Genomic DNA, 122,272 nt, shown 5'->3' on the forward strand with positions numbered 1-122,272 from the left:
TAGAATGGCTTGGTGGAATATATTTGCCAACACCAACAATCACTGTTGTAAAAAGCATTTAAATTAGAACAATATTCCTTAAAGTCCCAGCTATAAATGCAACAAAAATGAGGCATCTAAAATCAGATTTATTAATATTAATTCTCTATGCCCCAAAGTAGTGTGACTCACATAGTGTTTGTATGTCTTCAGTTTTCCACTGGGAGATGTTAATAGTGATACCACATTCACAGACATTTTCCCAAGACTCAGGTAGGTATATGAGGGAAACCTTTTCCAACTCAGCAGCCTCCTTCTCAAACTTCTCAACAATTTACTTCCTGATTCCACTAATTTTCTCTTTATCCAGTCCCAAATCCCTTATATATATTTTTAATGCCCAGAGTTTTTAATGTTTGCATGAAATTATCACATTCAGTCTTTGTATATACTATTCACACAAAACATGGTATATGGATCAAGGAAGATGACAGCACTGTTTCATTCTGCAGTTTGCTAACAGTTCTTTGAGCATTGTCTTTGATTTGGAGCCACACATTTAAAAATGAACATTTTTTTTAAATGAAGAATATACTGTGAAAATCCATTATAATGACAAAAGGACCCAGAATCATGTTACATAAGTAGCAACTAGAAAGAAAAAAAAAAAGAGGGGAGAGGGAGATAGGGACCAGAAAATGAGAAGATTTGGGCTGTAATTTAGAAAAGGATAGAAAAGGGAGCAATGGGGTGGAAATTACAGATATAGATTTGGACTCAATTGTAAGAAAGAAGTAACAAGAGCTGTTAAAATAAAATGTGATGCCCCAGGAGGCAGAGCATATTCCATCACTGAAGGTGTTTAAGAAAAAATGAGATAAGCATTTGTCTGGAAAACTTCAAGCTATTTGTCTGAATGACTTCTAAAGTCTCTTCTACTTGTAAAAGTCTCTGAGTTTTTCATCCATTCTGGAATTAGTAAACAGAACTCTCTATTGCAAACAGGACTGGCCATGGGCTTCTTTTACAACAGTAGTGAGGAAACATCAGTCCCTCCATACCTTAATGTTTTCCAAACATTTAAAATGTTGCTATAACTCCCTAAATGTAGGTTTTACTTGTTTTTCTTTGTTAAGATCTCAAAAAAAATTTTTAACTCAAAGTAGTTGAATGTTTATTTTCCCATATTAATGAGCTCTTCAATGAAATATATTTCTAACATACTAAAACATTTCCATCCTCTGGTATATAGTCCTAACATATTTCATAGAAGTGAACTACCAATTGCATATTTAATTCCAAGGAAGGAAAATGGTTAATTTTAGGATGTGCCAGTGTTCTTTTAGGCTACTATTACAGCTTTAATGAAGAGCACGATGGTTAAGAACACCATCTTTAGCACTGAACAGATCTGGGTCCTTGTTCAGGACACAGTGACAGGACCCTGTCCCAATGACCTAGTTTTGCAAACTTCTGCCAATCAACCTTCCAGCCTGAGTATCTGTTTCTTTATCTGTGAATGTAGATACCATCACTGCCTATCTTGTATTATTATTGTAAATTAAATAATACATACAAAGTATCTATCATAGTATGTGCCATATAGTGATCCTTCAACAAATATTAGCTGCTGTTATTGCTTCTGCTGTCAAGAAAATTCTGCCATTTACAGCAACATAGATGGACCCTGAGAGCATTATGCTACATGAAATAAGTCAGACAGAGAAAGACAAATACTGTATGATCTCATTTATAGATAGACTCTAACAAAAGACCCAACTCATGGAAACAGAACAGATTGGTGGTTGTCCAAGGGGGCAGGGGCAGGGGGCAAATGGGTGAAGGTTGTCAAAAGGTATAAACTTATAGTTATAAGATAAATAAGTCCTGGAGATGTAACTATAGTTAATACAACTGTACAGTATATTTGCAAGTTGCTAATGGAGCTGGCATTTTCATAATGAAAAAATGAACATTAAAGGTCATATTGCCCCCAAGTATGGCTGGACCAGCCAAGGAATCTGTAGGAATGCAACCCTACTGGCTTACCAGTAATCAGCACTACCTTAAAGATATTATCACCAGAGGTACCTAATGAAATCTTTAACATAAATAATGATATTTTTCAAATTCCAAGTTTCTTGAGTTGGAAAAGACCTCTGGGGAACAAAAGTGGCACCAGAGCACCTGCTGGCATGAATCATGGGCCTCCAATCAAAGGCGTCCACCCTCTCAGGAGACCACTGCCCTAAATTTTTGCCCTTTAAAACCCTCACTTGCAAACCACGGGGGAGTTCAGGACTTTAGAGCATTCGCTCCCCATTCTCCTGGGTGGTGCCACACCAACAAATAGCCTATCTCTCTTCATTGTCAAAGCTGGTGTCAGTTTTTATTGGCTTACTGTCCATCGGGTGGACAAACTCTCATTTGGTTAGGTTATACTAGGAGAATATATCTTACAAGTTCTCATCACACACACAAAAAATTGTAAGTATGTGAGGGGATAAATTTTAGCTAAATATATTATGGTAATCATTTTGCAATATATACATATATCAAATCGTTATGTTGTACAGCTTTAACTAATACAATGTTATATGTCATTTATGTCTCAATAAAACTGGAAAAATATGTAAGGCTAATTTTCAGACATTGAAATAATAACTAGAAGGAGAAAGAAGAAGAAGAGGAGAATTAGGAGTAAAAGGGGCAGAAGAAAAATTATTCTATCATACATAATAAATCAAAAGGAAAATTTAGATGATAACCCAACGCTAACGACTTCTGACTTCATATTTTATTTAATAGCTCCTTCACTCTCCTTGTAATATGAATATTTTTACAAAAATAGCTAAAATTTTGTAAGCTTTGACTGAAACAAAAAACAAACAAAAAAGACCTAAACTGACTCATTAAGTTTTACACTGTTAGTATTATTTTTCAATTCAGTAACTATATTTTCCTGTTCACTGAGTCATGGACCAACATATAAGAAATATTCATGGAAGACAAAGTACTCAGGCCGAAAACACAGTGTGTAAAAACAGGCAAAACATTTGTAAAACCCTAAAATCAGTTCTGAATACTAAAAAGTCTTTCAGTGTGTCCAAAGAGAGAAATAAAGAAACTAAGAAAATAGCATCATTACTTTCAAGTAAAAATGTAGGAGGTATTTAAAACATTACAAATTATTCTTGCAAGTCACAGGAAGAGAGTTCAATAGATCTATGGAGAAATACAGGGGACTCCACGGCCATAGGGTGACAGCACAGAAGTTAAGAGCCTGGATCTTGGACATTGAAAGGCCTGGGTGAAATTCCAGCTCCACCATTCTTTCTCTAGGCTGCATGAAATCAGGCAAGTCCTCAACATCTCTGATTCTTAGATTCCCTTCTGTAAAATGAGGATTAAAAAAATGAGGATAACAATCACACCTGCCTGATAGGACTGTGATAACAAATGGTAAATGCTTAGCAAAATACCTGCCCATGGCAGTTATTAGCTAACAAAATTATCAAAATTAAGGCAAGATAAATAGCCACTTTACTGGCTTATTCAAGGATAAGCAAGAAACAGTTCCTATTTCAAAAGAGCTTTACTGAGGATTCCAAGGAAGACTCCATGATCCGACAGTCCATAAAGCAAAGCAGAGGGAAAAGAAACCTCTAGAGAAAAATTGCCTCTAGCACAAAAATGCCTAGTTCCAGCTCTGCATTTTATTAACACATTGGGAGAAATTTAAAGTAATCTGGTAACATACTTCTAAAATGGGATTTTTTTCACATCATTTCAATAGTACCTTTCAACACTCAAGTAAACATATCCATTTGAAACCTAGTCTACCACAAAGAGCAAATCAGGAGGGAAAATAGTTTTTTCCGTGTTGTCAATCCAAGTCGTCACATGAGAATATGTCAGTAATACTCAAAAGGTACCATGAATATAAAAATTATCATTTTAGAGATAGTTATTTGAACAGTTTTATGCTGTTTGTCAGAATCAGAAATTAAGTGATTCTTCAGAAAACTAGAGAATAAAATAAATGAGCTCCCTTCACAGTTAAAGGGAGGGAATGGGGGAAGAGAGGTGCAGTTTGTTCATTAAAAACACTGAAACTTAAAAACTTTGCAAAATATCTTATAAATAAATGTCTCAGAGTCATGAAGTGATTTTTATTAAAAAGTCATTCTTTTGGCCAAGTACTCGATCTTTTAGTTCTACCCTTTTTATTCTATAAAATCTTTAGGCTTACAACTTCTAGCCCATAGTAAATACATTTCAGTAAAGAAATGACAACCTTGGAGACCAAGTAGTACAATTTTTAATTTAGTTATTGTAAAATGACACAGAAAACTAAGTGGCATATTCGGAGACATATAGGCTTAGCAAAGAAGGGGAAAGAGATAGCCATGCTAAGTTTGAATACTGGCACCTTTCATTAACTGTAACTCTGATATCCTAAGTTCTCTGAACTTTAGTTTCTTTTTGTCAACTGGGTATAGCAATAAATACTTGCAAAGTTGCTCTAAGAATACACCAATACATAATAAGAGCCCGGCACTTCATAGGCTCTATTCATCATGACATCTGCAAAGAAATCTCATATTCTCAATGATAATTTGCTGCTTAGAGCAAGCTTTGGAATTTTTTATTGTGGATTGCTACATGTGTATTCCCAGTTACCAGGCTAAGGGAATTTTCTGCTTCCAACAGATAGAGCTAGACATAACTGAATTTTTACTAGCATGGACTGTCCATATCAGGAAATTGGACTGCCAATGCAGGACTCCAGATCAGTTAGAATCCTGCAGATGCCCACTGGGCAGGCAATACTGCCAATGAGAGCTGAAACCAAAAGGTAAGGCTTGAGCAGGCAATGGGCCAGATACTCAGAAAGGGCTCAGGTCCATTGGTTCGGAAATGACCCTAGAAAAAAAATTGGCAAGCACTCATCATAAGGGAGAGAGGAGGAAGAGAAGTTGTTCCATCTTTATCTGACACAGTCCTAAAATCCTTTATTCCAAAAATCCTAGGCAGATTTACCTAGATCCGCACTGTTTCTAGAACTGCCTTCCCTTAGTTGATCAGCTTAATGCCACCAAATCTTTTAGAATTTTTCATCAGATGGGAGAATTTCTTGCAGTATTAGTGAGGCTCCGACTGATTGTTTAGTTGCCTAAAAGTCCTAACAGAGATCTTCCATCTTCTTTGCTAATAACAGTTTATGCTTTTATTATTCTCTCTCCTAGCTCAGGATCAACTGCTCAGTTACCCTCAATCGAGAGGATATAATATTATCATCTTTTACTGTCTAAAGATTCATTCTTTCATCCCACCCCACCAGCTAATAGCTGTTTTCCTTTCCCTGCAGCTGGTTATAATTAATAAATTATAAATTAGACACATCTTAGCTGTTTCCCTTCAGCAACATCTTAGCAATGGCTCTCTGTAGGATCTTGGCAAAAAGATTTCTTCAGAAACAGTTCCAAGTAAAAATTTAGTAGTTACCAAGTAATAGAATCCAAATCTTCAAACTTGTCATTTTGGATAAAAACTGAGGCTGTGAGGATGTGTGTCTAGGGACTCCTCTCAATTTAAAGAGCCAACACCTGGCACCAGAATTTAAGTCTTTTGATTCTTGGTTAATTTTTGCATTACACCACATGCTTCTCCTCTTAAAAAGTTCAGTATAATTTAACAAAATGAAGAAATGTTTAATAGGATTACATAGAAATTTGGAAAAAGATTACGTTGATTCCATCAGCAAGGCTCAGATGAGAGAAATAGAGACAGCTAGACACAGATTCATAAAGGTCGGAAAGAGGTGGGGAAAGGATGGATAATTTGAGTCAATTCATTAAATCATGAAGCTGAATTTTAATATACTCCCCCAAGAGTACACTTGTAAATGAGTCACCTAACATCTACAATCATCAGATCACAAATCTCTGTCAATAGGGGAAACTATTATCCCACACCTACCTGCAAATACTAATTGCCCAATAATGACATTTACATAATGAGTCAATGAGACACTGAAACAAACAAAAAAAAATGTCAGTTAATAATGTGCTTAAGGGGGGTGCCTGGGTGGCTCAGTCGTTAAGCATCTGCCTTCGGCTCGGGTCATGATCCCAGGGTCCTGGGATCAAGCCCCGCATCGGGCTCCCTGCTCAGCAGGAAGCCTGCTTCCCCTTCTCCCAGTCCCCCTGCTTGTGTTCCCTCTCTCGCTGTCTCTCTCTGTCAAATAAATAAATAAAATCTTAAAAAAAAAAAGAATGTGCTTAAGCAGGCACACAGTTCTCACAATGATAGTTTTACTCTCCTCATGACAAACTTGTTCACACACTGCTAAAGAATAATCCCCAGAGGTTTACTGAGCTGAGCTCTATACAATGGGAATTATAGGAGATATAAGATTAGTATTATGAGACATGCGCTAAAATTTTTATTAGGGCTGCAAAGTTTAACATATATGGCATAATTTAAGAACTGCATAAGTACTCTCTAAATTCTAAAATATGAGTTCAGGCATCAAGTACCTAAATCATCTAATGATGGAAATGAAATTATTCCATGTTAAAAAGATGCCTGTGTCTTGTTATTCCTATATTTAGTTATTATATTAGTCAAGGTTCTCCAGAAAAAAAAGAATGATAGATTATATACATGGGGAGGGTGGGGAAAAGAGATTTATTTTAAGGAATTGGATCATGTATCTATGGGGGCTAGCAAGCCTGAAATCCATAAACCAGACCAGCAGGAAATTCAGATAAGAGCTGATAGTATCCTGAGTTCAAATTCAGCTCAGGAGTCCACTCAATCTTTGATCTTTCTGAAAACTACTTTCACAGCAACATCTAGACTGGTGTTTAACTAAACAACTGGGCACCACAGCCTAGCCAAATTGACACATAAATTTAACCATTACAGTTATAGACATCCTTATAATAATCAAGGAAATAAGTATTTGTAGGAAAATCACACTCATCATAATACTTAACACAACATATGGCATTTTAAAATTCTTTGGCATTCCTCCCACTGAGAGGTTGCAGGGAAATCTGTCTCTCTGTGTGGCTTGAGATTCTCACAACATGATGGCTTCATTCAAACAGAGAGTATCTAAAGAGGGAACTTCTGAGAAGCATTTCAAGCTGCATTCCAGGAGGAAGTTATGTGACATTTTACGACCAGGACTCAGAGGTCACACGGTATCACTTTTCCATATTCTATTGGTTGATGCAGTCACAAGCATTCTCCAACTCAAGAGAAGGGGACATAGACCCCATCCCTCTCTGAGAAGAGTTCAAAGAATTTGGGGCTCATGTTTAAAAACTGCCACAATTAATTAATATTAATTGAGCTGTTACTACGTCCCAGGCTCTATGATGGGCTTTTATGCTTCACTTAATCCTCCAACCTTCCTGAAATATGGTTATTATATATATAAGTAAACTGAAGCTGAGAAATATTAAAACTCTTCCCAAATTCACGCAGCTAACATGTAGAGGAGCCAAGATTCCAACTTGGCGTTCTGACTCTAAATCAACACACATTTTGTATAATACAATATTGCCACCCATTTAGAAATAGAGAGAAGTAGGGTACCTGGGTGGCTCTGTTGGTTGAGCATCTGACTCTTGGTTTCAGCTCAGGTTGTGGTCTCCCGGGGTCTCTGGGTCATGGGGTCAGGACTTGTGTCAGGCTCTGTGTTCGGCGGGGAATGTGCTTGGGATTCTCTCTCTCCATCCCCTTCTGCCCCTAACCTCCATGTTCTTTCTCTCTCAAATAATTAAATAAATCTTAAAAAAAGTAAAGAAAAAGAAAATCAAATTTAACCCTAATTTTTTTATTTTATTATGTTATATTAATCACCATACATTACATTATTAGTTTCTGATGTAGTGTTCCATGATCCATTGTTTGCATATAACATCCAGTCCCCCATTCAGTACGTGCCCTCTTTAATACCCATCACCAGGTTAGCCCACCCCCAACCCCCTCCCCTCTAGAACCCTCAGTCTGTTTGAAACCACCATTACCTTGATCCAAAAACCAGACAAAGACCCCATCGAAAAAGGGAATTACAGATCAATATCTTTGATGAACATGGATGCAAAAATTCTCACCAAAATACTAGCCAATAGGATCCAACAGTACATTGAAAGGATTATTCACCACGACCAAGTGGGATTTATCCCTGGGCAGAAAGGTTGGTTCACCATCTGCAAATCAATCAATGTGACACAATACATTAATAAAAAAAACAACAAGAACCATATGATCCTCTCAACAGATGCAGAAAAAGCATCTGACAAAGTACAGCATCCTTTCTTAATCAAAACTCTTCAGAGTATAGGGATAGAGGGTATATACCTCAATATCATAAAAGCCATCTATGAAAAACCTATAGCGAATATCATTCTCAATGGGGAAAAACTGAGAGCTTTCCCCCTAAGGTCAGGAACATGGCAGGGATGTCCACTATCACCACTGCTATTCAACATAGTACTAGAAGTCCTAGCCACAGCAATCAGACAACAAAAAGAAATAAAAGTCATCCAAATCGGCAAAGAAGTCAAACTCTCACTCTTTGCAGATGATATGATACTTTATGTGGAAAACCCAAAAGACTCCACCCCAAAACTGCTAGAACTCATACAGGAATTCAGTAAAGTGGCAGGATAGAAAATCAATGCACAGAAATCAGTGGCATTCCTATACACCAACAGCAAGACAGAAGAAAGAGAAATTAAGGAGTTGATCCCATTTACAATTACACCCAAAACCATAAGATACCTAGGAATAAATCTAACCAAAGAGGCAAAGAATCTATACTCAGAAAACTATAAAATACTCATGAAAGAAATTGAGGAAGACACAAAGAAATAGAAAAATATTCCATGCTCATGGATTGGAAGAACAAATATTGTGAAGACGTCAATGCTACCTAGAGTAATCTACACATTCAAAGCAATCCATATCAAAATACCATCCACTTTTTTCAAAGAAATGGAACAAATAATCCTAAAATTTGTACGGAACCAGAAAAGACCCCGAATAGCCAGAGGAATATTGAAAAAGAAAAGCAAAGCTGGTGGCATCACAATTCCGGACTTCCAGTTCTATTACAAAGCTGTCATCATCAAGATAGTATGGTACTGGCACAAAAACAGACACATAGATCAATGGAACAGAATCGAGAGCCCAGAAATGGACCCTCAACTCTATGGTCAACTCATCTTTGACAAAGCAGGAAAGAATGTCCAATGGAAAAAAAGTCTCTTCAACAAATGGTGTTGGGAAAATTGGACAGCCACATACAGAAGAATGAAACTGGACCATTTCCTTACACCACACACAAAATAGACTCAAAATGGTTGAAAGACCTAAACGTGAGACAGCAGTCCATCAAAATCCTAAAGAACACAGGCAGCAACCTCTTCGACCTCAGCCGCAGCAACTTCTTCCTAGAAACATCGCCAAATGCAAGGGAAGCAAGGGCAAAAATGAACTATTGGGATTTTATCAAGATAAAAAGCTTTTGCACAGCAAAAGACACAGTCAACAAAACCAAAAGACAACCAACAGAATGGGAGAAGATATTTGCAAATGACATATCAGACAAAGGGCTAGTATCCAAAATCTATAAAGAACTTATCAAACTCAACACCCAGAGAACAAATGATCCAATCAAGAAATGGGCAGAAGACGTGAACAGGTATTTTTCCAAAGAAGACATCCAAATGGCCAAACAGACACATGAAAAAGTGCTCAACATCACTCGGCATCAGGGAAATCCAAATCAAATCAAAACCTCAATGAGATACCTCACACCAGTCAGAATGGCTAAAATTAACAAGTCAGGAAATGACAGATGTTGGCGGGGATGCGGAGAAAGGGGAACCCTCCTACACTGTTGGTGGGAATGCAAGCTGGTGCAGCCACTCTGGAAAACAGTATGGAGGTTCCTCAAAAAGTTGAAAATAGAGCTACCATATGACCCAGGAATTGCACTACTGGGTATTTACCCCAAAGGTACAAATGTAGGGATCTGAAGGGGTACGTGCACCCCGATGTTTATAGCAGCAATGTCCACAATAGCCAAACTATGGAAAGAGCCAAGATGTCCATCGACAGATGAATGGATAAAGAAGATGTGGTGTGTGTGTGTGTGTGTGTGTGTGTGTGTGTGTGTGTGTGTGTGTGTATACACATATATACACAATGGAATATTATGCAGTCATCAAAAGGAATGAGATCTTGCCATTTGCAATGACGTGGACGGAACTGGAGGGTGTTATGCTGAGCAAAATAAGTCAATCAGAGAAAGACATGTATCACATGACCTCACTGATATGAGGAATTCTTAATCTCAGGAAACAAACTGAGGGTTGCTGGGGTGGTGGGGGGTGGGAGGGATGGGGTGTCTGGGTTATAGACATTGGGGAGAGTATGTGCTATGGTGAGCGCTGTGAATTGTGCAAGACTGTTGAATCACAGACCTGTACCTCTGAAACAAATAATACATTATATGTTTAAAAAAAAAAAAGAAGATAGCAGGAAGGGAAAACTGAAGGGGGAATAATCGGAGGGGGAGACGAACCATGAGAGATTATGGACTCTGAGAAACCGTAATTTTTTAAAGGTTTTATTTATTTATTTGAGAGAGAGAGTGTGTAAGCTGGAGGGACAGGGAGACAGAATCTGAAGCAGCCTCTGCACTGAGCGCAGAGCTCAACACGGGTCTCGAATCCACGACCATGAGACACAACCTGAGCTGAAATCAAGAGCTGGATGTTCAACCGACTAAGCCACCCAAACACACCCACAATTTTTTTTAAATTACAGAAGTGTATGTTTTTGTTTAGGTCTACTCAGCTTTCATTCATTCTTCTGAACACAGTGTTCTGAGGCAAATTAGAAAAAGTGTCCCATCTAAGCAGATGCAGCCCCAGTGTATCATGCCTTGGCAAGTGGAGCCGAAGGCAGATTTCAGTCCCTAGTCACTGCCTCAGCTGGACACCATCCTGAAATGAAAAATTATTCATGAAAAACTATACATGTTGACCTTGCCCCAAATCAACCTTATTTCTCAGAGAGATGAATGAGGCCAACTCCTCCCTTTGCTCCAGTTGGAACATGACCCAGGTCTACCTAATGAGATTCAATTCCAGGGTTCTTGTTGAAACTGTTAAAAAAGGAAATTATGTTCTTTGCAGGTACACTTACCAATAAATAGCATAAGACAAGAGTGGCTGCGAAATGCAAAACCTGAAATAAAGCCGCCACAGCAGAAAGCAAAATAAAAAGCTAGAGAATGTAACCCTGGATCCAGCGTTGCCTGAAGCTAGGATTATCCCTGGACTCTTAGGATACTTGAGCTAAAAAACCACCTTTGTTTCTTTTTAATTTTAAAAACCAATTTCTGTTGAATTTATGACATAGTCAAAAGTGTTCCAACTAATACAACTCCTTGGTCATGACTTCATTTTCCTAATCTGTAAAAAAACTAAATAACCTTGAAAATCCTTTCTAGCTCTAAATATATATCTATATCTATCTATCTATCTATCTATCTATCTGTCTGTCTATCTATCTATCTGTCTGTCTATCTATCCACACACATATACATATATATGCACCTTAGTTTCCTCATCTTTACAACTAGAATGTAGGACAGAAGTGTCTTCATGACCCTTCCAAAGCTAAGAGCAACGATTCTGTGATTTTGTGTATATTGGGGTAGAAAATGTCCTAGCATATTACTTCTATCCAGATTACATCAGAGAATTCAGCAGGTTGGGAACAGCTCTGTAGCACTGCCACCTGGTGACTATTTGCTTCATCTATGCTTTCACCTTTCTAATCAACAAGTAGAAACAAGGGCAGTTTCATGATCTTCTGAAATAATGTTTGAGGTCTGAAACATATAAAGTTAAAATAAGTCATTACATTTCAAGCAACATTGATTAAGCAACAACTGGGCACAGTCACTAAAGAGCATATGAAAATGTCTGACACAACCTCTGCCATCTCAGAATTTTAATTTCATGAGGACATCATATATGGTTCATACCAAAAGAAGGTAACAAAAGAAAGGAATAGAGGTAAATGATCAAAAGACCAAAAATTATGAAGGATTCAGAAGATATTAGAGGAAGCATCATGAATTCTAATCATGATTTTTAAACATGAATTTTAAAAGCCTATAATGAGTAGTATCACTATATAGATAGAAAGAAGCAAGGGCACAAGGCAATACAGTGATTTATCATAGAAGATATTTAAGTAATAACTAGAAGACCACTTGGAAAGGATCACAGATGTTTTCAGGGGATGACTAGGAGTAAGGGTTTAAAAAAGTAGTTGTAGGTCATATTTTAGAGAAGCCTGATGTCAGGCTAAGGAAGCAAAGCACAGAATGAATTGGGGGTGAAACATGAGAAATGGGAACACAGGCAAGGGGATGAGATAAATATGATGTCATGAGGACCTAATCTAGGGTGATAGTGGTAGGAGGGCTGGATTTAAAAAAAAAAAAAAGCAAGAGCCATTTCTGAGTTAGACTCCACATGGTGTGACAATTGATTAAATTTGTACTAGGAGAAAGGAACTCTTTAGGATGGAGAAATGTAATCTCAAATTTTGAGCACAAATGACTATAAAAACAGACATATTGGGGTGCCTGGGTGGCTCAATAGGTTAAGCATCTGGCTCTTGATTTCAGCTCAGGTCATGATCACAGGGTTGTAAGATGGAGCCCCGCATCAGGCTCCCCGCTGGGGGTAAAAACTCCTTAGGATTCTCTCTCTCTCCCTCTGATCCTCCCCTCATCCCTCTCTTAAAAACAAAAATAAATAAACAAACAAACAAACAAACCAGATGTACTATTAAAAGAAACAGAGGACTTAGGAAGAAGAGCTTTTTTGTGTGGAGAAAAAAAAATCCTAATCTTCTATTCAGACATGCTAAGGTTAGAGCTCAGAAGGATTTCTGGTAAAAGATATGCAAGGTACAGCTAGGAATAAATATTTCAGTCTCAAGGGAGGGTCTGGACATAAAGATGCAGGGTTTGGAACCATCTTCAAAATAATCATTAAACGTATGAAAATAGGTAAAATGCCAATGAGTAGAATATGTACAGAGAAGATTAAACAAAACATGCTAATGAACACCAACTTCTAGGGGATGGAAAGAAAAAAAGAAATCAGTAGAGGCAACAAAAGGAAAGAATCAGAGCTAAAGGGAGTTTTAGGCTGGGACAGTGTAAAGAAGCCAAGACAGAAAAGCATTGCAAGGAAATCAACAAGGGAAAATGCATCAGAGAATCCAACGGAGTGAAAAGATAAAAAAAATCACAGACTCTTTGTTGAACCACTTGGCAGTTGTTAAAAGGATTAAGAGAATCTTAAGAGAATTGTTTCATAAAATGCTGAGGACAAAAGCAAGAGAAGAAGTAATAAAGGAATTCTGACAGAGATCCTAGCCTATTCTCAAGAAATCTGTTGTAAGAAGGAAGGAGAGAGATAGAATGATAGCTTAAGAAGAAAAAGACCAAAGGAAGTCATTATAGATGGAGGGCAGAAACTTGGTGAAAGGGAAACATTTAAAATGACAAAAAGGAGCTATCAATTGAAAAAGGCAAGATTCCAAAGACAAAGGCCAATAAATCAGGACACATCTGTAGGGATCATATTTGTAAAGAAGGAAAAATAATTTTTCCTCATGTGGGAATAAATTATCAGCAGATGGGAAAAACTGAATAATTTTACGGCAGAGAGAAGATAAAGTCCCATAAGCTGTCTTTGGGTTGTTATTCTTGATAAATAAGGCAGGAATACATAGGCAACATCCTCATCTCAGTTTAGCCAGGACTTTTCCCATTTTAGCCCTAAATTTCCCATTTCTCAGGAAATCAGGGCAAACAGGAATGGTTGGTAACCATAATCATGGATCAATTGCTGTTTTCATGTGGGTATGAGTTAATATCTCAATGAGATTAAGGAAGAAATTTCAGAATAATTTTATGAGGAAACTTGATAGTTCATCAAAGATGGATGAATAGACAGGTGAGTAAGAGTGATGGGCTATTTTATATCTTATTACATGGCAGGAATTTGTAATGTCACTCAGTACGGTGTCATCTACACAGGCTCATGCTCAGCAGTGAGATAGGGAAACTGAAGGATTCCATAAAACCTGATTTTTGTTGCTTTTCCTGCTTCTATTCTTGCTAGGACTGCACCCCCACTTTACACATGCCTCAAAATGCAAATAGTGTATTACTCCTTGTAAGGGACGAGGAGTTAGTGATTTCTTTAAAATAGATAACATCTAAGGAAGGATCAGGTGTGAATGACTGGATCATATTCATCATATTCCAGACCACTGGAGCTAGACATCTCTATGCCCAGACCTCCTGGCTCCAAGGAATAACACCTGGGCCCTTGTTTTTGTTCTAATAGGTTCCTAGATACCTAAGACTACACATATACCAGACCACAATCCTCAGTAAAAACCCCCCAGACGGTGAACAAAGACAAGACTCCCTCCTTTCCTTCCTGAATCTCCCAAACACTCTGTTTGGACCTGAACTCTCTGTATACCTTCAATAAACTCTGCTTTCACCTTTCGCTGCCTTGTGTTTGATTTCTATCCTGCATGCAGCCAGGACCCTGTTTGCTGGTCCTGAGGGACCCACTCTGGGTCCTGGGACCCGGCCTGCCAGCATCAGCAGCACAGAACCATGAATTGAGAGAGCAAAAAAAGGAAAATACAGTTTAAGGAGTTTGTTTCAGCTAGTAGGAAATGCATGTAGATTGGTAAGATTGTTTTCAAATTTGGGAAAATGACAGTTTCTTTTGTATATAAGCTGGAAGATTAATTTCTGGCTCTGATAATTTCTCATGTGATCCTCTTTATTACCTTCCTGCAGGCGTCAGGTACCAAAGGACACATTCACATCACAGTATGACCTCCTAGCCCTAAATCTTCATGTCTTAATGCTCAGTGAGTTGGTGCAATGGATTATAGCATTCCTGAATGTCATTCAGAAATAGCTAGCAAAAACTTAACTGTACAGAAAAGTGACTGTGAATCACATAATATTACTAAAGTCAAATAAAAGAATCTCCAGTTCATCTTCCCTGATACCTGATCCCAAAATTGCCTGCAACCATTCCCACACCACTCAATATGAGAAGTGTGATAAAGGTGAGTCAGAATGAAAAGAAACGACTGTTCTAACCAACTGCAGTTCAAATACCTTACCTTTACAAATTTTACAAAACCATATAACCCTCTAAACACATTGATAAGGCCTCCTCCAGGTCCTCGGTAGGAATTCATACAACTAAGGGATGCTGAAACTTCATTAGCTTATCCAAAAATCTGCACCAATACACCAGGTTTGTAGCCAATACTTGGAGCAATGCTGCCCTGCATACAAATAGAGAACTTAAAGTCTGGCCCTATTAAAAGTCTTATGGTTCCTTTTTGTGTTTGTTTGTTTTTATTTAAATTCAATTAGCCAACTTATAGTACACCATTAGTTCCAGATGTAGTGTTCAATAATTTATCAGTTTCGTATAACACTCAGTGCTCATCACATCACGTGCCCTCCTTAATGCCCATCACCCAATTACCCCATCTCCTCACCCATCTCCCCTCCAGCAACTCTCAGTTTGTTTCCCATAGTTAAGAGTCTCTCATGGTTTTTCTCCCTCTCTGACGACTTCCCCTTCTGTTTTCCCTCCCTTCCCCTACAGTCCTCTGCCCTGTGTATTATGTTCCGCATATGAGTAAAAACATATGATAATTGTCTTTCTCTGATTGACTTATTTTGCTCAGCATAATGCTCTCCAGTTCCATTCACATCCATGTAAATGGTAAGTATTCATCCTTTCTGATGGCTGAATAATATTCCATTGTGTATATATACCACATCTTCTCTATCCATTCATCTGTCAATGGACATCTCGGCTCTTTCCACAGTTTGGCTATTATGGACATTGCTGCTATGAACATTGGGGTGCAGGTGCCTCTTTAGATCATTACTTTTGTATCTTTGGGGTAAATACCTAGTAGTGCAATTGCTGGGTCATAGAGTAGCTCTATTTTTGACTTCTTGAGGAACCTCCATACTGTTTTCCAGAGTGGCTGCACCACCTTGCATTCCCACCAACAGTGTAAAAGGGTTCCCCTTTCTCTACATCCTTTCCAACATTTGTTCTTACCTGTCTTGTTAATTTTAGCCATTCTGTCTTTATACATATTGTTGTCTCTCTCTCTGGAGAGTTTTCCACTACACAGCTTTCCAGGTGGAAGGAATAGCAAGTACAAAGGCCCTGAGGTAGAAATATGTTTGATGAATTGTGTCTGGTAGATTCTGGGGTCAAGGAACAGCTAAGAAACCAATACTGTTGGAGAAGAATGAGAGAGGAGTGGAGTAAAACAATGTGAAGCCAGAGAGATAACCAGGCAGGTCTTGCAACCTGGTAACAATGCAAAGACCCTGACTTACTCTGAGTGAGTTTGGAAGCCAGGCAGAATTTTCCCCAGAGGGCTGAAGTGAACTGACTCACAATTTTAAAGTTTCATTCTGTTGAGAATAAACTGTGGAGAATTAGCAAAAATTGTAGCTTGTTTATCTTTGAGTTAAGGGTGGTGAGTGACTATTATTTTAAAGCTGGCAGGAGACTTCCTCTTAAGGAGAAAAGGTTTGTTTAGAAAAATAAAGCCCTCAGGATAATGGCCAAAATGGACTAAGACCGACATAGAACTGAATTGTCCTGCATAATAGAGTTGGGGAAACACTGAGCTCTGGGATCTGTGTGAGAAGGAGTGTAATGGATGGTGAACCTTTTGGAGAGCCTGGAGTAGCCCAAGGCAAAAGGATGGGAGATTCAGGAACAAAGTCAGTTTCCTGGAGTGCGGGAAGAAAAATAGGAAATATTCAGTTTTGGATCATGCAACACACTATTCCAAGATATAGAAATCCTTCAGAAAATAAAAGGCCTAACACATACAAATGCCTCTGTAAGTAGTGTTTTGAGGAAAAGAAGGAAAAAGATGGTAGCCCTTTGGGGTTGACTTGAGTTAAGAGAAAAGATCAGGAATAGAGGATAAGATATGAGTAGCCAACAACTCAAGAAATAGAAGTAGAAGCGAGAGAGGACCATAGAAAAAATTTCATGGGAAAGATTTTGGGTATCTCATCACGGTTGGAAGGATTCAAGACATTACTATTTTTTTAAGATTTTATTTATTTATTTGAGAGAGAGAGCATGAGCAGGGGTGGGGTACAGAGGGAGAGGGAGAAGCAGACTCCCTGCTGAGCAGGGAAACTGACAGGGTGACACGGAGTTCAATCCCAGGACCCCGGATCACCACCCCAGTTGAAGGCAGACACAACCAACTGAGCGATCCAGGTGCCCCAAGACATTACTATTTAAATAGTAAAAGAAGAGTAACTCCAACACTGAACTACATAGAGGCAGGTGATAAGCAAATGTAACCACTGGAGTTATATTTGTATTCAAGTATTCACAGTATGCTATGCATAATAATAAATTATGGGGATGAATCAATCAGTCAATGTCAAAGAATGAAATTCATTTAAGAAATGAATTTTGAAATAGCTAACCATGATTTCTCGCTGGGTAGTACTATTTATATATTATACTTATATATAGGAGCTTTGGAGTTCCGTTATGTTTTTGCTTTTCAAGCTAACACTTATTTTTAGTTTATTTTACTATGTTCCAAATCCTAAGTGTTTTATAAGAACTCCATACCTTAGGTAACATTACCACATCACTTTAAATATCAGAACACCAAGTCTCAGATGAAGTAATTTGCTCAAGGATGTACAATCATTTGGAGGAGAGAGTTAGGGCAAAACTGGGATTTAAATTCAGGCTGAGGATTCCAGAGCCCATACTCTTAATTATGTCCCTATATTCTTCTGTCTCACTTGTCCCACATTCATCATCATGTTTCAGCTCATAAACATGGCATTAATTCAAAACATGAAAGAACCAAATCTACCTGGAGAAAAAAATCTATGAGAGATACTAAAATGTAAAACTGGAGGATATTCAAATCCTATTAAAAATTAACTAATGTTTACATTAGAGAAAATCTAAATATCATAATACAGAAGAGAAATGGGCAAAGTAACCTCATTCCACAGAATTAAAAACAAGAAGAAAGAAATCACACATTTTCTAAACATTATTTGGAGCTCCATGTCTACAATACGGCTATTTTACCAGTCTGATTCAGGCACCGATGCTATAGTTAGGATATTCTAGCGACAAAGAGAACTGGAAATTGTACAATTCATGATACAAATAAGGGGAGTTTTAACCAACAAGTCTTGACCAAGCGCACACTTAATTCTTATAGCTGCTTCCAAGATAAATTCAAAATGATGAGTCAGCCATCCTGGGCTTGTGGAAGACTCACAATCAAAGTCTAACATGATTAGATAATAAGGGAAAGGACAGAAATCTCTTTCTGTCAAGAAGAGATTAAGAAAGACAAGCCCTGAGATGCTGATAAGACTTAAAGTTACATCGACTATTTTTTTTTTACTGTAACTAGAAAATGCCATAGCTTTTAAAGTGAGTGTGAAGAAGTAATGAGGTTTTTGCCCTTGAAATACTTTTTTTGATGAAAAAAAATGAAATTAAAGTAGTTCCAGTTTTATGATATAATTGACTCTAGAAAGAAGGAATAAAAGATCATTGGAAATTAATGAGTGTCCAGTACCTTAGGTACTTCTGTAACCGCTTGCCCTCAGTGTTGTCAGCTTTCTTCTAAAAGCAAAGCTGTTCAAGCGTCCTTTTCCTCTCATTACAAGCTCATGCAACACAGCTACACGCATTCAGCACATGAGCCTGTCAAACACCGAGGAGACACTGGAAATTATTTGTCTTTTCATCTAACAAATATTGATTAGGCATCTACTATGAGGCAAGCACTACCTTAGGATGTTGGCTCCAAAATTAAAAAGACACAGTTCCTGCCACTGACTCACTCATAGTCCAGAGGACAGTAAGACATGCAAGTAATTGGAAGTGATATTTGGCTAGTGTGCACCAAATGACCCTTCCATCTGTCTATAACTGGGTTCCTCTTATTATATAAGTATCTATGCCAAAGTGGCCATTAAATATTTTTAATAGCACCCCTGTAAGCAATTACAATGTAATGTGGTATGTCCTATATTAAAAGCATGTATATAATGCCAAAGAAACAGACAGAAAAGACATTCATCACATCTTAAATTGAAATTGAAATGACAGTTAATAACCTCACATCCCCTGTGACACTCTCTCCAAACATACCAGCCCACCGTGATAGTTATGAAGAAACATAGACTTTTAAGGTTGGAAGAGACCCTAGAAATTAGCTTGACCAACTTCCTCACTCTAGAGAGAGAGAGTTAGAATCCCAAAATGCTTCACTGACTTCCCACAATCACCCACCTAGTTAAGATCACAGATAGAATAAGAATGCAGATCTTCTCATATCCAGGCCCAAAACTCTCTGAACACTATCCCACAACTAGTCAGTAACACACACTGGTGTACTTAACTGAGCCATGGTTGTTTTATCTCATTGTCCTGCCTTCAATGCCTTCCATCCACATCTCTTACCTAAGGACTAATAACTTCTCCATTGGAATGGCAGCAAAGACAAGACCAAAGCAGCTAGGCTAAGAGACATGAGGCCAAATCCCTGTTCTACCACTTACTTGCTCATAAACTTGAGGAGAAAATGACCTGATTCCTTTAGATCTCAATTTCCTCATTCATTTAATGGAAAAAACAATATCTGCATCTTCATGAGATTTAAAATAGACTATGCATATAAAACTCCTTGAGACTCCTTGCCTTCAGACCCTCCCTACTTCAGTCCATTCCCAAAGTGATTTCCTAATACAGATCAATCAAGTTATTCCTCTGACTAAAAGGGGAAAAACTAAACATCTAAATATAATATACAAAATTCTTTACAATCTTGACTCAACCTTCTTTGTAATCTCATATCCAGTCACTCCCCACAATATTCTATGTCCCACTGACTTGAACTACTTACTTACATTTCCCAAATATACCACAGCCTCCTACATCTCCACGTTGTTAGCACATTTCTACTCCCTGGTGTGTCCTGCTCCCTCTAGACTCGCCTCCTACTCATGGATTCATCTACCTCCCTAATTCATCCTTAAAGACCTTGCTTCAATGTTTGGCCCTTTAAAATTTAGAATGAATTCACGTACTATATTTGTAATTAAAAAACTAAATAATATTCTACTCCAGAGAAAAATGTATGACCATATTTAAATGTTACCTTTTCTGTTATTATTTCCTAACTCCCCTTGCCCATGTAATGGCATTTCTATGGTAACTGTGTAGCTATACCCGCCTCTGTTACTAATATCATAATAAGTTTATGTGTCTGCCTCTACTCTGAGTCACGGAAACAGGAAAAATGTCCTATATCTCCCTCATAAGCAAGCTGAAGAACTAAACTCATAAAGAATGAGCAAAATGTCCTATGGGAGAAACTATACTACATGGAATCAGGGTTGCATCAGCTATTCTTGGACAACCCAGATCAGGGCACATGTTAGAGCTTTTCCCTTCCAGGTCAGGAAACAGAGACAAATGTTAGGAAACCCAGTTTAGATTTCCATGCAGTACCCTAATGGTGATCCTCCTGCTCTGAAAACGGCCATGTGTCATGTTGTCTGATATATTGGAGAAAATCACTAGACTAGACTTGCCCCTAGAAACTGTTTTTTCAGAAAAGCAAAGCTGGCGGCATCACAATTCCGGACTTCCAGCTCTATTACAAAGCTGTCATCAACAAGACAGTATGGTACTGGCACAAAAACAGACACATAGATCAATGGAACAGAATCGAGAGCCCAGAAATGGACCCTCAACTCTATGGTCAACTCATCTTCGACAAAGCAGGAAAGAATGTCCAATGGAAAAAACACAGTCTCTTCAACAAATGGTGCTGGGAAAATTGGACAGCCACATGCAGAAGAATGAAACTGGACCATTTCCTTACACCACACACAAAAATAGACTCCAAATGGTTGAAAAACCTAAATGTGAGACAGGAGTCCATCAAAATCCTAAAGGAGAACACAGGCAGCAACCTCTTCGACCTCAGCCGCAGCAACTTCTTCCTAGAAACATCGCCAAAGGCAAGGAAAGCCAGGGCAAAAATGAACTATTGGGATTTCATCAAGATAAAAAGCTTTTGCACAGCAAAAGAAACAGTCTACAAAACCAAAAGACAACCAACATTTTGGGAGAAAATATTTGCAAATGACAGATCAGATAAAGGGCTAGTATCCAAAATCTATAAAGAACTTATCAAACTCAACACCCAAAGAACAAATAATCCAATCAAGAAATGGGCAGAAGACATGAACAGACATTTTTCCAAAGACATCCGAACAGCCAACAGACACATGAAAAAGTGCTCAACATCACTCGGCATCAGGGAAATCCAAATCAAAACCTCAGTGAGATACCATCTCACACCAATCAGAATGGCTAAAATTAACAAGTCAGGAAATGACAGATGTTGGCGGGGATGCGGAGAAAGGGGAACCCTCCTACACTGTTGGTGGGAATGCAAGCTGGTGCAACCACTCTGGAAAACAGTATGGAGTTTCCTCAAGCAGTTGAAAATAGAGCTACCATTCGATCCAGCAATTGCACTACTGGGTATTTACCACAAAGATACAAATGTAGGGACCCGAAGGGGTATGTGCACCCCGATGTTTATAGCAGCAATGTCCACAATAGCCAAACTGTGGAAAGAGCCAAGATGTCCATCCACAGATGAATGGATAAAGAAGAGGTGGTATATATACACAATGGAATATTATGCAGCCATCAAAAGGAATGAGATCTTGCCATTTGCAACGACGTGGATGGAACTGGAGGGTGTTATACTGAGTGAAATAAGTCAATCAGAGAAAGACATGTATCATATGACCTCACTGATGTGAGGAATTCTTAATCTCAGGAAACAAACTGACAGTTACTGAGTGGTGGGGGGTGGGAGGGATGGGGTGGCTGGGTGATAGACATTGGGGAGGGTATGTGCTATGGTGAGCGCTGTGAATTGTGCAAGACTGTTGAATCACAGATCTGTACTTCTGAAACAAATAATGTAATATATGTTAAGAAAAAAAAAAGAAGAAGATAGCAGGAGGGGAAGAATGAAGGGGAGTAAGTCGGAGGGGGAGATGAACCATGAGAGACGATGGACTCTGAAAAACATACTGAGGGTTCTAGAGGGGAGGGAGGTTGGGGGATGGGTTAGCCTGGTGATGGGTATTAAAGAGGGCACATTCTGCGTGGAGCACTGGGTGTTATGCACAAACGATGAATCATGGAACACTACATCAAAAACTAATGATGTAATGTATGGTGATTAACATAACAATAAAAAATTATTTAAAAAAAAAGAAACTGTTTTTTCCTTAAAACTCTTAACACTAGATTGCTTTTTTCTTCTTTTTTTTATTTAAATTCAATTAGCCAACATATAGTACATCATTAGTTGCAGATGCAGGGTTCTGTTATTCATTGGTTGCATATAAAACCCAGTACTCATCTCATCACGTGCCATCCTTAATACCCATCACCCAGTTACCCCATCCCCCCCACCTCCCCTCCAGCAACCCTCAGTTTGTTTCCTATAATTAAGAGTCTCTCATGGTTTGTCCCCTCTCTGATTTCTTCCCAGTTTTTCCTCCCTTCCCCTATGATCTTCTGTGCTGTTACTTATATTCCACATATGAGTGAAACCATATGATAATTGTCTTTCTCAATTGACTTATTTTGCTCAGCATAATACCCTCCAGTTCCATCCATGTCGATGTAAATGGTAAGATTTCATCCTTTTGATGGCTGAGTAGTATTCCATTGTATATATATACCACATCTTCTTTATCCATTCATCTGTCGCTAGATGTGCTTTTTAAAAAGCAAGCTCTAGGGTGGTTGATTAATCTCAACCAGGTACTATGCACACTCTTTGAATACATGATACCTGTGGAAAAGCAATATTAGAGAAACTAATGGCTTGGTTCTTGTCCCTTTCAGGGGGGATAAATAAGATGTGAAATAGCATACTGTCCACTGAAAATTTTTAGAGTATAATTATGAATGTCATATAAATATTAAATAAAGATGTCTCAAAGATATTAGACTCATTAATACTTGAGAAAAACGGTACGATGTTACAAATTTTTTGAAGTATATTCCAAAGAGCAGGGAGAGGAGATGGTAGATACATAGATGATAGATAGATAGATAGATAGGAACCAGAAATGTTGAAATAATAGATCTGCTTCAAACAGAAAAAAATGGCCAATACCAATAGGATTACCAATACTACATACCAATATAGGAATACCAATAACTACATCTGCATGGGACACAATTTGTCTTTCTACAGAAAAGAATCATTTCATCATTAGCAATATTCTACTGCTTACAGAGTTGTAAAATAGCTTTTGATCTACAATATATAACCTGGAAGTGTGTGTTAGACAATGCTAATTTTCCACTGAAGACATCCAATAATCTTTTTGTCCATTCCTAAGTCTTTTGCAATTTTTTCCTATACCATTATAATGTACTGATAGAGCACTAATGCATTTTCTATAAAAAGATTACTTCTCTAATTTTAGGGACTAGTATTTTTTCTGCTATCCTACTAAATATTCTGATCGCTCTTCAACTTTGACTTAAAACGATATGATCTACAAAGTAGAATGGTGTCTCCCAAATTACTTATTCATAAGATTTAATTGGGGGTACTTTTTAAATTCACATTTCCAGGTTCTCCCCTGGAAAATCTCATTCAGTAGGTATGGAAAGGGACGTGGAAATAAGTATTTTTTAATAAGCACCATACACGATTTTTATGATCAGGTAAGCTGGGAAGTGTTTCATTAAAGCAAGGCTGAAAATAATCCCTTAACTAAATATAGTTTTGAGTTCCCTTAAATTAATTAAACAATCATTAATTAAAGTTTTATTTAACTCAAGAGGTTTATCAAATCTTTTTTTTAGAAATGTCTAAATTTATGACCACTTACTGTCTCCCAAATCACTTAAGTATTTTACCAAAGCATAAATATTAATTGCATCTGACTTAATTGCACTAATTGCGTCTTTTAACTTTCAAAGATCCCTATGCTCGCTCTATATTTTCCTCATCTTACATTGAATAATGTAATAGCATCCTTTGAACTGCCAAAATTATAGCAAAATAATCAACAATCAATAAACTGAGGTTAGTCACCAGGAATAGCAGAGACAGTTGATCCACCAAATCCTAAAATATCAGTAGATGCAGGGAGAGGCAAAGATGAGATCATGAGTCAGAGTGACATCTGAATCTGAAGAGCAAATCCATGAATTCACAAATGGCTAAGTGGAGACATTTAAAAAACAAATATGGTAGATCCAGATAAATTTCCAGCACAGCATTTTGCAAAGAAACTATTCCCACAACAAGGGCTAAATCTCAGCCAGAACACTTTCATTAGGACCTGGAAAAATCCATTTACAACACTTGTCCTCAGTGTCCACCCATGAAAATGAGTATTTGGACAAGATCAGAGCTTTCCCAACTTTGCAATGGCACAGAGCTCTCTTCAAAGAAAATATTGCACAAAAGTTCAACAGATAAGCAGGGCTTCTCCAGTTAAAGGGGAAGGGTGGGCAGAGCATTGCCAGCTTGAACCTTCATCTACTTCCCAGGAAATCCTGAGACACCCTAAAGGAACTACTTAAGATTCCACAAAACAGTGTGAAATACACAAAAATATGATCACTAATATCGTTTCCAACTCTAAAAATTCTATGAAAATTCTATAATGTGTTCCTAATGCTTGGGTTGTTCAATTAAACCACATGAAGGCTCAAAGGATAAAGGCTAAACTAGTACAAACACACAGCAGAGGACAATATTAGGTTACTCATAATATAAAAGTAATGACCAAAAGGAGGCAAAGTTATATCTATGTAGCTCAATATCTGTCCCTTCACACTTCATGATATAATCCAAACCAAGTATCAGTGGAAGATAAAGTAATAGCAGAAAAAATAAAATCATTATAATATAGGTCATGTTGACTGTAACCATTTATCTGAGGTTCTCTCTCTGTATATATATACATATATATATATATACACATACATCATATATTCATACATTCATACATACTCATGCATACAATATATATTCATACATTCATACATATTTCTCTTCTAAAATTTCCTTTGATTGTTTCATTTTGGGAACTTCTGTCTTCTAGGTTAGATCCTCAAAGCCACTGCTCCTATACACTGATTTCAGTTATTCTTGGTGACCATTATCAATCCAGTGATTTGAACAACTTGAGAAAGGTTGGAAACTTTACAAAATTGAATCCATATTATGATGCACAGGGTAACAAGAGTTATCTGTTAAAAATGTAAATTCAGTCATATGATTAGCATGCTGAGAACACTTCATGGCTTCTCGCCTCTCCTAGACTCAGTATGAAATCCAGGACCTTACATAATTTTCCTCTGTGGATCTCCCCAGCTTCATCTTGTCCCACTCTCCCCCCTGCCCACTTCTGCTCCTGAAGTGGCAGCTTGGCCACATTCTGTGTTCTCTCCCCTGTTGTTGGGGCCTTAATTATGCCATTCCTCTGCCTAGAAAACACATCTTTCAGCCAACTGCTTTAACAGTCTCTTCATCCTTCAGACTTCAGCTTGAGCCTCACCTTCTCAGCAAAGCTTTCCTTGACCCAGTCTAAGTTAGGTAAACTGATATATATTACAAATAGCATCTTCTACTTTTTCACAAAATTTTGCATATTTCAAATTGTTTAATTTATCATTTGTAATTATTTACTTCATTTCTGAATTTTTGTTGCCAGTAAATTCCTTATGGACAAGGCCATGTCTCTTACGTATCCCTAGAGCCCCATTACTTCTCATAGTACCTGGCATTTGGCAGATATTTGACAAATATTTATTGATAACAAATGGCACTTAGAAAATTTACAAATTTCTGAATTCACTCTTTAATAGCTAGTAGTGGTTTTAAACTCATTTTCTTATAACTAAAAATAATAATTTTCATTTGTTATCAAAGATTTTATGATGCCTTCAAATTCTTGAACCAAATGGAATATTCTGAATATGTATGCTTTTATAGAGCCATCTAGTGTCCATATTATTTAGTGAAGCTTAAAATGAAATAAGGCCAAAAAAAAAAAAGCCCATAATACACTTAACAGTGAGAAATGCATAATCTCCATCTGGCAGTAGTAATTTAATGCATCAACTGGCCACTTGAATAACTTTTTTCTCTTGAGCTTCCTCTGCCCTTCACCTCATAGACATTGTATTAGTCATTCTAGAAATTTTGGTAACTAAAACTTTGGATGAGAGATCTCTGTTTGATGTAGTATATTGAACAAATATGCTGCTACCTACTCCCTCCTAAAACCCCACTGAAATGACAGGAGAAGAATAAAATATGCATAGACATAGAAGGATAAATAAAATAGGATAGGAAACCTCAGCAGATAAGAGATGTAACAAAATTTTGGAAGTTTAAAAAGGAGAAGAGTGGATAGTAACTGACATCGTCATTAGAGAAAACTAAAAGTTAAGGAAGGGGAACCAGTAAGAAGATGAACCTCAGAACATCTCAAAAATTGAAGGCACCAGTAAAGGTACAACCCTTCTCAAGAAGCTCCTGTAAGGGGCGCCTGGGTGGCTCAGTCATTAAGCATCTGCCATCAGCTCGGGTCATGATCCCAGGGTCCTGGGATCGAGCCCCGCATCGGGCTCCCTGCTCCACGGGAAGCCTGCTTCTCCCTCTCCCACTCCCCTTGCTTGTGTTCCCTCTCTCGCTGTGTCTCTCTCTGTCAAATAAATAAATAAAATCTTTAGTAGAAGAAGAAGAAGAAGAAAAGAAGAAGAAGAAGAAGCAGCAGCAGCAGCAGCAGCAGCTCCTGTAAGATATATGCTCCAGCAGAGGATAAACCAAGAAAAAAATAAATAAAAACATATCCAGGACACAGAACATCCAACAAAGGAAAAATTTAAAGGGATTCCCAGGTAAGAAGGGAAATCTCAGGACTCCAGTTGTGAAGTAGGGTAGAAAGCAACCAGTGTAAACTGGAGCAGAAGGATGGGGGTCTCTAAGAAGTATCAAAAAGGAAAAAAAGAAAAAGAAACAAAAAAAATATGCTGTTCAAATAGAGGGAGAGGATATTGAAGCGCTGCCAGAATATTTGGGAATGAATGTCATAGGTACACAAAAAATTGAGAAAAATTTTAAAAAGACAAGAAAAAATATGAGCGCAATAAATTGCCCAGCCAAGAATCATATTTAAAAGGTAATAATAATGTAGAAACTAAATATTGATTTAACCAACTGTGACAGAACTACACTCAGAAGATGGGAAGTGCATATAAAAGAGTTAATTTCTTTAGCTAAATATTTTGATGTTTAAACTAAAAATGTTTTAAAAGAACAATAAAATTTTATCATTTAAAATGTGGAGGCAAAGTCTGAAAAGAACAGAATGTCGTCTCCTCTGGGAGAAGGAATCAGGAGCATATGGGAGTGTGACTGAGGACAGATTTTTTTTTAATTAATTATGTCTTAACTTGTAAATTTTGAGTGTATACATATAAAATTTTAATTAGTTTAATAAAAATATACATTTTATATATTTTTCTTTCTTTTCTTTTTTCCCATTGTGCATTCCCACACTGAGCTGTATGAGACAGTACATCTTCAAGTTCTATCTAAAATGTACCAGTGTTGATAGCCTCATTTGGTTTCATCTGGAACTCTGATTACACGATATTGACAAGAACACTTAATATTTTAAGACATGCACAAAAGACCCCTCACCACTTCTATAATCGTTTCCCAACAATGGTTGCTTGAGTATACTGGCCACTGTGTTCTCTCTGTGGGAATATTTTTGTGATATCTGGCATCACAAAGCACTTGTTCTGAAAGACCTACAGAGTTACACATCATCCTTGTGCAATTTCCTACCAAATTTTTTCTGAGTAACGCCTCAAAATTGGGAGCCAATTCCTGGCATTTTATAGTGGCCTCTTTGAATCTGTCTAAATAATCAGCATCTTGGGGTTCTAAATGGACCACTACTTTACTGAGGGCTGCCTGTCAAATATAATTAGTCATCAGGTAGGGCATTTCTTTTAGCCTCAATGTTCTGCCTTTTTGTATGGATCCACACTTATTATCACTTTTGTAGAAAGCATTAAAACGCTTAAAAGTTAAATGGGTTGATCATTTTAAACTGAGATTTCTACAGAGGAAAGTCTCTCATTCCCAAACTATGGACTGCTCCAAAGGCATACTTGCTTATCAGTGTATATATTAACTATGATTATCACTTGCTAACTATCAAGCTTTGGGTGAGTGTGATTTAAGTTCTGCTGTCAGGGCTGATTTTACCTCTGAAAAGAGGTCATATTCTAGGCGACAAACCGTTGAACATATTGCTTGCACATCTCATACCTTGTGTCTTCTCAACCGAAATGTTGGACTGCTAACCATTATAACCTGAGAAATACACATTTCCCAGCAGATGACAGGTTTGGCCTAGTCAAGTCTAGTCTAGAACTAGACTCTCATGGACAAACTAAGACAAGCATAGGAACAGTTTTCATCAGGTTTTTGATAAGTGACAAAGACAAAATGCATCCAAAGGATGCCATTCTAAGGAGAAAACTGAATTCCCCAGGTCCCTAGGACTGACTTGAAGAACAGATTTCATATTTCACATCTGGTCACATAATCACATGATCCTTAAAAGAGATCTAATTTCCTAAAAGACAAAATTAACTTAGCATTTGGGAGCACAACAAAGAGCAAATCATAGGTCAGACCCAAGGTGAACCTCATCCCACTATTATGATCAGAGATACCCACAAGCAAGATACTAAGAAGCTCCATGGAACATACTGTTTTGGACTTGAAGAGTCTTGGACTATGGCAATGAGGCTTCTGACATGAACCTTGTAGAAATTCCACATCATTGAGTTCCTAAAAATATCACCAAAGCTTAATCAAGCAAAGTTAATTTTTACAATCTATTGCAACAAGATAGAATTTCACTTCATTTTTTATATATCAAGTACACAGAAAAAAAGTGTTATGCTTGAAGATCTCTAATTTGCTAATTTCTGATGCTTAGTCTCTCTCTCTCTCTCTCTTTTTAAAAAACATACCCTGGGGAAAAATCCTCTGGCCATATATTTGAATCTTTCTTAAATATATCATTCATTAGGAAAAAGGGTCCGCTTTTTGTATAGACCAAATATACATATCTGTCACATAAAATTGGGCCAGACTGGCATATCCACACAAACTTCCAATGCTATATGAAATGCCAGGTCAGGCTCAGGAATCCACACCAGACACATTCTTGTCATCTCCTGCAACTCAGTAAATGGTGAAATAACAAATAGGTGCATAACATATCACCAAAGATAATATCTTACAGTTTTTGCATTTTCCTCTTTCTTAAATATTTTTGCTTTTCTGGCTTTACATGTATTTTAAGGAAGATATGCAGAGGAGAGATATGATTTATAAGTTTAATTTTGAAACAAATTTCCTATTATTCTCATATCAAGCTCCTGTATCAATTTAGAAAGATATCTTGATATTAATAGCAAATTGTTAAATATGTAAGTTTTCAGTTTGTCAAATGTAGTCAGTAAACTTGTGGAAATAAGAAAAAAAATAGATGAGAGAGAAAGAATGTGTCATTTTCAACCTTTGATCATTGTTTTTCATACAGAATTCACTGAGACAATGCATAAATAAAGGTAAGTTTCATTTCAAACAAAAAAATTATTCCATACATTTATCCTTTTGAATGTGACAATTGATCCAAATATTTTCTCTCTAATCTTTCCAAAACAAGTTACAAATTAATTTCTTCCAATATTTATCAAAAGATAGAGATTTTAGATTGTGTCCATTGTAAAATTTCAATTAAATAGACTTTAGATAAAATTGGATATTTGGACCAGTATCACTTGATGCTTAACTAAATATCAAGCCCTACATTGTAAATGTAGATGTCAAAGGTAGAATAAATAACTTTAATAAACAAGTGAATAAAATATCTATTTGGAAGGGTGTGGATGTAGGTGCTATTTTTATTTTAGGAAGTTCACACTTACAAAAAAGTTGCAAGCATAGTAAACATAATCCCCATATAGCCTTCAAACCAGATTCACCAATTGTTAACATTGTATCACCTTTGTTTCATCATTCCCCTCAAATATATAATCATTTAAGAGTTTACCATATATAACTTGTCTCTTTACCTCTAACAACTTTAAATACCATTCCAAAGAAAAAGGACATTCTATAAACAGGTACAATTCACTTAACAAAATCAGGGAATTTAACCTTGATACAATGCTCTAATCCAATGCGCAGCTTGCATTCAAATTATACCAATTGTCCCAATAATGTTCTTATGCCATTTTTTCCCAATCCAGGATCCAATCCAAGATCACACATTGCATTTATTGTAATGGGTCTTTAGTGTCCTTAAATCTAAAAAATTACCTCAAACTTTTTTCGATGACATTGACATTTTATGAAAAGTATGGTCACTTTTATAGAATGTCCCTTAATTTGGGTTTCTTAGAAGCTTTGTCGTTAGATTCAGGTCATGGCCTTTTTGTAAGAATAACCAATCAGCTGTTTCACTACTAGTCAGGCTAGCTTTGAAAACTTGGCTAAAATGGGATCCTTCTTCAAACTGGTCACTATTTTTCTTTGAAATTAGTAAATAAATTCTAGGGAGAAATTTTGGAACTGTTTAAATACTTTTATAAAACTTTTCACCCAAATGTTAGCAGCCATTGATCATTCTTGTCTGAATCAACTACCATATGGTGGTAAAATGATTTTTTTAAATTTCATTATTTCTTTTGATTTTATTGATTGGCATTTTATTGTATAGAATTTTTTAAATCTCTGGTGTAGGCCAAGATCCTTATAATTAATCTCTCCTTGAAATGTGAAATAAACAAAGAAATTCACCATGACTTGGGTTTAAATATGATTTTATAGTATTTTCTTTTAAATATTTTTAAAAGTTCTTCCTAGGACGCCTGCGTGGCTCAGTCGGTTAAGCATCTGCCTTTGGCTCAGGTCATGATCCCACGGTCCTGGGATTAAGCCCCACATTGGGCTCTCTGCTCAGTGGGTAGTCTGCTTCTCCCTCTCCCTCTGCCCCCTCCCCAGCTCATGCCGCTCTGTCTCTCTTTCTCAAGTAATAAATAAAATCTTAAAAAAAAATTCTTCCAAGATAAAGGTGAAGTCCACCAAGCATAATATTAGTAATGTATAAATCAATATTTACTTAATGTTAAATATTAAATGCCAGCACTATCCCTTTTTAACTTAGTTGTATTTCTTGTGTTCACCATTTAACGTGACTTGCTTTTTAAATATATATTAACCACAGTATTTCTGAAAAAAAACAAAAAAAACTGAGTAAAATTACATGTTTCATAAATGAGCAATTATTAAAACTCAGAGGGGCTTAGAGCTACCTAATTCCCACATTTTACAGATGAAGAAAAAAAGCTTTTGGGGTACCTGGGTGGCTCAGTCAGCTAAGTGTCTACCTTTGGCTCAGGTCACGATCACAGGGTCCTGGGATTAAGCCCTATGTCAGGCTCTCTGCTCAGCGGGGAGTCTGCTTCTCCCTCTGCCTGCCACTCTACCTGCTTGTGCTCTCTCTCTCTGTCAAATAAATAAAGTCTTTAAAAAAAAAAAAGGAAACAAAGTTTTCAAATGACAAGGTAATCACCCAAGATGGACATGTGCCCATCTTTGTGCAGGTCCTGGCCTTGGGGCAAAATGCGGAGATCCGGCATATCTCTTCTTCATCCTGCTCTGTGTCTGAACGTCTCGTGGAGACTGATGCTGTTGATACATGTCATCTCTTCCGAGCACAAGTTGCCAGGCATCCTGGGATGCGAGGGACGCGCAGGCGGCCCCTGACAGTCCCCTGACGGAGTGGGAGCTGGCGAAGGCTAATGCTTGGAAACCAAGTGTGCGGGGGTCACAGTGAGGACCTGTGGATCCGTGAACCGTGCCCTGACGCCCCATCAATAATTAGTAACAATACAGCCGAGAGTAAAGATCCCCTGTCTTCTACATGCTTAATTATTTTATAAGGCATGTTAATTAACAAAAATAAAAACTTCCTAACACAAAATAGTTTATAAAACAAGCTTCCATATTTCTCTCCAGATAGTTAATGTGAGGTCTTTTCAGAGCTAAATAAGAAAAAATTATAACGAGTGACATTTAAAAAAATTTTTTAAGTTACAAAACACAGAGCACTAAGCTCCCAAAAGCAATAGGATTTTTTCCAGGAAGAGGGCTTTTATTCAGTAACATAATAGATGCTAGGATCTTTTTGTTTCCCAAAGAGGTACTGAACTACTTCTCAGTCAGTAAGAAAATCACCGCGACAGGGCTGGGTGTTAGCGGCATCCAGGTCGTCTGTTCTTAGTCACACGGAGGACAGCATTCCTAGCAGCAGAGCACAGTACTTCATTACCAGTAAATCCCAAGTTTCTCTATCTTTTGATTCCACAGTACTGTCTTCTCAGCATGTGGTACTAAAGAACTTGGTTGTCAGGTGAGTTTATTACCGAGCATTTCCATTCCTAGTATTCTAAACTAAACCTTCTAAAATAGGATTTTGTGAGGTGATTTTGCATCCTTCAGGGATTTTGACAGACTTCAAGACACAGTTTCAGTCTGTATGGAGATAGATGTCAGCCACTTTATTTTCTTAGCTGGAATTGTGCTCAGTTACAGGAAGAAGAAAGGGGTTTGGAGCAGGCTTGTGAATGTTTTCTGTGACGAGCTTTTCTGATGCCTCTAAGACCGTGGAAGTCTTTGGCCAAGAATTCCTTGAATGTGCACACCTGGAGGTCCAGATTCATACAACACAGAAACAGATTTCCCTGAAATGTAGTTTCCTTTCTTTGTTCCCTCAATTGCTCAAAAATGTATTTTAAATGCCTTCTACATGTCTCTTCTAGAAGTTGGAGATACATTAGCAAACAATCAGAAATGACCCTGCCTTCAGAAGAGCTTATATCCTAACAGAATCATAGAAAGAGACAGAAAACAAATAAGTAAATATATAATGTGTCAAGGGATGATATTTGAGATATATATATATATATATATACTGAGCACGTTAAGGAAACAGAGTAAACATACCTAGATAAGGTGCTCCTCATGAATTTCCATTTAGATAAGTTGGGATTCTCTGTATCTGCCCATATGCCTCTTCTATTTTGGGGGCAATAGTTTTCCCTATGATCTCAGTTCTCTGACAGAGCTAAGAACAGTTGTTGATTTTTAAGTTTGTTTCAGCTGTAAAAGCTGCTGTTAGGACAAAGCGAGACTTCTAAGCTCTTCATATGCCACACCAGAAAGCAGAAGTCTTAGTGCAGTATTTTAATTACCTTCCTGAGTTCCTTGGTCTGGGTATTAATTTATAATCCATAGTCCCTTTCTGCTCCATTGAGCTGTTAAAGTGACTCAAAGATCATCCTTCCTCTCCCTCCTGCTAGCATGCTATTGTACATAGATTTTCTGTACAGGTCTCTTCCCCGACAGGATGAAGGCACACAGGAACCTTCAGCCCAAGCTCACTGCTTCCACTTCTCCCCAAAAGTTTCCAATCCCTGAGACCAGAACATATACCACATGGCTCCAAGTAAACTAGATATTATCTTTCCTGGTTCTCCTCCCAACCCTACACATAGCCCTGTCCTGACTCCTCTACTCCCTGTTTTTCTCATCACCATATCTGGCCTTGGTATCAGCAAGACAGAGAAAATTTAAAAGGGAAACACAATTCTTCCTGCACTCTGGTCTCCAGCCATAGGTGCTTCCACATGCAACTTTTATTGTCAAAACAAGATCATTTAGAGAAAGAGAAGGGCAAGGTCTGTGTAACTCTAAAATTTGTCCTATTAACCAACCATGCTGTAGAAAGGACCATAGGACAGCAGACCAGACTAAGCATAAGGGACTCAAAACATAGGTTCTCCTAAAGTTCTATATAAATTCCTCATTTAAATTTTGGAATGAGGAACACCTGGGTGGCTCAGTCGGTTAAGCATCTGCCTTCGGCTCAGGTCATGATCCCAGGGTCCTGGGATTGAGTCCCCAGTCGGGCTCCATGCTCAGCATGTAGTGTGCTTCTCCCTCTCCCTCTCCCCTCCCCTCCTTCACTCCTGCTCTCTCTCGCTCACTCTCTCTCTCTCTCTCAAATAAATAAAATCTTAAAAAATTTTTGAAAAGATCTATATCATACAAAATATTTCTTCAGCCATGATGGAATCAAAATAGAAATCAACAAACAATGCAATTTGCGAAATCCCACATATTAAAGATTAAACAATGAGGGGTGCCTGGGTGACTCAGTTGGTTGAGTGAACAACTCTTGATTTCAGCTCAGGTCATGATTGCAGGGTTGTAAGATCGAGCCCCACATCCAGCTCTGTGCTGGGCACGGAGCCTGCTTAAGATTCTCTCTCTGGGGCACTTGGGTGGCTCCACTGGTTGAGCGCCCAACTCTTGGTTTCAGCTCAGGTAGTGATCTCAGGGTTGTGGGATCAAGCCCTGAGCAGGGCTCCATGCTCGGGGAGCCTGCTTAAGATTCTCTCTCTCCTTCTCCCTCTCCCCTCAAAAAAAAAAAAAAAGATTAAACAACTCACTTCTAAATAACTCATGGGTCAAAGAAGAAATCACAAGACTCTCAAGAACTGTGACGAGTCTGCAATTTAACCCTAATTGCAAGGTCACACATTAGCCTAGCACAGTTTCATGAATGCCAGCACTGGAGACAAAAACAATTTATTACTCTAGCAATAGCAATAACAATAGCAATAGCAAAAATACTATTTTTATGCTGGTTCTCTAAACCTCAATTTCTACAAGACAAAGTAGAGAAGGCCAGGTAATACTTGCACATGACAGCAGAGGAACCCCAAGCTTAGGGAATCCAAATATTTCATAATGGGTAATAAGTCTCCTTTACCTTTACCCTAAAGTAAGTCACTGTCTTTGTTACATAGTAAATAAACCTGCCTTTTCTTCTAGATAGAAATACTATCTCTATGTCCATTGCAGTTCACTACACAAACATCCTTGAAAAAATAATCGAGGACAAAGGCAGTCATTGTCTCTCCCCACTAGATGAACATAAATGCAAGAAACACATGGATAGTTGCTTCCCGATAATACCTGCCCTTCATTCCTACATTTGGCTTCTAGTGAACTGTCCCATGAGCATACCAATCCATCAACTATTCTGATAAATCTAACAGGGGCTGGGACCAAATACATTCAATTTGTCTCACAGAGCATTTAATTAAGGCTGCTATTTACAAGATCCCAAACACCAAGATGAGGTAGTATTGACCTCAACCTTGCTCCCCCTCCCCACACAGGGTCCTGGACCTAACCAGATGAAAAAATCCCAACAGAATCGCTGAGTAACTGTTATAGAAATGGAGGTAGAGAAGATATTCGGAGATATTAAAGTTGTTTTGTAGAGGAGGTGCTGAAGTTGAGGCCATCACCTCCTGTTTCAGATAGACTTCTTGGTAATGTTAAGGGACATAGCAATCAAATCATAGTCAGCCATTTGGCTTGGAACAGTTTCAAAGAGAAGCACCAGGTTATTTTCCTTCAAGAGGAAGGTCCCAGGAATGGCTCTGAAAGACAAAAGGTCATTATTGTCCATCCATCCATATTTTCCAGAATCTAAAATATTCTATCCTAGAAACCTACAGTGGCCACTATAAGAAGACTCAGCAAACAGTGTACTCAACCAAGTGGTCATTATCTTTATAATCTAGTACCATGTCAATCCAACAAGAGAATCCAGGTAAATGAACCAGAATTAATTTTCAATTCCTTAGGCTTTCTTTTGGCCAGGCTGCTACTCAGAGGTTATACCAACCAGGTGAGCTTGAAGTTGCTATGTAAGTAAAGGAAGAAGCATAATAACCAGCAAGGATCAGAAAAGCCTCCCGAATTTACAAAATAGGTCTCTATAACTCCCTATCCCATTCTTCCTGATTATTACCCAGGAAGCAGCCGAGAATGGTTTATTACTTTCTACCAATGGTTTTATTCAGTGTCTAAACTACCTGACTAAGGCATGTGGACCAGAAGAATGTGGGAGGTAAAATGTTTGGGAGGTAAAATCAGAAATATTTTTGCGTTGATTTTTGAAAATGCCATACAAACATTAAACTTTTCTGTTGAGAAACTGCTGACAGTCTTATGAGGGTTCCCTTATATATAACATTTCTCTCTTTTTTTATTGCTCTTAAAATTCTTTGTCTTTGACTTTAGACAATTATAATTTATCTTGTTGTATCCCTATTCAGTTTCAACCTATTTGGGATCCTTTCGGCATCATGGCCTGGATGTCCATTTCTCTCCTCAGGTTCAGGAAATTTTTAGCTATTATTGTTTTAAATATACTTTCTGTCTCTTTGTTGTCTCTTTCTAGATTCCCATATTATGAATATTGTTGTTGTTTTTTTTCCTGTGCCCATAATTCCCATAGGTTTTCTTCACTCTTTTTCATTCTTTTTTCTTTAATCTTCCCACGGGGTAGTTTCCAAAGTCCTTATAGTCCAGGTTGCTGATTCTTCTGCGTGATCAAGTCTACTTTTGAAACTCTCTATTGAATTCCACAGTTCAGTTATTGTATTTCTCAACTAGGATTTCTGTTTTATCATTTCTATTTTCTTGTCAAACTCTTTTTGTTCATGCATTGTTTTCCTTATTTTGCTTACTTGTCTACGTTTTCTTATAGTTCACTAAACTTCCTTAAGAGGATTATTCTGAACTCTTGTCAGTTCATAGATCTCTATTTATTTAGGGTCAACTCTTTTGGTGGTGTCATATTTACCTGACTTTTTTGTGATCTGTGATTCCTCATGTTGGTATCTGCACACTTGAGTAAGCAGGCTCCTCTTCCAGACTTACAGGTTTATTTAGACAGAGACAGTTTTTCACCAGTCAGCTCAGTTTGGGTGTGTCTGGGTGTGTCTGCATGTAATGACCTTGGGGAGGTGGGGGCCTGCTATTAAGCTCAATTTTGGGTGAGCCAACTGTTTGGGCTCTGAAGACAGGGATAGGGGTTGTGCCTCTGACTGAGAACAGTTGGATAGAACTGCTTTCTTGGTTCCCTACCCAACTGAGGCTGAAGAATAGGCTCTGTGGTGCCTGGATTCTCTGCTCAGGCTTACTAGATGGTCAGGACTGGGTCCCAACTATATGCAGTAATAGATGGACTATGAATTAGCTTCCCTGCCCTGGTAGGGCAGCAGGATGGGACCTGTACAACTCATTGTTTAGGGGTCTGAATCAGTTGTGTGCAATGAATTCCCTGGTCAAGTGGGACAACTGATTTTGCTTGCAGGTAAGGGAAGCCACAAGCTGTGCTCACTGTTCGAGAGCTACTGTACATAGGACTGTTGAATGGGCTATGCAGAGCTGCCCATGCATTCTGGTTAGCTTTCCTGGTCAGATAGGCTAAAGGTTGTATAAAGCAATGAGCAGGGCTACAAATTAGATTCCTTGGCCAGGCTCAGCAGAGAAGAGATTCTAGGAGTTCCTGGGTGGTTCAGTTCCTTAAGCATTTGCCTTTGGCTCAGGTCATGATCTCAGGGTCCTGAGATGGAGCTCCACACCGGGCTCTCTGCTTGTCGGGAAGTCTGCTTCTCCCTCTCCCTCTGCCCCTTCCCCCACCCTGCTTGTATACACTTTCTCTCTTTTTCTCTCTCTAAATAGATAAAATCTTTAAGTCAAAATTTTTAATTTAAAAAAAGAAGTAACTCTAAAGCTGATAAAGCTTTTGTTGTCTTAAGCTGACCCACACCTCAAATTTCCTGGCCAGATAGGGCCACTGGCTTTGCTCTGCAAATTCTCAGATCCACCTTCATCTTAGCTCAAGTACCCCTGGGCTGCACAGCTTCCAGGAGTCGTTGTTTGCCCTTCTGGTTAGATGAAGCTAAAAAGAACACTCCATAGTGGGTGGGCCTATGTCTCAGCCCCTTGTTTGGGTGGGAAGAAAAGGGGACATTCCAGGCTACTCTAAATTTCCCAAACAGGGTCTCTCCACCCTCAGCCTGGGCTATGAATTAATTCCCCTCTCTGTGTATAGCATGCGAAGCCTCCATGCCCAATACCAGCCTTTTTCTTGGGGTGATCAGCTCTGCCCACCTACCTCTTAGCTTGAGCACCATGGGGTCACCAGCCTATCTGGTCAGTTGGTGCTGGAAGGCACTCTCCACAGCAGGTGGGGCTGTGACTCACACCTTGTCTTGGCATGGGCAAACCAGGATCCAGGGCTGGCAAAACTCCTCATTTGAGGATCTGAATCAGGCAGGTCTGCACCCCAAAGAGCTCCCTGATGAGAACATGCTACAGACTTGGTTCTGCAGATGAGCAAAACCACTAGTTGGGACTACTACTTGGGCACTGCCGTTATGAACTCAGTCTGCCAAAATCCGTGTGCTGGATGTTGCAAGCCCCTCCTCCACTTCATCACAGTCAGACTGCCAATGGTTGAACCCCACAGATTCCCCTGAAATCTTTGTGGTGCAACATCAGAGTAAAAGCTCCCACAATACTGGAGGGTTCCTGATTGCCCCCCTGGGTTCCCTTTTCCCACTAGAAGAACTAGAGGTTCAAGGGAGACCTCTCTTCATGGTGATGCACTGGCCTAGGGGAGGGCAATGCAGTCAACACGTAGCCACATTTCTTATCCTTCTAATGCAGTCTGTCTTCATCTCCATGGTGGAGGAGGACACTTCAGCCTTACCCCTATGTTCTAGGATTTTCCCAGTGGTGTCCTGTTTTCAAATAGATGCTAGCTGTTATTATGAGGGGAAGCCAAGTCAGAAACAACCTAGGTTGCCATCTTGGTGACATCACCACACCCTTGCTATATTTCTAATGACTGAGGCTATTGCAAATATCCTGTATGTTTGGTCTGTCACTTAGAAAACTACAGACTGGTGGGTAAAGATACCCATTTTAGGGACTGTAAAGTATGGAAACAAATCATGGCTGCTGACTGAACCATCTGCTGACTGCTTACTCATGTCCACTGAGTTTTCAGTTCCATAGCTGGTGCTGAGGTTAAACAGCTGTAGCAACCTAATGGAGGATTTAAGCTTAGCCAAACCATCAGTGGACCATGCGCAGACACTTATGGGAACCCTTGTAAATAGAGAGCCCCATTGAACTAGCAGCTCTGCTTCAGTCAGCAAATTAGGGTGTAGCTGATACTTTTTCATGCAAAGTCAAAATGCCACTGGGCCAGGTTAGTTACATTCTTGAATACGCCATTTCTATTTGATAAGAGAGACTTGTTGAGCTCTTCACACCTTGTTAATAGTTGAGTCTGAGCTGATTCACCCTAAAATGAGAATATCAGGCTGGAAAGTCACAAGGCCTCCATGGGTCAGTTGTTCAGTTTGACAGCATCCTAGTAGCAAGCTAATTGTTTTTCACAAGGGGTATACATGGTAGTTGCATTAGAGAGGAAACAAGTCAAAACTTCAAGGGCCACCTCCAGCTATAAGCTGCCTCTCTTTGCCAGAGGATGGATGCAATAGAAAAAAAAATCATCAATCACGGTGACTTCTAGTTCAGAGGAGTATTTATGATTGTGGATTCCCAAAGGTAAAGAGTATGCCACGGCTTGCTGGACAGCTTCCAATACAGCCTGTTGATCTTTGTTCCCCACTCAAATAATACTGATCTGTGAGTTAGCTGATACAGAAGACCAAGTAGAGTACCCAAGTGAGATATATACTAGTAGGGGATTAGAGACACTTTTTTTTCTTAACTACGGGGTTGAGTGTTATGAATCTGCGTACATATTCCCAAGAAACTTTACTTGGTAAGCAGTACTCTGAATTTTGTTGGGGTTCATCAACCCTTTCATGGAGGTATAATAACACCACCTCTGATCTGTTGAGATGGAGACTTCTGATTTACCAACCAACAGGACATGAACTATGTATGAATTTTGGATATCAGAGGGCAGAGGCACTCATGCAAAATCCTGACCACCAAATGGTGGCAAATAGCAGGAGAGTTTAGGAATCTCTAGGGAATACTATGAAAGTATGTTGAAGGCCTTGCCACATGATTGTGAATTAGTCTTGGTCTTCAGGTGCTAGTGGGATAGAAAAGAAGTACTGGCAATGTCCAAGATAGTATACCAACTAGCATCAACCTATACAATGGTTTCCCTTACAGTCTCCAGGTCTGGAACAACCAGGGCTATAGGAACAACTGAATGCAGTTGACAATACGTCTACTATAAATCTGCAGCTCCCACTAGCTTTTGTCACTGGCCATAGAGTAACAGCTGTATTGAGATGTGCATTTTTTCTTACTCCTGCTGCCTTTAAGTCCTCAATCAAGCCTGTGATATTTCTTCTACTGAGATTCTATATTGTTTTGGGCTAATTGAACCACACAATGAGGGAGAAGAAGGTGGATTTGGGAGGAACTCATATGTCCCACTAGTACTCTCTATGTGCATCTCTACCTGAACAGGAGAATCACCTCTGGACTTTTGATCATTCATATTACAAGCATGTAAAATATCAATACCAATAATACATTCAACAGAGGAAGTCACAAAAATATAGTACATTGAACTGACCAAAGAGCTTTATCGACAAAGGAACTTCTGTGGATAGAGGACTTCCCTTCCACACTGAATTCTACCCAAATTGCCTTAGTGCTTGTAGCCTATAGGACTGAGTTTGTTGATGACTTGGGAACCTGTGTCTAAAGGCTCCACAAAGTTTCCCAGCATATTTGGGTGGGTATAGCCAGGGAGACCTCAGTCACATCCCTAATTGTCTTTCTCCTCATGATACCTGCAGTTGAGGAAAAGGGGAAGAAAGGCCATGGAGAAAGAAAGAATGGCTTTGTGCCATTAAGACACATTTTTTTAAACCTCAGTTTAACAAACCTGCCTCCAAAAGACATAGAATATCTAAATGTATCCATAGTAGGGAAACAAATTAAATTAGTAATTTAAAATCTTCCCATAAATTAAATCCCAGGACCCAGTGGCTTGATGAACTGTATCAAACATTTAAGAAAGAAATGATACCACTCCTACGCAAACTATTTCAGAAAATAGAAGAGGAGGGAATGCTTACCAACTTATCTTATGGAATCAGTATTACTCTGATACCAAAATCAGAATAATTCTTTTCACAACGAAAGAAAATTATATACAAATATTACATATAACATATGTTGTCATATGAACTACAGTGAAACAATTCTTTAAAACATTAGTAAATTGAATCCAGCAATATATTTAAAAAATGATACACAATGACCAAGTGAGGTTTATCATCCAGGTTGGGTTATCATCCAAAAATCAACTAAGGTTTTACTATATTGACGTACTAAAGCACAAAAATAACATCATAATGTTAAGAGATTCATAAAAAGCATTTGACAAAATCCAACACCCATTCATTATTTTTTAAAAACTTTCCAAAAAAATACAGGCATAGGAGGGAGCTTCCTTATTTTAATGAAGGACAGCTACAACCTATCAATATCAGCCCTTGTCTTTGCTACAACTATAACTTTAAATTTATTAAATTAATTAAAAATTCTCTACTTCACATAACTTATGTAATTAGTGGCTTCTCTATTTTTTTACAGATGCCGTTGCTGTCATCTGGATGGATAGAGTAATCCCTTCCATGCAATGGGCCATTTCAATTAGTCTTTCTTCCTCAATATTTAGCTCCCTTAATTGTAGTATATTTATTGTATGTTGCAAGTCAGGAGGGTCAGTCACCTTTGATCTTCTCAACTCTCAATATCCACTCTTGTCCAGTTGTAGCTGTGATTCAGATACTCATCTTTGCCTGAATTGTAATCATTCCCTCAGACTTAATCCTTTTAATAAACTATGTGGGATTAATAAACTGGATTCAACTTGGGCTAATGCTGATAGGTTTACTTAAACTAAGATTCCAGAAGCCCATCTTATCCAGACCTCATAAGGTAAATTAAATCCCTAAAAGAAAATATCTCCTTTATCTTTGTAAAGGGCATTTTCTACTTTCAGCACTTTTTTTCTCATATCTATATGTAAAAATCTTTCTAGCCCTGTGAGATCATTTTAAGAATATTTAATCAAGAGTATGGATTTTTGGGGTGCCTGGGTGGCTCAGTCGGTTGGGCATCTGCCTTCAGCTCAGGTCCTGATTCCAGGGTCCTGGGATCGAGCCCAGCATCGGGTTCCCTCCTCAGCGGGGAGCCTGCTTCTCCCTCTCCCACTCCCCCTGCTCCTGTTCCTGCTCTTGCTATCTCTCTCTCTGTCAAATAAATAAATAAAATCTTTTAAAAAAAAGTATGGATTTTCTATTTATTGCTCTGTAAGTTTCTTAGACTGTTTTCAATGTGAAATCTCAGGAGAGAAAGTACAAGACTGGTTCTTGTTAGAAAAGGCTAGGGATCCTTAGGATATTTTTATATTATGACAAATACAACCAGAGGAATTTGAGTCAAAAAAGACCATATGTGGAGTATATAATGTTTGTACCAGATCTCAGTGGAATAGATTGACCAATGTTCAGGACCACTGATTATTCGAGTGCTCTTTTAATGATACTACCTTAGCTTATCGCATAGCATACACACTGGAGATGGCTTACTATGGGAATAATACATGGAGAGTCTTGTGATCACCTGGTAAATAAGTAACAAATCAGAGCCTATATCTTCCTTTCAAAGGTTGTCTCAATGAGTTTTTTGGCAAAATGTGTCTGACAAAGAAACTCATAAGTAGCAGGTATCCGAAGGGCAGGTAGAATACATTCTGTTTAAAAGTTGATTCAAATGCTCTAGAATCCAAGCCTTTGAGTTAAAATTTTGATGTTTATAGTGGTAAGAGGTCTGGTTTGTAAAACACAGGTCACAAGAAAACACCAAATCTGACACTTGTGGCAGACTCAAACTAACTTATAGGTACAAAACTGGCAGATTACAGGTAATTTTATAGATTCTGTACAGCCCAGGAAGGTATGTTTGGCTGTGCATGGGGCAGATGGGATTGGATGCACTAAGGGTGCCACTCTAGGAGAGGGACTGATGGCTTGCCACTTCACATTTTTTATAGAGAGGTTGGGAGGGGGTGGGAATTACCCAACTGTCTAGAAAGATTCTGAACTTGGCAGTTAAAGTGTTAATCCAGCAGGCATGAGCAAATACAAACGAGTTTACTGCTCCATGGTTTACCCTTGGCCCCAGATCTCATAGCTTACTAAAAAGAAAAGGAGATTTTTAGAATATGGAATAAAAAATTCAAAAGAGGCATTTACCCTTTAAATTTCACCCTAAAGTACCTTTAAAGAAGCACTTCCCAGGTTTGTGATATTTCCTTCCTTAATCGAAGTCTATCATCCCAACCACAAGGAGCCAGACCATCTGTTCCAGAGTAGTATCTATACAGTCATCCTCAGTCAGAGCAAGTAAAAGCCCCCAACCAAAGGACAGGCATCAAAATAATGCTGATCATGGAGCCTGACATGGGCTTGATCTCATGACCCTGAGATCATGACCTGAGCCAAAATCAGGAATTGGCTGCTTAACTAACTAAACCACCCAGATGCCCCTATATTTATTGTTCTTTTTTTTTTAATTAACATATAATGTACTATTTGTTTCGGGGGTACAGGTCTGTGATTCTTACACAATTCACAGTGCTCACCATAGCACATACCCTCCCCAATGCCCATCACCCAGCCACCCCATCCCTCCCACCCCCCTCCACTCCAGCAACCCTCAGTTTGTTTCCTGAGATTAGGAGTCTCTTATGGTTTGTCTACCTCTCTGGTTTCATCTTGTTTCATTTTTCCCTCCCTTCCCCTATGATCCTTTGCCTTGTTTCTCAAATTCCATATATCAGTGAGATCATATGATAATTGTCTTTCTCTGATTGCCTAGTCCCAGTCTTCCATTTGTCCTTTTTCTCCAAATTATTACCCTAGCTAGCAGATGCCTTTGGTATGATCTGCTTTCATTGGTCACTCCTTTCCTTGCAACTTCCTTGGGTCCCATTTTCAAAGAGCCAGAGTCAAATTGTTTTGTATGAAGGAGCATCGTTGGGGAATCCAGTCATCTGGCCATCCTCTTCCTTTTTTAAAAAAAAGATTATTTATTTATTTGAGAGAGAGAGAGAGAGAGAACACAAGCAGGAGGGGCAGAGCGAGAGGGAGAGAGAATCTCAAGCAGACTCTGCACTAAGCGTGGAGTCCAACATGGGGCTTAATCTCACTACCTGAGATCATGACCTGAGCTGAAACCAAGAGTCAGACACTCAACGGACTGTACCACCCTGGCACCCTGGCCATCCCTGTTCTTTGTACCCCACCTCTTTATTTCCACCTCAGGTGTAGACCTGAACATTTTTGAGTCTTTTTTTCCTCCACCCTTGGACTAGAATATATACAGGCTTAGAAAGCAAACCATTTTCTAGTTCAGGTACCTAGCAGCAATAGGACTGCTCTGGATACGCCATATACTACAAGCAGCCTCATAATTCTCAGGTTTCCCTTGCATGGAAGACTCCAGATTTCACTGCTCCAGGGCTTCATTGATCCACAAACATTAATTCTAAACCACCATGTCACTGGCCAACCTTATTTGGTCAAGTGCCTGCCCCTGCCTCTACAGGGAATGTTCCCCAAACCCTGGATATCTCAGCTGACCATGGTGCTGCTTCCAAAAGACCACTTCACCAGGAAAATGGACCCATATTTGTACACTTCAACGTTCACAGGTCAAAGCCAATAATAACACAAGATACAGATACAATGCAGGGTCAAAGAAGCTTTTAGATACAGTGCTATGGGGTACATGAGGCTCCCCAGACTCCTGACATTCTATGAATAGATGTACTTAAGCCTGGATGGTACAAAGGTTCTATTCCAGAAAAGAAGGCCCCAGTATTCTGAAGGTTTATTTATAGAGGCAAAATTGGGAACAGATACTGTCTAAACAAGTCCAAAGCCTCTGAGTTTGGTAATGAGGATTCTAGTATTCCCTTTAAATTCATCCTCATTGAAGCAAATATAAAATTTGCTCAGCAGAAATTTAAACTCAGTCCCTATATCTCTACCACCAACCAACAATCAAGGCACAACTGAACAAAAAGAATAGGTACTACTGCTGCTTTTAGCATTCAATCACCTAAAATTATGTCGTGTAATTATTATACTATATATATGCTATAGACCAGAGACTATCAAGAAACCAGGCATCTAAAAAATCTATAGAAAACTTAGTAGAAGCATTATAAACATGAACAGCTAGCAGGTTAATTGTTATGAGGTACTGAATAAAGACCAAGGGAATAATTTTTCTCTATACAGAAGAGATCACTAAAAAATTATTCATCTGGCTTCAGCTGAAGTCTCTATGATAATTTGGCCCATATTTCTAACACATAGGGAGAAAAGAAACCGGTCTAATGTTTTGAACAGAATGGAAATCATTTTGCAAAAGCTCATGTGTAGACAAATAATTTTAAAGTCTGAAAGAAAAGGGTCAAATGACGTATATTAACTTTCCATCTTGGCACTTACTGGGAAAGGGTTTTTGACCACTCTAGGGATGCAGTATAGAGCAATGGCTTAGGGTATGAAATCTAGAATCAAAAGACCTAGGTTTAAATCTTGGCTTTGACATGGTATGTGGATATCTGACAAATTACAGAAGTTCTCTGAGCCTATTTACTATCTCTAAATTAAGAATAATAACAAGGTCAATTGGAGTAAAGGTTAAATAAATAATTCCTGGAAACTCTTAGCGTAGACAGGTGTGAAATATCAATATATGCCTTTATCTCTTTTTGGAGAGTCCACAAAATAAGAAGGAATGCAAACATTTGACTTCTGGAGATTAATACTATTTTGATTCCATAACCTCAAGTGGACATAAATACCAGAGCTAGATGAAACTAATTCACCTGAGCATGGCCAATCACTCCCCTGGGCATGTTCCAAGCTTAGTCATCTTAAGTGGGAAGAAGCTTGACAAGGAGCCAGTAACTACTGAGAATAACAGTATTCTGGCCTGCCCAGTTTCTGAAGCAGTAGAAACAAGAATAGGAATGTATTCACAATCTTCAGTTCACAAGCTAAGAAGATCTAAAATAAATCCTGCTGTTAACTGAGTGCAGAGATACTTCCTGGGTACCTCATAAGGTACCTCTAATTTATGCCTTCCAATCCCCACTACTACATCACACTCACCAGATCCCATCCCCTCTGCAATGGCTTTATTGAGGTTCCTATTTTAGCAATGCTGGATATATTATTTATTTATTATTGCATAACAAACCACCCTCAAAACTTAGTGATTTGAAGCAACAAATATTTATTATCTCATATTTTCTGTCAGGAATTTGAGAAAGCATTAGCTAGGTGGGTCTGAATCAGAGCATACCAAGATTTCAATCATGTGGGCCAGGACTACAACCATCTGAAGGCTTGACCGAAGCCAGAAGATCCTCTTCCAAGATGGCTCACTCCCATGCTTTTGACAAGAGGCTTCAGTTCCTCACCAGGTGGGTCTCCCTATAAGATGTCCTCATGACATGGCTAATGCCCCTCCCCCACAAAGAAAGGGAAAAAGAGAGAAAGAAGGGGAGAGGAAGGGACAGGAGGGGAGGGTGAACAGAAGTTTCACTGCCTTTTATAACATAATCTTGTAACTGACATACCATCTCTTTTTATGTATTCTTTCATCACACAGAACACCACAAGTATTAGCAAATATGAAAGGAAACTATACAAGAGTACTGAATACCAGGAGGCAAGGATCATTATGGACCACTTCTGAGGTTGGATACTCCAATCAGGACCTACCTGAGCTTACAGTACAAATACAATACCCATTATTATACAATTTTGTAAGCTATAAACTAAAAGACCCTACTTGCTCATTCCTCTGTCACTTGCCACTTCACTCACTGCACTCCAGCCACAACACCTATCTTTCAGTACATGAGTATACCAAATTGTTTTTCATCTAAGGGGGTTTGCATACGCTCTTCCTTCTACCTAGAATTCTCCTCCCTCTCAATCTCTGCCACTTAAATTCTCAGTTTAAATATAACTTCCTCTGAAAGGTCCTTCATGATCAAATTATGTCATCAGTGGTGTTTATAACAACAATGTTAACTGTTAATATTTACTAAGTATATCCTATATGCCAGGTACTGTTCCAAGAACTTTTTATATTCTAATACATTTAATCCTCACAACAACCCTATGAGATAGGTACTTTAATTAGCCACATTTGACAAATGAACAAACAGACATAAAGAAGTAACCTGCTTAGGGCAAGAAAGCTAGGAACTGGTGGAGGATGTGAGGAATAAAGTAACTAAAGTGCCTGAACAAGAGAAGAGGGGAATGAGAGGAGACTGGAGAAATATGAAACTGATCTTGTAAATACTCATAGACCATGTTGTGTTGATATTATTCTAAGGGCAGTAGGAAACCACTGGAGAGTTGAAAGCAGGGGATATAACTTATGATTATAGTAATAGTTGAACATTTTTAAAATATAAAGAATAATAAATATCATAAACACTCAACTTATGAAATTAAACACTACAAATATTGTTGAAGAACCCTATGCATCTCTCCCTTCTCATTTCCCCATGTGCCCCCAGAGGTAAACCTTATGTTGAATATCATTATATTTTTATTACATATGTACATATTTATACTTAATATATGACATTTGTTTTTAATATTTTAACATTATATAGTTATATGTTACATATTATATATTGTGCAAGTTGCCTTTTTTGTTAAATTTTATGTTTTTTAAACATACACATGTTAACACTAATCTTGAGTTCATTCATATTGACCACTTGGCTATACTGCATCATGTAAATGTAACAAAATTTATATTTTCATTCTCTTATTGATGGACAGTTACACGCTTTAAAATTTTTACAGTGACAACACTGCTATAACCATTCTTTTACACTGATCTCTATAAGGTAGGTCCTAGATATAAAAGGATTTAAAAACAATAGAAAGGGGAAAGAAAAGATACCAAAGTTGTCATTATCTATGAACGAAATCATTATCAATATTTTAATATCATTAAGCAAATAGTTATTAAGCAGTAAAGTTGAATTTAAGATTACTTAATTATACACCAACATAAAATGGTAAGAAAAGGATTAAATTTACAAGTGAATTTTTAGAATTTGCAAATGAAGGTTTAGAATTTAAAAGCAAAAATAAACATGATGTACTTAAGCCTAAATTTAACAACAACAAAAAGACATTAAAAGATTTACTCTTAGAATATTCCATCTTTTCCTGGAGAATGGATCAGGAAAAAACGGGGGCTTAAAGCAGGAAGATAAGAGTTTTTTGCCCTTACCTAAAAGAAAAATGATAGTGGCTCAGACCAAGATACTTGTAGTAGAATCAGGCATATGATCAGAAATAGATATGATTTGGAAATAGAATCAAGAAGACTTGGTGAGGGATTGGATGTAGAGAGTAAAGGAAAGTATCAAAGCTATTTGGACAGTTTAATCAATTGGGCATGAGAATGAAATTTACTGAGGCTTGAGATGAAGAGACTTACACTTCCAACTTGTATCAAAACAATCGTCCCACCAAAAGCAATAAGAAGCTGTACTCAATATAAAAATGTCTATTTGAAAGAACTAGAAATAAATCAAAGCAGCAAGGGCTTAAGGAGTCAGAGTCCTAGAGAAAAAGAAAACCTAGAGAGGTGAACCTGACATTTAGCATCACCTTTCCCCTAGAAGCATTTGACAACATGTAACTGGTGAACTAGAAGTACATCAAAATAAAATACCTAGAAAGAAGCATGGAAAGAGAAATAAAAGATGGAAAATACAGAAAATAGAATAAACATGTATGATATGTGCAAAGACTACTATACTTTTGAAATATAATTTCACATCCATCAGATCAGCAAAAACTTTAAGTCTGACCATACTGTGTTGGCAAAGAAGTGAAATTTGAAGCCATCTAATAAAACAGCAGTACTGTGTAACCCAGCAATTCCACTCCTTATGAATTTCCTAGAGAAACTCAAACATGTATCTAAGAATAAATTGTAAAGGATATTCACTGCTGCATTGAATTTAATAGTGAACAAACGCTCTCCAAAAGCCAAATGTATATATTTGTGCAATAGAAAACTGTAAAGGCAACTCCAATCTTCCAGGGCCAGGCCCACACACCTTGGCCAGTCTTATTCCTATCCACCTCTCACAACCCCACATCCAATCCAGCAGCAGTTGTGTGGTGTCTACTTTCAAAATATATGAATATTCAATCACTGCAAACCTCCAATGCCAATATTCCTGCCCCTAAGCTTAAATACTTGCAAATCCTATATACTTGGACTGGCCCATGTCCGGCTCTCTTTCATGAGTGAAGCTCTAGTTCAAAAATCATAAGCTATACAAGAAATAATCCAGACAGCCAGCTACAGCATGCTTAAGAACATCCTTCCATCAGGAATTAGTAAATAGAAATATCGGCAAGATACTCATTTATCTCCAATTGCAGTAAGTTTAATTAAGGGTAAAAGTTTTCTCAAGTGTGTCTGTGCTTAGGAAAATATTATCTATTAACTGTTAACCTTTTCATTCCATACAAACACCACCATTACCACCACCACTATCATCACTCATCAGTCATCACCATCTGACATATTATACATATGTGTTCATGTGTTTACTTCTCTTTCCCCTAAGATACAAAAGTATTTCTGTCTGTCCTGACTACAATACAAAAAGGTCTTTGCCTGCTATGAGCTTTGCACATAGTTAAGTGCTCAATAAATTTTTGTTGAATGAAATAAACAATAGACCAAAACAAAAACAAATCACAAATTAATTTTTCTGTGCTTTATCCTGTGACAAATAATGGGTGACTGAATGTTATGAGTTAATAAAAAAATTGGATGTATTAAAAAATATTGGATGTATTAACACTTACATAGTGACACAAGCTACACACGTGATTTAGAGACTGTAATGGCCTAAATAAATACATTTATTAAAATTGTATTTCCCTTAAAAGTGAGAAGTCATTTGTCTTGTAGCTTTCAATTTTTTCTTTATCTTTGGTGGTCAGAAGTTTATGATTTTGGGGGGATGGATTTCTTTGGATTTATCATGTTTAGGACTCATTCAGTGTCTTACACATGCAGCTTTATATCTTTTGACAAAGTTGGGAAGTTTTCAACTGTTATTTCTTTGAATATTTTTCAGGCCTACCCTCTTTCTCCTCTTTTCTGGAACTCCAATGACACAAGTGTTAGATCTTGTGTTATATTCCCACAAAAATCACTGATACTATTTTTTTTAAGTTCATTTTCTTTCTATTGTCAAAGTGAGTATTTCTACTACTCTATTTTCAAGTTCACTGATTCTTTCCTTGTGTTTTCCATTGAGTTTTTAATTTATTATATTTTTCAGTTCTAAAATTTCCTTTTGGTTTCTCTTTATATATTCTATTTCTTTCCTGGATCTTTCTCTTTTTTCATTTCTTTCAAGCATGTTTGCACAAGTTTATTGAAGAATTTTTATGATGGCTACTTTAAAATCCTTGCCAGATAATTCCAGAATCTGGGTCATCTCAATATTGGTGTCTGTTGTCTTTCCTCATTCAAGTGGAAATTTTCCAGTTTCTTGGTATAATGAATGATTTTCTATTGTATCCTGGACATTTTGGATATTATATTATTAAATTTGAGATCTTACCCTGGACCTGGAAGCTCCTAAATATACTTATTAATAGACTGGTTTATATCTATAGGGACAATATCGATATCTAATTATAGTAAAAAAATGAGTGCTTCCACAAAATAATTTCATTATATACAACCTAATCTATACTGCTAAGATGGCTGAAATGACCTCTGCCTCCTGGTATGAATGCCCTAAAGTAATCCCCTCCCCTTAAGTGTGGGCAGGACTTGTGAATTCTTATTTCCAATGCATAGAATACAGCAAAAGTGAAGGGATGTCACTTCCAAGACTTTTGTCTTCTTATCACTCTCTTCTTTGACGGAACAAGCAAGATGCCACACTCTGATTTGCCCTATGAGGAGTCCCACATAGGAAGAATGAAGGAAGCCTCCAGGCAATAGCTTAAGAGAGACTGAGGCCCTTGGTCCAAAAGCCTGCAATAAACTGAATCACAATTGTATGAGTGAACTTGGAAGTGAATCCTTCCCCAGAGGAGCCTTGAGATGACTGCAGTTCTAGCCAACAGATGATTGAAGCCTTATGAGAGACTTAAAGCTAAAGGTCCCAGCTACCAGCATCCAAGTTTCTGACCCACAGAAACTGAGAGAATGTTTTTCAGGGCACTAAATTTTGGGGCAAGTGTTAGGCAGCAGTATACACAAATGCAATTAAGCCATTCAGGTCAATACTCCAATGGATGTTTCACATAGGTTCCATGGAAATGACTCTATGATAAAATGAAATTATTACCCTAATTTTACACATGAGGAAATGTGGACTCGAAGAAATAAAACAATTTACTAAAAATCATGCAGCTACTAAGTATCAGATGTGGGATTCAAAACTTGGCTTACTTAAACTTTACATTTTTTACATTAAACTACAGTTCCTCTCTTTGGAATACACCTTCAAAAGTATTGGCCCAGAGTTATATAATATCAATGTTATACCTCCAAAGGAAAAAAATCTCTGCCCAAAACTTAAATCTTTCTTTCTTAATTAGCTGTGACTAAGTTGTTTAGTGGCTTATGTGATTTTTTAAGACAGATTTATTGAGATATAATTCATGTACCAAACAATTCATCCCTTTAAATTGTACACTTGGATGGAGTTTTTTGTTATATTACATTAATAATTTTTTAACTTGTGGTAAAATATATATAACATAAAATTTGCCATTTTGACCACTTTTAAGTGTACAATTCAATGGCATTAATTATATTTACAATGTTGTGCAACCATCACCAGGCATATTTGAAATTTTAAATAATTAACATGTGAAACATTTTAACTCTGGAACTCTCTCAGAGAGTTCACAAAATCTTAGAACAATTCACAAGTTAATCATTTCTAAAACAGAGTTAAGTGCAATAAAATGCTTATGTAAGGATGATGGCTAAATCAACAAAGCATGCTGCAGAAGAATCATGGGGCAAATGTATAAAACTAAGCAATCCACATGCAATTTATAGATTATTTTTCAGGATTAAAAAAAAGGAAAAAAGCATGCAACTCCTGAGGGCAACAGGATTTTTCCATGGAAATATTTTATTATTTTGTGTCACAACAGGTGCACAAAATTTGTGTCTCCCAAAGGGATATTAAAATATTCCTCACTGAATATAGCTGTTTCCCTGAGTATTTAGGTTGCTTGTGCTGTTCGGCCTATGTTCACTGCCCTGTCTTGCAGAGTTAGGGATAACCTTCCCTAGAAGTGGAGCACCTTACTATTTCCTCAAAAGATCTCTTGGATCCTCTGTTGCTTTCCTCAGTCTTTAGACCAAACTTTTTACTTATCCCTTAGGAATAGTTACTCAAAGCTTGATAATATCTAACCAATTCAGCCTTTCTATACCAGGTGCCCAGCCCCAGAGCTACTCAAGGAATGTTTAGCTTTGGCTATTTTGTGGTCATTGGGACTTCTTAATACTAAAGGGGTACTAACAGTGGCTTGGTTTCAAACTATCAGTATTTTGGTGAAAATGGCTGTCCTCTGCTTCATTTCCCTTACTGGGATCATGCTGTTAGGGATTGGGAAAAAGGAGAATATGGCCAGGTTTGAGAATGCTTTCGATGCTGAACTTCCTGGTGCCTCACAGATTGCAGAAGCCTTACTTCAAGGATTGTTTGCATATTCTGGTACATCAATTCTGATCAACATAGCCAGTAAATTTATCTCTGAAATACTTTTGTAGCAGGCATAAAGTTTTGTCTACAACTCTGTAGAAAAAGATCTAGCTGATTCATTTGTTTTTTGGAGTCAAATTTAATCTTCCCTGCACTAGTTGGATGTATAACAGTTTAGTCATCATTAAGGCTCAGTGTATAATCATTTACATAGGAAATGTGGAATTTAGTATTCTTCAGGTCATGTCCCTTATTCAAAACTTGGGAATTTTATAAAGTTTTCAAAAGAAAATTAAGACCAGACTCAGACTTTACTGCATTTTATTCTAGCATTTTTTCCAAAACATTTTAAGTATCAATTATGTAAGAAATATATTATCTATTTTTAAAAAATAAAACTATCACAGATATTATATAATATATATATAGAGAGAGAAAGAGATTTTACTTATAGTATAAGTTCAGAATCATAATTTTTAACAAAATGGCTCAAAATAGTAAGAATCTAAGCTTTCAGGCAAAATCTGTGTGGGACCAATGCAGAACCAGACCAAGCAGATGAGGAAGCAACAGATACATCAATAATACTTTCTCCTCCTTTTCATTACAAAGAACTCTTCAAAAGTCCCACAGTATTTCCTTTTCTGATGAGTTTGTGTTTTTCAGGAGAGATAAGAATCCTGGTGAGAATATTCCCAAATCTCTGATTACTGTTCTTCCCGTGATGGCTGTGATTTACATATTGGTGAATATATCCTACCTGGTAGTTTTGACCCCTCAGGAAATCATCTCTGCAGGTATGAATGTGTTTAGACAAAGAGGAACTAGTCACTACTACTACCTACCCTCAATAAACATGAATTCCGGTGTACTGTAGATATGTTTGATACACCCATAAGAATATAAACATGATGTGTTCATGCTTTGGTTTTTATAAGGAGAGGAAAAAATAATCATCTAAACAATCTATAAAGAAGGGGCACATGCTAAGGACTAAGGTCTAAGGAGAGTAAAATGTGATAGCAAGAATTAGAAAGAGAAAAAAGAGGAGGAGAGGGCCATGGAAGAGAAAGGGGAAAGAGATGAGGAGAAACAGGAACAAGCTCAGCAAGAAAGCAGAGATACTTTGTTAGAAGAATTTCCACCCTTAGGGTATACCCCAATACCTATCCTCAAAGTAACTGTTTGGAATAGTCAGTACATTCTTCATTTTGTAGATAGGGAAACTGCAGCTCAGGGAAGTTAAATAATGGACAGAGTTAAGATTCAAAACTGGGTCTCCATCATGTACTTCTCAGTGTAAGAGATTGCATCTTGTCCGGGTTACTGAAGGTAATGGGTTGTAAATGTGGACAGCAAGTTGCAAGACCTGATCTTCAAAAAAAATACTCTTCTCAATTCCATTAAATATGGTGCTCAAAGGTACACACCTAGTAATTGACAGACTCAAACCCAGGTGGTCCAAATCCAAAACCCATGTTTTCTTTATTTTTTTATTTTTTAAGATTTTATTCACCTATTTGACAGAGAGAGACAGCGAGAGAGGGAACACAAGCAGGGGGAGTGGGAGAGGGAGAAGCAGGCTTCTCGCTGAGCAGGGAACCCAATGCGGGGCTCGATTCCAAGACCCTGGGATCATGACCTGAGCCAAAGGCAGATGCTTAACTGAGTGAGACACTCAGGTGCCCCAAAACCCATGTTTTCAACCACCACTCTAAAATGCCTCAATACAAACAAACCAAATCAAAGCAGCACCATCACTAGCAGGGACTATTAGCAATGCAAGTAATAGTATGAATACATATTAATATATATCAGATAATAAGTTACATTAAAAAATAATCATATAAGAGACACACACAGATGTGACTAAATAAAGATGCAACAAAAGGTTAATAGTAAATGGTGTCACAGTTTTATTTCCTTTTTTATATTGTTCATATTTTCCATGATTAGCATGTTATACATAGGATCAGAAAAATATCAGTTTTGTAATGCCAAATAATAATATTTCCACAGAATCAAGTGATAAATTTTCATGAAAACACCAAGTCTTTAAGAAAATGCTAAATTGGGGCACCTGAATAGCTGTCAGTTAAGTGTCTGCCTTCAGCTCAAATCATGATCCCAGGGTCCTGGGATCGAGCCTGGCATCGGGCTCCCTGCTTGGTGGGAAGCCTGCTTCTCCCTCCCCCTTCTTGTGTTCCCTCTCTCGCTGTATCTCTCTCTGTCAAATAAATAAATAAAATCTTTTAAAAAAAAAATCCAATCCTGTCACTCCCCTGCTTGAATACTCTCCTGTCTTGTGTTCTTGCAATTCCTCCCAACATCACTCTCACAACTGCTGCAACCACCCCATCACCACCTTCCTTCACCAAATACCAACTTCTAAGCTGACCATCACAGGTTCTCTTAAGATCTGCATTAAGCCTAACTTTCTAGCCTCACCTCTTGATTTCTCATGTGTACACACAGCCTCACCACACATCAGCCTTTCTAAACAACTTACCATTTCCAGAATAGACACTATTCTCTCTGCCTCCCCCACAATGCCACTTCACCAGCCTGACTTAGATGCCTACCTTAGGATTGATATCACACTAGTAACATTGAGTCTAAGTTCAATATCCTTTGAACCCTGACAAGGGCCTCCTAAATCCCATGCAAAAGCTAGTCTTAGAAGGTTTGAAATGCAGTTTAAAATCATGGAGTATAGTGAATAAATTTAGAATACAATTGCAATCATCTCTCCACGAATTTTAGGATTGTTAACATTATTAATAACAAGTTCTCTAAATTTTAAAACAGAAATTATCTATAGAAACAAAGCTTAATACTTCTAATTTTGCAAATAAATAGATGTAAAACTGTAGATGTGTAAGCACTTGTGAATGAAAAAAGAAGGAAAAGAACTGAACTATTAATTCATCAAATTATCACTGAAAAAGACCAGCACATCATAGGTAGTAAGATAATGCAATTATATCATACAATTTTGAACTCCACTTTAATTATAATCCAAAGTCAATAATTTTGGAGAAATTCTGCAGCACATTTGATACCCTTATAATTTGTTTTGTTTCTAGTATCAGTTATTTGTCTTAATTAAGCATATAATATTTACCCCCATTGAAAATCTTTTCCTTTTTTATTTTTAATTATAGTATTTATAACTGTATCTTTTATCTATTGTTGAGAAACCAGCCTGCCCAAATGTACCAGCTCACATCCACCACTTATTTGGTTCACAATTCTGCAAGTTGGCAACTTATGCTGGGTTCAGCGAGGCAGTTCTGGTTGTCTGCTGGAGTCATACATATGTCTGCTGTCCCCTGCAGTTTAAGTAAACAGCTGTATTGAGGTTGGCCATGCTTTCCTGTTTCTTTGGGGCTTCTGTTGGTAGGACAGTTAGAGTCATTTGAGAAGCAAATGCCAGGGGCACCTGGCTGGTTCAGTCAGTACAGCATGGAACTCTTGATATTGGGCTTGTGAGTTCAAGCCCCACACTAGGTGTAGAGATTACTTAAAAATAAAATCTTAGGGGCGCCTCAGTGGCTCAGTCGGTTAAGCATCTGCCTTCTGCTCAGGTCATGACCCCAGGGTCCTGGGATCGAGCCCTGCATCAGGCTCCCTGCTCAGTGGGGAGCCTGCTTCTCCCTCTCCTTCTCCCTCTGTGCTCTAATTCTCTCTCTTGCTCACTCTCTCTCTCAAATAAATAAAAGAAAAAAATTTTTAAATAAATAAATTAAAAAATAAATAAATAAAATTTTAAAAGGGGCACCTGGGTGGCTCAGTTGGTTAAGTGTCGGCCTTCAGCTCAGGTCATGATCCTGAGGTCCTGGAATCAGGCTCCGCTCTCCAGGGAGTCTGCTTCTCCTTCTCCCTCTGCCCTTCGCCATGCTCATGCGTACTCTCTCTCTCACACACAAATAAATAAATGAAATCTTAAGAAAGAAAGGTCAAAAACGTTAGAGAAGCAAATACCAAGAAATAATTAAATGTGCAAAGATTTTATTAAGAGAAATGCTTGCATTAGAGAAACCAAGAAGGAAGCCAGGTAAGGTGAGGAGAGCCTTGGGACCACAATGCAAGTTTAATCCAAGTGAAGAAGAAAAAGAGGGAAGGATAGGTAAAAATACCATAGACTGATATATAGTAAAGGGAAGGTTTGGCACATCTGCTGGGGAGCCCTTTAGCCAAAGTTGGCCATCACATACATGAGTACTTCTTAGTATCTCTACCTCACAGTCATTAGCTGGGAACAACCTGTAAGAGCATGGCTTTGGTAGAAATGCCACAATAGATTTCATTGTGCAGTAGCTGGGGCTATATATGATAGGTTTACTTAAACTAAGGTACGAGGACCCCAATCTACCTAGACCTTATAAGGTAAATCAAGATAAACATGTTAATATTAAATCTTTACTCTCTTTCTAGGAACATAATTTTTTTAATCTATAGAGGATGCTTCTAATCAATTTTGAGTCAAATTTATGAAACATCTGATCTGGACCTGCATGTCCCAGTTTACTGATGTATAATTGACTGTATGATCTACTTTTGGCTTGATTTTTAAGGAGTAAAAGGTCAAAATTAATTCTCTACGAGGAAGATAGATGTTATCATTTTTGTTATCTTCCAGGAACTAGATAATAATGTTTTTGAGAGGGGGGTAATATTAGCCCAACTCAAAATCATCCCTTCAGTGCACAACCCAACATAGGTGATGTGGAATTCCGTTCTTGATTGTGTCCTTGATAGAGTCCTCGTTCTCTATAAGATGTTAATCTAAGCTTCAGTGTGGGTGATTATAAAATTGTAAATCTGAACTTAAGAAAAAATCACTATCTTCTAGGTAATGTCAGTAGGGCCACTGTAGGCTCCTAGAGTATCTTTGTGCAAAATATAAAAAATGCACCCCCTCCTCTAGGCGGACCATAGCTCTATGCCCAGCACAGAGCCTAGTGAGGAGAGCACAAACTAAATATCAACCCCCTTCTGCCCCCTCACATGGGAGCACTTGTGTATGTAATGACTACCTAAGCAATCATGTGTATTAGAAATAAGGTCAGACTCATTTGAAAAGACCAGTCTGACAATAGTGTAGAGAGTGAATTAGGAGATATGAGTAAAGTCAGGCCAAAGAGCCTGCAGTGGTTCACTTAGTCACCCTGTTTAACTCAAGAGAATTCAAAAACTCAGAGATTAAATAATTATCCTAGCTAGAAGGAGCAGGACTGGAATTTAAACCAGGCATTCTGATTCCAGAGCCCATATTTCTGTTATATTTACTAAAAGAAGACTGGTGAATATTTTATTCTGTAAGAACCTACTAAGGAAATTTTTTCTGATCTTAGCATCAAGAATACTTGGGCCTCTCCTAAATAACAGATTTTGCTTATACTTTATGATGACCTGCTCTCAGAATCTATATGAGGCTTTGTGGCATGCATTTTGTGAACCAAATTCATTCTTTATCTATGTTTATTTCTCTATTTCTCTTTCTTATTTCATTTATTTTGTCTTGGTATAATGTAAGCCATACCTTGCTATGATGTAAATCCTAAGAGGTTTCAAATAGTCTGTTTTATTCTTTAATCATATCATAAATATAATCAAAATAGCCCATTTAAGATACTTTCTGGCTGTGGGGATTGTGCAGAAAGTAAAACGAGAGTCCCATATTTCATTCCAGGGACCATAATAACCACTGAGTGTGCTTTTTGAAATCTGAATTCCCAGACTCACCCTTGGAGATTCTAATTCAGTAGGTGTCAGTTGGGTCCTAGGAATCTATATGTTTATCAATTATCTTGGGGGTTCTTATGCAGAGAGGTCCACTGACCATATTTAAGAAACACTAGTCTAGATAATCCTGACATTCTTCTCTTCAAAATGTCTCCTTCTTTGGCCATGCCTCCTGTTGAAGAAAGTGAATGATAATATCTTGGACTTGAGTCATCCATTTACTCAACAAATATGAGGTAACTATCTGCCGTGTTTCAGGTACTCTACTATGCAGTTCAGAGAAATAAAAATGAATTTTTCAATCAAGAAGTATAAGAAATGTGTACAAATCACTGTTACAAAGTTAATTTAGAAAGGCCATTTTGTTGAGCACATTCTACTAAAGTACCTTTTATGCAATTCTCAAGAAGACCTCAAAAGATCAGCATTAGATAAAACCTCATTTTGCAAATGGGTCTGAGAGGACCCAATTTTTCCCCCAACATCCAAGACTTAATAGTTAAATGGTAACAATACAGGTATATCATAAGTATTTTATTAAAAACCTCTGAACACATTTATCTTGTAGTACCCACCAGCCCACCATGTAGCTTCCTTCAGTTGAGACAGGGTACAGGGCTACAAGAGTCTCACTGTGCAGTGACAGCAACTGTGGGAGCTGGTGGTGAAAGCCCCACAGGACTGGCAGTTCAGGGCCTCCCTCTGGCTCCTTTCTGGAAATGGTTCTGAGGACCAGATTAATTAAATAGCTCAAAGTTATACAACTGGACAGTAGCACTAAGCTCCCTGGAGAGGAATCTTCTTTATTTGTCCTAAATACTTCTGTATCCCTGGTATCGAAATGGCACATAGGAATCCAGTGAATATTTCTTGAAGGAATGAACAACTAAGATAGCAGAGCTTGGGGGCACCTGGGTGGCTCAGTTGGTTAAGCCTCTGACTTTTCAGCTCAGGTCATGATCTCGGTGTCCTGGGATCAGGCTCTGCTCTCAGCAGGGAGTCTGCTTCTCCCTCTCCTCCTTCTGACCCTCCCCTGACTCATGCTCTCTCTCTCTCTCTCTCTCAAATAAATAAATAACATATTTTTTAAAAAGATAGCAAAGCTTGCATTTCCAACCAGACTTTTCTGATTCCAATGTTTCTGTTTTTTGTATTAGTTAATAGTGCTACTCCAGGAAAAACTGGCACATGGCCGATTAAAGAAGCATTATAACAAGGGGTGCCTGGGAGGCTCAGTTGTTAGGTGTCTGCCTTCAGCTTAGGTCACGGTCCCGGGGTCCTGGGATCGAGCCCCGCATCGGGCTCTCTGCTTGGCAGGAGGCCTGCTTCTCCCTTTCCCACTCCCCTCTTTGTGTTCACTCTCTGTCAAATATATAAATAAATTCTTTTTTAAAAAAAGAAGCATTATAAACAAATATTACAGTTATGCCATGCATGGCTAGTTTCCAAATTCCAAAAATAAGCAAGCTTCAATGACTAATACTAGTATGACATAGTTAATTTTTTATTTTTGACAAATATTTCTTATAATGTATGTTTTTTCCTATGCCAGAAAATAAAGTACTGATTTTAGTAAATAATTGACAATACCTGATCAATAGAGTATATGGAATAAATATAAATAAATAAATAAATACAGTTCCACCTTTTTACAATCATTTAGTCTGCCACTGATTTACTTTCCATAATATAATACTGAGACCGTCTTTTTAAATATATGTAAAAATATATTTGCAATTTTCTCCCTAGTGTTTGGAAATATTTGTTCCAAATAGAAAAGGAATGTTCTTATATTGTTTATAGAAACTTTTTTAAAGATTTTATTTATTTATTTGATTTTTTTTTTTTTTTTGAGAGAGAAAGAGAGAGAGAGAGAAACAGTATGAGAGGGGAGAGGGTAAGAGGGAGAAGCAGGCTCCCTGCTAAGCAGGAAGCCCGATGTGGGACTCGATCCCAGGACTCTGGGATCAAGACCTGAGCCAGAGGTAGTCACTTAACCGACTGAGCCACCCAGGTGCCCCTGTTTATAGAAATTTTGAGGAAAAAGTCATCACTAATCTTAATCTTTTTTTTTTAACTTTCAGGTGTGTTTGCCATTTGTATTGGGATCCACAGCTATATCTTTGTTTCTAATTTTGACACCAATGATTCAGTCTCCTACAGTAGAGTATATCTATGGGTTTATCTTTATTTTTAGTGGACTTCTGTGTTACTGGCTTCATGTTAACCTTAATCAACATTGTTTTGACAAAATCATTCGTTATTTACAATTAGTATTTAATGTTTCACCACCTGAAGACCAGGATGATGGTATTTCAACAGGAGAAAAACATCTTGAAGAAATCTTTTTGTAAATAAGAAACCTTAAATGGTTAATGAATGAGTACATTTTTAAAGATAATCTTTGCTTTAAAGTGTATACACTCATATACACAAAACCTCCCTCCGCCTGCCCAATCCCCAACTACATATATCGAATCCATCCCCCCAGCTACGTATTAAAATTCTTTACAATTCAAATTATTTTGCTTGTAATTGAAGCCCAAGTTCCTAGTACACAACATGTTTTTCACCACTTTCCTTCAGGTCAAAAATTTTAAATGAAAACACACACATACACACAACAGATTAAAGGGTATAATACACCTACTTCTGTCTGTAGAAAGAAATTAATATACACCTGAAATTAATATAATGTTATGTGTTACCTGAAACTAATATAATGTTATGTGTCAATTATATCTCAAATAAATAAATAAACAACCAAACAAACAAAATCAGAGTCACTGTCAGGAAGACAAGTTCATGGGTAAACAGTGCCTAGCAGATATTAAGAAGCACCCACAAAAAAAAAAGGCAATAGTCTAAGTCCGAAATTTATATTAGTAAAACTACATATTGCTTCCTACTCACTGGTCTAAACTCTTCACAGTGATATCAACTAAAAGAAGGTTTCACATCCAAATCCTGGTGTTCACTTCTATAAAGTTTAATAGACTAAATCATGACCTTCAAAAATTAAAAATAGAACTGCCATATGACCCGGCAATCCCACTTCTGGGCATTTATCGGAAAGAATCAAAATCAGGGTCAGGAAGGGATACTAGCATTCTTATGTTCATTGTAGAAAATGTGGAAACAACCTAAATGCCCATTGATATATGAATGGATTAAAAAAAGTGATATGTGCAGAGAATGGAATATTATTCAGTCTTAAAAAAAGAAGGAAGTCCTGCACCATTTTGTATTCCCACCAACAGGACATAATAGTTCTAATCTCTCCACATCTTCAACAACATTAGTTGTCTGTTCATTTTTTATTAAATAGCTATCATAATAGGTGTGATGTGATCTCTCATTGTGGTTTTGATATGCATCTCACTGACAATCAGTGACATCGAGCATCTTTTCATATACCTATTTGCCACTTGCATGTCTTCTTTGAAAAAAATGCCCCTTTAGGTCCTTTGCCTATTTTTTACTGGATTTTTATTTCACTAGTTATATGATTTCCTTAATATAGTTTAGATATTAATCTCTTATCAGATAGATGATTTGCAAATATTTCCCCCTATACCATAGGTTGCCTTTTCACTTTTTTTCACATTTTTTTTTACTTCCTTTGCTGTGCAGAAACTTTTAGTTTGATGTAGGCCCACCTATTTGTGCTTTTGGTTCACATTCATGAAATCGTTGCCAAAACCAATGTCATGAAGTTTTTCACCTATGTTTGTTTCTAGGAATTTTATACTTACAGGTCTTATGTATGTCTTTAATCTACTTTGAATTGATTTTTATATATGATGTGAGACAAGGGTCCAATTTCATATTTTACATGTATATATCCATCATTCATCACCACCTGACATATTATCCGTGTATTTATTTGTTTACTTCTCTCTCCTCTAAGATACAAAATACCATGTCCTGGCTAGAATACAAAAGGTCTTTTTCTGCTTGTCGATCCTTCATATAGTAAGTGTTAGATAAATATTTGTTGCATTTTAGGGGGTTCCAGAGATTTTGAGGCTGATCAAGGAAAAGATAAGATCAGGAGATGTGGTAGCAGACACAAGCTTCATTTGGGCAACACTTTAGCTGGTTTGCACTGGAGGAAATCACTCACAGTATGAGACTTCCCAGAGGCCATGGCAAGCCACCATCCAAAAGAGGAGGGCAACAAGGGAATTCCTGGGGAAAAGGAGACTCCAGATGGGGGGTTTGCATATCTAGGTGATATCACTCAGCAGCAAGTAGGCAGACTCTGAGTCAGAGAGCTCCCAAGGGCAGCAGTGGCTTGGGATCTTTATTGCCGTGGGCTTACCTTATCTGTTAAGCAAAGTTTACATGTTAAGTACAGTTTTGTGGGGTATGCAAAGCAAGCAAGTGCTAAATGCCTAAAAATATGTTTATTTGGACTATATTTAAAACAGTTGGATGTGTAAAAGTTTGAGCTAATGGGTCTCAGTCTGCTGTGAAGAAGTAAACAACCTAGGGTTCAATCTAGGGTCCAATATACATCTTTGGTTCATTATATTATGCACAAAATGAACAAAACATCAAAACAAATAAACAAAACACAAGTTAATTTCTCCATAGCTGATTCTGCTACAAAATTAGTGAATGAATAAATGTTTGAATTAATGAACACATATTCAGTGGACTAATACCTGTAGATTAAGATAAATTAGGGGGAAAGTAGTAGCCTACATACATTTAATACTAGATGGGTTTTTATATACCCCCATGGCCAGTATAGATATATAAATTAATCCTAATATGTGAGGTAATCCAATACATGTTTCACATACATGATCTCATTCAATATGTGTTGCTGATCCTACAATATGAAATTATTATCCTCATTTTATAAATGAAGAAATGTGGATACCAAAAAAATAACACAACTTGCTAAAAACCATGCCACCAATAAGTGACAGAGTGGGATTCAAACCATTGCTCACTTGAATGCAAAGTTTACATTTTTTTCTGTTAAACTACAATTTCTTCTCTTGGTACTCATCTACAAAGTATTCTTTCAGAGTTAAATAATATCAGTGTTACACCCTCAGAGGAGACTTCTCTTCCCAGAACTTTTTAAATCTTCCTTTCTTAATTAGCTGTGACTAACTTGTTCACTGGCATATGTGATTTTTTAAAAAATAACATGAGAAACAGCTTAACTTTGTCCGTAAAAGAAGTCACAAAATCATAGAACAATTCACAAGTTAATCATTTACAGAACCAAATTAGACTCAATAATAAAATGCTTGTGGAAGGATGAGATGGCTAAATTAAGGAAACATCAATGTTTGAAGAGCCTTCCAGAAACATGGAAGGAAAATGTAAAAAAAAAAAAAAATGGCAATCCATGTTAAATTTCAAAATTACTTTTCATAATTTAGAAAATGGAAAAAGGCAAAAAGATGCAACCCCCAAGAGCAATAGAACTCCTCCATGGAAATATTTTAATATTTAGTGCCACATTAGGGACAGAAATCTTTGTGTCTCTTATCAGGGATGTTAAAATATATTTCACTGAACTTAGCTGTCTCCCTGAGTATTTGGACTGTTTGTGCCATACTGATGATCATTGCCATTCTTAGACACACAGGGCTAGGAACAACCTTCCCTAAAAGCAGAGCACCAAATTATGTTTTCAAAAGATCTCTTGGATACTATGTTTCTTGCCTCAGTCTTTGGATCAGACTTTTTGTTTATCCTTTAAGAATGGCGGCTCAAACTTTATTACTATCTGGATGTATGTGTGTATCATAGCTTTTTCTATGCAAGGTTCTACATGTCTGTGGAGCACAGCTGGGGCAGTAGAGAGGCTAGAGTATTAGCTGGTAGAGGTACACAATGGAGGGCTGTGAAAAAAATAATTTTGTAAATTTATTGTTTACTTGCGTAAGTCAAGTTTCTCATTGACGGTAACAATCAAGAACTTGAAGACATCACCATTAAAATCATTAAATTAAAATGCATTGTTATTTCAAATATAAAATCTCTTTTCACCTTCAAAATTAATTTTTGAAATCATATACATTTTAGAATAATTTTTTTAAGTTCCATAAAAGATTAAGTTGGGATTCTTATTATGATGGAATTTTATTTGGAAGTCTATTTGGGGAGAACTGACATCTTTAGAATAATGATTATAGCTTCCTCTAGATTAAACTTTTTTGGGGGGTAGGGATTCTTCTATAAACTTTAGTTTTCTCCATAAAATTCTGCACATCCCCTGTTATATTTACTCAATAATCATTTATAATTTTTGTTGCTGTCAATTTAGAAAATCCAAGAGAATATAGGAAGAAAATCATATCATCTGCAAATAAAGGCAGTTTATTTCTTCTTTTTAAATTCTTAAAATTAAAGAAAAATTATTTTTCTTTCTTACAGCATTGGTTCAAGTTCATTTTAAAAGAGCAGGAATCTGCATCTTGCTCATGACTCTAATGAGAATACTTTTGATGTTTTATATTAAGGATGATGTTTGTTGTAGGTGGTTGGAAAATGCCCTTTATTTAAAGCATCATCATCTATTCTCAACTTGCTAAGATTTTAATTATGACAGAATACTGAACCTACTTTTTGCTTCTTTTATGATAATTATAATTTCTTCTTTAATCAATGAATTTAGGGTATGTTTTGATCTTTTTCTAGCTTAACGAATTTTCTTTTTTTCTCTTAATCTATACAACAGTTAATCAATTTTATCTTTTCAAAAAACCAACTCTTTGTTTTGTTGTTCGTTTTTTTCTTTTTATTTCTTTTTTTAAATTTTTGTTTTATTATGTTATATTAGTCACCATAGAATACATCATTAGTTTTTGATGTAGTGATCCATGAGTCATTGTTTTTTTTTTTTCCTATTGCTTTTCTAGTCTTTATGTCGTTTTCTTCAGGAGCCCGTAATCTCTTGCTCCCTCTGGTGTCTGGCTGCCTTACTAGGGGTCAGGCAGTGGAAGGATGCTCCATTGTTCTTCCTGTGGAGAAGCCTCAAGTCCTGCAACTTCCTATTTAGCAGAGCTTTGCTGGGCATGCAGCTAGCCATTCTTCCTGTTTCCTTTGTTCTTAGCTGCTCTCATGAACTATGGCAGTTCCATTGGTGCTGCATGTGAGGTCAGACAGGAGCCAGCCCCTCCGACAGCTCCCAGATAAGCCAAGACCTTTGTGGCATGCTCTACTCTTTCCTCTTTAAAGAGGCCAAGGTGATCTCTTTTGGTGTTGAGCTGTGTGGCTTCTAGGTAGTTATGGAAGGGGCAACAGTTTCTCTGGAGCCTGCAGGGTCTCAACTGCCTTCAGCTCAAAACACTACACATGTCAAAGTGGTGCATTTTGGGGAGACTTGTTCTAAATCCCTTCAGCCCCACCTTTGAAACTTTAAAGAAATTTCACAATCCAGAAGTTAACTGATAGGTTAGTCCATATCTCAATGAACCAGCCTCAGTCTTGACAGTAGATCAGTTGAGTTAAACAGTTATATCTCATTTCAGGAGGCAGTCTTGCAAGTGGGCTCCCAAAGTTAGGCCTATATTGGGCAAGCAATCAGGTAATTAATAAGAGGCATCGCTACAGAAACAAAAGAAAAACAAAGGTTAATGGCTGGAGCAAATTATGAACTCAGTGTCTGAGTCCTGAGTGTTGTCAGTGAGATTTCTAGATGTCAGGCTTGAAGCATCTTCAGACAGAGTAATGGCAGATGGTGGCAATCTGAAAGATTTTCCTGGCTTGAAGTTTGAACATCTCTGGTGATGTTTCTGAGTGGCCCACACATCAACAGGCAAAAAGATTGTCTAAACACGGGCTGTTGGGATGATTTCTCTGACATTAATATTGTCCTCTAGCTTCAGTTTGCAGGATTTCAGGAAAAAGGGCAGCTTTAGTTCTCAATGATTCCAAATCAAAAGGAAGAGAGAAAATTGCAAATTTTAGTTTGGAGAGTCTTAGCCAGGTATTTGCAGAAACCAGAACTCAGGACCCAGTCCAGTTTATAGGCAAACACAAACCCTCAAAGACAATAGAACTTGACTCTAATATCCACAAAAGTGTGTTACTGAAACATAATTTTTCTCTCTAAAATCACCCTCCTTTCCACCAAAGATAGCCAAGTTAAGACTAATTTCTTTGCAAAGTAAGTCTGGTTTCAAAAAAACTTGGCCTGATTATTTACATAAGTGCAGCAATAAGAGTGAGTGACCATATAGGCTCTTTTTAAATATACTTTACTAGAAGTTTTTATAAGGAATCGTCAGATTGAACTTTTAACTCCCTCTAAGGCTAAGAAGTCAAGCCAAATACTTGCCATCAGACTTGCCAACAATATCTATATATTTGGGTAAATTTCTTCATCTCCAAGTCCCCAAAATATCCTGAGGTTCCTGCACCTGCCAGGAAGTGACCTTCCTTGCTCACTTGGTGAGGCTGCTGGGAACCCGAGAAGCAAGGTACCAGGCTGATTTTTCCAAGGGGCTTCATTGACTCTGTAAAGTCAACTTTAGTTCCTTAAAGCTGTCTGGTCATATTTGAGTCTATGTATCTCTGTCAAAAATGACAATGTAGGGGAACCTGGGTGGCTCAGTCTGTTAAGTGTCTGCCTTCAGCTCAGGTCATGATCCCAGAGTCCTGGGATCAAGCCCTACATAGGGCTCCCTGATCAGTGGAGAGCCTGTTTCTCCCTCTCCCTCTGTGGCTCCCCCTGCTTGTGCGCTCTTGCTCTCTGTCTCTCCATCAAATAAATAAATAAAACTTTTTTTAAAAATGACAATCTAGGCAAGTCCTGGCAATATAACCAATGTTTCCAATTATATCCTATTACAAAAAGAACACATTCTTATTGAACTTATGCAAATAAGTATATTGCCATGAAAATAAGAAAATTCACTGAGAGTGTCCAAATTCTGGAGGAATCAAGTAGGGAGAAAAAGATAAATGTTTCTTATTTGTTTACAAAGGTATATTTTACCAAATTGCTCTAAGTCATTGATAGGTTAGGAGAAAAAGTTTCCTTAAATCTGAAAAAGCAAACATTAGAGAACCAGCAATGTTTCAAATAAGAAGTCATAAAAATTATAATCTTCTTCAGTTCATTCAGTCCTGTTTTTTTAATTCTTGTTCTGTTTGAATCAAGTTTTCCCACAAGTTCTGGAAATTCTTACCCAGTTCAGTTATATGACCTTAGGGTTAACAGAAACTTGTATTTGTCAAAAGTTCTTTCCATGAATCCCCTTGAGGATGAAGCACTTTTGCAAGGAATCTTTTGTAAAAGTATTAGAGTAAAACAATAACTGTCTGTAAATGATTAAGGACTTTTTAAAAAATGTTCATCATTACAGAACTGATGAGTTCATTATAATGGACATGACAAGGAAATGTGGTTATTTCTGTGACACACAACACTTCAATAATTAGAAGTACAAGTGATAACATTCATTATACCAGGACATATCAAAATTTTAAGAATTTCATACATGTTCTAGAATGGTTATAGTATTTGCCCACATAATATAACCTATGAGAGTTTATCGTAATTTATTTGACAATGCTTCCCATGTAATTTAACATACCAAGTAAGTTTAGCTAGTTTAAAATCTCTCTTTATAAGGCAAGAGAACAAATCTTTTGAGATGTTTCAGGGACCCTCTCAGATATCTCATATCTCAATAGTTAGTTCTAGGGGCGCCTGGGTGGCTCTGTTGTTAAGCGTCTGCCTTCGGCTCAGGTCATGATCCCAGGCTGCTGGGATCGAGCCCCACATCGGGCTCCCCGCTCTGCGGGAAGCCTGCTTCTCCCTCTCCTACTCCCCCTGTTTGCGTTGCCTCTCTCACTGTGTCTCTGTCAAATAAATAAATAAAATCTTTAAAAAAAATAAAAAGCTGAAATAACATTTAAAAAAAAAAACCAGTTAGTTCTAAGTGAAAGACTTTAGTTAGAGCTTGATTTTTGGAAGTTTGTCAACAATATTTTTTGAAAAAAGATTTTAAAGTTCTTGCCTAAATAAGATCAGAGATCATTACAAAACTTAATACTTAATTATCTACTTAACCAAAGTGGCAATAAAAGATTGTAAAGTCAAATACAGAAGGTTACATTGTTAGCAAAATTTAGTTCTTTTAATATGAGAAGATTCAGTTTTCCTAAGTAACCAGACTTGATAAAGACAAAACATAGAATCTTTGTTTTTTTTTTTAGGCAGATTACAATAAAGAAAAACCTTTGTTTACAATTCTTATTAGGAGTAGACCAATAATCTGAGAAAACTTTGTCATTTTAACAGAGAGAAAAACCAAATCCTAAACTCACAGCAGTGTACTTTTTTGATATTAAAGCTCATTTACTTAATTAAATTATTTTGTATCTTAGCCACTCCTGACTGATGTAGTTTTGAATGCAGGCAAGGTCCAGAGCCGATGGCAAGAAAGAATTCTTGAGACATCTTTGGTACAAAAAGGTGGTTTTATTAAATCATGGTGACAGGACCCATGGGCAGAAAGAGCTGCACCAGGGTCATGAGAAATGGCCCATTATATACTTTCAAGTTGGGAGGGGGTTAGGGATAGTGTAAATCTCTAAGGAATTTTGGAAGCAAGGTTTCCAGGACCTTGAGGGGGCTAGCTATTGTAGGGAAAAGATCATTTATTACTGTCTAAAAAAACCTGAGTCACGAGACCCTTCAGATGTATATCAGTGGGTCATATGCTTGGAGGATGATTGTCAACATGTATCTTAGGGGGTAAAGATAAAGGAAGTTTTCCAAAGGAATTTTTATATGTTAAAGAAGACTTACAGGATCCTGGGGGTCAGGCTAAGATTGTCTTTTGCCTTAGCAAAGTATTAACATCCAGGCAGCTGAGTTCCTAGAGAAAGGTCACTCTGCCTGTTTCAAGGACTTGTCAATAGGCTGTAGATAGTAAGGAAATTTAATAATTATTCTTCTGCCATTGTTTCCCACATCACTGACCATGCATAAAATTCCTTTCCAAAATCCCTTCTCCAGAAACCTTCCACAACTTTCTTTTTGACATTCAGATTTTGTCCTGTGCTTTCCCTTTTTAAATAGTTAACCTCACTTTAGGACACTTTAGGATTATTTTTTCTTTAACCAAAAAAAAAAAAAAAAAGCATTTCTACTCTTTATGCCTCTTCTTACCAAAAACACACATCTTATTCTCTTTGCATACAGAGATGCTTCCCTTATTATTTCTAGTAGTCTTAATTACATTTATTAGAATCTTTAATTCTTAGAAACCTTAATTTCTAATGAAAACTAAGAAGTAAGCTGTGAACTGTTATACCAGCTTTCTTTAAATTGGCAAATTTTTGAATACTTTTCATAATTTCTAGAACAATGTGCTTCTCCATAGTACAATCTTTCAGTAAAGCACAAAACATGTTTACCAACAGACCGAAATTTATCCTTAGTTTTTCTGTAATAAAGAATTCAAAAGCAAATAAACCTATATTCAGTAATTAAGGTTTCACTATTTCATCTTATTTGGAAATGATCTAGATATTCAATGAATTTAACTTAACTCATCACTTAACTTAGCAATTTTAAAGTTTTAAGTTACCAATAAGGTTTAGTAAAACTATTTTAAAAGTTGACTTAAAAACTTTTATCTATTTGCATCTATTCAATTTAGTTGCTCTTAACAATTAGGTTCAGATTACTCACGTGAGACATCAGACAAAGCCAGCCATTCTCCCAAACTGGTTTTTTTGTTGTTATTGCTGTTTAAAATTTTTTAAGTTATAATATAACCTTATTTGGTTAGTATACCCAGGTACAATAAAAGTATTATATTTAATATTGATAACTCTAAAGGCATGTCTATTTTAATTAAACCAACATGCTTCATTTAGCTTTTGTTCATTAAAGATTGATCCTAGAGAATGTGAACTAAAAAGCATTTGGGTTAGTTTTTATATTTCTGAGGGTTTTAGAGTAGTCAATCCTTACAAGTGCTTGCCTTCAAACCAACTATATAGAGCTCTTCTACAAATTCTGGCAACATACCGTCTGTAGAAAAATACCACACATCTACAACATACAACATATATATACAGATATATATATGTATATAAGAACTTTCTTATATATAGTTCTATAAGAACTTTTATATATATATATAAGAACATTTACTTATATATATATGAACTTTCTATGTTCATCACTTTTGTTTCTTAAATTCCACACGAGTGAAATCATATGGTATTTGTCTTTCTTTAACTTATTTATATATGAGCTTTAACTGACATATGTATATATATATGTAACTTTCTCTGAGTTATACATATATGAACAGATGTAGAGACCTGTAATATTTATAGAGACCTAATATTTATAGAGAAGATTTTTCATTTGTCCAATTTCCAAATACTTCCTCTTTCCTCCAAAACTTCTTTTTCTTTTCCTTCAGTTAAGAAACCTCTCCCTAAAGTTTGCATTTCAAAGAATGGCTCTTAGGTTGAGATATGAAAAGAAAATCTATATTACAAAGGCACAGAGAAAGTACCCAAGTTTCTTTGGTTAACTTGAAAGAACTTTGGCTTCCTTTTTTTTTTTCAGATTTTATTTATTTATTTGACAGACAGCGAGAGCACAAGCAGGGGGAGCGGCAGACAGAGAGAGAGGGAGAAGCAGGCTTCCTGCCCAGCAGGAAGCCTGATGCGGGCTCCATCCCAGGACCCTGGGATCATGACCTGAGCCGAAGGCAGATGCTTAACCGACTGAGCCGCCCAGGAACCCCTCTTTTTTTTAATTTAAATTCAAGTTAGTTAACATATGGTGTATTATTAATTTCGGGGTAAAATTTAGTGATTCATCGGTTGCATATAACACCCAGGGCTCGTTACATCAAGTGCCCTCCTTCATGCCCATTACCAGTTATCCTATCCCCCTACCCAACTCTCCTCCAGCAACCTTCAGTTTGTTCTCTATAGTAAAGAGTCTCTTAGGGTTTGTCTCCTCTGTTTTTATCCTATTTTATTTTTCCTTCCCTTCCCCTATGTTCATCAGTTTTGTTTCTTAAATTCCACGTGAGTGAAATCATACGGTATGTCTTTCTCTAACTGTCTTATTTCTATTAGCATTATACACCCTAGTTCCATCCCTGTCGGTGCAAATGGCAAGATTTCATTCTTTCTGATGGCTGAGTAATATTCCTGTGTGTGTGTGTGTGTGTGTGTGTGTACACCACATCTTCATCCATTCATCCATCTTGGGATTGGTTAAAAAAAGAAAGAAAGAAAGAAAGAAAGAAACATTGACCTTGAATTCTTTCTGGGTCCATATTTCTCGTTTTGCAAAGATTTGTAAGATAAGGACAGTTGTTCTCAATTCCTCAAAATATTGGGTTGTAACTTAAATCATAAATTGATATATCTATCCAACTTTATTATCTTCAATTGCTTCTTTCCTTCTGGTTATAGTTTTCTTTTAGCTTAGGGAAAAAAGCCTAAAAAAATTCCTATGAGCTCTGAATATCAGCTTCTAATCTGGCCAACTTTTGACTATGGAGCTATTTTTAAAAATTCTTTTAAATATCTTGTCAGTTTTCAGCCAGGACAAATAGCAAATTTTTCTGGTAGCACTGAATAATCCCTCCTTGGGTTTAAGAGGAGTCCCTAAAGAGGATGCAAAGGATACTACCTTCCCAAGATCCAGTCACTCCCAAAAATAACCAGAAGACTCAACAACCTGCATGCCCCAGGTGGGTAGACAAAATGAGACAAGCAGAAAAGTAATAGTTATCCCTGGGAGAAAAAGGATCAATAGCCAATGGGTTTGGATTTGGAAAGGAAGGGGCACTGTGAAATTTTATTTTCCTCTTCTATTAGCCCCTGAAAATCAGTCTACAGCTGATCATTTGTAGGAGAGCCTATGAGAAATCCTGGTCATCTCTTTCCTCTATGAGAAATAATGACCAATGATCTTACTAATTCTCCTCTAAATTTGGTAGAATCTTCTGAAAAGATCTGCTGCTGTCCAGGGGACATGAATTTTTTTGGTGGGGGTCTAGGATTTATTCACAAAGGACATTACATAGGAAGGCCAGAAGCTGGCAAAGCCTGATAACACAGTATAGCACAGTGAGTCCTACTGTCTGTCCCAGGTGCTTCTGCTAAATTTACTTCCTGACTTTCAGCATTTGCATGAGTAATCCATATACTCTGAGCCAAGAGATTGCGCTAGAGTGCTCTCTGTAAATCTTGTCGCAAAAAAAGAAAGCTAAAACAGGAAGATGGGGCCAGATTTTGAGAAGGAGAATTTACATTTGATTTAATTTTTATTCTGAGTCTAATTTCTGTTCTTACATCTTATGGGGAATGCCTAAGGGTAGTCATTGCATTTCTTTGTGTCCCCCTTTTAATTTGGTCTCCCACATGCCAATGAATCGATTGTTTAGGACGACAGCTCCCTAAAAATCTTCTTTCAAATACAGCCAAATCAAAGGATCCATCATCTGGCCGTTGAAGGGGAGGAATTCTCAATAGTAACTTAAACCAATAAGTCTTTTCATGAAAAGACTTGGAGTAGCTCCAGGCTTAGAATAAATTTTTACCACAGACTCAAGAGACATTCCTGGAGTAGGTATAGATGATGTAGCCCCCATGATTCAAAAAGTTCATTCTCGGGCGCCTGCGTGGCTCAGTTGGTTAAGCGACTGCCTTCGGCTCAGGTCATGATCCTGGAGTCCCGGGATCGAGTCCCACATCGGGCTCCCTGCTCAGCAGGGAGTCTGCTTCTCCCTCTGACCCTCTTTCCTCTCATGCTCTGTATCTCTCATTCTCTCTCTCTCAAATAAATAAATAAAATCTTAAAAAAGTTCATTCTCAAAATTAGTCTAAGACAGCAAAGGCCTTCACTGCAGGTGGTAACGTGTCTTTAGTCTCCCGAGGAAGCATGAGATACCTCCAGTCACAGACTCGCTAATCTGTGACACTGGGCAGGCACTACTGGAGTGGGATTTTTCCAGCACTAACACAGTAACAAAGGTTGAGATGACAAAAGCCCCTGTGAACTAGGGTCTCTTATGACAGATTCCCCTGAGAGCTGACATAGTTGGACGAAGACTATTGGATCCATAGCCCATAGGGCTGGCCACCAGATGCACAGCAATACATGCATCCTCCAGTTGCCAGAGACCAAAGAGAGTATTCTCACTGGTCAAAAAGCCAAGTTCTCAGGATATAGAATGACACAGCAGACAGACCATCTCTGGGAGGAAAAGGATTAATAAAGACCAAAAGTATTCATCTCAAATAACCAGTCATTGAAACCAAAGGGCTAGTTCCACAAATATTTTCTCCTGCTAATGTACATTTAGAAAAGGAAAAAAAGGACTCTCACCAGTCTGCTTCCACTGGACTCTGCAGTTAGATATCCAGGAGTCTGATGTGGTAAGAATTCCTTCCTTTTGCAATTCTATCAGAAGTCCCAGGATCTTTCTACTGCAAAAGCTTCAGAATGTGCAGTGCCCAGCCAGTGAGGTCATGTTAGCTCACCAAAAGTGCTGGTGAAGAAAAATTTTCCTCTATCCTTCAAAGGTTTTTCCAGCTGGTCTAAGAATTAAATTGACATGAGACAGATTAACAGAAGAAAATCAAATTTAATTTTGTACATATGGGAATCACACAAACATGACAGGTTGAAAGACAGAAAGGTAAAATGAAGCATGTATGGGGTGTCTGGGTGGCTCAGATGGTTAAGCATCTGCCTTCGGCTCAGGTCATGGTCTCCAGGTCCTGGGATGGAGCCCCATGTAGGGCTTCCAGCTCAGCAGGGAGTCTGCTTCTCCCTCTCTCTCCGCCTCTACCCCTACTTGTACTCTCTCTCTCTCTTTCAAATGAATAAAAAAAAATGAGGCATATATGCCATCCTGAACTAAGGAATGGAAGAGAGGTGGAGGTGGTTAATGCACAGGGCAATAAGAAAAGCAGTTGACGGTAATTAGATGTTTGCCCTGCCATACAGATGGGTCATTCAGATAAAATTTCTCTCTGTTCAACTCTTATTCAGGGAAAGCCTCCTCCAATTTAGATTCTTCTAGGTAGTTAAGGGAGGGGCAAAATGTTATCTTGAGCCCATAGGGTATTGAATGTCTTCAGCTCAAAATAATCTGCATGCCAAAGTGGCACATTTTGGAGAGACTTCCTCTGAACCCCTTTGGTCCCATACATTTTAGAAATTTGTTGCAATTTCTTTGTAATCCAGTGAATGTTTAATTTTACTACAGTGAATTTTATTACTACTCATGTTCACATATATGTACATGCATAGACATGACTAAATAGAGATACAACAAAAGATTAATAGTAGTGTCTTTCTCTAAGATAACAAGTGATTTTTATTTATTTTTTATATTTTCAACATTTTCTAGAGTTAGCAAATATTATTTTCATAAGAAAAATATTTTTCTAACACCAAAAACTATGTTTTTATATAATACAGTAAATTTTTATGACAATAAGATTTTAAGAATATTTTAAATTATACTTGGTATAATTTAAGAATACAGGATAGCTTAAGGAATATATTAGAAAATATTCCACCAAATTTAAAATTTTAAGGACTAGTTACATCTGAAAGAAGTCCAGATACCCAAAAAGTTCAATTTTTTGAGAAAAACTAACTCTCCAAATATTTTGAATAAAGTAATACACCAACAAAACACAAATTACAAAATATTGTATATAATGGTTGGCATAGAGAGATGTACAAGCACAGCATGTGTTTGGAGGGAGTGGTATATACAACTAAATGTATATATGGAATTCATGAGTAATGCAATTTTTTCAAGGCCAGAGGTCACTAACAGGATTGATTTTATGGGCCCACACTACTGATCTGATGTTCTTCACTGAGATCCATATGTATAAAGTCACTGTAAAATTTTTAAAAGCTTTGGGGTTTTTTTTTTAAGCTTAATATATTTTAGATGATTAAAAAGCCAAATGATAGCCTTGTGTATCTTGTCTGAGAAATTAGCATAAAAGTGCTAAAAAAAAGTGCTATGTAGATTCTAATAGAAAAAAACAGATACAAATTACAGAATGTAGGGGTGCCTGGATGGTGCAGTCAGTTAAGCGTCCAACTCTCGGTTTCCGCTCAGGTTGTGATCTTGGGGTCATGAGATAGAGCCCCTTGTGGGGCTGAGTACAGAGTCACTTAGGATTCTCTCTCCCTCTTCCTCTGCCCCTCCCACCTGCTCTCTTGCTCTCTCTCTCTCTCTCTAAGTAAATAAAATAAGTCTTTAAAAAAAAAACAAATTACAGAATGTAATACCACCATTACATTCTGATCCTACAGGAATGCAGTAAAACACTAAAGGATATTCAAAAATCATCAAGATGAAGAAAAGGAAGGAGAAACAAATGTGGTTACCTTATACCCTACGTACGTCCAAATCAGTAAACAAAGCTCATAAAATCTAACTTATTAACTTCTCCTCAGGTATTCTCCTCTCATCATTCAGACCCCTAGGGACTTTGTCCGGTCCTCCATTTTCCTCACGTGGTTTAATGCAACAACCTCCTTAATTTATACAGTCACCTCTAATCTCCCTCCAATCCAGCCTCCACTGTCTCTAGAGATAATGTCATAAAACACAAATCTAATCCTGTCACTTCCCTGCTTAACTACTCTGTCTTGTGTTCTTGCATCCCCTCCCAAACTTACAACTGTTTGCAACCACCACACCATCACCCCATCACAACCCTCCTTCAACAAATACCAACTTCTATTTTTTTAATTTTATTTATTCATTTGACAGAGAGAGAGAGAATAAGCAGGGGGAGTGGCAGGCAGAGGGAGAGGGAGAAGCAGGCTCCCCATCCAGCAAGAAGCCCGATATGGGGCTTGACCCCAGGGTTCCAGGATCATGATCTGAGCTGAAGGCAGACACTTAACTGACTGAGCCACCCAGGCGCCCCAACAAATACCAACTTCTAAACTGGCCATTGCAGGTTCTCCAAGATCTGACTCAAGCCTAACTTTCTAGCCTCACCTCTTGCTTTCTCTTGTGCACACACACCCTCACCACACATCAGTCTATCTAAGCAACTTATCATTTCCAGAATAGATATTATTCTCTCTGCCTCCCCCACAATGCTATCTTGCTGCCCCTTCTGATGGCCTATCTCATCCCTGACCTCACACTAATAAGGCTGATTTCAAATATATTACCCATTTGGCACCCCACAAATATTTTATAGATAGCATGAAAAGCAAGTCCAAGACAAATTGAAGTCCTGTTTAAAAATATAAAACTACAGAGTATAGTAATTAAAAAGTGTTGTTTACATATTATTTAGAATATTAATGATAGGCTCTTTGAATTTGAGAACTGAAGTCTCCTATAGAAACTTATTTAACAAATTTTGTTTTGCAAATAAAGAATTTTGAAGCAAAACCACAGTTTCTAAGCATTTGTGTAAAAAAAAGGCAAATAGTAATATTAGTTTATCCAACTATCAGTTTAAAAGTCAATTCTTGGGGTGCCTGGGTGGTTCAGTTGGTTAAACATCTGCCTTCGGCTCAAGTCATGATCCCAGGGTCCTGGGATCAAGCCCCATATTGGGCTCCCTGCTCAGCGGGGAGTCTGCTTCTCCCTCTCCCACTCCCCCTGCTTGTGCTCACTCTCTCTCTCTCTCAAACAAATAAAATCTTTAAAAATAAACAAAAAGTCAATTCTTAAGTGCTAAGGCAGTTTAGATACAATCTACAATTTTTGAACTCCACTAACAATAATCAGTATTTTAATTAATTAATTATATCGCCCATGACTTTGGAGGAAAGATCCAATGCATTTAATAACATTACAACATAATTTGTTTCTTATATCAGTTGTTTTAGGTAAGACTATAATACTTATCCCCATTGAAAATCTCTATTTTAATGGATATTCAGTCACAGATCAGTGACTATTATCAATCATCTTATCCTATATAACACATTTTCTCCAGAATTTACTGGCTTAACACAAAACACTTTATTTAGCTCACATTTCTGTTATTTTGCAGTTTGGGGGGGGTTCAGCTAAGCACTTCTGAGCTCGTGTATGTATCTGTGCTTCCTTTGCTAGAGTGACTTGTTTTTGCTCCATGTAGTAGCTCCTCCTCCAGTTGGCTAGTCTGGCCTTGTTTAAATGGCAGGTCAGCCAGTTTTCCAAGAGAGGGAGCAGAAGCATGCAAGGTGTCTTGAGGCCCAGCACTAGAATTAAATGAATTCTATTGGCAAAAAAAAAAAAAAAAAAGGCACAAGCAAGCCCAGAATCAAGAAGTCACTGAGGAGATTCTACCTCCACTTCTTATTGGAAGGAGCTGCAGACATATGGCAAAGCACATGGTTACAGGAAACAGTGAATTGTGGCTACAAATTTTAGAATGTGAAAGGTATAGTTAAACAATAGGAGACTAATGACACTTAAAGTCCGGAAATATCTTCAATATTAGAGCAAAAAGTTAGGCCTTTATTTGACGGCTAACAGGGACCACCAAAGATTTTAGCTTAAGATAGTGACAGGTTCAAAGTTGACATACCTTTTTTTCCATTTTTAATTTTTTTAAAGGTAGGCTCCATGCCTAAGGTGGGGCTTGAATTCACAACCCTAAGATCAAGGGTCAGATGCTCTACCCACTGAGCCGGTCAGGTGCCCCTAAATATTCCCATGAGTTAGAGAGCAATCTAACCAGTTTTCTTCCACCTTCTGCCGGTATTGTTTTCCTGCCTGGAATGCCATTCACTCCCAGAATTCCCCTTGACCTAGCAAGGGTCTGCTCAGTCACCAATAACCTTTTAGAAAACTGTCCCACTACCCACATCACTATACAGTTGACTTAAATGCTCCTGTGCTATTTCTAGCACTCACCCTGTTGCACGGCAATTCTTTGTTTCCTCCACTTAACTGTGAATGCTTCCAGAGAACGAGAATTGGCTTCAATTTATTCCTCATGTCACAGAGAAGTGCTTGACATATGTAAGGCATCCCATAAATGTTTACTAAACCAACAGTAGGTGCAATGGCCGGTGAGGGAATAATTTACAGGTATGTATGACTATAGTTTTGTAAGACAAACTGCTGTTAAATCGCCTTCAGAAGTCAGTCGCCTACAACGCAAAAATCATACAGGAGAGGGTCACAGGAAAACCCATTCTTTACCCAACAACCACACACACGGGATGTTGTTTCCCTTTACGGCAAGTCCCAAGAATCGCGCCGTGGATACCGTAAAAGGGAGGGAAGCCCTTGGGGAAGAAAATCAGGCTTCCCGCTTTACGGCACTCGTCAAGGCGCGAAAGTGCCCGGCTGTCGGTTGGAGCGGGGCGGGGGGCCTTTCCCCCCGCCCCCTCGGACTGGACTTCCGCTCACCCAGAAGGCGTGTTCCGGGCTCTCCCACCCAGCTCTGGGCGCCGGTTAAGACCACGGTCCGCGTCGCCAGTACTATGGAGGCGCCGGTGGAGGCGGAAGTCGAAAATGAAGACGGCGACAGCATCTGCGGGGATTTGTGCTTCATGGACAAAGGCCTGCGGAGGTAAAGGGTGCTCCGCAGCCAGGAGCGGCCTGGGCATCCCCTGGCGTGAGCCGTGAATAACAAGCTGCCTCGGAGCGGAGGCGGGCCCAGCCTTAGCCAGACCGCGCACAAACGCTGTCTGGCTTCCCCCCGCCTTACCGCGCCAGAACTGCTCTGCTGAAGTGCCAGGTCCAGCGAGTCCTCATTCCTTTCCTCCTTGGACTCCTGAGTAGCCTGGAAACTGCCCTACGATCTCATTCTCTACCAGTCTTTGGCCATCCTCCCTCTTTACTGATTCTTCTTTCTTTACTGATTATTCTTCCTTTGCTTGCTCTGTAATTGTTGGTCTTCTCGGGTTCTATCTTGTCTATTCTGCTCTTTCTGTTACCTTGACAAAAAGTGGCGCTGTGGTATGTCCGGCAACCGTGGAGCGAAGGTTTACTGCTCTTCATTAGGTTTTCCTCAATTCTCTTTGACTCCCTTCTAATTTCTCCTTTGCAGAGCACTGTGATACATATATCCGTAAACTTCTTGCGACTACTAAACATCATATTTAGCTAACCATTTCCCTCTTTCATGCAGCCCAAATTTATGCATGGCGTACTAGGTTTTTCATCCCGCTTTACTGACTGGTCCCTGCCTACCTTTTCGGAATTAACCTCTTACCATTTCTCCATTTACCCTCTGTGATTAGCCATACTGACCTACAGGCAGTTCCATAGTGGGCTTCTCTCTGTTCCTTTGTGGCATGCCCTGCTCTATGGGGAACCTTGCTGCTGATAATTAAACCATCTTGTTCTGGATCATGATCTCAAATTTGCCCAAAGACCCCAGGGAGATGGTTTTTAAAGGAATATTTACATTTATATTTAATAATAGATGCCATTTACTGAATGCCATCTATGTGTAAATATTACATATGTTATCACTACCCCTCACAATAATTCTGCAAGGTAGTAATTTTACAAGTGACAGATCTGAGACCCAGAGGATCTAAATAGTGTTCCCAAATTCTCCCAGCTGGTGAGCAGTTAAGTTCAAATTCAAACCTATTTCTGTCTAATTTCACTTTCTCCTTTTTCTACTGTACCACATTATCTGCACAGTACTAATTTCCAGAAACTGAAATGTGTCAGAAAATAAATGACTGTCATTAAGAGCATGTGTTAACAGCACAAGGATAGCTCAGTAAATGACAGTAGCAAGGTAATTGGAAAACATTTCAACAGTCACATTTAGAAATTGGTAGTTTCAAATTTACAAATGCTTTATCTTTTTCTGTCACATGTTATTACGTGCTTCATTCTGAAATTTAAGGGAGGAGCTGAATGACTTTATGGCATATTTAAAGTGTTTTTGATTTTTAATTTTGAATTTTAGATTCTTGATGCTGATTTGAAAGAACCAGAATTCTTTATTTTCTTTTTACTCCCTGACTACTAAACTTCTCACTTCTCTGCTGCCAGAGTTAAGTTTCCTCTGCGGTAGCTGCTACAGAACATTGAACAGATGCTCATGACATTGTGTGTCCCTATTCCCGATTTTCCCTCCTTCCAGCACTTCTGAACTTTGTGCACTGTAGTTTTTATTCCTGGAACGACCATCTTTAGGAGAGGTTCTGGTTATAAATGGCTGTACTTGAGAGAATGAGGAGATGAGTTCTATTTAGGGGAGGTGCATTCCAGATGTATATAAGGGAGGATGGATTTTTTCACTAGAAATAGTAATAACTGGTTGTTTCTTTGAAATCAGCTACATTCTGGGTTAAATAGCTGTTGCAGACAGTAAAGAAAGATTACAAGCTACAGTGCCAGATCTGGATTTATACTGCCTCAGGTAATAACTGCAAGAACTTGGACAAGTTAATTTCTGCAAACTTCAGTATCCTTATGATACCTATTGCTTAGAATTGTTGTTAGATAAATGAAATGAGAAAATAGGGGCTTAGAGAGGTTAACTCATTTATTCAAGTAATTTAGCAAAAAAAAAAAAAAATACTAGAATGCAGATTTGAACTGGGATATTATGATTTCAGGGCCTTTACAATTACAGCTTTCATTATATGCTGATGACTTGGTTGCTTATAGAAGGTAGAAATGCCCAGGGTCACTTCCCTCTCTTGAGTGGGTTTCCTGTTTATCTGTATGGTCCAAAATACCAATTAGTGGTAAGGAGCACTGTCCCTTATGAGATGTTAAAAGACTACCACAGGTAGGAAGGATTTCGTTATAGAATGAGTAGAGCACATACTTTTCATCTACATGCTGTTTGGTTGATTTTAATTATATTTGGTCATAATTTTTAAATCTGTTTCTTACTTGCTTTTGATAATATATATTTTCTCTTGTAGCATATCAGAGTTATCTTTAGATTCATCCCTTCATGCCATCAATCTTCATTGCAATAACATCTCAAAAATTGAAGCCATTGATCATGTTTGGAATTTACAACACTTAGATCTGTCATCTAATCAAATAAATCGAATTGAAGGGCTAAACACACTGACAAAACTATGTACTTTAAATTTGTCCTGCAATTTGATCACAAGAATAGAAGGTTTGTAAGTGATTTTCATGTGATACTTTGCATAAGGAAGATTATTTAAGTCCACTTTTCTTCCCAAAAGAATGGAATAAATATTATCATATACTTCTGAAAACTGACCTTAAAATTTACTACATAAAAGTTTTCTTCTAGAAAAGTTAACAATTTTTAGGTATTTTGCAAAATACCTATAAAATTGATTTCCCTATTATTGGACTATAGATTTGCTTCAAAACTGTCTGAAATAGTATTGTAATACTATATAGCTTTATTTTATCTTATTTTATTTTAGGACTTGAAGCACTAACTAATCTGACTAGACTGAATTTATCTTATAACCACATAAATGATCTTAGTGGTAAGTAGATAATCTTATGTTTTCTATAATGCTGAATGTTTGCCACATATGATGAGTTAGGCTAAGCTCAGCATGCTGAAAACTGAATAATCCTGTTTTTGACCAAAAATACCATCTAGAGAGTCTGCTTCAGACATAATTCTTTTTTTGTTGGTGCCAAAGCAAATAAATAAATAAAAAAATAGGAATACAAATAGGTGATCAGTAACCGAAAAAACTTGGATAGGAGGGTCTTACTTCAGGAGAATAATGTTTTAATCTTAAATAATTGATCGATATGCTATTATATAAAGAATAGTTCCAATAGAACTTTTTTTACAGTGATGAAAATATTAAATATCTATGCTGTCTGACATGGCAACGAATAGCCAGATGTGTCTTTTGAGCACTTGAAATGTGGCTTGTGCAGTGAGGAACTGAATTTGTAATTTAATTTTAGCTTAAATTTACAAAGCCACAGGTGATTAGTTCTACAATATTGGATCATATAGCATATTGGACCATACTGCATTCCAAAGGCTATATTGTAAATTGAAGATCAAATAATTTTCTTTTCTTTTTGACTCTTAGCAGGTCTAAGAAGGTTAAACATTTCTACCTATTTTTAATTGATTAAAGTGATACACTGATAAAATGAACAAAGTTTCATGATTCTTAGAATTATCTCTTAGAACTGGCAGAATTCTTCTAATTATCATCATAATCCTGTCAATTTTTGAAAATCTTATTCATGTGTTTATATTTCTCCCATACTAGAAAAATACTACCTGTACCAGGTATTTCATATACAAAAAATTAAAGCAATCTACTCCCTACTGTAAGCTGGAATAGCAAGAATATTTTAATTTTTTAAAACTTTCTCCCCCAAAGTTGTGAAAGTATTGGAATTGAGTATTAACCCTAGTTCTGTCACTGCTGTGTGATGTTGAGCAAAGAATATTATTGTTTGGATGCAGTTGCCTTATCTGAAAAATGTGAATCTTGGATAAGATTGCTCATTCATTTACTCAACAAATATTTATTGAAGATCACTGTATCAAATACTATTCTGTAGTGATAAAAAAAAACAACAAGTAGATAAGGTTCTTATCATAGGGCTTACATTGTAGTGGGGAAGAAAAGCAAAAAATAAGATCATGTCAACCCCTCAAAAATAAACAAAGATTTGAGCAGACCCCTTCCCAGGAGGAAATCTAAGTGGCAGATTAGTACATGAAAAAAAAATGTTTAGCATCTTTAGTGATTCAGGAAATACAAATTAAAACTGTAATGAGATCTACTTCATACCTACTAGAATAGATAGTTTTAAAACTTACAATACTGGTGAGATTATGGAGCAGCTAGAACTAGCACACATTGTGAGGAGAATTGAAAATGGAACAACTACTTTGGAAAACAGTTTGAAAGTTTCTAAAATGTTAAACATACATTTACCATATAATTATGCAGTCCCTCTCCTAGGTATTTACCTAAGAGAAATGAAACCATGTCTGTTCAAAAACCTGTATATGAAAGTTTATATGATTATATAGCTTTTTATATAATCATGTTTATATGATTCTTTATAATCTTCCAAAACTGGAAGCCATCCATATGTCTATCACCTAGTAAACAAATAAATTGTGATTCATCCACATGGTGGAATATTGCTTGGCAATAAAAAGGAATGAACAATTGATATATGCAGCAACGTGGACAGCTCTAAAAAGAATTAGGCTAAGTGCAGGAAGTGAGACACAGAAAGATGCACTATATGATTTCATTTATATGACATTCTGACCAAGGCAAGTTATAGTGGCAGAAATTAGATCATTAGTTGCCAAGGGTTGAAGATGGGACCCATTGATCGGAGTGATAGAATGTTCTGTATCACAATTATAGTAGTGGTTACACAACTGTATATGCTTGTTTACATACGTTGAACTGTACACCTAAAAGGGTGCATTTTAGTGACTTCATATCAGATTATAATAAATATGAAGAAAATATAATAGGCAGCCCTGTAAGTTTTAATAGATAATTATGAGTTCAATAAATAAAAGCAGTATATATGATAAGTACATGCAAAGACACTAAGGCACCTTCAACCTTGTCATAATAAAGGAACAGAAAGAAGGGTAATATGGCTAGAGCATAGCAAATGAGGGGTTGGTGTGCTAAGAAAAGAGATGAGAAGGTAGGCAAAGGCCAGATCACAGCTTCATACTCAGGGTAAAAAAAGTTTGCATATTATTCTAGGTGCAATAGGAAGCCGTAGGAGGGCTTTAAACAAGTGATGTATGTGTTTTTCAAGGATCACTTTGGTTGCTGAGTGAGTGAAGAATGGATTTTAGGAGGATAGGAGTGGAAGTCAGGTGACCAGATAGGAAGCTATTTCAGTGGTCTAAGTGAGAGATGATGGAGACTTGGACTAGGGTAGAAATAGTGTAGAGGAGCAAATGGATGTATTTTGCAGGTAAAGTTCATAGGACATGCTGATGGATTGAGATAAGGAAGAAAAAAGGAATCAAAGATAAATTAACTGTGAGTTTTTCTGTAAAAACAGGTGGATGATGGGACTGGTTCCTGATGTGGGAAAGATGGGAAGAAACAGGTTTAGAGATGAGGGGATGAGAAGTAAGGATTCTCTTAAATTTGAGAACCCTGTTAGACATGTGTGTATGTATATGTGTAAGTCTCAGTTCGGGGGTGGATTTCATGGTTGGAATTGTAGATTCGGCACATCAAAGGCCATTTCCAGGCTGTACCTTTGCTCAGAAGCTCCATTTTAAAGAGAGTTCTGAGGGAAGAAAAGAGAAGCATGAAGTGCTCCAGTGGGGCAAACTCTCAGCATGCATGGCCCCATCCACCACAGCTGCAGCTGAAGTCAGAGGCTGGTCAAGGAGACGTGGTACCAGGCATCAGTAACCTCTGCTGCAAATCTAGTTGTTAGCATTACCATGCTCTAGATAAACTCGTGTAAGAATTATTACCAGGGAACTAAATCAAATGGGTGCTATTTGTATTTTATGCTCAAACCAATAAAATTGAAGGGTACTACAGGGTTTGCTTATGTCTGCTAATCAGAAATAATGTGTTGATTGAGAGCCTGAAGCCATTGCTTTATGATTCTCCTAGAAGTACATGCATTGACCTGGGGAGGCCCATATGTTCTGTTTGAAGAGAACCAGACCAGGAACCTCTGGGCTAGGGCCTCAAAAGGGATGCTAACCCTGTGTTTCTTCAAAACAACAAATGTCTTTACGCATACTGTTTATTAGATGTAGCTGTTTGTGGAGACTTCTTATTAATGCTGCTTCTTTGCCTCAAAATCTAATCTATATAAAAATTAATTTTAATTAGCTGTTGGAAAAATGACTTCAGTGGCATCAAGAGAGTTTTTTTTTTTCCTTATTGCAGGTTTGATTCCCCTTCATGGAATTAAACATAAACTTAGATATATTGACCTACATAGTAATTGTATAGATAGTATTCATCACTTACTTCAGTGTGTGGTAGGATTGAACTTCTTGACTAATCTTATTTTGGAAAAAAATGGAGAAGATAACCCTGTCTGTCGTGTACCAGGTATGAGCAATTAATACTTTTTGCAACAGTTAATATTCAGAGCTCCTTTGTTTTCTGTAACTGGTGTTTATGACCCTTTTATTTGTCTTAAGCTTTGCAACTTTTTATTATATATTTGAAAAAACATAATTGCAAATAAGGAATTTTATTAAGACAAATTGCGGTTAAGAGAGCACAGGATGAACAGATAAATAATTCTATTTAGACAGTTTTATATTTGATAAGTGAATGCCTCAAAATTATGTTATGATCTATTCTTAAACAGTATAATAATATTCAGCCATAAAAAAAGAATATAGAGTCTTTAGCTACTGATACATAATTATCTCCAAGATACACTGTTAATAGAAAAAAAGCAAGCAAGTTTGAAAACATTGCATATAATAGGTTACCATTTGTGTGCAAAGGGTAAAATATGTGTGTGTATTTGCTGATTATATATATAAAATATCCAGAAGGCTGTACCAAAAACTGATAACAATGGCTAACTCCAGTATTAAGTAGGTAAGGGTCAGGAAATGGCAGAAAGGGTGGAAAAAGTAGCTGGGAATCAGGAAATATTAGGAAAATTTTTTCCTGTGTATGTTTTTAATTTTGTTTGTGAATGTGTTAATAAATAAATCATTTTTGTAAGGAAGAAAACAATATGATATATTGAAGATGCTGCTGAAATGCCATTTCATCTAATTCAGAATCACTGAAGTTGGTAAATACAAAGCAGACCAGACTACTATTTCTTATTATTATCACTTATTTCAAATGGCTTAACCAAGCAATAAGATACAAATGTAAAATATGAATATATATTCAAAAGATCAGCTTGGGTAGAAGGTGGCTACAGAGTTGGCTCCATTCTGTCATTAATACACAACTGTATGAAGGCTTTTCCCAGAATGGAAACCTGTTGTGATAATTTTATTTCACAGAAGAATATAATAGATGTGAGATGAACTATTTTCCTAATGCCATATAATATAGAGTCTACCTGTATTAGACTGTCCTTAGAATCAGGACAGACTTCAGTTTTCTGGGGAAACCCTGTTTTGGGGGGAAATAGCCTTATTTCTAAAACAACTTTTTTCTTCTTTTCCTTACTCACCCAAGTTGGATTTTTTCCCTGACAATTTGCCCTAAGAATCTCTGGTTCCTAGTTTGAACCTTTGTTTTTCACTTTGATTAGGTATTTCAACACGGTTGCCCCCCCCCCCCCCAGAATTGAAGGGATACTTACTACTAAAGTAACCTTTCTCCTCTCAAAATTTCATATATTGATTTGCCAGATTTCTTTCTTTTGGAGTTCTTCCAACCACTTCATTGGCCTTTGTTAGAAATACTTGGTCTTAACATTATAGTTAAGCAAAGTTAAACTGTTTCTTTTAGCCTAAACACCAAATTAATGTTAACTTGTCAGATTTCTCATATTTAATTGTACTTAGGGAAAATAAACATATTCTTGAATAGTTGATAGATTGCCTATCTTAATCTTAGTTATATCTAATTTAAGGGAGAAAGATGGGGAAGTTTAATATACTAATACTTAAGGCCTCGTTAGTAAAATTCTGAATTTCTGGTGGTTACCCACATTATCCTGATTTATATTTATACTAATTATATTACAAATAAAAGACACGTTTGGCTTTCTGTTCAGAATAAGCTTACTGGTATCATGCATTTATAACTTTAAAGCAGTTTTACAAAAGCGAAATCCAGCAATAATGATTTTTAACTTTCTGATCTTCACCAGGAGGATTATGTGGGAGGGGTGGCGGGGAGTATTTTGTTTGTTTTATACTTAATGATTACATACTAGAGAAGGACTAAGTAGCTTTTATTACAAGTTTATTAGTTGCATTCCAATACTAATTTTATCATTCAGGTGATATATCTGGTAGGTGATAAATTTAGTGTATTTGAGAAATAATTAACTTTTTAATGCCTGACTTTTTATTTTGAATGATTTGTTTCCAAGGGTACAGAGCAGTTATGCTCCAGACATTGCCACAGCTTAGAATCCTGGACTGCAAGAACATATTTGGTGAGCCAGTAAATTTGTCAGAAATAAATTCATCACGCCTACAGTGCATAGAAGGTCTTTTGGATCACTTAGTTTCTTCAGATTCTCCCCTAAATATAAGTGAAGATGAGGTATGGTATTGTTTTTTTCTAATATAAAAAATACCTTCAAATTTTAATTAATGTAAATTTAAAAGATCTTGGTTTGTTTCTCTGTATCACAGATAATTGATAGTATGCCAGTCGTAACACCACCCATCGATGAGATAGCCCCCTTGGATCAGTTTGCATCACCAACAGATACTGGTTTGACATCATTTATATCTATATGTCCATCTTCTGAGCCGGAGAAAGTTAATCATGAAAACAATTTTCATAATGACGTGAAACTTCAGAAATTAGATGATCAAATTTTACAGCTTCTCACTGAAGTAACTATTTTTCCTATATTTCTAAGAAGTGTTTGTTGAAAAAAAAAAGTTGAGGAAATGTAAAATAAAAATAGCATATTAGCTAACCAACCCGAGACAATTTATAGTTAACATTCTGTTGTGTATGTATATTTTTTTCCTTTAACAGAAATAGGATTCTGTTTTATAATAGTAGTAGTAGAAAAAGATAACATACTTTTTTCACTCATTTTCATTATTGTCCTTCAAATATTTATTATATAATTCCTTTATTTTGCTGTACGTCACATTATTTCCACCCATCTACCTTTTGGCCTTGAGTAAACTCAGAACTCTTCTGACTCAGCGTTTATAAATATAGAGGATACGTGAGTTACTTTGGGCCTCTACTATCTTCAGTTGTTTAATGATCAAAACCACTTCTAGAACTTAAAGCTGAATGACAGGTTAACTTACATAGTGCCTGCTTTAATTTCTGTTTATAGCAGACCCTCACCAGATTAATCTCTGCTTTCCTGAGATACTCTTTTTTTTACCCCTGCTACTGGTACACTGGCTTTTAGAATCTTTGAATTATGTGGATGGACTACAATGCCTAGATTTTATTGCTATTTGGGTCTCCAAACTTTGCTGTAGCATTCTTGACTGTGATCTACAATAACAGTTGTTTTCTTCAGCACCACATTTCTGAGAATGCAGTGGATTATTATTTAGCCCCTACTTGGATATAGGGTAGAGATACTGTGGTACAGGCCAAAGAAGCTATTAGTCAAATGTGAGTTTGACCTAGATATTTGTAATTAAATTTTAATATTCAAAATTTTTTTCTCCAAATGAGGTGGGGGTGTGGAGTAGAAAATGCTAATGGTAGAATTATAGTTCAGAGGGTTTTTAATAATTCTGAACTATTATCATAGTTACAACACTAACAACAATGCTAGATAAACAAAAAGTTTATCTTAGGGCAGTAAATGAGTTAAGGCTGTAAGGATTTTGTGTGCCAGAAAACCCTAGACACTTCACTTGGGCCACAGAAGTGGGTAGGAATAGAACTGGGATAAGAATGCTGGCCTGTACATTCTTTAACATCATTGATAATGTGTCACTGAGCTCTTCAGCTTCTCCGTTTCCTCAGATTGATTTCATCGTTCGTCTTTTCTAAAAGCTGACTCTTCTGCCAATATCAGACCTTAGATTTAATTTTGGTAACCTGTATTTGAAGTGAACTTTTACAGCTTCTTTTATGCCATCCTCATTTCATTCTCACAACACCCCAGTCAAGTAGCTAGGGATCAATATATCATTCTTATTTTATAGGAAAGAAAGGAGTTCATCTAAGCGTCCTTTAATAGTAGAAGTTGAGGTTCAGACCCAAATCTCTGATAGCCAGTCTGGTATTCTTTCCACCAGCATGCTTCTTACTCAGTTATGATGATAATTCTTCCTACTTTGTAACCAAAAATAGGAGTCTAGCTGTCTGGGGGAAAAAACATGATTCTTTGCTCTGCATAATAAAAAAATTCGGTGAATGCTAACGTGTGAAGGGTAAACATGCAGTTTTAATTTCAGTTGATGTATATACTCAATGTTATTTCAAAAGTAATTTATAAGTGAGGTCATAAAATTACTGAAAATGTACTATACTACAATGATATTTTTCTTAACCATGGAACTTATAATTATTTCACTGATCTTGAGAGTTCTCTGTGAAGACTTTTGTCTTTTAGTTTTTCCCTACCATTTTATTATGAAATTTTCAAACTTAGAGCAAATTTGAAAGAAATTCTTAGTGAATACCAGTATACCCACCAACTAGATTCCACTGTCAACATTTTACTTTGCTTATTTCTTCATGTATCTATCCATTTATTCATTTATCAAACTATCTTATGACACATTTCAAATTAAATTACATGCATTGGTATATTTCCCTCAAAATACTTAAGCATGTATATCAGTAACTATAGAGTTCAGTATTTTTTTAGCCATCTCTTTTGATGTAAAATACAGATACGTGTTTTCCGTGAATTGACAATACATATACCTGTTACCCAACTTTTATGAAGATAAACATAACCATCATCAACATTACCCTTTCCCTGTCAGTCTTCTCCCCCAAGGCAATCACTTTCCTCCCTTTTTCACCATAGATTATTGAATGCTTCTTCCAGAACCTAATATAATATAATATAATATAATATAATATAATATAATATAATATAATATAATATTGCAGTTGTACAAATATACACTTTTGTGTAAGTCCTCTTTCACTTAGTATAACTTTGAAATCATTCCATGTTTTATATCTATTCTTTAGATCTTTTTCATCACTCTCAGAAGTAGTTTTAGTATACAAGTTTTGCATATTTTTTATTAAATTTATTCCTAAGTATTTTGTTTTATAACATTGTAAATTGAACAGTTTTTGTGGCTCCATGTTCCATGATTGCTGCTTGTTTGTGAAATACCATTTATTTTTATATATATATAGCTTGGATCCTGTGATTTTGCTAAATTTACTTAATAGTTCTAGTAGTTTTGTATTTTCCTGGTAATTTTCTACATAAACAGTCATATGGAGACAGTTTTCCTTCTCTGACCTTTATGCTGGTCCTTTTTGCTTTGTTGCAATAGCTAGGATTTGCAGTACAGTACTGAAGATAAATGGTGAGAGTGGGCACTTTTGTCTTATTCCTGATCCTTGGAGAGCCTTCTGTATTTCACAATTGAGTATGATGTGAGTCTTATGTTTTTCATAGATGTCCTTTATCAAGTTAAGGAGTTTACTTCTGTTCCCAGTTGGCTGAGTTTTCTGATGTTGTTGAATTTTTTTTGTTAAATGCTTTTTCTGCATCTATTGAGATGATCATATGTTATTTTTTACTCACATAATAGTATGAATTACATTGATTCGTTTCCAAATGTTAAACAAACATTGCATATTGGGGGTAAACCTCATTTAATCATGATAAATTATCATATATTCTTGGATTTAGTTTGCTAGTATTTTATAAGTTTTTATGATTTGCTCATGAGGGAGATTTGTTTTTACTTTTATAGTAGCATCTTTGGTTTTGATATTAAGTTAATGTTGCATACCCTAAATGAGTTGAAAACTGCCCTCTCCTCTATTTTCTAAAAAATTATTGTAAGATTGGAATTATTCTTTCTTAAATGTTTGATAAAGTTCACCAGTAAAATTATCTGGCCCTGGAAGTTTTGTGATAATGAATTCACTCTCTTTAATAATTATAAGGCAACTCATTTTCTATCTCATTGTGTGTTGCTTGATATAAGTTGTGTTTTATAATTTGTCCATTTCATCGAATTTGTTAACATAAAATTGTTACTAATATTCTCTTACTGTCTTTTTAACATCTGTAGGATCTGTAATGATAGCCTTTCCTTTATTACTGATAATGATGATTTGTGTCCCCTCTCTCTCTGTTTTATTTTATATATATATATATATATATATATATATATATATTTTCTTTTGTCTTGGTCAGTTTGGCCAAGGGTGGGGTACCTCGGTGGCTCAGTTGGTTAAGCGTCTACCTTTGGCTTCAGGTCATGATCCCAGGGTCCTGGGATCTCCCTCTGCCCTTCCGCCTTCCTGCTTGTCCTTCCTTGCTCTCTTTCTCTCCCTCGTGCTCTCTCTCTCAAATATATAAAATTTTTTTTAAAAATTTAGTCAAGGGTTTTGTTTCTATTTACAAAGATGAATTTGTTAATTTTATCTGCTCTCTGTTTTCTGTATTACAGATTTCTACATTTTTATTATTTCTTCTACTTTGAATTTACCCTTTATTTTTTAGCTTCTTAATGTAAGTGCTTAGATTATTGAGTTTAGATCTGTCTTCTAATTTAAATTAATTAACCATCTAAAGCAGTAAATATTTTTAAGCACTGCTTTAACTACAGTTCACAAATTTTATACATTTGTTTTCATCATTATTTACCTAGAAATATTTTCTAATTTCTCTTGTGATTTCTTCCTTCATCCAAGGATTATTTAGAACCATCTCATTTAATTTTCAAGTGTTTTGGTTTCTAGATATGTTCTGTTAGTAACTTCTAATTTACTTTCATTTTGTCAGAGAACATTCTAGATAATTTTAGTCTTTTTAAATTTACTGGGACTTACTGTATAGCCCAGTATGTGGTCTTTCTTCGTGAATGTTCTTTGTGCCCTTGGACAGAATGTTTATTGTACACTTGTTAAGTCAGGATGGCTGATAGCATTTTCAGATGACTCATGTCATTACTGATTTTTTTATCTAGTTCTATCAGGTGCTGATACTGATTTTTTAAAAATTTACTTGTCTGATTCTATCGCTTTATGAAAAATGTTAAAATCTCCATCTAAGAGTGTGGATTGGTTTGTTTCTCCCTTTAATTCTCTTTAACATTTGCTTATTATATTTTGAAGCTCTGTTATTAAGCACATACATGTTTACAGCTGTTCTGTCTTCCTAATGAAGTGTTCCTCTTTGTCTTTGGGAGTATTCTTTGTCTTGAAGCCTGTTTTATCTGATATTAATATAACCATTTCAGCCTTCTTACGCTTATAATTTATATATAAATCTTTTTCCATCAATCAGGGTTTTTTTTTAAAAAAGAACAGCTTTATTGAGCTATAATTCACTTACCATACAATTCAATGGTTTGTACCCATTAGCAGTCACTACCATTTTCCTCCAGCCCTAGGCAGCCACTAGTGGATTTTTTTTTATTTTTTTATTGTTATGTTAATCACCATATATTACATCATTAGTTTTTGATGTAGTGTTCCATGATTCATTGTTTGTTCATAACACCCAGTGCTCCATGCAGAATGTGCCCTCTTTAATACCCATCACCAGGCTAACCCATCCCCCTACCCTCCTCCCCTCTAGAACCCTCAGTTTGTTTTTCAGAGTCCATCATCTCTCATGGTTCGTCTCCCCCTCTGACTTACTCCCCTTCATTCTTCCTCTCCTGCTATCTTCTTCTTTTTCTTTTTTTTTTAAATATGTTGCGTTATTTGTTTCAGAAGTACAGATCTGTGATTCAACAGTCTTGCACAAGTCACAGCACTCACCGTAGCACGTACCCTCCCCAATGTCTATCACCCAGCCACCCCATCCCTCCCACCCCCAACCACTCCAGTAACACTCAGTTTGTTTCCTGAGATTAAGAATTCCTCATATCAGTGAGGTCATATGATACATGTCTTTCTCTGATTGACTTATTTCACTAAGCATAAGACCCTCCAGTTCCAGCCACATTGTTGCAAATGGCAAGATCTCATTCCTTTTGATGGCTGCATAATATTCCATTGTGTATATATACCACATCTTCTTTATCCATTCATCTGTCGATGGACATCTTGGCTCTTTCCACAGTTTAGCTATTGTGGACGTTGCTGCTATAAACATTGGGGTGCACGTACCCTTCGGGTCCCTACATTTGTATCTTTGTGGTAAATACCCAGTAGTGCAGTTGCTGGATCGAATGGTAGCTCTAATTTCAACTGTTTGAGGAACCTCCATACTGTTTTCCAGAGTGGTTGCACCAGCTTGTATTCCCACCAACAGTGTAGGAGGGTTCCCCTTTCTCCACATCCCCGCCAACATCTGTCGTTCCCTGACTTGTTAATTTTAGCCATTCTGACAGGTGTGAGGTGGTATCTCATTGAGGTTTTGATTTGGATTTCCCTGATGCCGAGCGATGTTGAGCACTTTTTCATGTGCCTGTTGGCCATTTGGATGTCTTCTTTGGAGAAATGTCTGTTCATGTCTTCTGCCCATTTCTTGATTGGATTATTTGTTCTTTGGGTGTTGAGTTTGATAAGTTCTTTATAGATTTTGGATACTAGCACTTTATCTGATCTGTCATTTGCAAATATTTTCTCCCATTCTGTCGGTTGTCTTTTGGTTTTGTGGACTGTTTCTTTTGCTGTGCAAAAGCTTTTTATCTTGATGAAATCCCAATAGTTCATGTTTGCCCTGGCTTTCCTTGCCTTTGGCGATGTTTCTAGGAAGAAGTTGCTGCGGCTGAGGTCGAAGAGGTTGCTACCTGTGTTCTCCTTTAGGATTTTGATGGACTCCTGTCTCATGTTAGGTCTTTCAGCCATTTGGAGTCTATTTTTGTGTGTGGTATAAGGAAATGGTCCAGTTTCATTCTTCTGCATGTGGCTGTCCAATTTCCCCAACACCATTTGTTGAAGAGACTGTCTTTTTTCCATTGGACATTCTTTCCTGCTTTGTCAAAGGTAAGTTGACCATAGAGTTGAGGGTCCATTTCTGGGCTCTCGATTCTGTTCCATTGATCTGTGTGTCTGTTTTTGTGCCAGTACCATACTGTCTTGATGATGACAGCTTTGTAATAGAGCTGGAAGTCCGGAATTGTGATGCCTCCAGCTTTGCTTTTCTTTTTCAAGATTCCTCTGGCTATTCTGGGTCTCTTCTGGTTCCATACAAATTTTAGGATTATTTGTTCCATTTCTTTGAAAAAAGTGGATGGTATTTTGATGGGGATTGCATTGAATGTGTAGATTGCTCTAGGTAGCATTGACATCTTCACAATGTTGGTTCTCCCAATCCATGAGCATGGAACGTTTTTCCATTTCTTTGTGTCTTCTTCAATTTCTTTCATGAGTATTTTATAGTTTTCTGAGTATAGATCCTTTGCCTCTTTGGTTAAATTTATTCCTAGGTATCTTAATGGTTTGGGGCACAATTGTAAATGGGATCGACTCCTTGATTTGTCTCTCTTCTGTCTTGTTGGTGTATAGGAATGCCACTGATTTCTGTGCATTGATTTTATATCCTGCTACTTGACTGAATTCCTGTATGAGTTCTAGCAGTTTTGGGGTGGAGTCTTTTGGGTTTTCCACATACAGTATCATATCATCTGCAAAGAGTGAGAGTTTGACTTCCTCTTTGCCGATTTGGATGCCTTTGATTTCTTTTTGTTGTCTGATTGCTGTGGCTAGGACTTCTAATTCTATGTTGAATAGCAGTGGTGAGATTGGACATCCCTGCTGCGTTCCTGACCTTAGGGGAAAAGCTCTCAGCTTTTCCCCATTGAGAATGATATTCGCTGTAGGTTTTTCATAGATGGCTTTTATGATATTGAGGTGTGTACCCTCTAACCCTATACTCTGAAGAGTTTTGATCACGAAAGGATGTTGTACTTTGTCAAATGCTTTTTCTGCATCTATTGAGAGGATCATATGATTCTTGTTCTTTCTTTTGTTAATGTATTGTATCACGTTCATTGATTTGCGGATGTTGAACCAGCCATGCAGCCCAGGGATAAATCCCACTTGGTCGTGGTGAATAATCCTTTTAATGTACTGTTGGATCCTATTGGCTAGTATTTTGGTGAGAATTTTTGCATCCATGTTCATCAAGGATATTGGTCTGTAATTCTCCTTTTTGATGGGGTCTTTGTCTGGTTTTGGGATCAAGGTAATGCTGGCCTCATAAAATGAGTTCGGAAGTTTTCCTTCCCTTTCTATTTTTTGGAACAGTTTCAGGAGAATAGGTATTAATTCTTCTTTAAATGTCTGATAGAATTCCCCTGGGAAGCCATCTGGCCCTGGGCTTTTGTTTCTTGGGAGATTTTTGATGACTGCTTCAATTTCCTTAGTGGTTATAGGTCTGTTCAGGTTTTCTGTTTCTTCCTGGTTCAATTTTGGTAGTTGATACATCTCTAAGAATGCACCCATTTCTTCCAGGTTATCTAATTTGTTGGCATAGAGTTGCTCATAATATGTTCTTATGATTGTTTTTATTTCTTTGGTGTTGGTTGTGATCTCTCCTCTTTCATTCATGATTTTGTTGATTTGGGTCATTTCTCTTTTCTTTTTGATAAGTCTGGCCAGGGGTTTATCAATCTTGTTAATTCTTTCAAAGAACCAGCTCCTAGTTTCGTTGATCTGTTCTACTGTTCTTTTGGTTTCTAGTTCATTGATTTCTGCTCTGATCTTTATTATTTCTCTTCTCCTGCTGGGTTTAGGCTTTATTTGCTGTTCTTTCTCCAACTCCTTTAGGTATAGGGTTAGGTTGTGTATTTGAGACCTTTCTTGTTTCTTGAGAAAGGCTTGTATTGCTATATACTTTCCTCTCAGGACTGCCTTTGCTGTATCCCAAAGATTTTGAACAGTTGTGTTTTCATTTTCATTGGTTTCCATGAATTTTTTTAATTCTTCTTTAATTTCCTGGTTGACCCATTCATTCTTTAGTAGGATGCTCTTTAGCCTCCATGTATTTGAGATCTTTCCGACTTTCCTCTTGTGATTGAGTTCTAGTTTCAAAGCATTGTGGTCTGAAAATATGCAGGGAATGATCCCAATCTTTTGGTACCGGTTGAGACCTGATTTGTGACCTAGGATGTGATCAATTCTGGAGAATGTTCCATGGGCACTAGAGAAGAATGTGTATTCTGTTGCTTTGGGATGGAATGTTCTGAATATGTCTGTGAAGTCCATTTGGTCCAGTGTGTCATTTAAAGTCTTTATTTCCTTGTTGATCTTTTGCTTAGATGATCTGTCCATTTCAGTGAGGGGGTGTTAAAGTCCCCCACTATTATTGTATTGTTGTCAATGTGTTTCTTTGCTTTTGTTATTAATTGCCTTATATAATTGGCTGCTCCCATATTCGGGGCATAGATATTTACAATTGTTAGATCTTCTTGTTGGATAGACCCTTTAAGTAGGATATAGTGTCCTTCCTCATCTCTTATTACAGTCTTTGTTTTAAAATCTAGTTTGTCTGATATAAGGATGGCCACCCCAGCTTTCTTTTGGTGTCCATTAGCATGGTAAATGGTTTTCCACCCCCTCACTTTCAATCTAGGGGTGTCTTTGGGTCTCAAATGAGTCTCTTGCAGACAGCATATCGATGGGTCTTGTTTTTTAATCCAATCTGATAGCCTGTGTCTTTTGATTGGGGTATTGAGCCCATTTACATTCAGGGTAATTATTGAAAGGTATGAATTTAGTGCCATTGTATTACCTGTAAGGTGACTGTTAACTGTATGTTGTCTGTGTTCCTTTCTGATCTTTGCTGCTTTTAGGCTCTCTCTTTGCTTAGAGGACCCCTTTCAATATTTCTTGGAGGGCTGGTTTCATGTTTGCAAATTCCTTTAGTTTTTGTTTGTTCTGGAAGCTTTTTATCTCTCCTTCTATTTTCAATGACAGCCTAGCTGGGTATAGTATTCTTGGCTGCATATTTTTCTCGTTTAGTTCTCTGAAGATATCATGCCAGTCCTTTCTGGCCTGCCAGGTCTCTGTGGATAGGTCTGTTGCCAATCTAATGTTTCTACCATTGTAGGTTACATATCTCTTCTGAGCTGCTTTCAGGATTTTCTCTTTGTCTCTGAGACTTGTAAGTTTTACTATTAGATGTCAGGGTGTTGACCTATTATTATTGATTTTGAGAGGGGTTCTCTGTGCCTCCTGGATTTTGATGCCTGTTTCCTTCCTCACATTAGGGAAGTTTGCTCCAGTATACCTTCTACCCCTCTCTCTCTTCTTCTTCTGGGATCCCAATTATTCTAATGTTGTTTCGTCTTATCGTATCACTTATCTCTCGAATTCTGCCCTCGTGATCCTGTAGTTGTTTCTCTCTCCTTTTCTCAGCCTCTTTATTTTCCATCATTTGGTCTTCTATATCACTGATTCTCTCTTCTGCCTCATTTATCCTAGCATTTAGTGCCCCCATTTTTGATTGCACCTCATCAATAGCCTTTTTGATTTCGACGTGGTTAGATTTTAGTTCTTTTATTTCTCCAGAAAGGGTTTCTCTAATAACTTCCGCGCTTTTTTCAAGCCCAGCTAGTATCTTTAAAGTCATGATTCTGAACTCTAGGTCCGACATGGTACTAATGTCCGTATTGAGTAGGTCCCTGGCTGACGGTACTACCTCTTGTTCTTTTTGCTGAGGTGATTTTTTTCGTCTTGTCATTTTGTCCAGAGGAGAATAGATGAATGAGAGAACAAAATGCTATCAGGTTTACAATGTCCCCAGCAAATATACTGTATACAAATCAGAAAAGACTTTCCAGTAAGCGGTCGCTTCTCTGTTCAGAGAGTTGTTGCTACTCTCCTCTTCGATCTCCTTTTGAGTTTGTAGGTGTTCCGAATGGTTTGATCCCTATTCAGCTGAATTCCTCGTGGATTTTATTTTTATATGGATTTGCCTATTCTGGAAATTTCATGTAAATGGAATCATCAGTATGTGGTCCTTTGTGATTATATTCTTTCATTTAGCATGATGTTTTCAGGTTTTACCCATTTTGTAGCATGTATCAGTACTTCATTTTTTTTTAATATAAGATTTTTATATGGATATACCACATTTTATTCATTCTTCATTTGGTTGGTTAATTTGGGTAATTTCCAATTTTTGACTATTATGAGTAACACTGCTGTGAACATTCATATATATGCTTTTGTGTAAACATAGGTGTTTATTTCTCTTTGCAATATATCTAGTAGTACAATTGCTAGGTCAAATAGTAACTGTGTATTTAACCTTTTGAAGAATGACCAGACTATTTCCAAAGCAACTGCACCATTTTACATTCCTACCATCATTATATGAGCGTTCCAGTTTCTCCACATCTCCTCACCAAATTGTTATTTTCTGTGGTTTTGATTATAGCCATCCTGCTGGGTATGAAGTGGTAGCTCATTGTGCCATCCATTCACTGTTAACTTGCTATATCTTTATTTTGAAGTAAGTCTTATATATAGGTGGGTCTTGTTATTTAATTCAGCCTGGCCATCACTCCTTTTTTTTTTTTAAGATTTTATTTAATTTATTTGACACAGAGAGATAGTGAGAGAGAGAGCACAAACGGGGAGTGGCAGGGAGAGGGAGGAGCAGGCTCTCCGCTGAGCAAGGAGCCCAATGCAGGGCTCGATCCCAGGACCCTGGGATCATGACCTGAGCCGAAGGCAACCGCCCAACCAACCAGGCCACCCAGGAGCCACCCGACATGGCCATCACTCCTTCTGAAGAGTCCATACTCCATTGAAATTTACTGTAATCATTGATGAAGTTGGATTTAGGTATACCATTTCATTGTTTGCTTTTTGTTCACTTTTTTACTCATTTTTCTACTTTTTCTATCTTCTGTTGTATATTTTTTATAATTCAATCTTAATTTGTATTTTGTTCTTTAATCATACTTTTTATTTCTGTGTGTGATAACTCTAAAAATAGACTTTTCAATACTATATTCATATAAAATCTAGAATTCTTGCTTCTATTACACTTTGTTATAGTTGCCATATGTATTTCATTGGATGCATTATAAACTCCAGAGACAATGTTTTAATTTTTGCTTTAAAGGAATTAAAAGTAAAAAATATAAAAATTATTTGTATTTACCTGTATATAAATCATATATGAGGGGCACCTGTGTGGCTCGGTCATTTAAGCATCTGCCTTCGGCTCAGGTCATAATCCCGGGGTTCTGGGATTGAGCCCCACATCGGGCTCCCTACAGAGTAGGGAGCCTGCTTCTCCCTCTCTCTCTTCCTGCCACTCCCCCTGCTTGTACTCTCTCTCTCTCTGTCAAATAAATATGTAAAATCTTTTTAAAAAATAAAAATAAACCATATATGACACTCTCTGAAGATTTAATTTCCTTGTAGTAGTATTTTCCTTTAGTTAGGACTTTCAGCCTGAACTTCCTGTAGCAAATCTTGTAGTGGACATCTGACAACAGATGCCTTTTGAAGGACATTTTTTGCTGAATATAGAATTCTATATTGACAGCTTTTTTTTTCTTTTAGTACTGTCTCCTGGCCTCCATAGTTTTGAATGCAAAGTCAGCACTATTTAGAATCCTTGATTTCCTGAATATAATGTGGCATTTTTCTTTGGCTGCTTTCAAGAATTTACCTTTACTTTTGGTTTTCAGCAGTTTGGCGACATTGTGCTTAAGGATACTTTTCTTCATATTTGTCCTACTTAAGGTTTCTCTGAGTGTTTTTAATCTGTAAATTGGTCTTTACCCAATTTAGGAAATTTTTGACATCATTTCAAATATTTTTCTGCCCTATATTCCCTCTTCTCAGATTCCACTTAGATCTTTTGATACTCTTCCACGGTTCCCTGAGACTCTATATCTTATCAACTTTTTTTTTCTCTGTATCCATTTTAAATAATTTTATAATTAGTTTAATAAATAATTTTAATAAATTGATCTTCAGGTACACTTATTATTTCATCACCTCATTCTCTTCTTAAGGCCAGCCAATTTTTACTTCAGGTGTTGTATTTTGCAGATGTAAAATTTCCATTTTTTATAATTCCTTTTTCTCTGCTAATTTTTTCTTTTCATTCAAGACAGGCATGTTTTATATCATTGAATATGGTTATAATCACTATTTTAAAGTTCTTTTTTATTGAAGTATAATTGATAAACAGTAGTTTATAGTTTCATAGTAACGTAGTTTCAGGCGTACAGCATAGTGATTTGACAACTCTGTATATTATGCTCACCACAATTGTAGCTACCATCTGTCACCATACGATACTATTACAGTACCATTGACTATATTCCCTATTCTCACTTACTCATTCCATAACTGGAAACCTGTACCTTCCAATCTCTTTCATTCATTTCGCCCACCCCTTCATCCCCTCCCCTCTGGCAACCACCAGTTTGTTCTCTGTGTTTATGGGTCTGTTTATGGTTTTTGTATATTTGTTCATTTGTTTTTTAGATTCCACTTATATATGAAATCATACAGTGTTTCTTTTTCTGACTTATTTCACTTAGGAGACTACCCTAGGTCCAGCCATGTTGTCACAGATGGCAATATAATTCTTTTTTATAGCTGAGTAATATACCATTGTTCTTTTCTGCTTATTTGAACATTTGGGTCCTCTCAGGTTAGGTCTCTATTGATTGTGTTTTCCCTTGAGAATAGATCATATTTTGTTGGTTCTTCCTATATTGAGTAGTTATGGAATTTATCCTGGATGTTGTGAATGTTATGTTTTGGAGACTTTAGATGCTATTATAGCCCTCCAAAGAATGTTGATACTTTTGTCATAGCAAGCATTTAACTTGATTTCACTTAAACTATAAATTTGTCTCTAAGGCAGCAGTTCATTTTTTTAATCCTGTAACTGGGCTTCTTACAGTCTGTACTGGCCAATGATTCCTCAGGCCCAAAAGTCTGTGGTTTTTCTACCTTAGTTTTAAGACTCCCTGTGTACTGGGGCGCCTGGGTGGCTCAGTCATTAGGCGTCTGCCTTCGGCTTGGGTCGTGATCCCAGAATTCCTGGGATCGAGCCCCGGATTGGGCTCCCTGCTCGGCGGGAAGCCTGCTTCTCCCTCTCCCACTCCCCCTGCTTGTGTTCCCTCTCTCATTGTGTCTCTCTCTGTCAAATAAATAAAATATATAAAAAAAAGACTCCCTATGTACTGCTGATTGTGGTAAGCTCTCGAGTGAAAAACCGTAAAAACAGAAACACCCTGTTCTGGTCATTTTTTCCAAATCTCAGCTCCTCTCTAGAATAAGCCTGCTTTTGTTCACTGTCCAGGGCCTCCAAATAGTTTTTGTTCATAGTTGTTTGTTTATACTTTTCCTAGACTTTATCATTGCTATCTTGAGAGTCAACCTCATAAGAACTTATTTGTCCATACCAGAAGCTAAATTCCTGTCTTTAATTCTGAACATACCTAGTTTATGAACCTTAATCTTGTAAAAAGTCATAATGTTTTAGGAAATTTCACATTTAAATCTTTTATACTGAACTGAACTTTTAACAAACTTTTGTTGGTTTTTTTATTCTAGACTTCTGATTCTTTAATAGATAATGTTCCTGAGAAAGATCTCAGACCAAAAAGAGATACAGATATGACTTCTGAAAGTGACTATGGCAACAGAAAAGAATGTAATAGAAGAATTCCTCGAAGATCAAAAATCCCATATTATTCCAAAACTATTCAGACTATTAAGCACCACAATAAAAACAACGCTTTTATGAGGTAATTGTTTTAGTTTTAGAAATTCAAATAAGGCACACAGAAGTTAATACTGTTGGCTTGGTCCTTTAAGCTTTCTCAGAGTGATATTTCTTACTTTTCTAATGTCAGAGATTTGACTTTTCAGCCCTGTTGACTCAAATTTGTTCAGTATATTTATATAAATTTATTCAAAAGGATCCCTTTCACTGATAAACTGTCGTTACCTCAGTTGTGAAAACTAGTATAAATAACTGTACGTTTCTTTGGGTTATTACCTATGTTTTACTCTTTTCAGCTGTAATCGTAAAATGAAACCAACTTTCTGTAAAGATTTATATGTAAGATCATCTTTAGCAAACTGTAATATGTTAGAAGAATCAGAAGAACAGAAGACTGAAATCATTAAAGTAGACAACAGTAGCTCAGAAGACACCACTTACCGGGTATGATATGAGAGATTAAGGGGGCATCTGGGTGGCTCAGTCGGTTAAGTGTTTGACTCTTGATCTCAGCTTGGATCTTGATTTCAGGGTGGTAAGTTCAAGCCCCACACTGGGCTCCACACTGGGAGTGGAGCCTACTTAAAAAAAGAGAAAGATTAAGAAAAAAAATGAATGTGAATAATCTTAGTTTTAAATACGAAATTAGTCTCAATAAAATCATGTTTTTATGAGCAAAAAATATTGAATATAATTTTACTAGGGTGATAGATTGGGTTATTTTTCCCTTCCTGACTTCCAGATTTTGTATATTTTTGTAAGTTGTAAAGGAATGGAAATTACACATTTATCTAAGGTCAGATTTTAGTGAAATCATTTGTTATATGTTTGTGGAGGAAAAAAAACAGATCAAAATTTTCAAGTTCTTGTTTCTTTTTTGTTGTTTTTAAAGATTTTATTTATTTGACAGAGAGACACAGCAAGAGAGGGAACACAAGCAGGGGAACTGGGAGAGGGAGAAATAGGCTTCCCGCGGAGTAGGGAGCCAAATGCAGGGCTCGATCCCAGGACTCTAGGATCATGACCTGAGCCAAAGGCAGATACTTAATGACTGAGCCACCCAGGCGCCCCTCAAGTTCTTATTTCTTTTTTTTTTTTTTAAATTAGTCTTTTTTTTTTTTTTAAGATTTTATTTATTTATTTGATGAAGAGAGAGTGAGAGACAGCACGAGAGGGAAGAGGGTCAGAGGGAGAAGCAGACTCCCCGCTGAGCAGGGAGCCCGATGCGGGACTCGATCCCGGGACTCCAGGATCATGACCTGAGCCGAAGGCAGTCGCTTAACCAACTGAGCCACCCAGGCGCCCTCAAGTTCTTATTTCTTAAAGCAATGGTTTCAAACTTTTGGGTCTCAGACCCTCAGATCCATAGCTAAGGAAAATATGGTCTTCTCAGAGGAACTTCTGTATACACTCAAAAAATGTGTTTAATATCAATACTCTTCTGAAACCCAGTTTTGGATGCATCGATCTCGGATTAAGAGGCCTTTAGGAAGGGCACCTGGCTGGCTCAGTTGGCAGAGCGTGAGACTCTTGATCTCGGGTCATGAGCTCAAGCCCCATGTTTGGCACAGAGCTTACTTTAAAAAAACAAAACCAAAAAAAAAAAAAAAAGGCCTTCAGGAATTTAAATATTCTTCAGTATTTGCCTTAATAATTCTCATGTTGTTAAGAATTTTTAGTACACGTTGATGTATATTTTTCTCATATTAGCTTGCCCTTGTTTTACTTATGAAGTGCTAGTTACACTTTCAGTTGTAATGTGCACTGTTCTTCCAGTAGTATAATGACTTTTTTAACAATTTCAAACCTTTCATGCCATTGGTTTCCTCCCCCTGTTCTCAAGTATAGTGGCTTTAATGTTTGAAAAATAATAATCATCACTAGGACAGTAATAGCAGCTAACATTTATTGAGTAGCTATTATGTACCAGGTACTGTTTTATATACTTTACTTTCATTAATTTGTTTAATTCTTACCACAACCCTTTGAATTAAATAACTATTATTCCTATGTTATAAATGAGAAAATTGAGGCAATGAGAGGTTCAGTAACTTTTGCAGGTTCATATAACACTTTTGTTTTCTTCCAGACACTTGTTGAACAACTAGACCAAGAGAGAGAGAAGAGATGGAAAGCTGAACAAGCTGAAAAGAAACTTTTGGATTATATTGCTGAACTACACAAACATGCAAATGAAAAAAAAGATATTCATAGCCTGGCTCTACTCACCACAGATAGGTAAGGGAAAAGTCTGTAAACAGAAAGATCTCTCCTAGTGCAAAGAATACTAAACTTGGAACTGGAATACCTTAGTTTACACTAGGTGTAATAAGATCAAAAACAGTGTATGTGGTTTTAGTTTGTTTTGAACTAATTTTATTTAAAGATTAATGCTTTATGTATATATATATATACACACACACACACACACGTATGTATATATACATACATGTATATATATACATACATATACATACACATTTAAAGATTTAATGCTTTTTATGTACATATATATGTACATATATATACATATATATATATATGTACATATAACAAATAAATTTGTTATGTACACTTCCTTGTGCCTTCAAGCTGAGAAGTGTTAGGTCGATAAATAGGTATAATAAGTGAAGAAGAGCAAAAGACTAGAACAGGGATTGACATTTTTTCTTTTTCGGTAAAGTGTTGGTTTCTATGAAGAATAGGGATTGGCAAACTTTCAGCTTTGTGAGTCATATTTGGTCTCTGTTGCATGTTTTCTACAGTGGGTTTTGGTATCAGATAACCCAAGTTTCTTAATTCTGGTATTTCTGCTTTTCCATCTTACCCATTCCATTGCCTATTTTATCTGTTTTTTTTCTGTATATATTCTCTAATACATTTTTGTCTTACTCCATTCTGTGAGAATACTGGTTTTCTGAAATTACAGTAACCTTTATCTTCTGCTTCTTGTACGTAATTATTTCTAAAGTTATATTTTTCCTCGGGGTACCTGGGTGGCTCAGTCATTAGGCATCTGCCTTTGGCTAGGGTTGTGGTCCCAGGGTCCTGGGATCAAGCCCCACATCGGGCTCCCTGCTCAGCAGGAAGCCTGCTTCTCCCTCTCCCACTCCCCCTGCTTGTGTTCCCTTTCTCACTGTGTCTCTCTCTGTCAAATAAATAAATAAAATTAAAAAAAAAAGTTGTATTTTTCCTCAAAGCGTTGCAAGACCTTTCCATAGAGTTCTTGTTGATTTTTATCCCTTATTCTTGAATGAGCACTGTGTTTCTAGATTTAGTATTTGCCAACAAATAAGGTTTGGGAATTTGCTCTCAGTTCCATTTCCTGTCTGTTTATACAGTGGATAAATTCCCAATCTTAATAGATAAGTAAGTGATGTACACAGCTCCCAACCCAATTCTTAGGTTCTTTTAGGCATTTAGCTAGTAAAATTTTGTGGTACTCATGTATTTTCTATCCCCCACTACCTATTTTTCTCATACTTTGTACCTACGGATTATAAGGAAAATTATAATACCCATCATTCTATGAGACCCTCTCAATTATGCAAGCTATGATGCATAGTATGCATAAGGACCATACTATTACTGGTCCTTCTACCACCACCCACCAACTTCCTCCCTTACTTGTTTTGGGAATTGCTATCTTTGATAAAAGAAGATGCTAGACCGGGGTAAAGAAACAAGATGGGTAAATTAACAATCTCTGACTACCTCATTAGGTACCTAAGTAGCTAATATAGAGTGCGATAGTAGATGTATAGAGTCCCTGTGACCTGAATCATGCAAGAGAGAGAATGCATCTTCCTTTTCTTCCTCCCAGAAAGATGTGATTTTATGAGGCTAAGCCTGAGTGTTCTAGCAGTTGTTTTTCTTTAATTTAGTTTTGTTTGCCTTATAATTGAAATTTCTCCCAGACTTTGACATGTTTTCTCTTGTTTTTAGAGACCCAAGCTGGGTAAACATAATGCCTTAGTCCATGGCCACAGTGATTCATGCATACAGTAGACATATGAACCAAATTGGACTAATCAGAGCCATTCCTAGAACTCTTCTAAATTGAACTAGAGGAAGATAATCTTTTCTATTTGGTCTAGAGCTGTTAGAATGTGAGCCCAGGGATGTTTATAGCTTTTTCCTTCTCTCCATCATACTTTACAAGGAACCCTACAGTAGGAGAAATGGAAACCAGCCTGTAGAGAATCATAGAGAACACTTATGGTCTTCATGGTTTCAGTGGTCCCTCAGAATAGTGCACCCCATCCTCTGAATTGGTTATGTAGGTCAATAAATTCTCCCTTTTAATTTAAGTAGTTAAGAGTTTTTGATTGTAGGGCACCTGGGTGGCTCAGATGGTTAAGCGTCTGCCTTCAGCTCAGGTCATGATCCCAGGATTCTGGAATCGAGTCCCGCATCTGCTCCTTGCTCAGCAGGGAGTCTGCTTCTCCCTCTCCGTCTGCCTCTCCCCCTGCTTGTTCTCTCTCTGTCTCTCTTGCAAATGAATAAATAAAATCTTAAAAAAAAAAAAAGTTTCTGATTGTAATCAAAGGGTTTAACTGATAGAAAGCTAGGATCAGTATTTTGTGTCTGGGAAGATACAGGGAAGTCTAAGTTGACTTACAGTCATCTATTTATATATCATTTCTCTCTTACCCCTTTATAACTGTATCCATGTCTGTTCCCTCTCCTAGATGTTGAACTCCTTGAAGGCACAGGCTTTATCTTAATCCATCTTGTTTGCTTTTAAGCCCACACCTCGCACAGTGTCTGAAACAAATTAGGTGTTCAGTAAAGTTTTGCTATTGAATAGTAAAATTCATATAAAGTTTCATTAATTTATACAGAATGTTTTCCCTTTGGGCACAGTGTTAGTTTCAGGGATGGGAGAGAAGCATATTACACTGTTTTTCAGCCATTTTTGTCTAATGAGTGTTTGAAACATACCTCAAATCTTCCTCTTTATTGTAACCTTTAATGTTAACTACAGTTTTTATCCTTTTGTATGCATAATATATACTTAAAGCCACATTTGATTTCTGCTTTAGGCTAAGGGAAATTATTTTTAAAGAGAGAAATTCCAAAGTACAACTCGAAGTTATGGTTCACAAACTTCAAAATGAAATTAAAAAACTGACTATTGAATTAATTAAAGCAAGAGATCAACAAGAGGATCACATTAGACACTTAAGAACCCTGGAAAAAGCATTAGAAAAAATGGAGAGGCAAAAAGGGCAACAGCAAGCAGCACAGGTATTCTCTCTTTTAATCTATCCGTCATATGAAGTAACACAAATTCATAGTTTTATCTTGAAACAAATTATATTGTTACAGAGTAAACTTAAAAGATATTAGGGTATATGCAAAAATTAATTTTAATGTAACAGTTCCTGTGGAATTCTTTCTTTTCTTTTTGAAGATTTTATTTTTAAGTAGTCTCTACACCCAACATGGGGTTCAAACCTACAACCCCAGGATCAAGAGTCGCGTGCTCTACCAACTGAGCCAGCCAGGACTGAGGACACACACATCTGCGCACCCCCCGCCTGCCCCCACCTGCCCCCACCTCACTGTGGAATTATTCCTGACTAGCCCTCACAAAGCAGTTATAAGAACAGTTGGTGGAAATATTGTAGGTGATTAGGCTTGTATTCTGAGAGCCAGGTTTTAAAAGTCTTTGGGGAGCCTGAAGATTTCATTTTCATACTTTCTGAGTGGAAATTGAGATCTATGATGTAATTAAGCTATACATAATGCTAGTGTGTTTGATGCTTCTAAGGCTATATTTTATGGGACCGTAGAATCATTAATTTAAGAAATTTTGAAAATCAACTTAGTCACCATTTCCTGTCAAGAAGGCACTTTTCTTTGGAGAACTGGCATTAAAATAGAAGCAGGGAGAGTATTATCTAAATACTGTAATTGTGTATATTTACTCAGATGCGACTTATCCAAGAGGTGGAGCTCAAAGCTGCCGCTGCTGATACAGAAATAAACTTACTTAGAACTTCTCTTCATCAAGAAAAGGAACAAGTACAGCAACTTCATGAACTTCTTGCATTGAAAGAACAAGAACACAGGTAAATGAAAAATATATCAGGAAAACAATGACTTTTTTTTTAAAGATTTATTTTTATTTATTTGTGAGAGAGAGCGTGCTTGTGCGTGCACATGCGCACAAGTAGGAGGAGGGGCACAGGGAGAAGCAGACTCCCCACCAAGCAGGGAGCCGGTCACGGGGCTCAGTCCCAGGACCCTGGGATCATGACTTGAACCCGAAGGCAGATACTTAACTGACTGAGACACCCAGGCGCCCCAAATAATGACATTTAAAAATAGGAAAAGGAAATTTCTTCTCCCTACCCTACTCCTTTACCTAAAACTAGACTGATTGATCAGTGGTGAAATCTAACAATTAGTTTGTGAAAAATAACATGTTTATGCGTTAAAATCAGTCTTACATTAAGAACTAGTAGCTTAAAAACAAATAGGTGGCTTTATTGAGGTAAGAGCTTATAACAGTAAAGTTTATTTTGTATTTTTCCAAATCCACCCAAAAGTTGGTCATTGTAATACGGAGAAAACTGTTTTAATTGACCTCCAAGTAACTACCTATTAATCTATAGTCTTTATTCTCTGAAGTGCAGGAGTCAACAAACTTTTTCTGTGAAGGGCCACATAGAAAATATTTCAGGCTTTTCAGGCCATACCAAACTATATTTTTGTAGTAAAAAAAGTAGCCGTAGGGAATATGTAAACAAATGGGCATGGCTGTGTTCCAATAAAAGTTTATTTCTCAAAAAAAGTCTCAGGCCAGATTTGGCCTATCAGTTGTAGTGTGCCAGCCCTGTTCTCTGGAATCTACCATAATTTGAAAACTTGCAGCTGGTTATCTACTTACTGCCCTACCAGTTGAATTGTGTATTTGCCATGGGTTAATTGTGTTTGTTCCAAAAACCTGTTTTGTTTTTACCCTTACATAAGTGAGATTTTTAATTATAAATTAAATTTTGATGTTCTGGGGAAGATTGTCATCGTGTGCAGGGGCAGAATGACTATAAAAGATTGGGGGAGATAATTGTAAAAATTAAAGTTTTGCACTGAGTTTCCTTTACAAATATATTTTAACTTCTTGTTCTAGTTTAAAGAAACCAAAACTAGAAATAATGGATTTTGTATTATGGGTTTGACTTACTCAGGAAAAATAGTGGAGAACTCTAAAGAATGAACTCACATTTAAATTAAAAAAAACTTGCCCTGTATATCAAAAGATTGGTGAATAATTTCACACTTTAACTGATTTTTTTTCTATTAACCAACCACCAGTAACAGACTGTATTCGTTGTATATCAGAGATTTAGCCAAAGTAGAGGATACCACAGTGAAGTAGAATTTGACTTCTACAAATGCACCTAAAGAATTTTAGAAGCCGTGTAGTGACTCTGGACTACCTCAGTTTAGATACGGCATACTCCTTTTATCCTCATTACCACTGAACAGACAATCAAATGAAACTCATATTCTTCCTCTACCGTCCTGTGCCAGTTTCTTTGCTCCAAAGTGAGGAGCTGATCTTAAATTACAAACAGAGAATATAGACTATTTTAACAACTATTTAAAGACCTTGAAAGTTTTTCTTTCCAGGTTAAATAGCATCCTGTGATTTTTATTTGTTTTGCATTCCAGGAAAGAACTGGAAACAAGGGAGTTTCTCAGTGATGCTGAGTTCCAGGAGGCCTTAGCTAAAGAAGTAGCTAAAGAAGAAAGAAAGCATGAGCAAGATATAAAAGAATACCAAGAAAAAATTGATACATTAAACCAACAGTATATGGATTTAGAAAATGAATTCCGTATTGCTCTAACTGTTGAAGCCAGAAGATTTAAAGATGTAAGAATTGGCATCTAGCTTTTTATTGAAAACAGAATCAGCGAGATATGTTTGGATGAGAGGACTGTATTTTAGAATTCTAGTTCTATTTACACATTGTCTATGTGATTTTAAGCAAATTACTTCAATTCTTAGCACCTTAGTTTCTTCATGTAAATAATAGCTATTCTTCAGTGCTGTTGCAAAAACTAAGATTATAAATGATCAAGTAAAGAGAGCACTAGAATAGGAATTGGGCAGCCTGAATTCTTCTATTACACTAGAGTGGGGATTGGCAAACTAAAGCCCCTGGGCCTATTTTTTAAATAAAGTTTTATTAGAACACAGCTACAGAAACAAATAGTTTCTCAATATTTGGAGAACTGCTATTTATAATGCAATTTTGAAATATAGGTTAAAGATGGTTTTGAAAATGTTGCAACTGAGTTAGCAAAGAGCAAGCATGCTCTTGTTTGGGCTCAACGAAAAGAAAATGAATCTTCCTCTTTAATTAAAGATCTGACCTGTATGGTGAAGGAGCAAAAAACAAAACTTGCAGAAGTTTCGAAATTGAAACAGGAAACAGCAGCAAATTTACAGGTAAAACATTGTAACATTATATTTCCTTTTTAATTTTTTATGTCATTGTCTCAAGTATATCCTGACAATTTTAGGAAGTAACACAATTACAAACTTCTAATGATGCTAATTATGTATCTGAGGTGTATGAGAAAAGTAATATAACTAGGAGATTAAACCATAATTTCACAGATTGTATTGCTTACACTAAAATAGTATTTAAGTAAAATAAGTGAATTTAAGAAGTGTACTAAGTAAATAGATGCCAGTTGTACAGTGATACAGCAAAAATTGTGATGGTGATACTCAGATGGTAACCTGACTTTGGGAAACACCACGCAAATTGCTGATAATTTTGTGGTGGTCATGGTTATTTTAGATATACCTAGCTGTAATAATTTTTAAATTTTTTTAGTGCTTTTGTCTCAATTTCAAACATTAGTGGTATTTTGCCCAAGAGAACTTAATTTCTGAAAGTGTCCTTCAGATTATTGATCTAAATGCTTGATAAGAAATTTTGAGTATTCCATGTATAGTTATTCTTTTAAGATACTGATACTAGAATAAAATTCAGAGTTTTTAAAGGGATAGTCTCTTAAATTTTGACTTTTTATTTTACAACCTATATTGGTCTCTAATAAAATTAAAACTTTCTGATGTAAAATTTAGGACCATTTACTATGTATTTGCTTAAACATTTTTTCTCATAAAATGCAAAAAGTAAAAAATAAGCACTTAAATGTAATAATTACTTTGCTTCCCCCCACCCCATGTTTCTGGGGATATACAGAATCAAATCAACACCCTTGAAATCTTGATTGAAGATGACAAGCAGAAGAGTATTCAAATAGAACTTCTCAAGCATGAAAAAGTCCAGCTTATTTCTGAGCTAGCCGCCAAGGAATCACTAATTTATGGTTTGAGGACAGAAAGAAAAGTATGGGGGCATGAGTTGGCACAACAGGGTAAAATTTTCAAATTTTCAAAGTGAAAATAGCCCATTCTTCTAAATGAACATATCTGTGTATTGAGAAAAGGAGGGGCTTATTAACTCTGCCTAAGACACACCAAAAAAGAAAGTAATATTTTATATGGAAGGATAAGTAGGTATTTGCCAGCCAAACAGCCAAATGAAATGCCTCCTAAGATGTGAATTTCTTACACTAGTTAGGAAGTTACAGCTCTGATTTTTTTGTTGTTGGTGGTTTTCTTCCCAATATAATTTGGCTACTTTTCTGAACAGGTCTACCTTTACAGTGCTACAACTAAGTCATTGAAATAATTCTTTCTTATACAGTGCTTTTAAATTATTTCTATGGTATACAATACTCAGTTTTTTCCTAAAAATGTTGGTAACACTTATCTTGTTATACATGGAGAAATGTGAGATAGCGTATGAATGAAAACCACTTTAGATTTAGGTTAATTTACTCTTAGTTTCCTTTCTTTTCCCGTCACTATGAAGTAAGAAATCGACACAGTTTTCTGGCATTTGTAGATACTTTACAAATTATGAATAGCTAGATGTTGGTTTTATGTCTGAGTTATTTGTTCTTGATTTCTAGTTTTAGGTTTTCCAAATAACGATAGGTATTTGAAAGACCTTTCAGTTCTCTTCCCCTTTCCTTTCTGTTATGCTTTATATTGTTTTTTTAATTCAGTTTTTCTTTTTATTTACTGTATTACACATTGTTAAATTAGATGTTCATAAAATACAAATCTTCCAAGGTCTTTTAAAGTTTATTACTGATGATGTTTATTTCTCAGGATCATCTCTAGCCTTAGATCGTGGGAAATTAGAGGCACAAATTGAAAGTTTATATAGAGAGAATGAGTCTCTGAGAAAGGCAAATGAATGCGATAATGATGCATTAAGAATTAAGTGCAAAATCATAGAAGACCAAACTGAAACCATTGGAAAATTAAAAACTGTAAGTTTGATACTTTATTTTGGGAAAAGAGCATGTGGCAGATTTGTAAACCAGTGGATCAAATTATCAAATAAATATCTATCTCAATGAATCCAAGCTGTTGTGGAATTTGGGACAGATTGTCATGTGTTTCCTTGTATGAAATATGCCCTTTGCCTTTTAAAAGGACTGTATGGCTTTTATTTATTAATTTTAAATTACTTTTACCTCAGAATTTTATGGGATGATGTTATTATGGCCTGTGAAATAACTGAAAGTAGTGTCAATAAAGGGTTAGGAATCTTAAGAAAATTCCTGTTTTATATGTTTAAAATATCCTTTTAGAGCATTGTTTAGGATGTTCCAGTATTGCTAAATCACATCTCAAAATTAAGACAAAACCAGCAATTCTATATTTAAAAATAAATTTCCCAGGGGAAACCATTTTTTTACCCTCTTCTTCAATATGGCCTACTTTTTTTTTTTTAAGATTTTATTTATTTATTTGACAGAGAGAGACACAGCAAGAGAGGGAACACAAGCAGGGGGAGTGGGAGAGGAAGTAGCAGGCTTCCCGCCAAGCAGGGAGCCCAATGTGGGGCTTGATCCCAGGACCCTGAGATCATGACCTGAGCTGAAGGCAGACACCTAACGACTGAGCCACCCAGGTGCCCCAATATGGCCTATCTTTTTTTTTTTTTTAAGATTTTATTTATTTGTCAGAGAGAGAGCATGCATGCAAGAGAAGGGAACACAAGCAGGGGGAGCAGCAGGCAGAGGGAGAAGCAGGCTCCCCACTGAGCAAGGAGCCCAATGCAGGACTCGATCCCAGGACCCCGGGACCACGACCCAAGCCGGGGGCAGACGCCTAACTGACTCAGCCACCCAGGCGTCCCCCAATATGGCCTATCTTAAGAGAGATACTAACAGGATTGCTTGCTTCAAAGTATGTCACGTGAAAAATTTCCAGAGGAATTTTTTTAGTTATCGTGAGCACTGAATCAACTTTGACCTCCAAATTTTTCTCCAAGAGATTGTCTCTTAAAATATAAAAATGGAGAAAAGAGTTAAGAAACTTCTAAATGAGATTACCACCCATTAAAGAACTCATTCTTAAGAGTAGCTATAATGGCCTAAGATTTATTTTTCTTTTTCTTAGTCACTTTTTTAAAAATTCCTTGAGAACTTTATCAAGTACAGAAAATCAACATTTATCACAATGTTGCTATATCCATAGCTAGATTTAGGCTATGAATGGGTGAACTATACCACCCTAAACAATTATATCGGTATTCCCTCAATTGAAATTTGGTTTCAGTTTATCCAAAAATTCAAATATATATGTCATACATGCCAAGCAGCAGGGAAAATTATTGAAATTTATTTAGCAGTAAGCCTTTTTTCTTATTTTAAAAATCTAGCCAAGCATATTTTCCTTTGAGTTAAGCTAAATATGAAACACAAAGACTTGTGATTTGCTTTTAAGTTTCACAGGGCAAAGCAGATGATACTCTGGGTATAATACATTGTTTTTGACAAAGCTACTTCCACAGAAGACTGATGCTTTTTTTTTTTCTTAAGATTTTATTTATTTGACAGGGAGAGACACACAGCAAGAGAGGGAACACAAGCCACAAGCAGGGGGAGTGGGAGAGGGAGAAGCAGGCTTCCCGCGGAGCAGGGAGCCCAGTGTGGGGCTCATCCCAGGACCCTGGGATCATGACCTGAGCCAAAGGCAGATGCTTAACAACTGAGCCACCCAGGCGCCCCAAGACTGCTGCCTTCTTGTCAGTCTCTGAGCAGGAAGGAAATGACTAGTAATGAATGATAACAGTTGATCTGAAACACAGAAGAGTTTTAGTTTTAGGTTTTTGTTTTTTTTTTTTTTTAAATGTCAGCCTGTCATTTTTTTTCCCCACAATTTACTACATTTATTCTAAAGAACATTGCATCAGCCTCAAAGATATGAGTATTAGTGGTGCTTTCCCACTAATCATACAGAGATAGTTTGCCGCAAATTCATCATCACTAATACCTAAAAGGATAATGACCCTTATTTGTTAAATTAGGTGTTCATAAAATAGAAATCCTACAGGTCTTTTAAAGTTTGTTATTGATAATGTTGTTTCTCAGGCTTGTCTCTATCCCAAAATCATGGGAAACTAGGGGTTCGGATTGAAAGTTTATGTAAAAAGAACAAGTCTGCAAAAGGCAAATGAACATGATAATGAAGTTTAATGTTTTCAGTTTGGAGTTTGATAATTTCAATTAAATAGATTCTATAGTTAGCTTCTGACTATGGAAATCAGAAGCAGAAGTTTTTTAAAATTCTGTTTCCTCCCCATATATTATTTTGGTATTTTTCAGTATATATGGCTCACATACTCTCTGGTGATGCCGTGTTTGTTATTTTTTATTAATAGGATTATTTCATAAGACTCTTTTATAGCTTTTGTGGACACCCATAATATGTGGCAAGACTGCTCACTCTTAAGTGCTTCAGACAGTCATGGGGAGAAAATAAACAATTCATGACTTTTATGCAGATGTTGGTCAAGACTACAAGACTACCTGACATCTTTGCTTAGAATTTTTAGATATGTAACACACTGAGGAATTGAACCACCTCCTTATAATACTTATGAATACATACTTAAGTGTATTTGTTTGTTTACTCCATCTTCTTCCCAGAAGTAGGAAAAAGGGTGGGGTGGGGCAGAGGAAACGGTAAAAATCAGAGCTACCAATTTCGTCTTTTTCTCACTTGCAGAGACTGATATCAGTAGGTGGTATATTGCAGGGCTATTCCAGACATCCAGGCATGCCCACATAAAGCAAACAAATGTTCCCTGGAATAAATAACCTATAGAGGCCTAGTACCTGCAAACTTTTAACAGTGCCTATGGTAGTTTTGATCTTTCATTATCCTCTGATTTATAGTATGTAAATACAGGATGAAGTCTGGCTTATGGTATAGAAGATAGAATAAAAAATGTTTTGGGAAATACAAAACCTGTTTTTATGTGACAAAATTTTAATAGTGATAAAATCATACTTTATTTTGAAGTAAAGTATTTGCTCATCCTGATGCAGAAAGCACTTAATGTTTAGCACAGTAGAAATAGCAGTTTAATTTGTGCCATGAGTGATATACTGTGAATATCAGTCTTTGCTGTATCAGTCATCCACTCAAGAGTTTTCTGTTTCTGTCATGAAATCATCTTTTCAAATGCAAAATTGTGGTAATTGAAAATTTTATTGTGCTGCTTTCTTTTCCTTCTCTCTCCCTCTATGATTAATAATTGCCTAATTTACCGACATAAAAAATGTGTAGGGAATAAAAATCTTATTTTTGTTAATAGTACTTAAAGTAGTAGTGATGTTTCTTACTGATTGTCATTTAAAAATGTCCTGTAGGGGCACCTGGGTGGCTCCGTGGGTTAAGCGTCTGCCTTAAGGGTATGTCCTGTAAATCTCTTTGAAAACACTCAACAAATTCATTTTTTTTTTTTAAGATTTTATTTACTTAGAAAGAGCACAAGCAGCGGGGAGGGGGAGAGGGAGAAGCAGGCTCCCCACTGAGCAGGGAGCCCGACACAGGGCTTGATCCCAGGATGCCAGGACCCGAGATCATGACCTGAGCTGAAAGCAGATGCTTAACTAATTGAGCCACCCAAGTGCCCCTCAATTTATTTTTTTAATTTGTAGTTTTTAGAATAATTTTAAACCATATCTAATTTAGGAAATGAGACATTTAATAAAAGTAAAGTGCTGATTTTTTTTTCTTGAAGTGTGTACAAGAAAGAGAAGAACAAATCAAAATATTACAAGAAAAGATCACTGAAATACAAAAATGTACTCAAGAACAACTTGATGAAAAATCTTCACAACTGGATGACATAATTGAAAAACTGGAAAGACACAATGAAAGAAAAGAAAAACTAAAACAACAGTTGAAAGTAAAGGAATTAGAACTTGAAGAAATTAGAAAAGCTTACAGGTATATAGTATTTCCTGTTGAGAAATAAAATGTGGCTAAGTAATTTCATATAACCAGTTTTATTTTTAAAATTTTTTTTTCATATTAGTACACTTAATCAGAAATGGCATGATAAAGGAGAGCTTCTAAGTCATCTTGAAATGCAAGTAAAAGAAGTGAAAGAAAAATTTGAAAACAAGGAAAGGAAACTTAAAGCAGAAAGAGACAAAAGTATTGAACTACAAAAGTAAGCACTAAGTCCCAAAGTATGTGGGAGATCTTTAAACATAAATACTGAATTGGGATGGCTGAGGTAATGTGAAAAGGACAGAGAAAAGGACTAAACACATGTTGGACTTAGTTATTTGCAAAGTAATTTACTTCCATTTTATCTATAAAATATAGATAATAGTTCCTACCTCCAATGTCTGATGTGAGGTTTAAATTTTGTGTATATGTATATTTATGTATATATATGGCTTATATGAGTTACTTAGTGCCTGACACATAGGATTGCTGCGGAAAAATATTATACTCTATAGATAAAGTTTTAATTGATAATACAGTTACTTGTTTGTCTGCTAACAGACCCTGTTCCACTTTGCTTTCAACCAGCAATAATACAGGGACTTTGGCTTGGAACCTGTTGTAATGTTCTCTCTTGCCTGTCATAATTTGGAGTCTTTTATATCCTAAAAGAAATAATCATTTCTGATAAATAGCAGTTCCTAAACTTTAATATAAATCATAAAGTCTGATAGTTTTCAGAATCTCTTACATTACATTTTTTATTGTGTTAATCACAAAACAGTAAAGACTTGATTTTTTTTATTTTATACATTAATGCTTTTATGACTAAGATTAGTATATATGATTTTTGACTTAATAGAATTTTAATAAAAACCTTTATATAGCCTTTTATAATATATAAGTTGATTTTTTTTCTTATATCTTAATTTGAACCCAGCAGTAATTCTGTGAGGTTGGCAGAGCAGGTAGGATTATCCTGTTTTATAGTTAGTTGAAAAACTTAAATGCAGAGTTTGTAACTTGCCCTTAAGTCATATGGCTACTAAGTGTTGCAACTGGGAATAAAAAAGACTTGATTCATGGACCCTAATGTTCAGTCCGTTATTACTATGGGCTATACCAAAAGCAGAAAATGTGTTCATTATGGACTTAACTTTTTTAATAAAATTATTCACATTTAATATAAAGGAATTGGTTCTTTGCCTCTAAGAAACTTTTAACAATAAATTTTGTGAATACTATTTAATGTTTTTATTAACATAGAGTATTATCTGTTAAGCATTAACATAGAGAAGTCAGACATACAATACATATTCATAAACTTAAACCTTCCTATAGTGTATACCTCTCAAATTAGCATACTACAAACCCCTGGGGAAAAAGAGATTGATAATAGTCATCTGTGAATGTGCTTATAAATCATTAGACTCAAAATAAATGAGAACCCGAGTACTCTAACTTTTAGAGGGTGAAAGTGTAACAAATTTTCATTGATTTTACCCTACCTTGTTGTGTTATTAACAGATTCCGCTAGATGATGAACCCAAGATAGCCCTTTGCCACTTAATGGAGTTATACTTCCATTAAAATATGAATATAAGAGTTACCATCTAAGAAGAAAAAATCCTAATTTTTATGCACAAAGATACATAGTTTTTGTTTTATTTTTAAGGGATGCGGTGGAAAAGCTTCATAGTATGGATGATGCCTTTAAAAAACAAGTTGATGCAATTGTTGAAGCTCATCACGCTGAAATAATACAACTGGCAAGTGAAAAGCAGAAATACATTGATTCTGCAAATTTAAAGGTACTATAAATAAAAAGTACAATCCATCATTACTTTGGGAAAAGTTTCCAAAGAGTATTTTATTAATTAGGCTTTAAGACTATCACTGATGATCTTGAATGATATCATTTAATATCAAGATTTCATTTAATATCATTGACAGAGGAACTTTGGATGATGTTAAATCAGAGGTAGACATCAGAATCACCTATAGAGCTTTTTAATAATACACATGCATGAGCTTCCCCCTCAGAGACTTTCATTTCCTAAGTCTCTGGTTAGACCTAGGTGTTTTTAAAACACAACAGGTAACCCCTGTTTGGTTTGATATGACCCCTCTGTTGAGATCCACTAGGTGAGTGGACAGTTGGAAATTTCCATTTTCCCTTGATCCTGAAGCAGCAGTAAGAAACTGAGATATCTGTGAGACAGAGATTGAAAATCATCTAACTGGGAAAGAGTTCATAAACAGAAAGAGTAACTCCATATAATTATAATGACAGTTGTGTGATTAGGTGACATAACCCTCAAGAGTCTTTGTGGAAAAAAAAAAGCAACAAGGTCTTTGGAAATAATGACAATAAATAAGGAAGTATAACTTGTTCAAAATGTAGTTCTTTATTTTATTTCAGGTCAACAGATGTTTCAGAAGTTTTCTTTAAAATCTACCAAGTGTTAACAAGGGTGCATCAGGTAATACCAAATAAAGCATAAGATTAGGTCCTTAGCTGAAAGGAAAATACTGAGTTTAATTTTGGACCTCTGGTGCCAATATGGTGTAATAGCAAAGGGATGTTAGAGAGTTACAGAAATGGCACCAGGGCTTAAGTGTGATAATCATGAAAAAATTACAAATTATTACATAAAGATGATAAATTAGGAGAAATAGTTTTCTAAGGGAAAAAGACTAGGAAGTCTGTATTAGAGATTCAGAAGAGGGAAGTAAACAGAAAGGAATGGTCATGTTGATAGCACTATTAGGAATGTATCATAGGATAGAGAGTTTCAAGCAAAAATTAATAGTATACAATACAGAGAATCCTAGGAGAATATAGGTTAGGAAGGAATGATAAAATTATCTCTCAAAAAGACGGTAATTTATAACCAAGAGGAATTTTAGAAATGCAGTAGACGAGATTAAAGCGTTTCTTTGGGAAGGGAGGTTATTTCAGTTTTAAAAGTCTGTAAGGAACTGATGTTTTAGTTGAACTCATGACTCCTCATTCATACATAGCACAGAACAGTGGAAAGATTAAGTCAGAAGACTTGAGTTTCTGTTCATATGTGCTACTGAGAAACTGCACAACCTTGAACAAATTTTCTAAGCTCTAAAATACAGTTAAGATAAATTACCATGTGCTCATCATAAGAACCTGTGAGATCTAGACAATATAAATGTAAGTACTTTGTGTACAGTATTAGTATTTGAACAAGTTACATTATACATACCTCTTTGCTTTAAATGAATACCACAAGTTATAAAATTCATAAGAGTGAAGTTTGACTTTTTCTTTCAGAATGCATTTTTAAAATATATTTTCTTTAAAAAATTTAAATGCAAAATTTACATGTTGATTTAGGTTCATCGAGTTGAAGAAGAAATGCGTGAACTTCTTCAGGAAACATGCAAGAACAAAAAAGCAATGGAAGAAAAAATTAGGCAACTTGCTTTTGCTTTAACTGAAATTCAGCAAGAAATGTGATGGTTATGAGAATGAATTTAATTGAAATGGAACAGCAGACCTATTGTAAAAATGATTAAATATTGTAATAGTAGTAACTGCTATGACTTTGAAATGTCTCTTTCTACACATTTCATTCTAATTATATTTTAAAAGACTTGATTATTTTTTAATTGTATATGTAGGTTTTTATAATAAATTGTTGATAATTATGTGTATTAGAAAAACATCAAAATAACTAGACTTACAACACTTTCTTGTTTCTGTGCTATACATTGTTCGGTAATTACACATTTGTCTTCAAATATGTAAATGGAAATTAACAGTATTTGGACTATATGAGGTAAAGTATTTTCATCACTGTTACCTTATTGTGTTGATGAACTAATTATATTTATTGGTCATCCTTTAGTTGACGTAGCTCCATTTTTTTTTAAATGCTCGTAAGTGTAGCTGAAAAGTATTTGAAGTCTGTATGTTAAAAGATACAGCATTCTTAACAAAGCATATGTAGCCATCTCCACATTACCCATAAAGACCCCTTTTTTATAATGCATATGCCTTCTTCATTAAAGATTACATATAAGGTTTCATAAACATTGTTCCTCAAGAGGAACACCTTGTTTTCCCTTCTAATCACTGTATTTGAAAGAATTTTTATTTTGACTTTTGTCATCTCTTATGTTGCTATGTATGCAGAACAAAAACCTAGGTACTATCACTATTTCTAAAAGAAAGAATATAATATCACATTTTTAACTAATAGCCACTGAACTAAGTTGTTTGGGGTTTTCTTTGTTTGTTATTTTATCATGGGGCTTGAACTCACAACCCTGAGATCAAGACCTGAGCTGAGATCAAGAGTCGGACACTTAACCAACTGAACCACCCAGGCAGCCCTGAACTAAGTTTTATAATTTTTTTTTTTTTTAAGATTTTATTTATTTATTTGACAGAGACACAGTGAGAGAGGGAACACAAGCAGGGGGAGTGGGAGAGGGAGAAGCAGGCTTCCCACTGAGCAGGGAGCCCGATGCGGGGCTCGATCCCAGGACCCTGAGATCATGACCCGAGCTGAAGGCAGACGCTTAACGACTGAGCCACCCAGGCGCCCCAGCCCTGAACTAAGTTTTAAAAATTAAATGCAATCAGAAAAGTAAATACTTCTAAAAGAGAGGGCTCCATTTCATGAAAGGCAAGCTTCTTATTGAACTCTATGGGACAGCAGCATCAAACATACCAACATGCACAATGGAGGTGGGAGAGCAGGGCATAAAAAATAATTGGAAAAATAATAGCTGAAAATTTCCTAAATGTGATGAAAAGATTAACCCACAAATCCAAGAACTTAAGTAAAACCCAGGATAAACACAAAGAGAACCACACCTAGATACTTTAAAGTCAAACTCGTGGGAAATTCTTGAAAGTGAGAAAATATGATTCATATAAGGGAACAATGTAATTAACTGTTGACTTCTCATCAGAAACAGTAAAGGCCAAAAAAAAAAAAAAAAAAAAAAAAACAGTAGAGGCCAGAAGGCAGTGAGTAACATACTCGAGGTACTGGGGAGAAATGAACTACCAACCAGGAATTCTACATCCAGCAAAACTGTCAAGATAAATGCAAAATAATGGCATGCCCAGACAATTGACAAAATTTATTGCTAGCCAACCTACCTTAAAAGAAATACTGAAGTCCATGGGCACCTGGGTGGCTCAGATGGTTGGGCGTCTGCCTTTGGCTCAGGTCATGATCCCAGGGTCCTGGGATCGAGTCCTGCATCCGGGCTACCTGCTCCTTGGGAGCCTGCTTCTCCCTCTGCCTCTCTCTCTCTCTCATGAATAAATAAATAAAATCTTTAAAAAAAAAAATACTGAAGTCTTAAAGGCTGAAAGAAAATGATTCCAGACAGTAACTCAAATCCCCTGGAAGAAATGAAGAATATTGGGAATAGTGAACATGTAGGTAAGTTCTCCTAAGACTGTATAAATATACATTTTTCTTCTGTTAACTAGAAGACATTATATACAGCAATAATTGTAACACTATATTGAATTCACAGCATATGTAGGTGGGATATGTGTGACAAAAACAGCATAAAGTTGGAAGGAACAAAATATATTTTGTTAGATTAATACTAATCTAAAGACTGATAAAATGCATA

At 36.7% G+C, this 122,272-nt stretch overlaps 1 protein-coding gene across 4 annotated transcripts; it reads left to right on the top strand.

Annotated features, from left to right (window-relative positions):
• Positions 1-79,185: 79,185 nt before the first annotated feature.
• On the top strand, positions 79,186-121,001 carry LRRCC1 (leucine rich repeat and coiled-coil centrosomal protein 1). Of its 4 annotated transcripts, XM_027626127.1 has the most exons (20): positions 79,186-79,420; positions 81,750-81,955; positions 82,236-82,301; positions 85,701-85,868; positions 87,838-88,013; positions 88,106-88,312; positions 102,105-102,298; positions 102,573-102,720; positions 104,366-104,514; positions 107,322-107,526; positions 108,214-108,353; positions 109,960-110,161; positions 110,555-110,740; positions 111,510-111,684; positions 112,487-112,650; positions 116,421-116,629; positions 116,718-116,855; positions 118,311-118,446; positions 119,058-119,118; positions 120,006-121,001. In XM_027626127.1, the coding sequence occupies exons 1-19, from the start codon at positions 79,332-79,334 to the stop codon at positions 119,085-119,087; spliced, it is 2,988 nt and encodes a 995-aa protein (XP_027481928.1). In that variant the 5' UTR covers positions 79,186-79,331; the 3' UTR covers positions 119,088-119,118; positions 120,006-121,001. The 4 variants fall into 4 exon arrangements, with proteins under 4 accessions (XP_027481928.1, XP_027481919.1, XP_027481938.1 ...); XM_027626118.1 differs by lacking the exon at positions 119,058-119,118 and having other exon boundaries at positions 120,006-120,205; XM_027626137.2 differs by lacking the exons at positions 81,750-81,955; positions 119,058-119,118 and having other exon boundaries at positions 120,006-120,205.
• The last annotated feature ends 1,271 nt before the right edge of the window (positions 121,002-122,272 follow it).

This window comes from Zalophus californianus, chromosome 4 (genome assembly GCF_009762305.2).
Source record: "Zalophus californianus isolate mZalCal1 chromosome 4, mZalCal1.pri.v2, whole genome shotgun sequence".
NCBI classification, from domain to species: Eukaryota; Metazoa; Chordata; class Mammalia; order Carnivora; family Otariidae; genus Zalophus; species Zalophus californianus.

Excerpts from the sequence above, each read along its gene's own strand:
- LRRCC1 (XM_027626118.1), top strand. The coding sequence starts at position 79,332 with ATGGAGGCGCCGGTGGAGGCGGAAGTCGAAAATGAAGACGGCGACAGC. Across the intron at positions 110,162-110,554 it reads AAGCCAGAAGATTTAAAGAT|GTTAAAGATGGTTTTGAAAA; the intron begins GTAAGAATTGGC and ends TTTGAAATATAG. Across the intron at positions 112,651-116,420 it reads CCATTGGAAAATTAAAAACT|TGTGTACAAGAAAGAGAAGA; the intron begins GTAAGTTTGATA and ends TTTTTCTTGAAG.